This window comes from Phaenicophaeus curvirostris, chromosome Z (genome assembly GCF_032191515.1).
Source record: "Phaenicophaeus curvirostris isolate KB17595 chromosome Z, BPBGC_Pcur_1.0, whole genome shotgun sequence".
NCBI lineage: Eukaryota > Metazoa > Chordata > Aves > Cuculiformes > Cuculidae > Phaenicophaeus > Phaenicophaeus curvirostris.
Window position 1 is genome coordinate 2,732,146 of NC_091431.1, and position 144,179 is coordinate 2,876,324.

At 39.5% G+C, this 144,179-nt stretch overlaps 2 protein-coding genes across 2 annotated transcripts; both read left to right on the forward strand.

Moving 5' to 3' along the window:
- Positions 1 to 416: 416 nt before the first annotated feature.
- Positions 417 to 1,107, forward strand: LOC138733478 (uncharacterized; the record flags this gene model as incomplete). The annotated part of the gene is given in 2 exon segments (XM_069880669.1): positions 417 to 523; positions 525 to 1,107. Coding segments are annotated over 2 exon segments (690 nt in total), but the record flags the coding sequence as incomplete, so codon positions are not given.
- A 29-nt stretch (positions 1,108 to 1,136) lies between these two features.
- DTWD2 (DTW domain containing 2) lies at positions 1,137 to 81,449 on the forward strand. Its single transcript, XM_069880539.1, has 6 exons — positions 1,137 to 1,265; positions 29,616 to 29,706; positions 34,625 to 34,719; positions 47,250 to 47,439; positions 75,383 to 75,511; positions 80,135 to 81,449. The coding sequence occupies exons 1-6, from the start codon at positions 1,168 to 1,170 to the stop codon at positions 80,303 to 80,305; spliced, it is 774 nt and encodes a 257-aa protein (XP_069736640.1). The 5' UTR covers positions 1,137 to 1,167; the 3' UTR covers positions 80,306 to 81,449.
- Positions 81,450 to 144,179: the final 62,730 nt, after the last annotated feature.

Below are 144,179 nucleotides of genomic sequence, written 5' to 3' on the forward strand. Positions count from 1 at the left end.
CTTATAGCAGCCTTCTAGTACCTGAAGGGGCTATAGGAGAGCTGGGGAAGAGCTCCTTAGAAGAGTGGATCGGAGTGATACGATGAGGAGGAATGGTTTTAAACTGGAAGAGGGGAGACTTAGACTGGACATAAAATGGAATTTCTTCACTATAAGAGTGGTGAGGCCCTGGCACAGGTTGCCCAGGGAAGTTGTGGCTGCCCCATCCCTGGAGGCGTTCAAGGCCAGGTTGGATGGGGCGGTGAGCAGCCTGGTCTGGTGGGAGGTGTCCCTGCTCATTGGGGGGTAGGGGGGGTGAAGCTGGATGGGCTTTAAGGTCCCTTCCAATCCAAACCACTCTATAATTCTACGACTCTATGATTCTGAGATTCTATAATTCTGTGAATCTATAATTCTAGGATTCTGGCATTCCATGATTCCGTGATTTGTGTGACCAGCAGGCCCAGGGAGGTTCTTCTCCCTCTGTACTCGGCACTGGTGAGGCTGCTCCTCGAATCCTGTGTTCAGTTCTGGGCCCCTCACCACAAGAAGGATGTTGAGGCTCTGGAGCGAGTCCAGAGAAGAGCAACGAAGCTGGTGAGGGGGCTGGAGAACAGGCCTTATGAGGAACGGCTGAGAGAGCTGGGGGTGTTTAGCCTGGAGAAGAGGAGGCTGAGGGGAGACCTCATTGCTCTCTACAACTCCCTGAGAGGAGGTTGTGGAGAGGAGGGAGCTGGGCTCTTCTCCCAAGGGACAGGGGGCAGGACGAGAGGGAATGGCCTCAAGCTCCGCCAGGGGAGGTTTAGGCTGGACATCAGGAAAAAATTTTTCACAGAAAGGGTCATTGGGCACTGGCAGAGGCTGCCCAGGGAGGGGGTTGAGTCACCTTCCCTGGAGGGGTTTAAAAGGCGGGTAGGCGACGTGCTGAGGGACGCGCTCGGGCACCAACCCCGGCCTCGAGCCCCCCACGCCTCCCTGACGCCCCCAGGGCGGTGCCTCCCCCCGTCCCGGCTGCCTCTGGGCGCGGAGGCGGCGCCGCGTGCCGGGGCCCCGCGATTGGACGCGGAGGGGCGGATGTGTGTGTGGGGGGTGTGTGTACTGGGGCGGGGGGGGGGGCGGTGTGTGTGACGCGGCCGCCTCCTCCGCCGCTGCCCCCGGGCGCCCCCTGGCGGCAGGCGCGGGGCGGCGATGGAGCGCGGCGGCGCGGAGGAGGGCGAGGGCTGCGCGGGGCTGTGGGAGCTGCCGGTGGAGCTCTGCGAGAGGCGCCCCGAGTGCGGGCGCTGCGGGTGAGCGGGGGTGGAGGGTGGGGACTCGCACACCCCCCCCCCCACACACACCCACCCCCCGTCCGCGTGGCGAGGAGGAGGGCGGCGAGGAGGGGCGGGTGGGTTTCCCGGCACGGGCAGCGCCGGGGGCAGCTCGCTCAGCGGGGCAGAAGTCGATTCCTCGGGGTTGGAAGGGATCTCAGAGATCATCCAGTTCCAACCCCCCCCCCCCCCCCCCCCCCCCCGGCCGCGGGCAGGGACACCTCCCGCCGCGCCGGGCTGCCCCAGCGCCATCCAGCCTGGCCCTGAGCCCCTCCAGGGATGGGGCAGCCGCGCCTTCCCTGGGGAACCTGGGCCAGGGCCTCCCCGCCGTCATGGCAAAGAAATTCCTCCTTCTATCCCCTCTCCAGTTCATTCCCGTTCCTCCTCAGCCCATCACCACAAGCCTTTGTGAACAGTAGCTCTCCAGCTTTCTTGTAGCTCCTTTCAGGTACTCAGAGGCCGCTCTAAGGTCTCCTCAGAGCCTTCTCCAGGCTGAACAAGCCCAATTCTCTCAGCTTGTCCTCATAGGGAAGGTGCTCCAGCCCTTGGCTCATCTTTGTAGCCTCGTCTGGACCTGTTCTAACAGCTTCATATCCTTGTTACGCTGAGGATCCCAGAGCTGGACACAGTACTGCGGATGGGGTCTCACAAGAGAGGAGCAGAGGAGCAGAATCACTTCCCTTGACCTGCTGGCCACACTGCTTCTGATGCAGCCCAGGATGTGATTTGCCTTCTGGGCTGGGAGCGCACGTTGCCGGCTCATGTCGAGCTTCTCATCAACCAGTACCCCCAAGTCCTTCTCTGCAGGGCAGCTCTCAGTCACATTATCCCCCATCCTCTCAGTCATGTCACTCAGCATCATCCCGGCATTCACAGGCATGCAGAAGTGCAGACTCAACTCAGACAGGTCCTGGCTGTGTTTGCATGGACAGCAGTTGTGCCCCTTGTATGGGACTGGCTGTGGTGCACTGAGAGCTGGGCTTGTGCTGACACTGAAAATACCAGCAAATAAACATCCTAAGAGTCACTTTGGAGTTTCAGAAAGTGGGTATCCTGTATTAGGCCTGGTCAACACGAGGGAGTGATCTCTGTCAGTCACATTCAGTGAGACAAGAGCTGGGGACAGAGTTTATTTCTCTCTTAAATGCATGTTATCTCCAACATGGCAAGGATATGGAACTACTGGAATGGGTCCAGAGAAGACCATGAGGATGATCAGAGGGCCAAAGCATCTCTGCTATGACTACAGACTGAGAGACTTGGAGTTGTTCAGCCTGGAGAGAAGAAGGCTCTGGGGAGACCGTAGACCAGCCTTCCAGTACCTGAAGCTTAAAACTGTTACCCCTTGCCCTGAAGAGCCCATCACCATCTTTCCTGAGGGCTCCCTTTGAGCACTGGATGGCTGCTACAAGTTTTCCCCGGAGCCTTCTCTTCTCTAGGCTGGAAAACCATAATGTTCAGCCATTCCTTATAGGGGAGGTGCTCCAACCCTTGAATCATCTTTGTGGCCTTGTAAGGACTTGCTGAAACAGATCCATGTCCTTCCTGTGCTGAGGACTCCAGGACTGGTTGCAGGACTCCAGGCAAGATCTCAGGAGAGCTGAGTAGAGGAGGGGCATGCCCTCCTTTGACCTGCTGGTCACGCTTCTTTTGATGCAGCCCAATACGTGGTTGGCTTTGTGGGCTGGAAGTGCACATTGCAGGCTTAATAACTAAAGTGCCAGCAAATGACTCTAAAACTTGCTTTTGACTTTTAGAAAGCAAGCCGCCTTTGTCAGGCCTGGGTAACACAAAGGAGTGTTCTCCATCAATCATGCGCAACAAGACAAGAGCTGGTTACAGAATGTATTTCCCCCTTACAGGCATGTGTATAAATTTTCCCTGAAATCTTGCGCATATTCTGTTACTTTCCAAGGGTTAGTTTTAATGTAATTATTACCTTCACAACAGTCAGATCTCTTGCTAGTTTGGAGCTGTCTGCAGCTCTGCCTGACCTTGCATTGGAAATTGGGACAGATGGCAAACAGAGGTGGTTACAGAAGAGGCAGTTGGTCTGGCAGGAGAGGGGTTTCGAGGTACCTGCCTTTCTGTTTACCTCAGGAAGCCGCTTCATGGTGGTGGAGATCAGGACCTGGCAGAGGCTGGCAATGTGCTGGGTTAGAGTTTTATTAGGGTTTTTCTAAGAAGTCTTCGCTTCCCAACAGGCGTGTAAATTTTGCTGTGCCGAGGTAGACCTCAAGCCTCATAGTCTGCCTCTTATGTCACCTGGAGAAGGTGGGATATGTTCCCTAGAACGTGAGGCATCCCCAGAGTGCCATGCAGGGCAGTACCTGAGACCTCAGTACATGGAATTGTAGAGTAGTTTGGATCAGAAGGTACCTCAAAGATAATCCAATTCCACTCCCAAGCCATGGGCAGGGACACCTTTCACTGGATCTGGTTGCTCAAAGCCCTATCCAACCTGGCCTTGAACACTTCCAGGGATGGGGCAGCCACCACTTCTCTAGGCAAGCTGTGCCAGTGCCTCACCACCCTCACAGGAAAAAAATTCTTTTCAAAACCATCACCCCTCTCTTATCACTACGCTCTTGAGCCCCTCCACAGCTTTTCTGCAGGCCCCCTTTGAGTACTGGGAGCTGCTCTAAGGTCTCTATAGAGCCTTCTTTTCTCTAGATTGCACAGGCCCAGCTCTCTCGGCCTGTCCCTCATATGGGAGGTGCTCCAGCCCTATGATCATCTTCTTGGCTTCTTCTGGATTCGCTTTACCAGATCAATGTTCTTCCTGTGCTGAGCACTCCAGAACTGAACACAAGACTCCAGGTGAGGTCTGAGAGCAGAGTAGAGGGGCAGAATCACCTCCCTCGCCCTGGGGGGTGTTTCTCCCCCTCTTTTTGAGGGAGCCCAGGATTTGAATGGCTTTCTGGGCTGCAAGCACACATTGCCAGGTCATGTCAAGCTTCTCATCCACCAGCACTTCCAAGTACTTTTCTACAGTTGCTCAGTCTTTGGTTCTTTCTCAAAGGAAAACAAGACTTTTTTTATCTGACAACTTAACAGCTAACTTTGAAGTCCATTCAAGCACTGGAGAATGGAGGGGTTAATATAACTTTACGTGTGAACTCTGGTATCTTTTTAAAGTAAGCACTGATTTTTGGTCTTACAGAACTACCTTGTAGCCTGATTATATGTCTTTGTGTATATGACCTTCTGTTGGAGTGAGTTGGCAGTATGTCGCTTGTTCCTGAACTGACGAGTGTGCAAAACCTCCAAAACAAAAAAAACCCCAGTACCTATATTGAATTTGTTTGTTTCTGTTGATGGGTGAAACAAGTAGAAAGACACTTTACTAACAGTGTACTTGCAGTCTCTTTAAGGCATCAGAGTTGAGGAGCTTGTCTGTGATGGGTTTCCTGTAAATAAGGCATCATTAAAAATACTTACTGTGTAAGTAATAACATTCATAAATGTTAACTATAGTTGTAGACTATAGTTGTTGCCCAAAGATGAAAACCTAACAGATGCATGACACTGCCCTTTTGCTGCTCTCTTTTTCCTCCCAATGAGTTTTAGCTCAAGGGACATCTTGAGCCAGGTGTGGTTTTCTGTTTATTTAATTTAAATACTGCATACTTAATAAATACTTTATTTTTATTCTGTAAATTTCTCCAGTCCCTCTTGAACCCATGTAAGGGTCTTGTATTTGCAACATCTGGCTGGCAAGAAGACACCTCAGACCTACAAACCCTTGGTGGAAAGCATTACCTTTTATTTTGGTTGTGGCTTCTAGCTTCCTCTTCTGCACATAGTATTCAAGGTGTGAGCAAGCCAGAGATTTATACCTTGGGTGATGTGTTTCTGCATTTTCTTATAAGGACCCTATCTCATATTAGGGCTGCTTAATTTCCTCATAATCTTTTGGTAAGTTCTTTTGGAAAGCCAAAGTTGATTTGCAGCACCCCCACCCATACATTTGCTGAATCTTTTAGAGATCTTAAATAGTTCCGAAAAGCAGGATTTCCCTTTGAAAAAGCAATTCCAATTCTTCTCATGTAAATCACATACTTTTCTAAGTGTTCACTAACCATAAAAATATGGTTAGTGAACACTTAGAAAAGTATATGATTTACATGAGAAAAATGACCCACTGTCATTCTTTATTCAGCTATTTAGCCTTGAGTTCTTTTAAAATGCCTACAGGATGCTGCTGATTATTGTTTATTTTGCCGCTGTCTGTCATAACCTGTGCTCTAGTTCCTTCAATTTTGGACAGATTGTCTGATGTCTCAGATTTCTTTCATAGTAAAACCTGCTGTATTTTGTCAGCTTCTAATACGGTATAGTATTAAAATATAAGCTTCCTAAAGAGCTCACTTGCTGTGAAGTTGGTTACAATGAGGACAAACACTGAAAGAAATGTAGGGGCAGAGGAATCAGGGAGGATAAAAAGAGCTGCTTGCTTTTTAAGAAAAAAGGAAAGTGGCAGTTTTTTTAAAAAAGAAGTTTTAATGGTGATTTATGATACAAGACTGAATTTCGCACTCGGTCTATTACTGCAGTGTGTCCTCTCTATCCTTTTCCTCAGGAACATAACTCTAATATGCTTCTCATTGAGCACAGCATTCCGTGGTTTGAGTTAGAGTAAAAGTGCATAAGTCAGTGACTTAGGGCACATTGTGAGAAGGAATATTATGAAACGATTATTTCCCTGAACGTTACCATTATGGTGATGGTTGGGGGCAGGTATCTTTAACTGAATATCTTTATTTTAATAACTACAGAGTAGATTTTTATGGTAAAGCACCTTAATGTTATTTAAGAGCATTCAAAATCAGTGTTTACAGTGGTGATGGTCTGAATTCAGTACAAAAGCACAGAAAAATAGGTTCTCTTTAGCATCATTCAGTGATTACTCATGGGGACAGACTTAAAGTTTTGGCTTTTTTTTTTTAATGTGGCAAGACAGCTGATTGACAGCTTTCTAACAAATACTCTGTCAGTCAAAATATGAAACAGAAACATGAGAGTGAGGGAGATAATTTTTCATTTTGGATACTGTGAATGACTTGAGTGTCCTGAAGGAGTGGAATGCTTCTAAGGCTTTCTGTTGCTGATGGTGGCTGTGGAAAAAATGCTGACATTTGCAATAGTTTATGGTGGAGAATTTGACTTACATAATATAAAGAAATTTTACATTTTGAAGGTTTTTTGTGTATGTGTTAGTGCTAGTTTAAAAATAATAAAAAAGAAGGTTGTGAAAGGTGGTCCTATGAGTAGTTGGTATTTGAGATGGCAGATGGCTGATGTGCATTAAGTATGTGCAGTTGACTTAATGCTGTTTTATTTTTGAGGCTACAATTTAATGTGTATTCTGTTTATCTGCCAAAACTAAAAAGTGAGTGGTGCTAAATTTTGAATCACTGATAATTATTTGAATAGTTCTTTAGGCTTTCTCAGCTGATTTAAACGTTCAACTTGCCATCAGAATTTGAAACACCACACCTATATAGTTACCAAGTTGCTGTTAGCATGGAAAACAAAATGAGCAAGCCCCAAATCGGAAGGCGTGTAGGACAATGACTTTGATTTTGTGATGTGAGACTCTGATAGCAGTATAACACTGTGAAATTGTGTCCTTGTGTGCTTCGCAGTTCACTCATTTCTGGATGCTTCTCTGCTGTTAGGGAAAAAGGCTTCTGCTAGTGCAAAAGCAATGAATGCACAACGGCTTGTTACCACAGATCTTAACTGCACATGTGCAGAACTTTACTGCAGTGGGAGGACTTCTGATGAATGTTTTCAGGAAAACCTTTAAATTTTTTACCTGTGTAATTTTATGATCTATAGGCATTGCTAGGTCTCTGTGGGTGGTCATGAATCCCTACTGGAAACAGCCCTCTGTTTGCAGGACTAATTTATGTAATAAAATGAGGATAATAACCACTGGTGTTTTCTGAGATTCTGCCATGATATATCAGTTATACAGCATTTGTATTTCAAAGGGGGAGGAATTAATTTTAATTCTTTAATATAAATGCTCCTTTTGCCTGGGTCTAAAACATTACAGATACTAAACTTAATCTCAGTACTGTGTGAGTGCTCTTAATTTGATAATGTTGATAGATTGACAATGACGTGTAATGGCACAGTACTGCTTCATATTTTGAGGAAAAATATAATGCTGTTATGTAAGTGCCCCCTCTTTGTTAATAATCCTGTTAAGACATATAAATGCAGAGTGTGAAGAGGCAATGTGGGTTATCGTTGACACGATAGATGTATGCAGTTGCTTTATAGCACTTTGCTATGGTATTTAAGTGTAAAAGTGAATTTTAAAGTTTAATTGACTATCAGAGGAAGTGAAATAAGCATGCATTAATTCTTTTAGCAATGCCTGCTGCAAGAAAATAGCTTCACAGCGTTTCATTTCTTTGATGTTCTTAAAAATGAACTCTAGGCATTTATTTTCACTGCCCTAAATTTATTGCAAATTTTTACTCCCGAAAAGTATCGATTTATCAGTTATCACTGCTGAAATGAACTTTTTATGTAACTGCAAGTATGTATTTCCCTGTGGTTCATGACTTAAAAGAGGTGGCATAGTGTTCTGTAGGATATCTTCTAAAAAGTTTCATGTTACATTGGCATTGAAAAAACGATACATATAGAAACATAGAGTCATAGAATCATGGAGTGGTTAGGGTTGGAAGGGACCTTAAAGCCCATCTAGCTCCAACCCCCTGCCATGTGCAGGGACACCTCCCACCAGACCAGGCTGCTCACGGCCCATCCAACCTGGCCTTTTACATTTCCAGGGTTGGGGCATCTATAACCTCCCTGGGCAACCTGTGCCAGGGTGTCACCACCCTCACGATGAGAATTTCATCCTAATGTCCAATCTAAATCTTCCTACTTCCAATTTGAAGCTATCCCTCCTTGTTCTATCAGTACATGCCCTTGTAAAAAGTCTCTCACCAGCTTTCTTGTAGCCCCTTTAGGTACTGGAAGGTCGCTATAAGGTCTCCTCAGAGGCTTCTCTTCTCCAGGCTGAACAAGCCCAACTCTCTCAGCCTGTCCTCATAGCAGAGGTTTTTCAGCCCTCTCATCATCCTCACGGCCTTCCTCGGGACCTGTTCCAGCAGTCCAATATCCTCTTTTATGTTTGGGATTCCAGAACTGGACACAGAACTCCAGGTGGGTTTTTGTGAGAGAGGAGTAGAGGGGGAGAATCCACTCTTGTGACGTGCTGGCCATGGTTCTTTTGATGGAGCTCAGCATACAGTTGGCCTTCAGGGCTGTGAGCACCCATTGCTGTCTCATGTCGAGCTTCTTATCAGTCAGCACCCCCAAGTCCTCCTCTACAGGGCTGCTCTCAATCATGTTGTCCCCCAGCCTGTGTTGGAACTGCAGATTGCCCTGGCCCAGGTGTAGGACCTCGCACTTGGCCTTGTTGAACCTCGTGAGGTTCTCATCGTGAGGTTCTCACAGCCCCACTTCTCCAGCTTGTCCAGATCCCTCTGGATGACGTTCTGTCCTAGTATGACTGCATCACTCAGCTTGGTGTCACCTGCAATGGTTAGGTGACAGGCATCACTTGAGTGAATGGAATTATTCTGTGTTCTTGAGTGGTGTGTCAAAGACAGATTGTTTAAAATGGCTATAACCACTTTCAAAGTCTCCTAAATCAGAGCAAATTTTTTCTGAATGTACTGATTTTATCTATGGTTAAATGCATAAAGTGGGTTTACAGGTGTATCTGAAAACTTACATGTTAAAATTATGTGGAGAAATGAGGTGATTCTGTAGAGTTTAGAAGCAGCCGAATTTGCAGATCATCAAGAGACAGAAAGGAAAATGCTGAGCAGATAAACCAAAAATGAGATCCATTCACGTGTGTGCTAAATTTGGCAGCAACTAAAAGCCAGGTTGTGCTTGTTATTATTTTTCTTTGTCAGGTGAGGTGGGTTCACCATGTGACTCTGAGGACTCCTGAAGGATTTCAGGAGGGATTTGTTATTGTTCGTCGTTTGGTGTTTATGTATGTATGTACAGTGCTACTGTGAAGGACAGCGAGTGTCATCCAGTCTCTGGGGATCTCTGTGACTCATGCAGCAGTCATAGCACAGTGCCAGTAATACGACTCCTCCACGTGGTGGTTAAAAGGAGCAGAATTACCGTCTCATGCTTTGTAGTGGGATTTTTTTCTGCTGTAGACGTTTTCTATTTTGCTGTGTGAAGAGGAATACCCGCTTCCTATCAGGACGTAATTGACAATTATGTGTGGCATAATTTTGGGGGGTGTGTGATGAGAGAATAGCTGGATGGTGGTTAGCTGCCTGCTTGGTTGAACTATGACACAGTTGACCTACTTGACTAATAGAGCAGCTCACCTAAAGCAAAGGCTGCCCTCTAGTCCCCTTTGTGTTGAAATAAGTCCAGCTTCCTTTAAATGTGACGGCTTCCTGAAGTATTTTCTAAGTCTTCTTTTCTTAGAATCATAGAATCACCAGGTTGGAAGAGACCCACCGGATCATCGAGTCCAACCATTCCTGTCAATCACTAACCCATGTCCCTCAGAGCCTTATCCACACGTCCCTTAAACCCCTCCAGGGAAGGTGACTCAACCTCCTCCCTGGGCAGCTTCTGCCAGTGCCCAGTGACCCTTTCTGTGAAAAGATTTTTCCTAATGTAAGGGTTCTCGTAAGGGTTCATTTATCTGTCACACCTCTGGACAGCAGCACCGCCCTCTGGGGTACCCACTCCCAGTGTCTCATCTGTGAACTTGGTGAGGGTGTCCTCTGTCCCAACATCCAGGCCATCGATGAAGAGGTTCTACAGCACTGGCCCTGCTATCAACCCCTGTGGTGCACCACTGTCTCTAACTGGACTTTGTCCAACTAGTCACACACAGCCCTCTGGGCCTGGCTATTCAGCTAGTTTTCACTCGTCATTCTCAGCTTATCTAAGCGGTACTTTATCAGCTTATCTGGGAGGATGTTATTACAGGTTGAGACACTGTCAGGAGCCTTACCAAAGCTCTCCTGTCATCCATCAAGCTAGCCACCTCCCTGTAGAAGGCCATCAGGTTGGTCAAGCGTGATTTCCCCTTTGTAGATCAAAGCTGACTACTCCCAGTCCCCTTCTTGCCCTTCACGTGTTTGGAAATGGTTTCCATAAGGATTCTCTCCACCGCCCTCCCAGGGATTGATGTGAGTTTGACTGACCTCTAGTTTTCTGGATCTCCTTTCCCTTCTTGCAGACAGGAATCTGCAGGCTGAGGAAGAGAGCAGTGTCAACCATGGAAATGCTGGGGAGAGAAATTATGTTAAGAGTTGTCTTCAGCTGTTGCTCTTAGTAGCTAAGTGGGTAAATTGTTCTGTGTGCTGCAGTATAGCTGAAGGAATCAGAAATGATTTCTCTCTTCTTGGGTTTTTGGCCTGTGGAACTGAATTTTATTTCTTGTAACTTTTTTCATTTATTACTTTTCAAAAAGCATGGGTCGTTTGCTACTCTCTTCTGCCCTTGTGCTGGCCTCATAATTGCAGGCGTGGGTTTTTCAAGGTGTTGGCCAAATATGGGGACAGGATTCCCTGACATGGTGAACTAATGACACTTTTGTAAACCATTCCATGATTCTGTGAATTAAGGTATATGTAACCTGTACCACATTTTAGGAAGAGAGATTAAAGGTAAATGGAAAAATTGCTAAGTATTTGTTTTGAAGTTCAGTGTCACTTATAATATTAACATAGTTTTATTAATTCTGCTGAATTTACAATAATCTCTGTGGCTTCTGTTGGTTAGAATTATCAATATCAACCTCAACACTGGTCATTGGGTCTCATTTTGTTCCACATTTAGCAATTACTGTATCTGAAGTTGGTTTTCATGCTGTTGTATCTTTGGCCTGTATTAGGAGTAATGAGTGGTGCCAGAACTGTTGATGAACTAAAAATTTTAGTGACTTGAATGTTACTTCTTTCTGCTGGGCTAAATTTCAAAGGCATTTATTCCTTTCCTATTACATTGTCATTGGATTAATGAGTAGTGACCTTTTTAGGCCACTTGTTTTGTGCTTGGCTGAGTTACTTAGCATCCATTTTGATCTGCTGGCATTAACATTAAAAAAAAGGGATATGTCAGGCTGGCCACATCCTTACATCGTTTTCACTATGAATAACTATAGGCTTGTAGGAGTACAGCCAGAGACCTGCAGCTGAGAATAGTCTTATTAATTAAAGCAGTTCTAGTACCTTTAGTCACCTTCTTTTCTGTAATTATACCAAGTACATCTTTACCTTGGTGATGGTGGCATATTGTAAGAGATTTCGCAACATTGATTAAGCCTTCCCAGTTTAATGATAAAGAATACTGATAGTGGCAATGGTTCCTCTCCAAGAATTGCTGTTGGTGTTTATAAACATAATACAAAGCAAAAACCCTGAAAGAAAAAAATCACTTTTCATGCTTCATGATGGTTACAAAAGTAGGTGAGAGCTGAAGACTATTATCCGTTTACCCAAATAAGAGTTGGTTTAAGTGCAGACAATTCTATCATTTTTCATGTAATAGCTGCATCTGAGACTGGTATAGGTGAATTTCACCTGGGACCTGGTGCTATGAAACAGAGCAGTGTTTCCTTTTGAGGAAAAGCCAGCCCTGACATATCCCAGATTGATTATGACGTGCAAGTATTGTAGAGTATTGTGTGAACATTCTGTGGCTGATGTGGTCTTACTTCACTTAGATTCTCCTTCACTTAACTCATCTTGGGGCTTGGTTTTTTTTGGTTTTGTTTGTTTGTTTGTTTCTGTTGTGTTCCCCTCAGCCTAATTGAGGTTCACTTCTACAAACACAAGCTTTCCTGTCACTTCAGGTGCACTGCTCAAACCTCTCTCTGTTCTTGAATCTGTATGTCTAGAAACTCCTAGGGTTTGGGGTTGTTTTCTGCCTTCCCTGAGAATGAGTTATTAGGGTGATCTGACATCTTCCACCTCTAGTTTTTTTTGGCTGCCTTTCATTTGTGATTTTTTTATCTTTGTCTTCCCTTTCAGTTGTGGAAGTTGGTTGCTTCAGTCTTCGCTACTTTTAGTGACTGTATTTCATTCCACCATCTCATCTCCCATCCAGATTTATCACTTGCAGTGTACTTGTGTACCACTTTCTCACTTTTTAAGTCAAATACTGCCTTCTGAGCACTACATCCAGTATCTTCTTGTCTCTTTATAGCTTTACCAGGATTGCACTTCTGCTCCACAAGCTCTGCTGATTTTTTTTTTCTTTTTGTCAAAGTTTGTAATGCTTCTGCTTGTAACAAATAATTCAACTTCAAACTTCTGCATAAGTCAGCCTGGTAGTTGCCTGAGTTCTTTTCTGGAAGCGTCCTTTGGCTTGTAAGACATAGTCTTCAGCTATTTTTTCCTCCATCTTTCTACATATTGTTTCTGAGTTACAGTGATGATGCCTGTAATTTCTGGTATGAGTTTCTTTTTACATTGTTGTCTTCAGTTCCTAAAACTATTAAAATTCTATGTCGGTATTGAAGACCTGCGAATTGTATGTAACAGATGGTTTTAATTTCACGTAAAGTTTGTCTTCTCATGAATGTCCAGCTGTGTCAGCTTAGTCACATAAAGGAGAATGTGCCCTTGCTCTACTTAATTTTTGTCTTGCTGTGCGCTATGTAAAGAAAATGGACAAAATGAGTCCTGGAGTCTGTTATATATATTTTTTGTATGAATTTGCAGTATCTGCTATAAAACTTTACAATGTTTGTTATAAAATATTTTCATTTTATTATGGTGCCACGAGACAGGCGCTCTTCTCTGTATTTCTACTTAGTACCAGTGCTTCAGCATTTCTGTTTATGTCAAAAGTTCAGTTTAATGAAACAAAATAGGTATATCGTGCACTAGGGAGGGAATAAATGAAGCAAATTGGAATGAATGTGACATATTCAGGAATTATGTATTTTGGTGCTCATATCAGATAGTGGAGAGGAAATCCTTCTTGCCTTAAATAAAGGACAGTTTGTGGATGTCCTAAGGAAGCCAAACGGTTTGGAGAAATGCCTTGCCAGTAAAGTTAATCAGACATAAGGTCAGGCTGATGCAAGGGGACAGTGACAAACAGTGGCTAGTTTTGTTAGCAGTGGATTATATTCATAACTGCTAGAAAATATTAAATCAAGACAGTGGTGTTTTATAAAGAAGGGTGCTCAAAAAAAGGTGATTTTTGAGTTCTTAGAATTTGTATGGAACAGCAGGAGTAGTCCACTTCAGTTTTATAATGTATAGTATTTGCTTTTCCTTATAGTTTTGAATTCAATATTGTACTTGGGCAATTTGGGAATAATCCCTTTAAATTTTTTTTCCTCAATGTCTGTTAGGTTTTAACTTAGAAATGTGATAACTTCTCTCTCTTTGTTGGAATCCCCATCAAATGGAGTTTTGAGCCTGTGAAATCATTAGGGTTTAAATGTGTTTTGCTACTTTTAATAGAAGAGCTTGTTAATTGTATCCTCTAATAGTGAATTTCTTCATTAAAACACCAAAGAGACGAACAATTAAAAAATCCAAATGTGCTGCTTCTCTTGGAGACGCATACCTAATTCTCCATGAAAATCTATGTTCTTTTAAAACCCTGAAGCATGAAAAAGCAGGCAGCTAATGCAGTGCATGAAGTTGATTTTCAGTAACTTTTAGAATGTGATTCTTATATATATATATGTGTAGCCCCTCCATGATACTGAAGCAGAGATTGTAGCGGATATATACGTGTTCTAAACTCAAGTAGTTTCAAAGGGATCTGGGCACTTAAATATCTTAGAGTTTTAGTCTCTAAAACTGCTTTGGTAATGTCTTTGACATTTATTAACAGTAGACTGGGTATAATCCGTCAAACCCTATTGAGTTAGTTATCCTTTAATATCATTCTGTTATGAGCCACTGCTTTCCTTTGGTACCCTGTTAATGTTTGCAAACAGAGTTTCATAAGGGGACTGTCAGAGAACTGAGGAAATCATGTGCCACAAAAGCACACAGGGTTAGAGGGCAGAAGGAAGAGCAGCATGCCCACTTTCTTTGCCAGACTGGTTAATGGATTTAATAGTATCTAACTACGATGGCAGGTTACATTCATCTGTGTGGGTAAGGATACTAGGGAGGCATTTGACAATTTTCCTACAGTATCCTGGTAGTCAAACGGAGAAGATGCACAGTAGATGAATGGGGCTACAAAATTAACAAAGAACTGGCTGGGCTGCTGAGCCTAAGTGATGGGGAGTTCAAAGTCTAAGAGAGAGCTGCTTAGGAGAGGTTTCTGTAGGGGTTTGTGCTGTGTGCAAAGCTGGCGAACGTGTTCCTAGTGACCTAGAGGTTGGTGGCGTGGAAGGCACACACAACAAGCTTGCAGGTGGCACCAATGTGGGGGAAGCAGTTGCTGTACTGCAGGAAGACAAAGCTGCCGTTCAGAGAGATGTTGACAAACTTTTAATTGGCAAGCTCGCAAAATGCAGCAGATTGGAAGACCGGCAGCCAGTGCTGAAGGAGCCCTGGCAGCGTTGCGAGCCTGCGACCACTCTGCAGCAATGAACTGGTGCCTCCGAGTGCCAGCGGGCTGAGTGGAGGCCAGAGCCCCAGTGTGTCCTGGTTATTCCAACACGACTGTAGCTGTGTTTGAACTTAAAAAAAAAATTACTCTCTGTAAGAGTGATTAGAGCTGGTTGCCCAGTGCAGCTGTGAAGAATCCATCCTTGAAAGTGCTCAGATCAGGTTGCTCAGGCTCTGAAATGATTCCTCCTTTGAGTGGGAAGCTGGCTTGGATGACCTCTGGAGGTCCCTTCCAGTCTGAACCATTTTATGAGTCTGTTCCTAGCTTTGTACTGTTGTGCTTTTGTCTGAGTTAATAACGGTGACCTCCTGGACCAGGCAATACTGATTGTAGTGCAAAATCTTACTGTTGTGATCTGTCTCTTGTCAGTCTCTTAGTGAGGTATTCAGGTGCAGTCTAGTGTTGTTTTTGTTAACTTTTATTACTGTCCTTGCCAAATATACTATAATAGTTGTAAAATTAGTGTTTTCAAGTTACACAAGAAAGGTTCATCTATGCCACAGACTTCTAGCTTTCTTACTCAAGAGTGAGTATTATTGTAAGATATTTTTCAAAAGCGAGTATTATTGTAAGATATTTTCCTCAGAAATGGTGGTTGCAAAGTATTGGTCATTGGATACAAATCAGTGTGGTTCTGGGGTGTGCTATGGTGGCTGCTATGTTCAGCATTTAAATGCATATGTGCGTATTTGGTTGTAAACCTTAAAAGCAGCATCTTACAGTATGTCCAAAACACTTTAGAATAACTTAATGAACTTGATGTCTCATTAAATAAATAAAATATTCTGTATTCAGTGAAAATCAGCACATTTTAATGAAATATAATAACTGTTCAGTGTTTAATAACAGCTATATGATTTTAAAATATGTTATTTCTTTGCACTGGACCAGAAAACCAGCTGACTGCTTTTTAATGTGATCGATACTAGATCAAAACCAAAGTGAAAGTATGTTCAGTAGAAGTGCCTGCTATTCAGAAAAACGACGCTAGAGTGTAGTGTTGCATTTATAGTACTCTTACAGCTAAGGTGAATCAACACCTGAACAGAACTGTTGCTTGTGCATTGCCTTTTTTCATATGATATTATAATGTTGAGTTCTACTAAATGCATAAACACAACTCAATTCTTCTACGATCTATGGCAGAAGAAGCAAATAGTACACTAGAACGCTTTAATTGAAGATTCTGTTTAATAGATAACTGTTTTCCTAATGCTGTTTATTCATCATATGAAGCTCCATTAACTATTTTTTGCTTACATTCAATTGAAGATAAAGTGCAGAGAATGGTAGATTTTCTTTTTAACAGGAGTATGTATTCTTTAAAAAATTTTGTCTGATAGAAGGCGTTTAATGCTAAATATAGATTAGAATGGGCTTTCCATTGTGTATTCATGTGTTTTACCAAAATTAAGCAAGCTTAAATTCGTAGGTGACATGATATGGCCTTGTTGCATGGACTGGGAGATAAAAAAGCTTGGCTCTTCTTTTAACTTCTTGAACTTGAAAGATGTGTGGCTACCGAGCCTGCTTTCATTAAAAATAAATGGCAGAGTTTGCTTCTGATTTAATTTGATGCATAACTGAGCTTTTAAGTCAACTCCTCCCTCATCTCCTTGCTTCGAGCTAGGATTCAGATTTGTTTTGCTATTAGCAAGTAAAGTATGCAAGCCAATAGGTTCTATCTTTAAAATACTGTATTAAGTAAAGTAAAACTGCAAAGGTAGACTTAAATTTAAAACATTAAAAGACCTACTGCTTACTTGGAGACAGAAAAGTCAGTTTTGTTGATACTTGGTCTGTGCTTTTGGAACAAGCGAATGCTGTGGATGTAATTTTAATGTTAAATCAAAACTGATAATAAACTGTGACGTGGAAACTTAGTGTTGGAATATTCTCCTGTACACTCTTGCAAGGTTACTCATAATGGCGAGTTGTAATTATTCTTTTTTGATCAAGAAACCAACAATAACAAAACAACAATGCATGAAGCTCTTAGGTAATTTAACTTCAGATTTGTAGACTGCGTTTATACAGCTTCAGTTACTGTTTGAACCACTGAATGTGGCTGAAATCTGCTGTCAATAGCTCCACCTAGCAGTGTCTTAATTCCGTGGCTTGTCAAGCTGCCTTTCCCCTGGCTCACTGGAATGTCCACTATGGAATCATACAGAGAATCATTGACTGGAATCATAGAGTAGTTTGAGTAGGGAGGGACCTTTAAAGACCCATTGAACCTGACCCTGAATATTTCCAGGGATGGGGCATCTACTGCCTCCCTGGGCAACTTTCCAGTGCTTCACTGTCCACATTGTAAAAACTTTCTTCCTTATATCCAGTCTCAGTCTCCTCTCTTCTAGTTTAAAGCCATTACTCCTTGTCCTATTACAACCGGCCCTGCTAAAAAGTTTGTCCAGGTCCACGTTTCCCTGTGATGAGGACTCCAGAACTGAATGTGGTACTCCAGGTGAGGTCTCACCAGAGCAGGGCAGAGCAGTAGAATCACGTCTCTTGACCTGCTGGCCATGCTTTTGATGCACCCCAGGATTCAGTTGGCCTTCTGGGCTGTGAGCACATATTGCTATGTGCCTTGGATCTGTGTCAAGGACTTGCTTGTTGAACCTCATGAGGTCCACATGGACCCACTCCAGGAGTCTCCTGGATTGTACAGCTTGCCATGCTACTTTTCCAGCAGATGCAGAGGTGGCTGAAGTGCCCCAGCAGATCCAGAATCTGAGCTTGATGTCTCTTGTACCTGGAGTTAAGAAGGCTTTGTGAAGAGGGTCCAGTTGATCAGGTGGCCTGCAATAAACACCAGACAAAGGTTCCATTTGTTACCTCAATGTCCAATTCTTATCCATAAACTTCAATCTGCTTCTGTCTATTCTTCAGAGACAGCTCTTCACACTCTATTAATCACCCAGACTTGGACACACAGATGTGATAGCAGATGGGATAAGGGAGCAGGAGCATTTGAACGGGTATTTCATTTCCATGTGGCAAACATTAGCTCCTTTGACATGGTTTTGAAGCAAGAAAGGTTGGATTTTTTTCTCATTTTGTAGAGCATGTGGTGGACCAGAGGAGGGCAAATCCTTTTGTCTCAGTCTCTTCAGTGAGTTTGGGGAATGACCTCCGAGGCAATACTTAATCTGAGCTGTGAAGCAAGGCTTTCTCAACTGCATCTTAACTTCCAGATCCCAGGACAGCATTGTGACTCACCCCACTTCTGAAACCTAATAACTGTCAGACTTCTTGGTTATGCTTTCAGCCCACATAGACCTGTGTGGCTGGTACCATAGATTAAATCACTTGGAAGTGGGAGAGAAAGCTCACGGAGGCCAGGATAGAGGGAGAGGGGAGATGCAGCATATTGCTTCCCAGCACTTCAGCCAGTGTTTGCAGGGATGTGGGCTGCCAGGCCACTCAGGCAGTGGTGACTGACAATGGTTCAAAACTGTTGCACGGTGCCTAGCACAAACCGTGTAGTTGCAGGAGGTAAAACACCATCTAAAGGACAGCAGAGGGCAGTGAAGAACCTGTCTGATGACAGTTCCACACCTCAGGGATGCCCTAGGGCAGAGCAGGAGGCTGCTGATGAATTCCAGCCCTTCAAAAACCGTGGGGGAAGGGGAAGAAGGTGTTGTGAAAGTGTTTTGAAAGGTTTATTTTCGGTATCATTTTTATCTCCTAATTTGCCTGTTAGGATTTTCCCTAATGTCTTTCCTTTTCAGGATGTGAAAGAAACCCCAGGTCTTTGGTCTCTAACATTATTAATGCAGGACAGCAGGTGGGTGCAGAATGAGCTTCTGATTTTTCTGCCAACATTGAGAGACTTGGGTGAACAGAAATTGTCACTAAGTGGCTTCTGCACCTGAATTGTTGAGATAACACAATGTAATAGCAAGCTCCTAAGACTGAGTAGCCAGGTACTTTGGGGACATCTTCATAGTCTCTAGACCAATAAATAATGCTTACAGTGCTCTACTAGGCACTCCAAGTAAAGACAGGAGAAAGGGCAGGACAGAGTTTGGTCTGGAGCGGTGAATGACATGCCTATAAATTGAAGAGGTTTTATTATCAGGGCTGTTCTCTGAACAAGAACAAGTATACATTTGGTTCAATGGCATAGCAGGGAGGATAGGCCAAATAAATGCCACATTTGATTTTTCTGGGATTCCTGCTCAAGAAAGGTGAAAGAAAAGGGAGAGATACTGGATGGACAGTGTAATCATAATCTCTAGATCAACTATCCTTGTCCTTTTGAGTCATACTAACTTCCCAGACATCAGCAGACACAACAAATAGGTTCAGGGAATTTATAAAGCATATTGCAGATAAGTTCTTGGTGCAGTTACTAAGAGATCCAACTGGGAAAGGTGTGCTCCTAGATTTGTTATTCGGAAACAGAGAGGGACTTGTGGGCAAAGTGGTGATAGTGTTGGAAAAAAAAATATATTCAGCCAATGATATCCACAGACCTCATTTACCACTGATTTAGGAACTTTGTATGTTCTTAAAAATATACTTGTATTTTTACTTTGTGCTGCTAATGGGGTGTTTTCTGCATAATTACAAGTGGATGAAAGAATCAAGACACTGATTCTGTGTTTTTTGAATATTTGTTTTTCTTTATTGGCATGGTGGGTGTGACAGGTTGGACCACATTGACAACAACCTGGTAAAGATTATAGCGTGAAAGATTATGGCCTAATGAGGATTATGACCTGCTAAGAACCTCACAAACGCTGGCATGGCCAAAGAGGCAATACCAGGGCTTTCCAAATGCTGAAACCCCTGTTCCCTGTTCACCACTTCCCCATGGCACTGTGCGGAGGAGGTAGAGAACTGTTGTCAGTCACACAGTCCTGGCAGATTGTGAGTTCTCAGCCCATCAGAATGACCACAAATCATGCTCAAATATGGTATAAAAGAGGGTCCCACTGGAGGCCCCCTTTGAATGGTTCTCCATGGAATAGCAGTGTGACCCTCCCCTGGGACTAAGTGCCCTCACCTTCTGTTCATTGATTCCTTATTCCTTATTTCTGGGCATATCCTTGAGTGAGCCCTTGCAGCTTTGGATGAGCAGTTCTGTGAAGTGAGTACCCTTGAGAAAGAGATATTTCCTTTTGTGAGTGAGTGGGTGTGGATATTTTGGGTCATCCTTCTAAAGGATTGTTCACAAAGCTTAGAAATTCTTAAGGCTGTCATGCAGTAATAGTTCCTAATTGACATCTGAACCTGTGGTTGATTTTCATTTGTTAAAGTGCTGAGTAAATCCTCATTGTTTTCCGTGACTGATTATCTGTTTTGTGTGTGCCTCCTGCATGACAGCGGGTTCCTGTGCTCCATGGGAAATTCTGAGCTTTTCCACAAGACGTTTATGGTTAAAGAATTTTTCTAGTTTATCTTTTCGTGTGGCAGCCTCTAAACTTCTGAGACAGATTGGCAATTATGAAGCTGGCGATGTAAAACTTCAGTTTAACTTCTTAATCTTTATGTCTCAATGGCTCACTTTAAATGCCATTACCACTTCACCTTCAACAAATTTAAAACCCTGTTAACTGTCTGGCATCAAGATTATCAGAATGCCAGCTATTTTGCCAGGCTGTAGAGCCAAGATGCATGAAAATGTCAACAATCTCAGGCTCATTAGTTTTTGGCTTTCCTGGCCTCTCTGTAATGACTGCAGTGCTGCATGAGCTAAATGCTATTTTTTCATTTGCTCCTATTAGTTACAGTGGAAACCACAGCCAAGTTTAATGTAAACAGTTGAAAGAGTGTTTTCCTATTGATTTGTTAGTTTCAGTTATTTGCAGGGGAAGCTGCCTGCCAATGTCTGCTTCCATATAATAAGTTAGGAAAATATAGAGGATGGGTATGTTGTTCTTTTCACCCTCATATCTTTTCTCTTTTATAGTGTTGGGAGATGTTTGTTGTTTTTAATAAATTCAGATTATCCTTGTAAACTTGCCATGAATGTTCCAGGCTAAAACCCCTAAAACTTACTTGTTTGCCCTTTATTTATGATTTTATTGGTCAGGCAGAAAGGTTATTTGCCTTGGGAAATGGTCACATGACAACATTACACAACTTAGAGCCTTTAATAAGGGTGACATGGACTTTGTCCATGTTTCTGAAACATACAGATTTTTGTCTGTTTACCTTCAGCATAAAAAATTATGTAAAAGAACTCCTTGAGGACATCTTATGCTCAACATATAGCATTCATACAGATGTTATACTAATGAGTTGACCAATTCCATTGGCTAGCCTGTTATCTCCTATTGTAGTGTCATATTATAAAGGAAACGTCCAAATTAATTTCAAATACTTCTAATGTATTTGCCTGTAACTGTAGTGTTATAAACTTCTCCATAAAAGCCTCTATCACCCGTAACTCCTGGTTTTCTATATAATTTTCTATAGCTTCAATAACTATTACTGCTGCTACAAGTTGCACTATTTACTTAGTGTTCAAAACCACTGTAAAAAATATAATGCACATTAAAAGGGCAGTTTGGAATGATACATGAACTACCAAATACTTTAAGTGGAAGGTTTTTGGTTTTTTTTAAAAGTTGTAGATATTCTTACAAATACTCATTTCCTGGGGAGAAATATGTATTTTCTTATTTGCCTGATTTTTGAAGTAATGCATTAGGTGATGTAATTTTCCAGAGGCAGGAGTGTTGCCCTTAATGCAGACTCTTGAGTTTATCATGGAATAAATTCCCGCTTCTATCCCTTATTCCCAAAGAGTTGTCTAATTTGTCCAATTTTAGTCTTAGATCTAGGAAGAATGACATCTTGTAATTTTTGTAAGTAAGGGTTTTCAAGTGTTTTGCTACTGTTGTTCAAATCCAGACCAGTTGAGCTTTGACTGAAAATCATTACAACTGATAGCTGTTTGGTGGTGAAAACAAAGTGATATAAATCCCATGTCCAGTGTCTGGAGGTTGACAACAGGAATCACCAAGCTCAAAATCAGCACCAACGCAGCTTTAAGTCTTGTGTTGAGGATAGCATCGATGACTTTGTTTTTTGACATACATTTTGTTGCTTTTTTTCAGTAAGATCTCAAGACAAGAGTTTCTGAAATGTATTGCGTTGCTCTGAAAGAAAGTGTTAAAATGGGGCCACATGTAGTCTGTGCTCTTCATAGAATCATAGAATAACCAGGTTGGAAGAGACCCACCGGATCATCGAGTCCAACCATTCCTATCAAACACTAACCCATGTCCCTTAGCACATCATCCACCCGTCCCCTGAACCCCTCCAGGGAAGGTGACTCAACCCCCTCTCTGGGCAGCCTCTGCCAGTGCCCAATGCCCAATGACCCTTTCTGTGAAGAATTTTTCCCTAATGTTGTTCTGAACACTTACTTTGCTGAACTTACTTCTGTAGAGTGTAGGAGCTGGATATTGTCTATTGCTTATTCTTTTTTTTTTTTTGAGATCTGTGGCTCAACAACTTGCCTATATAGTTTTTCAGTAAATGTAAAACAAATTCATGTTTAGTGTGCTGATGGAGACTGAAAGACCTGAGAGCTGCTTGCACATGACCTTACAACTGTATTCTTTTAATACTGATTTGTGTCAGTAAACTCTACTCAGAACAAGCGGGTGAGACCCAAGGTTTGTGTCGCGGAGAGCTGAACGGTGGTGAACAACAGGTGCCTGGGGATGAACATAAATATAGGGCCACCGTAGAGTGACACTCTGAGGCTGGTGAGAATAGTGGTTCTGGGATTTTCTGAATGAAAAGACATAACTTCAGACTTCAATAGCTCTTGACAATGGCTACCTTTTTTCCTGCTGTGAATTTTTTGTTCCTGTAATCATGTGATAACATGTGCGATGTAGCTATTCATGAAGCAGATGGAAAGAGGTGTTTCCTTTTGAATTTAATCTCTGCTGGTGTTGCCTGATTCCTCTGTCAGTTGATGGCCTTATTCTTCATTTAGGTTGTTTGAAGTTGGTTGCTTTGGACATAGAATTGTTTCAATTTACAAGAGGGCAGTAGTTCTCAAATTGGTGAAAAAATCTTGATTGAATATGATGGAAAACGCAATCGGGGTTTCGGTCAGGAGGGTTGTAGCCCACGTTGCTGAGAATAGAGTGGAAAATGGAAAGAAGGGCATGGGATGTATCTTCTCACTGTAGAACATAGGAGCAGGAGAACTCCTGAGAGCTGGTGCCAAGGGGATCTTAATGGTAGGAAATACCCATTTCTGCATCTCCTGCCCCTGATAGTTCCAGTGGTAGAATACTAGGTTAGTTCAGATAGTTTTTGTCTGGAAATGCTGTATTGCTTTTTGGGTGCCTCTGTCTGTATATCATGTCTCTTTATACCCTGACCATGCTTGCAGTGCTTGTAGTGGCAAGATGAACAGATGCTTCGTTGTATCAACAGTACAACTGTCAGAAAAGCCCCATGGAAACTGACTTGTCAAATACAATGGTAACCTGTATTTAATCAGTCACTTATATGTTCATGTTGGTTTGGAAGTTCGTGGTGCTGCCTTGAATGTTTTCCAGTACGAGGTGCTAAACTTAGTCTTGTATATTTTAATGAATTTAAAATGTAGTGCTCCAATAGCTTTTCCTGGTGCTAGATGGAAAAGTTTTGAAACTTGTCATAGAACGTGTTGCAGATTCAAGTTGATCCAGTCTGATAAAGCCTTAGAGATGTGTTTCTGGGAGGATGCCTCTCCCTGCCTGGCACTTTGGAGCAGTGAAAGGAGGAAACTGATATTTTTAGACATTTTACAGAGTCTTGACGTTCAGACTCAGTGCCTTTAGCTCATTAGCACAGTTCACATTCCCTATGCATTGGAAAATGATCTTCCTCAAAATGTAAAGACACCAAAGGACTTCACAGCCCTCTCATGGTATCGTGATAGAACTTTGGTATGAATTAGAACAAGTATTCCAGGTTTCTGACCGGCAGTTAATGTATTCCTGTGTCAGAAAGCTTGAAGTTGCTGTCTCTAATTGTGTTGAAAAGGGTACAAAAGCCTTTATTCAGGGTAAGTGTAAAATTTCTTTAAGTAGTTACCTCTTTACACCCGAAGGTAATTTGTTTGCAAAGTAGTTGAAACATGTTGGCAGGTAACAAGGAGGTAGGGTTTTTCTTTTTCCTATTGTATGTGATCTTTTCTTTGGATAGAATATGTTTTCTGTGCACAATTTTACAGGGGAGGTTAACAGAATAATTAGTCTTGTGCTCTTTAAATGCCTCCAGAACTGATGAAGAGGTTTAGGAGCTGAGGATAAGAAGGCATATTTGTGTGATTTGTCAAGGAGTGCAGGTTGACTAATTGGTAGATATGATCATAAATTTTGAAAGTTGTGTTTTATTAATCAAGTTACATATATAATTTATCACCCTTTAAGTTATAAATCTGAAATTAAAAAGGCACAAATAATTTTCACTATGGTTTGTATTAGATATTTCTCCATTTATATATATTGTTTTACTCAGGAAACTCAGGAGAAAAAAAACACCCAAACAAATCCAAACCAAAGCCAAATACCTGTTTTATTTATTTTTAACTTTTTGTGGAAAGCAAAATCTCAGCAAAATGTGTAGAGCTGGTGCTCTACAGGTTACCAAGTGGAACAGGAAAAGCTGGGTTTTATAAGTCTTTAATTTTAAATTTTTATGCCACGTGACCAGTGAGTTCCAAAGTCTTTTGAGGGAGACTGGAAGAGGGAGTGGAAGCTGGAACATGATGAAATCTCAATAATCTTATATGCCTGATTTTTCTCAGGAAACACTGTTAATGTAAGGCTTGAAATTTTTGCTTGAGTTTTTATGTCTTAGTCTTGTCTGTGGGAATTAGACTTCTGTAGGATAGTTGATTTGAATGATTGAGGATAATGGCAGACATCCTAGAATTACAATAACGCAAGCAAGTTAAAACAACAATATATTATGACTATGAATATCGTAATTAAATCTAAAATATGGCAGAGATCGTATTTTGCTATTTCTCTACTCTAGGGTAACTGAGTGTGAGACTGAAGGACTACTAGTACTGCAACCATGAGAAATATTTACATGGTAATGTTACACAGCCATCTTGTAGTGCCTTAAAATTGCCCATGCACATTAGCTACGAAGTACCTGCTATGGAGAAAATAAGGGCAGCTCATAATATTTGAAATGGTGATTGAACTAGCTGATCCTGTTCAATTTTAAAACAAAAGAAGAGGAGGAACTGCAAATAATTATTTCATTTATTTTCCAGTATTAGGGTTCACGGTTTCCCTCTTACACAATAGTTTAAAAGCATGTGTTAGCTTCAGTTAACAAAGCAGATCAGCAGACCTTTTATTTGGGACATCAGCTATGGAGTTTGTAGTTTAAATTTGACTCATATTTATTACATTCAGAGGGTGGGTAAGTTTTCAGAAATCTTAGAGACTGTGTAATCTTAGCTAAAGTGAACTTTAGGCCTATCTTTAAAAGATAGTTCAGCTGGTGACCATGGCAGTTTGGCTGCTCTTGCAGGATCTGTGCTTCTTATCAGCAGAGCTACAGGGAATATCGAATGTTCTGGTCCTGCAATGTTCCAGTCTTGGTTGCACTGGCCCTTGGTTTGCCAGGTGGGCGTCAGCCATACAGAGGACCAGATAATCCATTTCACATCTGTTCACTCTAGAGAGTGAGAGAGAGAGGTTTTCATTTAGGAGGGATGGCTTCTTGCATGAAAGTTGTGGCAATTTTATCAGGTTAAATACTGGGTAGCCATAGGATGAGGGAAAACAGAAAGGTTATATACTCAGAAAATTCTTTTTAAGATAGCAGTTAAGTCCTGTTAATTATAGACTGTTACCCCAAAGGAGCTGTACAATTGTGCCCAGATAAATGCAGAAGTGTCTTTTAGAGCTGAGATGTAAAAAGTAATTTTTACAGCTAGGTAATCTCAAGTGACTTCAATTGGCATTGTATAAATTCATTTTAGATTGCTCAGAATGACTGACGATAGAAGAATAGCCATACTAGAGCTTATCAAAGGTCCATTTGCACAGCATGCTGTCACCAGCCGTGAACAGATGTAGCAATGAGTGTTTACATATGTCTAAAGACGAAAGGGTAAGCATCTGCTGACAATTTTATCCTTTCTCCAGAAGCCTTTAGTTCAGGGGACTTCCTGTGTTGTCTGTGGCTTTGTGCCTTCGGTAGTGGTACTTCCACGTCTGATGTACTTCTATTTAACAATTTTTTCGAGTTTCCTTTGAACTCATGCTTCTGGATATAAAGTTCCTATATCCATAGCATTGGTCAGCAAGGAGATCTGTGGCCCTTGGCACAAAGAATTAATCCTTGTGATTGTTTTTGATATGGCATCTCCAGCCTTTTCTTGCACTTGGAATGAAAGGTGGAGCTAAACCATTATTATGTAGTGGCATAGTAATGTTTCCTGCTTAATTCTTTCATCATTTCCTAGTAATACTTTACATCTCATCTGCATTTTTGAGAACTGCTGGGCATTAAATTGCCATTTTCACAGAACTGTTTATCATAAAGTCTTACTCCTAAATGTTACGCCATATTAACCTCATACCCTGTCTATTTCCCTGTGTGTTGGGTTGGGATTGTTTCTTCCTAAGTGCATAATATTATGGTTATTTATGTTTATTTTAATCCACTCATGCTTTAAATTCCTTCTATAGCTGTTGTGGCTAAGGTGGAGGATGGAAAACGTAATCTGGAAAACATTTTTAATTTGTGTTTGTCCTCTAATGTACAACTAGCAACAGTAACATTTGTTGCCAGATTTTATAAAATGCATGGGCTTGTGCTTTTAAACATCCAACACAGCTTTATAAACTCTTGAATGTTCTTGTTTAAATGCAAGTGTGTAATGGACTGGTGTTAGTATAAAACATGTATTAAAACCGTTAGTTTAAAACGAACATATGGTAACTCTGTGGGTTTTCTCCAGGCTTCTCAGGTGGGTTTTGACCTTGAAACCCTTGGTGTTTTGACCTAAACAATAGAGAAATCTAATTTACTTGAAGCAGCCTTTTCTGTTTGGGCAGACATGTTGCTTTGAAAGTATAGAATCTGGGGCCTGACCTCGGCAGTGTGTGTTAGAACATGAAAATGTTACCACAAGTGATAGTAATTTAAAAACATCGGCTTCCTCTTTAGATAGATATTGCAAGCATTGTTTCTGGAATATGTGTTTGGCAGGCTCTGCCTCTTTACATCTTTCTGTAGAACCATCTACAAATACTGAGCATGAAATTGTAACTTACTCTTTTCTTAATCTTTAGAGTTTAAACCCTGGAATTACCTTTAGTTTCCTGAATATGGGTGTAAAACTACATTCATTTACAATCCCAGAATGACACCTGTGTTCAGCAGCCCCTTGGACATGTTACAAAGTAGAAGATGGTCCTGAAGCAAGCCAGGACATTTACATTTGTAAGAAAATCATACAGAGACTTGGAAACCAGTTTCAGAATGAGCTCACTATTTTCCAGGCTACTGCATATTCATTTGTAGAGTATCTCTACGCAGAAAATAGGGATCACACTAAACTTGACGCCACAGTAAAGCATAGTTCACTGTCCAGGTTCAGTTCTGCTGGGAAGGTAGACTAAGTGTTATTCTGAATCTGAACATCATTAATCCAGATGTTAATAATGGAAGGGAAGTGATGGGAAGTTAATAAGGGGGGGGGGGTAATGTTAATAATGGAAGGAAAGTCAGCGCATGTGCATGGTTGCCTTTTGCTATATGGAACACTTCTATAAGACACAGGTGATTTTTTTGTTTGTTTGTTTTTAGTCCCACCAATGTGACAGGTTACTTTGTCATAAGTTTTTGAACTTTTAATGCTGCATTGAATAATAAGATCTCACTGAATAGCTTTGAGCTGTAGTGAAATTGCTACAGGTGAGTAATACTGTAAAAATTATCTCCCTTCAAATCCTAATCTCCAACTGCAAATCTTTTCCTTAATATTCTGATAGCTGCTTCCATTTCCAGAAATGGGACAAAACCAATGTTCATTGTTAAATAAGTTCTCTGGTGCTGCCTGAATGTTCTGTAACATCAGCTGCATATGTAGGGCTAGGCTGTGGCAGAATCTTTAAACAAAAGAAAGAGACAGAGAGCCTTTTTATGTCTGTCTGGCCCATCTCAGAATTAAGGCAGGTTTTGGGGTGGTGGAACAGCACTCCTGTTGTTCTGCAGTGCTTTCTCTCTGACTGATGTAGGCTGATAATGTCACATAGGAATAACAATTTTGTTGTGTTGGCACAATAAGCATTAGGTACCAAAATGAAAGTATGGGAATGGGTCTTCTGCCCCCAGGATGGGGTTGGAAAAGTGCATATTCAACATAGTTAGGTACCTAATTGGGTGCTTGAAGTTAAATGGCGAAGGTACGTATGTAAGTAATTAAATTGTATTGGAAAGTATTTTATTTGTCATGGTTTCTGCTCTGCTCCCTACAAAACAAATAGAGTTCATTCTGCAATTATTTTAAAATGTTTACCTTCTGGGTAATGCATTTTTTGTTTGTTTGTTTAGGGTTGGTTTTGTTTAGGCTAAAAAAGCTTTATAAACTATCCCCAAAAAATCCAAGCCATTGTGGGAAATAGAAAAAGCACATGCAAAAGGGAGACTTGACAGTAAGTTAAGTTATATCTAGCCAACTTTGCTATGGTTAAACACCCTGAGGTCAAAAATCACCAGAAACTGTTTACATCTGCTTATAAAAGCTAGTGAACAGTGCAGATCTTTGGATTGATATTACCAGCTAACTGTTTTGGAACAGCTTTATGTAGCGTGTAGATTTTTGTGCCTTAGTCTTTCCTCGGTAGACAATACAGTAATTGAGAGAACTTTTAACAACTTCTCATGTTAATAAAAGCAGACAGGTGATAACAGGGAGAAACTAAGGAATTACACTTAGTACAAAACTGAATTTCACTAGATCAGATGATCAAAAAGAGGATGAACTTCTACAATCAAGGCACAGGCAACAAACAGCCTTTAGGGGTATTTGCTGCTTCTAGGCTGTTAACGAAACTGTTTTCAGAAATTTCTATTTTAATTGGTTGCACATGAAAAAAATCTTGGACAAAAGGCAGCGGGTACAGCAGTGGAGAACTTCTGAAGGTAGACCCACCAGACCTGGAGGTGAGGTCGGTTTTAGTTCATTCACAGTGAGTGTCCCTGGTATAGCCCACGGAATAGTGAAATATATGAGTATTTAATTTTAGGCTTAAAGCCTGTCTATTAATAGAAGAGAATATGATAAATTTATGCAGGATTAGCAATTGTATACTTCTAATTTTTGATATATATTACAAATATTATATAACCTATTATAATATTTGATGAAATTGTTGAAACACTAAGCTGATATGAAAAACAGTAACAGGAATCTCTGACTGAGGTATGGATACTAGTAACTTGCTCCTTTTGAAAGCGATGAAAGGATTTTTAGAGTGCTTTAATCCCAGCCAGACCACAGGAAGGGTCTGAACACTGTTCTCAAAACCCTACCTCTATTTTTAGAAATTGAAGGACTTTCAAACAGAAAATCACATCACGTTTATACAGTGTGTCCTAAGGGGTAGTTCTTAATGTGCCTTTTGGGATGTGGTATGTATTTGTGCAATGTATTTACACCAATTTTCGTAAATGGGGCTGCTTACTTTTATTGTTCTCTCACTCTCTCCTGTCATATAGCCGTCCTCAGAAGGTGTGTTTATGTCCATTCCTGCCAATACACCCACTAAAAGTCTCCACGTGCTTGTATATTATTCAGCATCCAGCAGAGGTGAGTAAGGCTGTCGTAATTGTTGGAGTTCAGCTAGAATCTAAATACAGCAAATGGTGTGCAAGAGGAAACAGCTATGCTATTAACTTCATATCATGATTTTGCTTTTTAAACTAGGTGATTGAAATGTCAGTTCTCCTGAGTTACTGTGTCCTTATTTCAGTTCTTCTGAATTATTGTTTCTTCTGAATTATTCTATCTTCTGAAATCACAGTTTTTTCTTCAACTTCCATGCATTCCAGACATCTTTTTTTAATCTGAATAGTCCTGCAGGAGTCTGAAGTCTACTTGCCTTGGTACAAACTACAAGAATTAATCTTTACATGGTGTCTCACAGAGGTGCTCAGAGTTGATTCTAGGAGGAATGTGTTTTGATGATAGCAGTTGTCTTTTATTTATGTTACTGTTCTGTTAAACATATGAATTACTGATTCATCTTAGTGATGATCTTAGCTGTTTAGCCAATGAAAAGCTATAGTTCAGCCTCAGACTAGTATGTTTTCATTTACCTGATAGGAGAATTTATGGTGATGTTTTCTTATCTGTTAACAATGGAGTACAGTGGTGGTTCGTAAGGGTTTTAGAAACTGGACTGCAGTTACACAGATCTGCATAGACAGTGGGACTACAAATTAGGCTAAAGTTCAGAGACCTGTACTCTTCTAATCCAAGTGTTTACTTAGCATTACACAGAAGCTCAGTGTGCAGAGAGTCTTTGCCTGAAGGAACTTAAGCAGAATGTAAAAAAGAAATTTAGAGGAAAGTGTTCTCTCACAGAGCGACAAACAGAAGCCATGACATATTGGCCCCTAAATAGGAAAGCTGTGATTTTTAATTGGTTAGTTCAGAAATACTTAAAGTATATATAAGTCACTGCTGGAAAAAGAGGTTTGAAAATGTGCCAGAGAACTTTAACTGTCATTTGAATTGTTTTGAATCTCTTATTCATGGTGGGAGGTATTAGAAAAAATTTACAGATTCTTTTTAGATTTCCTGCACCATTCCTGTGTCCTTCTGAAAGGCCAGCTATGCACTGTAACTAAAAATCAGTTACAATAAGATGTGACTTTTCCGTTAGTGTAAGTTGCATAATGATAGTTCACATGACAAACTAGTATTGGCAAGCCACTGTTTTTGAAGACAATCCATCTAAGAGAAAAATATAACTATCTCACTATACAAGGGTGCTTGGCTTGTCAGAGATAAATTGAAACAGTTGGCGGGAAGCTAACGATTTCTTCCAGTGGTCTTTGAAAGTGTTTGTCTTAGATGATCACAGGTGATGCTTTTGTGTCTAGAACAGCAGAGGCTTGCCTGACAATGCATAGATTCCCTTTGCTGTAGTTGCTCATACTCAAAATGCCATCAGTCCTGAAGGCAGATAGAAGTTCCAATATGTCAGTGTGCCATTTCATTACAAATGCACTCTTAAGAGACCATTTCAAAAGTATGTCATTAAACTAACTGGAAAACAGTGAATGTCTTTCTTTTCTGCACATCAGTGCTGACTGTCATCCTCCAGGTGCTTCATTATTCATTAGCTTTCCAAGTCCACCGTGCAGTGAAGTGAGCCACTATGGTCAAATGATACTATTGAGACTTGTATTGACGTGAGGTAGTGATGGAGGAAGTCAGGAGAAACATTTCCTATGCTCTTATTAATGTGACTGTGTCTTCACGTTCTTACTATCCAGAGGCCAAGATGCCAGATAGACCTGTGCAGGCAGGTGTAGGGTACTGTGAAAGAGAGAGGAATCACGTATTGCAGAACAGTGGGTCCCAGGTGAGGAAGTCTACCATCCAGCTTCCATTTGGCGTAGTAGGTCCATGAATTAATTAGGTTTTTTATTTGTGAGGGAATTTGAAAAGAATTTAGCATTCCATGTCAAGGGGATAATAGTTGTATTCTGAATAATGTTAGCGTACTGTTGTTCATAGTGAAAGTAGTTTAAAATTCAAGTAAATAGAAACCTCGTGTCCCAGACCCAACATCAGGACAAAGTGGAAAGGGGAAAGCATTATTTGCCTAGCATAATTTCTTTTTCTTCTTTGCATATAGCCATAAAGATCACAAAACCATAGAATGGTTTGGGTTGGAAGGGACCTTAAAGCCCTGCCATAGGCAGGGGCACTTCCCACCAGACCAGGCTGCTCAAAGCTCCATCCAACCTGGCCCTGAACACCTCCAGGGATGGGGCAGCCACAACCTCCCTGAGCAACCTGTTCTGGTGTCTCACCACTCTCATCATGAAGAATTTCCTCCTGATGTCTAATCTAAATCTTCCCCTTTCCAATTTAAAGCCATCCCTCCTCATCCTATCGCTCCATGCCCTTTGAAAAAGTCCCTCCCGGGTTTCTTGCAACCTTCTTTAAGTACAGGAATGTCATTTGTAAGGTCTCCCCGGAGCCTTCTCTCCTACAGGCTGAACAAATCCAACTCTCTCTGCCTGTCCTTCTGTAGGAGGTGCTCCAGCCCTGTGATTATCTTTGTAGCCTGTCTCTGGACCCATTCCAAGAAGAGTCCTGTTCATTGTAGGTAGGTAACGTGATGATAACCTAAAGTACCAATAATTCTCTGAAAAAAACCCACAAAAACCCCAAATGCAAATTTAATTTGTGTTTGATCAGACTGCAGTGGAGTTAACCTTTCCTCACATCAACCCCCGTAGTGCTGTGCTCTGTATTTGTGGCTAGAACAATGTTAGTAACACACTAGTGTTTGGGCTACTGCTGAGTAGTGCTTGCACAGCATCAAGACTGTCCCTCCAAACCCCCATCTCCAAAAGCCAGGAGCATGGGGTGGACAAGAGATTTGGAAGGAACGTAGCCAGAACAGCCGACCCAAGCTGACCACGGACCGTATTATGCAATAAAACCTAGAGAATGAGGGCAGAATATTTTACTAAGGCATTTGTCTACCAGAGACAAATGGAAAATAGCTGATGTGATAACAAATAGGTTATGTATAGTCTAGTTAAGTACAAGTGCTTTTTAATGAAGAACATTATAAACAAACGAAACCTTTTTAATGTTAGTTTGACTTAGCTGTTCTTATGTTTCTATTCCCAAATAATTCCTTTCAGCTTTAAATTTATGTTTTGTCTTCCTGTAAACATGAATTTCTTTTTAGACTGGAAAATTCCAACTTTTTCCTGTTGCAAAGTGATGTATTTATTTGATACAAAAGGTAATTCTGAAGTAATGATATAGCATTGGAGGGAACGGTTGAGTGACTTTCCCTTGACTGGTGATAGCTCTTTTGGCTTTGCTTATCAAAGACAAATAATTGATTTTCTTTCAGTTCCTTTACTACAACTTCTTACGTTAGTATGAAGAAGAGAGTCTTCTGACCAGTGAATTGGAGAGTTACTTGATGATGATGAAATAAAGACAAATAATTCTGTACCACCTGTGATGGCTTATTCTGCTTTGCTGAGATAGAAGAAATCAATGGTAGTTTGAAGGATATTTCTCCCTCCCTTTGCTAGCACTTCATTCCCTGGCTACTTTGATCTTCAACTGTCCCTTTGGAGAAGTCATGCTGCTGATGCTGCTGCCCTGCAAAGTGGTGGTGGATGTAGCATCCATGCATCACAAAAAGCAAAATTAGCAAAGGTTTTAGATAACAGTGATGGAAGTCTTCACAGAACTAATTTAACAGACAAGAAATATTGCGAATTTAACAGCAGTTTGGTGTCGAGACGATGCAAGAGCCGCAGGCAGCTGCACATTGCTACTTGTGGAAGGTAACAGCCACCCAGAGAGAACTGAGGGAGCTTATCAAGGCCCTACTTGTTCACAAATAGTGAGTTGTTGATATATGCCTCATAAATCAAAAGACAGAGCAAAACCTCCCTGGGTTTTCATTAATTAATCCTGTGGCTTAGGGGCTGATCTTTCGGTTTTCATCATCTGAATCATGAGGCATTGAGGTTGATAATATTGCAAGAACTCATTTCTTACTGGGTTTAGGGCTTTCATAATCCTCACCTGACCTCTAGTGTCTTGCCTCCTGCTAGATTCAGCTAATAACCTTCCTTTGTTCCTCTTGTGATAAATAAACTGAAACTTCCACTTGCTCTTTGGTGTTGGCTTGCTCTCTTCATTAAATGCAAGATGAAACTACACACCCTTTTTCTTGATTGGAAAACAAAACCTGACATCCTAGAAGTTCAAATTTAGTTTGCAGTACTTCTTGTGTAGACAAGAGCTAATGCGGTCCCAGCTCTGTTAAATAAAGGACAGAAGCAAATTGCCATGTTTGATAAGCGCCTGGTTAGCTTCAGCTTACGTACTTCCCTCTTCTTTTACGTTCTGAAGCCCTGATCTTGTATGCTCCAAAGAGCACCTGCTTCCCACCTAAGCATGGCAGTCGCATTCCTCATCTGTGACACAAAAATATAGGTGACAGCCTCAGTGGCGTGAGGCAGGGTACTCCTGGTGGTGCTGTTATCCTGGTTACTGTGAAGTGACAGTGAAATGGATGTCTTTATTTCACTCTGTTCTGATACACCCAGTGGTTTTATTTTTAGCACTTGTTTGTGGAAATCAAGCCTTCCCTTCATGTTCTTTTATAAAAACATTATCTACCCAACCTATTGTATTAATGCTAATGCTGGTTTTTGCCCACTGTTTATGATTCTGAGAAGTTTTGTTGTTGTTTTTGACTCTGATAGTTTACTTCAAACTTTCGCTGATGAATACAGGTTAATTGAGTAAGTTTAATACTGTCAGTCAAAACAATACTATTTGAATGCATTGAAATTGGGTATTTTTTCTTATAGATCTTTTTATTCTGTTATCTGGTAAGATTTTTTCTGTATGTGTAGTCAAAAGAACTTGAAAGAGGATAGAAACATTAAGAATTCATAGAAACCTGCCTTGATTTTATTCAAAAGTAACCTTTCTTTTCTTACAGGAAAGTCGTGTGTTAAGGACGGTGCCTTTGCTGGCAGCTTGTCTCCCTCCAGACAAATGCAAAATTTTAGTTGGTCGACGTTTCAGTGAAGACAGGTGAGCAAGATTACCTATGCATTTTAGGTCTTCTGTAAATTATGGAGATATTTCTTTCAGCGTCTTTACTAATAGCCCACAGTGTTCTTAATTTTTATTTCAAGTGTGCACATTCAATTTTCGTTTAAGCTTCTGACTTCCAGCAAAGGTGAATTATATGTAACAGTCAGAAACATTTAATATGTCTTCCTCTGGATTATAGCTTTTACTGTCTCAGTTTTGCGCTCTTGTTCAGTTTGTTACTCTGCAGCTGTTAGAAAGCTTTTCGTGGTTCTCTTCTTACCTGGTACTAAGTCTTTCTTGCAGTTGTCTGTGGTAGTTTTCATATTTGCTTTGTTTGAGAAACAGTTTGGTGTTACTGAAATAGAAATACTTTTTACTTGAGTGTGTGATATTGTATTTGAGAAGGGAGTCCAGTAGTGAAAAACTCTTAGAGGATGTATTTTTGCAAAGCCTTTCCTCTTTATTACAGATTTTTGCAAAATTTTATTTTTATAGAATAGAATAGAATCATAGAATAGAATAACCAGGTTGGAAGAGACCCACCGGATCATCGAGTCCAACCATTCCTGTCAAACACTAAACCATGCCCCTTAGCACCTCGTCCACCCGTCCCTTAAACCCCTCCAGGGAAGGTGACTCAACCACCTCCCTGGGCAGCCTGTTCCAGAGCCCAATGACCCTTTCTGTGAAGAATTTTTCCTAATGTCCAGCTTAAATCTCCCCTGGCGGAGCTTGAGGCCATATTTTATTTTTTATTGTTCTGAAACATTATTTGTTTCTGTCATAAGGTTAGATTTTTTTTTTGTCATGGTGATGCTGTAAAACACAGGAGTATATCGAATGATTATAACCTTTACAAAATATATTTTACAAGTAAGTTTGACTACAGACTCTTCTAACAGCCTGTATTTTAGATTTTTGAACCTTCTACAAAGAAAAATGTGAAAGTTAGTTTGTATTGGTATCTCTGAATATTTTTATCCTGTATTTGTAAAACAAATGGATTTTTTGTAATATAACTTAATTGCCTTCACTGGGAATGATAGGAAAATGTTTATATGCATTTTTTAACCATTGTATACATTTTATTTTATTGCGTTCTCGCTTCAAAACACTGATTTTCTCATGACTATGGTTGCTGTTTGCTCCATTTTTTTTAATGGAGTTTTTTGTACTGACAGCTTGTGCCATTTATGTTGCTCCTTTTCTGCCTTTCAGCATGCAAATGTATGTAACATGCATAATTACCCTTCCCTTTTCCCTTGCCTTCTTTGGTATGTTCACGTGATAAGAATTACAGATGCTTTTTGTCTTTTTTCCATTCTTTTCTTAAGTTTTCTAGCAGTACAAATTCAGATGACATTTCCTTCCCCTCCCACCCCTTCTAGTATTATTGCATCTGATTATTTTAAAAATCCATTGCTGTTTACTGATATCTACCACCTTTACAAGCCCTTTGTATTTGACTCAAGATTTCTAGGTCTTCCTTAGTTGATGATATTTCAAATTCTCTAGTGTTAGTTAGGTGGTATTACGTCTGGTTCGTAGTTCTTGGTCAAAAACTATCTTTATTACATCAGTACCTCTGCTTCAGATCTTCTGCTTATCAAAGGCATGTATAATTCTTTAAATGTAATGTTCACTTAGGTTTATGAATAATCCTGTCTCTAAGTATTGTCCAGCAGCTTCCTTCTTACTGCTCTTACTGAGTCCTCAGCTTATCAGTATTTGTTACTGAGATTATCAGCCCCGAAAGTACTTCCTATTCTCCACTGGCAAGATTGATCTTCCTGGCCATGACAGAACTTTCTCTGCTCACCATACTCTCTTCTTCAGTTCTGCTATGTTTGCAGCTAAGCAATTCTAAATTTTAATTTAAGTTACGCCAGTATATTTTGCTCCCTATGTTGCCACCATCTTTGGCTTAATTTCTCAAAACATCCCAGTCTTCCTTGACCTTGTTTGCTCTTTTTCCCCAATACTTATGAATTTTTTAGTATAATATTGACAGAATGCAGTAGTGTGTTTTTTGTTCTTACGTCCATGGCTTTCCTTTATTCTGCTCTTCACTGGCAGAAGGTGGTATGGTTCTCATCCCTTCCTTTCTTCTAGCTAAAGTATTTCATGTAGTGACACTGCATCTTCTGATTTCTATTGGCCTAGTCTCATCTCTATTACCCATCATTCAAAACTTTGTTTTAATCTTGGGATATCTTCTACAGTTTGGTGTTGTTGCACTGTTTAGTTTCCATCCCTCTGTGATCATTTTGGCTTCAGTGCTGTATTTCTCTGGTTTAGTTTTGTGTATTGGTTCCACAGAGGCTGACTTCTTTTCTCTGTACTTGACTTTTACTGATTATGTACAGACATGTCATATTTTGCCCAAATGGTGAAAACTTGAGCAGCTTTGCTATTTTAGAATAGGAGGAGAGCTTCTAATTCTCTGATATGTTCTTGTGACTATTATGGTTGAGCAAACAGTTCTCATCTTTACTTTCATCTGTTTCAAATATAACATGCTTTTCTTTGGCCTTGGCAAACATAACACTCTTCTCCTGTGAAAGTCTATCTGAAATCCTGCTGAACAACAGTTTTCCCAGCTTATTGAACTGTTTTATCATGATTGTTTGACATTACTCTTGTTGTCACACTGAAAATAAACATGTCATTTTCAGAGCTGTTCCTTGCCTTGTGTCCTGTCATCCCATTCAGTCTTGAAATGTGTACTTTTATCTCCTGTTGTTCAAAGATGCCTGTTTCTTTTTGATTATTGATTGAACTTGTTCCATGTGTCTGTTTAGGCTTGGCTGATTGTCCTGGAAACATTTCTATAGGTAATTAGTCTCTGTTTTGCCAGTCTTAAAAACTCCGTGTGCCATAAATTTTAGTATATGCATGCTGAATCATAAGTCAGGCTGCCAGTATACTGAAAATACTTGAGGCTTGTGCTCTCCATTGTTCTTGTTCCTTTACTTAGTCTGTTTTACATCTGATTTGTTAATTCCTCAGTGAATTGAGGTCTGGTTGCAAAAGGTGATAGTCTGCAGTGCTTGATTAATGCACCTAATGCTTTAGAATTTGTTCCTGCACCTTGCATATGCAGTTGCAGTATTAGATATGTATTTGTTATGCTAGTGTAGTGGGCAGTATTTTTAGTACATAACACGTTTTAGGCTTTCTAAGGACATTAGTGTGTAATTACGCATTCAGGATCAGACATAACCTGAATCAAATTTGGTCATGATCATTTTGGCATGGATACACTGAATGTCCATCGTTTTCTTCCTCCTTCTTCTCCACCAGATAATTTTTTTTTGCTTTTACGTAGAACTATTTAACTTCGTGTTAAATACCTTGTAAGAGAAGGCTGGCTCATGCATTAAGTGTTTCTTCTAGGTCCTAAAGTTCTGATTTTGGACATTGTCAGCAGTAAGTTTATGTCTATGCAACCCTTTTTAGCAGAGCCCGTTTGTTGTGTTATGTTTGCATTGAGAGTACTCCAGGTAAGAAAGTTTACTAACTCCAGGTGGATTATGAAGATTGTATGAAAGCGATGATTGAGGTGATAAAGGGGAACCAAGATCATTTTGTCAAGATACTGGCACACTGGAAAGGAATATCAAATCCAGGATTCTGTCCCATTAAATACATTCAACAATAAGTTTGCTTTACATGATCTAAATTTCAGGCCTTGTACCAAAATAGCCATGCTATTGAAAGTACGCAATACAGTTAGTGAGAGCAATTAAAAAATTACAAAATGCAGAGGAGGACAAAAGGGTAGCTGGGTCATCTTTGGTCTCACTATGTCTAGATAATTGTTATTGCTTAAATACAGTTAGGGTGTAGTTTATATGGCTGGTATACAGTTTGCAGTATAGTTCTTTTAAAACTGCAGTTACAGAAGCATTTACATTTGAAGGATGTCACCTCCAGGGAGGTGTTGAAGTCACCATCCCTGGAGCTATTTAAAAGACTGGTGGCTGAGGTGCTCAGGGTCATGGTTTAGAGGCTGATAGAAACGGTTGGACTTGATTATCCTGGAGGTCTTTTCCAACCCAGTGATTCTCTTATTCTTTGAATTGCAATATGATCCTTCTGCTAATGTTTCTGTTCTTAAAGGTTATGCTTTGTGGTAGTGAAAGAGAGAGATCTGATATTTTGGGCTTTTTGTTTTCAAATGCATACTGGTGCTTTGTGCAGGGAAAGAACTGTGCAAGTGAACATAGTGAACAGAACCTGTGGTTCACTGGCTGTGGAAGAATAATGTGGTGGATCTGTCCCAGGAATGGCTTTGTGACTTAGTGCTGATTTTTTTTTTTTTTTGTTCTTTCACATTAGGTAAAACAAAGAAGCTACCTGGCATCAGTAATCTTTGGTCATTTGGGAGTAATTTGTTGTGACTACTTCATATTAGTACTGAAATTACTTGCATTAGCTCAGATCGCAGATGAGAAACAGGCGCATCACTTGCTTGAAGCAAAACTTGCAGCTTTTTTAGAGTCACAGAATCATGGAATGCCAGGTTGGAAGGGACCTCAGGGATCATCTGGTCCAGCCTTTTTATGTGATACATAGTTTACTTGAGATGGTCTAGAACCCTGTTGAGCTGAGCCTTAAAAGTGTCCAGTGTAAACGAATACACCGATCTCCTGGGAAGATTATTCCAGTGTTTAACTCTTCTCATGGTGAAAAATTTTCTTCTGGAATCCAGATGGAATCTCCCCAGAGATTCCATTGTATGTGCATTACCACTTGTCTTTTCCATGTGACTCCTCATAAAAAGGGAGTCTCTTGGTAGACACCCTTTATGTACTGGTACACGGCAATAAGGTGTCCCCAAAGCCTTCTCTGAAGGCTGAGCAAACCCAGTTGTATCAGCCTTACTTCATATGGACGGTTTCCCAGTCCTCTGATCAACGTAGTGGCCCTTCTCTGGCCCCTCTCCAGCCTGTCCTCATTTTTTTTGTATAGCAGGGACCAAAACTAGATGTAGTACTGCAGGTGCCTGGCAAGTGCTAACAAACAGTTAAGGATGTTATTTGTTTAGAAGGATGTGGTATTTTTAGGTATACTCAATATTCTATTTCTACATATACTAATTGCTGCTTCCATTTCAAATGTGCACTTTACTTCCTGGGCTTCAGTTTCTATTTTGCTTCAATATTTTTACTGTATTCAGAAGTTTTGTTCTGATTATTTTCTCTGTACAATTCTGTGCTTTGTTTTCCTGTTATACCTAGAGCTAGAATTAAGGAAGGCTAGGAGCTTTTCCTACTTTTCTGGGAGTGTAGCTTTAGAAGTTGCTTCCCTTCTCTGCTTTGATATGTTTGGAGAATGGGTTTCTCTGCCATTTAATTGCTTGAAGAAGCTCAGTATAACTTAAGGAAATGATTGCTGCTGCTCTTCTGTAGGATGGGTATTGATTTGCATTGTAAGAAAACTGTATATTGGTTTCCTTACTTTTTTCCATTGTGCTAGATGTTTTTGGTAGGTATTTTTTCCATTGTGACATGAAATGTTTTTGATAAGTTTGGTGTTGTATGAGCAGTGTAAGAAGAGGGTACTGAATGCAGTGTAAAAGGAAAGACGTGTCCTTCAGTAGATTGTGGAGACCTTTATTTTAGTGCATAAGAATCTGTTGTTATTGTTGAGCTGAGGGGTTTTTGGTTTTTTGGTTTGTTTTGAGGGAGGAGGTTGGCTTTTGCAATGAACTCTTTCCATTGAGCAAGTCAGTAAATATTTATTGGAATTGATATTGAGGTCCACTAACAAGGGAGAATCTTGCCAAAATAATGGCTCTGCTTTTATTCTCTTGACGGGACTGTACCTTTGGCTGCCATTGCATTCATTTTTAATACTACTTTGCCCATGTTATCAATATGATTTTTGGCCTATTAGTTAGAACAGTCAGATTTTTAAATGCTGACATTGGTTGAAAACTATTTTTCTAGATAAACCTGTTAGTACTGTCATAGTACAGACGGGAAATAGTTTTCCTTTTATTGTCAGCTTATGTTCAATTTTTGTTTTAATTTATCATGGAACATGAGAATGGAGAAGTAAATGGAAATTGTATAATAGAAGACTCAATAGAACCGACACATTATTACCTATTATTCCTTTGTATTCTAGTTTATTAAACGTTGCAGGCTGGTTCTGCTTGTGACAGCAATAATAAACTTGGTATCAGGTACCACCATATGTACTACGGACCCCGTACAGACACACTTACCTCTGTTTTACTTACATGTTTATGCTGTAAATTCTAATGATATTGAAAGGCATTGGTAATGATGGATTTTCATTGAGGAACTTATGAACGTATGAGCTAACAAAGTATTCTGATGTACATGTGTCATAGATTAACGATGGTTGTTTAATAAGCTGTATTTGCGAACTTTTTCCCTAGTAGATGGTGAAATATTTAGCTGTAAAATTACAAATTTCCAAACCTCAAAAATATTTCTCATGATTTCATTGTATGACCAAAGATAATTCATTTATTTAATTGCTGTATGTAAAAAGGGGAATAAAAATCCAGATTGTGTTAGAGACTAAATGTCATTTATCTACAAAAATGTAGAGTATCTAATATTGAAAAAATAATTTTTTCTCTTGTTGGGTATGCTTTGTTTGTGGTCCTAAGGGGCTGTTTTTGAATATAGAGATGGTAGAGGGTTGTTGCCTTTGCTTTTCTGCATTTTGTTACCTTACGGGAATTACAGGGATCAGTGTTCCTACAACATTCCAACTGTGAGTCTTGAGAGAGGCGAGGGCACCTGCTTGTGACCAAGGTGAAACAGTAATGATGATACAACAAACAGAGAATTTCCCATTCACCTGATAGTTTTCCACACGGAATAAATTAGCGTCTGTTCTACAATACTAGTACTATTTGCCACTAAACAGCCATGCTGGATGTTAAAATTTGAACTTTGGCACCCTCGGGGCTGTGAACGCACAGTGCTGGTTCATGTTGAGCTTCTCATCAACCGGCACCCCCAAGTCCTTCTCCGCAGGCTGCTCGCAATCACATTGTCCTGCAGCCTGTATTGGAACTGTGAATTGCCCTGAACCAGGTGGAGGACCTAGGACTTGGCCTTGTTGACCCTCATGAGATTCACACAGGCCTACTTCTGCAGCTTGTCCAGGTCGCTCTGGGACATCTGAACTTAACGTATGACCATTAGAAAGCTTGTGAGGTTTCACCCCTGTTTAGTTGGAATCTTTATGGCTGCACTTATATTTATTTATTTTCATGTCCTCTGTGGGAATGAAGAGTACATTACTTCTTCCTTTTGTGCCTTTGGAGACTGTTAACTAGGTTTCCCTGTTGGTGTTCTTTTTTCTAAAACTTAGGACCTCACTTTATTTAGTTTCTCTGTGACGACTTTTGTCCCTCCTGTCAGTAGATCTTCTCCAGCTACTTTGCACCTGTGTGTTTGTGTTCTCATTTTTTTGTGTATTTGTAAGAAAGAATATTATGTTTTAACTTCAGGAATTTACTTTTTGAGTCAGCCATATGCTAATGTAATAGCTGACTTGTTTGTTCATAACAGTTGTGTTGCCCACATTATTCTATTGCAAAGATGATCTAAGAAATTCATTTTTTGACGTTTGACTTATTCCGAATTTTATTTATTACTGATTATTCCTCTTGGTGGCAGACCAATATGGTGATTCATGGGGTTTTTTTTTCCTCTTTTGGTTTTAATTAACATGCTTATTTTTTGTTTAGTTTTCATTGCACTCTGTTAGGCTTGTACTATATTTTTATAAACATCCTTTGTATTTGAGTGAGTCTTCAGTGTCTCGATGTTCATGTTTGCCTATACTACTTATGTTTGAAACAGGCTTTGACATCAGTGAAGTATTCAGGATTTGGCAACAGTTCTTGCATTACTTTTTAATCTTTTTCATTTTATCCTTTTATTTGTCATTCTTCTGTGAAAATAGTAACATTTTTAATTTTCTTTGCTTTGTTCTTTCATTCTTAGCCTTAGTATTGCCCACCAATTCTGTGAACACCTTTTTTTTTAATTCTGTTGTCTTTGTTTGAAAAGCTTGTTGGACAGTTTGCTAGTTTTTAGTAACCTAGAAATTGTTAGAAAAGACTATTCCAATCCATCTGATTCTTCACGTGCTTCCACTTTAATATTTTCCTCTTTAGTTATTTCTTCCAGCAAGCTCAATTTCTATTAACATCCAACACATATGAATTTAAAGTCCCTTTAGTTCCCACCAAGTATCACTTCTGTCATGTAAATCGCATTTTTGTAATTATATTGCTTCATCCTCACTTTATAGTAATTTACAAAACTAAATTATGCCTTGCAGGCAACCAAGCCATGTTCATTAGAAGGCCCTTTCAGGTAACATCACCTAAAAACTCTTATAAGCTGTTAGAGCTGTAATATTTCTGAGAGGAAGAGTTAAACTGTATTCTATCCCCTGTCCCCAAGACAATTAGAAACTCAGTTAAACAACTGCCTTGGCTGCAGTGGAATGCTACAGATCTGCATATCTTTTTTTCCTTGTTACATATATATGAATGAATTTTGTATATTTGTAATTTCATCAGAGACTCACTGAAGTACATTCTTTTGAGATTTCTACAGCTTCAAAGCCCTAATTGTAACAAATCTACAGAAGGCCATTGATAGTTGCTGTTAATAGTGCCTTAATAGTTGTGACACAAAATAAATTAAGGATTTGCTTTGTTGATTGTCTTCGTGGCTATTAAGATAACATAGAACAATTGTGTACTTGAAATTCTTTATCTGGTGCACTTCTTTAATGAGAAAATTTGTTTGTGAAATAGCATGCAGAACAAAGTAATTCTAAAAGCCTATAAGTACCTAAATGGTACCTAAATTGAGGAGTAAGTTATAATTGTCACTCAGCTAGGACTTGCTGTCATTTGCAGACCCTTTGAGAAAGGCTGAAGAGAAACAGACTATTTAAGAATTATTTTCATATTTAGCAACATTATCTTTCTTTTTTCCCTGACTGACAGAGTTGTGAATCTTTAACAGTCAACCTCTGATCTGTAGGAAGAAAAGTACTTTTTTAGAAATTCAGCTTCACAGCCTCCTCTTGAGATTTGGTAGCTTCAAAGTCTGCCATCAGCATGTCAGTTTCAACTGATATGGGAGGTGCAGTTAAAGTCGCCATCAATTCTCTGAAATTAGCCATGCTCAGACTAAGAAGGGCTCCTACAAAGGGACTATCATAGAATCATAGAATCACCAGGTTGGAAGAGACCCACTGGATCATCGAGTCCAACCAATCTCTAAACCATTCCCCTCAGTACCTCGTCCACCCGCACCTTAAACACCTCCAGGGAAGGTGAATCAACCACCTCCCTGGGCAGCCTGTTCCAATGCCTGTTAAATGGACCATTCCATTGACTATGCAAAGTTCGAGGAAAATGATATGAACTAAGATGTAACTTAAGGCTGTCTCTAGTGACAACCAGGAGCCACAGTGCTTTTTGCCCTCTTACCTTCCTGGTCCAATCTCTTGGGCTACCTGTTGTGCCTCTTGCCATACCCAGCCTTGCCATTGCCTTTGATGTATCTTTTGGTGTTGGGCCACAGTTGTGTTCAAGCACATGCCTATGTTTTCCAAGACAGCAGGAAATGCTGGTGTCCTGGACACTGGTGAAAAGAGATATGACTAAAGGATGAACTTATTTTGCTGAACTGTTCCTGGATCCAGGTTACCATATATTAGCAGGCAAAGTCATTTGCAGAGACATTTCATAAATAAAGCATTGTTGTGAGGCATACAGTCCAGCTATCTTGTCTACAGTAATATTTTCTCAACTGACTCTTGTACTTAAGCAATAGAATAAATTATTGATAATCAAAAGAGTCAATGTTAGCATTGTTTGAGTGGGCTTTTATGGTAGGATTATATGCACTTACTTTTAGAAGTAAAGCTCTGTGAAGACGAAGTCTTAACTGCTAGCCTTTGACTTCATGCTGCAGTAAGCTTAAGCATTGAAGTCAAAGCTTGTATGGAAAACCAGTTGTGAGGACCAGGTTTTTGAAAGAGCTCAGGAGGCAACAGCTCTGTTTCAGTAAAATATTACAGTGAAATGGCTGATTTTTCATCATTGTTTCCTTTTTGACGTCATATCAGTTTGTGCAATTAACAGATTTGTTTTTATTCACCAGATACAAATTCAACTTCTTGCTGAGACTTTTCATTCCTTTTGCAGATCTAATTAAATGCAGCTGAAGGATATGCTTAAAGAGTGTTTTGGGGGACAAATTATTAATGGTGGTGGTATATGTGAGTAAAAAAAAGTCTTAATTGCACTATGTGTCAGCAACAAACTAACAGTAAGCAAAGCCTTAAAATCCAGGAAATACAAAACCTGCAGTGTAATTCAAATGATGTACATGTGTAGAAATACAAATAAATTTTTTAAACTTGTTTTATTATTCAAACTATTACCCTTTCTAACCAAATAATTAGATTTTATATTTGTGTATACATATATACATATATATATTTGTATATATATCCCTCCCGTACTGTTCCAACGAAGGAAGAAGTGTCTTTTGTAAATAGAAGACGTGTGTTTTAATAGGGCTGCTAAACTGAGCTGTGACTGTCAATGTAAACCATAACCTGAAAGGGGTTCCACAGCATATATTTCACAGCATCTATTGCTACGAAAGGAAAGGGTGCACTGAGCTCTCTGCATATGTTTAGTGTCACTCTAGGAGTATGTTTGTGGATCATAAGCAAGTCCTTTGAGGACAGAAGGAGTTCCTACCAGTCTGTAAGCTTCATGAGTTCTTATAGCAGAGTGTGCACAATCAGCCTTCAAATCCAAGGTTAAATTTGTAGGACTTGCATTTTTACCACCCCCTTCCCCAGCTTTGCTTTTGCATATAACCTGTTGCGTATAACCTGTTTCCTTTCAGATATTTGCCTTTTGGTCCCCTATGAGTCTTAAGCTCAGGTTCTCAAGTACACATAAACTTAGAAAACATTATTGTTTATTTCTCCCCAACTTTGTTCTTTTGGTTGGGTTTTTTTTATTTTTTATTTGTGGTTTTTCATTCCTTTTTCTGCTTAAGAAAGGGGGGTTCTTACTTGCCTCTGTCTGTCCAGGAATATACTCCTGCGCTTAATTGTTCCTGATAGGCAGCATAGAGAGCCTACTTTGTGTGCTGGCTATTGTCAACCTCATTCAGAAACTCTGTATTTTCTCTAATAACTAGTACTGGTTTCCCTTTCCACTCCAAAGCATGAATAGTCACACGCTATTTCGACTACGCAGTGCTCTTCTCCTCCTCCCACATCATTTATTCTCTGTAAGCTCTGAAATACCATACAGAATTTATTTCTTATTCTTTGTTGCATGGCTCACCCCTTGTTTTATTCCTGTTTTCTGACAGAATCATAGAATCGCTTGGTTGGAAAAGGCCTTTGAGATTATAGAGTCTAACCGTACCTCTCCACTATTAAACCGTAGCCCTGAACACTTCATCTACCCATTTTTAAATACTGCCAGGGATGGTGAGTCAACCACCTCCCTGGGCAGCCATTCCAGTGCCTGAGAACACTTTTGGTGAAGAAATTTTTCCTGATGTCCAATCTGAAGCTCCCCTGGTGCAACTTGAGGCCATTTCCTCTCATCCTATCACCTGTCACTTGGGAGAAGAGACCAATACCCACCTTGCTACCACCTCCTTTGGCAGTTTTAGACAATGATAAGGTTTCCCCTCAGCCTTCTCTTCTCTAGGCTAAACAACCTCAGTTCCCTCAGCTACTTCTAATATGACTTGTTCTCCACCCCTTCCCCAGCTTTGTTGTCCTTCTCTGGACACGCTCCAGGACCTCAATGTCTTACTTGTAGTGAGGGACCCACAACTGAACACATGATTTGAGGTGTGACTTCAGTGCTTGGTATAGGGGCATAATCACTTCATCTTCACTTAATGAAGTGATTCTGAAGATCCCATGATGAACCTGCGGAAGTTGATTCAAGATAAGTGATGCAGTATTTGTTACAAGACTGGCTTCTTCTCAAATTCATCCTTACTAGCTTACTTGACTAGGTGGTTTTTGAGGCTTCTAGTACTACTTAAATGCATAGATTTTGTGAACTAATTTGTGATGTCCAGCAAAAACTTCAAGAATTTCCATGTACATTAAGTGAACACTTGGCAGATAGTAAGTATTCCTCTGGTCTGTTACCTAATTTATAGACCAACAGGAAGGAAAAAGAGAATGTACAGGTTTGGATACTGTAACTGTAAAAGTAGTAATTAGAAAAATAAAATAGTAAAAAGAATTGAGAAGATAAAATTTTCAAAAATGTCCAAGCAACAGATTTCTTGAGATGTGGAAAGAGAAATAGGTAGCTGAGTGATGGACTTTTTGAAACTTTTTAAAATTTGGAGAAAATTAGTTGAAATTTGTAAATTTGAATATTTGGAAGTACATGTTCCTCATGAAAAAATATAGTAATTATTGTCATTTTATGTTTCTGTGCATTGAAGGTATCCTGAATTAGCAACTGTGTGCAGAAATCCCAGTACTCTAATTTTGTATCCTGGTGCTGAAGCAACCAATTTGGAAGAAGTCACTGTGATGCCTTCTAGTCCATTGGTTATGATCATCATCGATGGAACGTGGAGTCAGGCTAAAGATATATTTTACAAAAATTCTCTCTTTCGGCTTCCCAAGCAGGTGAGTTATAATAGGTAAATTAAATATTTTAAGTTTGTATAATAGGTGCTTGCTTTCTGATCTGGCAGAAAGGAGCGATTTTGTTAAGAGAAATGTCATGGAAAGATTTTTTTCCTTCACAACTGTAACCAGCCAACAAGATAAGGAAAGCTTGAATGATTAAGAAAGCCATTTTATAGGGTTGTGAGTAAGATAACCATATATAATACTGAGGCGTTTAACTTCACTTGACGTCACTTAACGTCACTTGAAAATTGGTTTTGTTCGGTTTGAGTTAATGCATTGAACTTCATACTGAATGAGTGTTTTGCAAATGTGAAAGCTAATTTGTGTAGAAATTTTTGCATCTTACTGAAGATGTTAGAATATATATAATGAAGTAAGCTTTTTTTTCCCCTGCATAAGTATTTCCTGTTGCAGAAATAGGAATCTAAAAGAAGAACTTTGTAGCCCCTTTGAAAGTGTCGTGTTCTTTCCTGTGTGTTTAGTCTCCACCATATTAAAAAATTCGTGACTTTTGGTGATTATTGCTTAGAATTTAAGTAAAAAAATACTGGCCACATGTGGTTTGGGGGTTCTGCTGCTGCTTTTTGGTGTTGTGTTTGTTTGGTTGTTGTTTTGGGTTTATTTTATTTTTCCCCATGTTAGGAACGTCAACATCCACCCACCTGAACTAACAAAAATGCTTAAGCTGTGGTTAAACAATAATTGTGGCTGTCCTTCCCCTAATAAAAATAGCCTCGATTGTAATACAGTGTTAGTGGACATAGATTCCTGTTGCTCTATTGTGAATGATACGACACTACTTTTAAAGAAATTTTTTAGTGGGTAGTTGTGGATAGCTTTGGCACAGGAGCCTTGAATGTAAATTTTGAAGGTAAAACTTAGTCTCATGTAACTTAGTTGCTGTTACTGAGGTATTTTTTTTCCCATTACTAGATTGAACTCATTTATATTTATGTAATACAAACACACCAAGTGGCATTTCTTTATGTAGTACAAAGGTGTGTCTGAGTTATATGCCCAAATAACAGATTTTCTAGGAAAGGCCCTAATTTTCCACACTTGCAGTTTTGTCTCTGCATTATGTGTCATTCATAACCGACTGAATCATAATGTAGGAATTTGAAAATGTTATTGGTTGGATTCTTTGCAAGTTTTTGAAAGAAAACATAGAATTTCATTATCTTTATTTTTTAGTTTTGTCCTATGCTTGTCAGTGGGGCATGGAAAAAAATGGTCAAAGGCATAAACTTCTTCTGTTGGCTGGAACTTGTCTGTAATACTGTAACTTTGAATTTATTAAGAAGTCGAAGTGCTGTATGAAGTTCAGCAGTGCTGTTATTCTAGGATTCCTCTCATGCTGGTTCTTACAGTAAGATTCTCAGTTTTGCTCCTGACTAGTTCCCCTGGGGTCACACTAGTAGGGAGCTAAGGTGTGGCAGAGCGCACAGCTCCTGGAGGGGTCAAGAGCCTCTGGCCCTTTCAAAAGAAAAGATGCGCTGCCAAATGTAGTGAACACAGCTTTTGTGTAAGTAACTGTCTTAACTCAAGTCGTTCTTGAGATTAACGCTAATTCACAGTTGATCACTTATGCTTTGTTGAAAATCCTGAGGATTGCAAGCTTTTGGTACAAATTCACAAATATCTAAGTATTCTGAGGTATTATTTTCTATCAGCTACGTCAGTGTGGCTGTCCAAAATCACATATAGGAGCAGTTTTGCTACAGATAGAAATTAGGCAGAGTTTTGTTTTGATCTTTTAGGTTCTCATAGGCAGATGAAGTCTGTAGTTATTTCTACCCATATATTGTTACAATAGTGTCTTAGAGACAAGATTTCCAGCATGTATAAAAGTATTGCCCACAGAGTACAAACAAGGAGTTTGTTTCTATTTCTTAAGTGTTTCCATGAGACTAGGATTATTTGTCAAGGTTTAATTTCTTGACAAAAATGCAATTTTAGTCTAAGGGCATTGTTGAAAGTATATTGTGGAAAAAAATAGTAATACCAACAGTGGAAAAAAATTCTCTTCATCGTTGAATCACCTTTAAATCAGTGAAGAGATGATTCTGTCCCTTCAGGAGGGGAGAAAGGGTGACAATTTGCAAACTTAAAACTCATAAAGTATTGTAACAATGATATTAGAATAGTTTAAACTGAATACTGTTAGTCAACATGTTGCTAATTCAAAAATAAAAAAAAAAAGAGCCACTGTGAGTCTAAGTTATAAATGATTTGCTTTAGGGGGTGAAATCTGTTTGATATCAAATCTGGGAATTGCTTTTAGGCTCTTACTATAGTGTAGCAATTAGGTTATATTGGAGTAAGTGAAATGGAAGAGTAGATTCTAGGTTTTGTCCAATTATTTCGGCCTTCAGAGGAAGATGGTGAAACAGATGGAATTTACAGCTAGGAACTTATGGGATTCATTTCAACGTATTTCAATTTAACTGCAGCTTTATGAGTAGATTTTATGGAATTTATTTCACTGCAATCTATTTCAAAATCTGCTGAACATTTGTCATACCTGAGGCACCTGGCCACGGATACATCACTTGTCTTTAAGTGGGAAAGTGTTTTTGTTCATAATCTCTTTAGTTGGGCCTTACCAAATTTGCCAGCAACAGTAAAGAAATCAGATTCTGTAAGCTTGCTGTTCTCAGTTGCAGAATGTTATTACCAAGACTGAAAAAGAAGAAACCACTTTTTACTTATCTGTAGACTTGGAGGGAGGCATGTAGAAAGGAAAAAGGACATTCTTCATTTCTATTCCTTTCACTTGCAGAAATAGTTTAAGCTTAAGTGGTGTTTGTTGATTTTTTCAGAGAGAGATAGTTTATTAGCTTCAAAGACAAGATCTAATGGTTGCAGCTAAACTCCAGCCCACTATTTCACAACAGACATTTTCTGTTAACTTGTATTGCAATCAGTGTCCCTTTCTTAAAAATTGAATTGATGGAGTAGCTTAGGTGTTCTAGGTGGCCTTCCTCTTTGCTTCACTTCTTATATGTAATTGATGCTGACAAAACTTCCTTTCAGTAGCTGCATGTATGACAGGTAATCTCTGCAAAACCTGGAACAAACAGCAGTGTATTTTATGTTTTGTAAAGGTGGAGGTTTTTTCCCAGTAATTTTAAGTCTGACTTAAGCTGTATACTTTTGTTGTGTGTAATTCAACTTCACCTGAAGGGCTGAAGTTTGTGCCACCTTCCTATAAAGCTGAGACCTGATCATTATTTTAGGCTTTTGTTCTGCTGACAGTTAGATTGTCTCCAGTAATGGATTTTGGTTTTTTGAAGGAACAGTTGTTTGAGCATAGTCCAGGTGATTACTGCATTATGGCACTTAACTGCTATCTCTGTTTGCCCGTAGTCAGTGTTTCTGGCAGATCAGATTAGTAGAAGCGTTATGATGTAAGAGGGGACTGTTTGTAGATAATCCATTTTGTTATCTGTCATTCTTCTAGATAGCGTTGTGTTCGATTTTTCTTTCATTATGGTAGTGAGACTAGCTTCTGGGCTTTTACTTACTCTAGCTGAGATTACTTCTATTTCCTAATCTTTCTAAGCTGCTTTCACTTGAGAAGCATGACTGGAAGAGCTATCTGGCAATCTTGTTTCTAAAATCCTGTCCTTAAGTATTTAAAAATGCGCTATTCAAGAATATTGTTGTGGTAGAATCAGTTTCTTATCCTGTATTGTAAATGATGAGATTTGATTTTTCTCCAGTTAGTTGTTGACATATAAGCAACATTTAGACTTTAAATGACTTGTTGAAATAAAAACAGCTGAACCTGAAGGAAATCAACAGTATTTCTTTGTTTAGAAAAAAGCTAATATTTTGGGAAAGAGAGCCTTGATGAGGTTACCTACCATCCTGTCCAGTTGCCTCTTGAAAACCTCCAGTGATGGGGACTTCACCACATCCCTAGTGAATGTTGTCACTATAATAAAGTTGTGATTGAGATGAAACTCTCACTGCCCGGGCAGCTTATACCTGTTGCCCCTTGTCCTCTGACTGTGACTCCTTCTGGACAGCCTCTGTTCTCTTTGTAGCTGCTCTTTAGGTACTGAAACACTGGGGTGAGGTCTTCCTAAGCCTTCTCTTCCCCAGGGAAAAAAGACAAGAAGTATTGCAGTGCTAGATGAGATAAATTTTGAAGAAGATGCACCTTTCAAGTCTGAAGAGTTTTGTAGAATTGTAGAATGGTTTGGGTTGGAAGGGACATTAAAGATCATCAAGTTCCAGCTGCCTTGCTGTGGGCAGGGACACCTTCCACGGGATCAAGTTGCTCAAAGCCCCATCCGACACCTCCAGAGACAGGGCATCCACAACATCTCCTTGCAGCCTGTACCAGTGGTTCACCACCCTCACAGGAAAAAAAACTTGTTCCTAGTATCTAATCTAAATTTCCCCTCTTTCAGCTTAAAACCATTCCTCCCTATCCTATCCCTGTACTCCCTGATAAGGAGCCCCTCCCCACCTTTCCTGTAGGTCCCCTTTAATTTTTCACCATGTTTTGTTTAGGCTGTTTTTGCGTGTTTGCTTTTTCACTAAGCTGCTAAGTACACACATGATACCTTGCATATAAATGGTCTTAACCTATGCGCATGTTGAGTCACAGGTGTGCTGTGTGATTCCTGTGTTTAATTCCGTTTTCAAATGTCGACATTTCTGAGTCTTAAAATTGTAGCTGCGTTGCATTTGAGAGGGTTGTTGTGCTCGTTGTGCCTATGTCCTTGAGATAGCTTTGAAGCAGTCAATCAGTTTAAACTGATGTGTTTCACATATACCTCAGTGGCAGTCTGTCCACAGCAGTGTGGTCACAGCATGTGCTGTTCAAGGGTAATTTTCATCCTGATAAACAGTGGCGTAAGCCAAGGCTGTTAAGTACTAACTGAATTGAACGTAGGTATATAAAAGCTCGTGTGATCTGAGCACTTACTGAAATTCAAAGGGGTATGAACTAAATACATCTGCATTTTGGTGCTTTACCTGCCTAAATTTTTTTTAGGCCTTGTAGTACAGGGTGAGATATAAATTAGTATCCCTGAGGTTGTTAAAATGTTTGCTTTATTAAAATAATGGACAGAAATATTATGGGTCATTTAACGTACAAATGATTCTTTTAAAATTCTGAAATCCTGCCTAATGCTAAGTAGAACTGAAAAAGACCTTCAGGTGGTAGGATGAGACCAAATAGTGTAATGAAAGTAAAGTAAAATCCTATGCCAAGAAACTCTTGGAAGATTGGGCCGTGGTATTGACCATGCTGCAGGAAATGTTTTTTGCTTGAGAAAGTACCACTATGTGGTGAAAGAGATGAGCTTTGGTGTACAAAACTGAAGTATTAAAACATTTACTGGGTATACTCATTGTTCCCTCTGTAGCTGATATTTATACTTGTCCCTACGCATCTGTCTGCATAGGTATTTTTTTTCTAAAATAATTCTAGAATATAACAGTATTTCTTAATTAGAGACTATAAATTGTTTTTTAATGGTGGAATTACATTAGTGATATAAAACCAAGCAGAGAGAGACAGTGTTTTACATGCTTATAATTAATAATCTGAGAAAGTCCAATCATCTTCTCAAGCTTTCTTCTTTGGTTCTGTGATTTTGATGGAAGTCAGTTTTTTCCAAAATTTTCATAATTTCATAAGAACAGCCAATGTTTATTAACTGATAGTATTAAAATAATCCAGAAAAAACCAGTTTATTACTTTACTTTAGATTTACTTTACTATTCTTCAGGTTTCACCAGGATGTTAAAATGTACTTGTGTACTACAGGAAACGAAGAACATTTGATTTTTTAGAAACAATTGTTCTTTTATTGTAGGAGCTTATTATACCAGAAAGACTAGTTGTAAATCAAATCTATGTATTATTTTTATAGAAACTTAAGTTTCCCAGAACAGTTTTCTGGATTTTAAAATGTTCATTTTCTCAAATGTTTGTTTTGTGCAAAACTTTATAGATGTAGAAGTAAGGGCAAGTGCGGCAATATTAATTTGGAACTGCTAGTACATAAACATGGATAAACTCATGGAAGTGCATAGCAGCCCAGAAAGTTCAAGGATCAGTCTTCCAGGTGCGAATTGTTACCAGGGTACTGTATGCCTTCGCTTCCTTGCAGTGTGCACCTATATAAAGGGTTTACGACTTTGCAAAAGTGAACCACGAATATGATTTACCACTGGGGTAAATCACAGACCTCCTGTCTGAGAAAGTTCCGAGGCTCTGAGTTACAAAGTGGTGATGCAAATGATCATACTCTAAGCTCTTGGGGAAAAATATGAGGAGGCGGCAGGAATATAAAAAACTTTCCTAGCAGATTTGCTTCTTTGTGCATACTTGAATTCTGCTTTGCATGGATCACAGCCCTTAACAGCTGCAGTTACAGCCTGTCTGAGCTAGCACTCAGTACTTTTTATCTCATCTTTTTTTAAAGGAGAAGAATATTCTGCTGTTCCTACCCTTCTTTCTACTGGAATTGCATTGCAGCTCTTGTTTCAAAGGGTTGAAATTTTTAGTGGAAATGAAAAATACAATGACTCTTAAGTATTTTAGCTAATAAGTGTATTATAGTATTTTTTTGAACTCTGATGGATAGTTTGTTTGTTACTAAATACAACAGAGTGAAAATCAATCTTTGGATTTCTTTATATTCTAGTTTATACTTGCTGTTATTCAAATCACATGGAGGTGTTCTAATGACATTTTTGGAGTTCTCAAATACAGAAATAGCTTCTTGCAGAAAAATAAGGAAATGTTTTCCCATGTCAGGCTGTGACTAAACTAGCTTTACTCTGATAGATCAAGTTTAAAGGTTGTAGTTAGTAGCTTGAGTTTTAAATGAAGTTTGTTGTGCTGTCCTGGCAGTGCTAAGTCAGAATTTATGCAAGCAATCGTCTTTGAGACAAGAAGTGCTCAGTTCAGCATGGAACAGTGCAAAAGCTGTATAATTGCTGTTTACACAACTCTTTATTAAACTAAGTTTGGGCATTTTGTGCTGATACCAACTACAGGTACTTTTGCAATCCACTGTAACTGGTAAATTGTTTAAATGCGCAGTCATGTGGTCAGAGATTATGCTGAAACTGTTTGTAAGCACACACCAGCATTCTTAAGGATTAAATTCACCCTGTGACTGTCTTCTGTGTTTTGTCGTTATCATTGATATAGACACAATTTCCAACAATGTAGGGATTTTCTGGCTTTTTCCTATTTCTACATTTATTTCCTTTTTTCCTACATTATAGTTTATATTTAAATACTCTGTGAATGATTATCTGAATAAGGAGGTTTTGTTTCATATTTTGAAACTTTGGGTTGATCATGCAGTTTTGCAAGATGAAGATGAGTAGAATGTCATTATATTTGGAATTGAAAAAGGCAGGGTTTTGTTCCAGAAAGAGAATGAGGTAGATAGGACAATATCTAAAGGAGAGAACGGTGATTTAAGCTTTTAATCAATGTTCTGTGTGTAGAAAAGAACTGTTTTAGTAATGAAGAAATTAGCAATTCTTAATTGCAAGATGTACTACAAAGACACAATAAATCAGAGGCATTGGAAGATCACGTTTTATTGTGTTCCTTCACAGCTTCACTGATTTTGGGTAATATAAATTGCTATATTTAAAGATTTTGAAGATAATGACGGATATTTTGATCAACTTTATTGTTGTTTTAAATTTGTATTACAATCTAAAGATCTTCAATAAAAAGCTCTTTTAATCAACAGCTCAGTCAGCAGAGCTTTATTCTTTCAAAAGAGTATTTGAAGAAATTTCAGTTGAGCTCTTCCATAAAGTCCCAGGGGAAATATATTTATGCATGTAACAAATTTAACTTTAACAGAAGTGTTTCAATTTATGTCTTGATCCAGAATATTTCTTACTGTCTGGAACTTTTACAAATTACAAAGCATGTGTTTCGAAAAACTTTATGGCAGAAACGCTTGAGACACATGGCTTAAGGTGACTTTTTATGTTTTTTAATAGGATTACATTGATTATGTCTTGTACTCCATGAGATGGCACCCTTTAGAGAAGCATGTTATCCCAGGATGTTTTGCATAGGCACAACTGAGAAAGAGGCCACAAGCACTAGAGTGTGCGCTGCAGGCTTTCTTGCAACAGCTGCTGTGGTTTGCAGAGGTGATACAGAAGAAGTATTGTGTTAACTTGGAACAGAGGATGCAATTAGTTCAGAGGGAAGAATGAGCTGGTTTGCACAGCAGGCATGCTTGGCACAATTAGGCTGGTGGTACCTCGTATGAAGCAATCACTGTGGGCGAAGCTGCTTCTGCTTGCAGGGAGACAAGCATAGCATCCTGGGAACAGATGGCTAAAAAAAATCATTTGACCTTCTACTACTTCAGGACCGGGGAAAAAAGGTTGAAAAAATTAACTTAGTGATAAGCACCCATATAAAAATGTAGGAAAGCCTTCTCAAGTACTTACCGCCTCAACAGAAGTAGATAGTAAGTGAATCAGGTTTATTTATGCATAAGGGGGTGGGTTGAGGGAGGTGGTTCTCCCTCTCTATTCCTCTCTTGTGGGACCCCACCTGCAATCCCCAGCGTAGGAAGGATATGGAACTGTTGGGAGTGGGTCCAGAGGGAGCTATGAGGATGGCTGGGGGGCTGGAGCACATCTGCTGTGAGGACAGGCTGAGAAAGCCTGGGAGAAGTGAAGGCTCCAAGGAGACCAGCAGCCTTCTGGTACCTAACGGGGGCCTGTGAGAAAGCTGGGGAGGGAGTTTTTACAAGGGCATGTAGTGATAGGATGAGGGGGATTGCCTTCAAGCTGGAATGGGTTAGATTTAGACTAGTCATTAGGAAGACATTCTTCCTGATGAGGGTGGTGAGACACTGGCCCAGGTTGCCCAGGGAAGCTGTGGCTGCCCCATCCCTGGAGGCGTTCAAGGCCAGGCTGGATGGGGCGGTGAGCAGCCTGGTCTGGTGGGAGGTGTCCCTGCCCATGGCAGGGGGATGGAACTGGACGGGCTTTAAGGTCCCTTCTAACCCAAACCATTCTACAATTCTAAATGTTTATGGGCCACTGCGGTGTATCCAAGCATGTACTATCTGATAGCTGAATGGTTTATTTCTATTAGCCGATACCTAGTTTTCCTTTATCAAACAGCAATGAACATCTCCTCGGGATCATTATGCTTATGTTGTGTAGTTGTAGAAAGAAAGATAGAATCATAGAATCATAGAATAACCAGGTTGGAAGAGACCCACCGGGTCATCGAGTCCAACCATTCCTGTCAAACACTAAACCATGTCCCTTAGCACCTCATCCACCCATGCCTTAAACACCTCCAGGGAAGGTGACTCAACCCCCTCCCTGGGCAGCCTCTGCCAGTGCCCAATGACCCTTTCTGTGAAGAATTTTTTCCTAATGTCCAGCTTAAATCTCCCCTGGCGGAGCTTGAGGCCATTCCCTCTTGTCCTGTCCCCTGTCACTTGGGAGAAGAGGCCAGCACCCTCCTCTCTACAAACTCCTTTCAGGTAGTTTTATATATATATATATATATATATATAGTTATATATATATCCATCCCTTGAAAAATGTTGACCTTTGAAAGTGCTACACAGTTGGTTTTGTGAATTGGGGTAGGGGAGGACTTTGTATATTGATATTCAGGTATCAAAAATAATTTAAACTGGATGTGCAATGATTTATAAAAACCATGAGTGTTTCTCTGTAATTGTAAGCTGACATCAATCTAGTCAACAGTCAAGAGGTACATGCTTTTAGGCAGTCAAAAATGAGGCATAAAGTGTAGTTTAATTATATTTTGCTTTTTCTTTCCATGTTGTTATGCATAATATTAATGCTTAATGTGTAATTCTTTGACAGTTTGAAGTCATGAAATACTTTCTAAACATCTTGGAAGAACACTGTATGTTTCCATGAAGTTAGAGTAATCCAGTTGTAGTTTTACTGTTCGTGCATGTTGTCTTAACTTTTTGCTTCTAGCTAATTCACTGTAAACCTGAATTATGTGTCTGCTGGTGCATGAATGGGCATGGTTTGAGGCTGGGGGTAGCTTCGTATTTGCTTCCACTCTGGTATTCTTTATTGATGCACTCCTCTGCTACTTAATGGGCATGATAATGCCACCAGCATAATGCCACCAAATCATCCTGTCTATTTATACATTCATCACTGCATCGCTGTTACTCAGTCAACACCTCATTTTCTGTTTCCATTGTGCTTTCACAAATCCTGACATATCCTTTTTGATTTCCTTCTTCTTCCATTGTTATAAGAAAATTGGTATCATCAGCTAACATCTGATTTCTTACAGCAGATTTTTAACCCTTGAGGTTTACTGTTAAGTTCAGCTTGCACTGTTTGTTTAAATCTGGTTGAATGATGGGTGTTTGTGAGCATATGTTTGTACTAATCCAAGCATTACTTCTCAGGTGAGCTAGGATTTTGATATCAGAGTTAAGATTATGCTTGTGATCTCTCTTGCTGTTACTCTGTCTCCCCCATCACCCTTCTGTCCCTGAGACAGGATTTGTTTTCCTAACAAGCGGCTTCCTTGAAGCCCAGGACCTGGCTTTTAAAGACTTTATCAGATCTGTATGCAGTCTTGCTGAGCTTTTGAAAAATGAGAGGTAGGTTTGCGATCAGGGAACCATCAGTAAATCTGGCTTATTATAACTAGTATTTTAACAGTTGAAAATGATTTATGTATTTCTTCTCCTGCAAGAGGAGTGAAAGTACCAAATGCCAGCTTGAGGATTTATGGCAGAAGTGCCCAGAAATGACAAGAAGTATGCGTAGAGATTTTGATTGCTATTCACAGGTTTTGGCAAACACCGTCTACAGTAATTTTAGTGTATATATAGAGATTTTGGAGGCAAGAGTCTTTGATCAGTCTTGAGAGCATCTGCAGTAACCCTTGAAGAAGAACAGCCTTTAATAATAATAAGTTATTTCTACTAACATGAAACAGGTTCTGTATATGAGCATTTTTAAGTAAGGCCAATGTAATTTAAATTCCTAATTGTAATTGCATTGATCTCTACACCTGTCAATATTTGGTGCACAAATAATATACTTGTGTCAGAAAAGGTACTAATCTCCTACGTGTTAGGCGTCATGCTGTGGGCATAAGGACATGCAGCCACTTCTAAGAAGGCAAAGTCATTCCAACTGATACTTTAGACTTCCAGGGCACTTCTTGTGCAAAGAAAGTTCTCAAAAGAAGGATAAAGTATCCCAGAATGATCTTTTTCTCACAAAAATTATGTTCTGCTCTAGAATCATCACTTTTCTGAGGACAGTCTTTTCTCATTGCCATCTCACCTAGTTAACAATAAATCTTGGAGAATGTGGGCATCGGGAAGTCTGAATGTCTCCACAGTCCAAGATTATCAGAGTCTCCAATTATCCCCCCAGTACTGCATGTTACTGGCCGTGTTTCTGCTAATTCTTTCACACATCTAAGGAGGCTGCAATAATATCTATACTATAGGAATTAATGAAAAAAATGATGGAGAATAGAATTAAAAAACCCATGGATAAATATGCAATACTGGTCTAGCCCCATGCAGCTCTTGACAACAGATGTATCTTACGAGTTTACTGAAGCTCTTTAACTGCATGCATCATGGCTCTTTCAACACAATGTGACTGAACCTGTGTGTGAAAGTCACTTTTGGCCGGTGCCCTCACCACATATCCTGAATAAAACAGTGTATCGTAAGAACAGGAAGTGTCTTGTAAAAAATTATTAAACAGGATAGCAGTAACTGGTCTGTTTTCATAATGATTGTAATTTAATTTTACAGTTTGTAGAGGTCATAACTGGAGTCCGCAGTGAATCCATGTTGTTCAGCATATTCTGAAGGAATACAAGGGAGGGTTTGCTAGTTAAGTGATAAAATTTGGTCATCATAGTAAGTTATTTAGAGTGTTAATGAGAAGAGCCAGCTGGGAAGTGTTGTGGAAAGACTGTGAAGCTCGGTAATTGGACATAAACATAACACAGGAAATTCACTGTAGATAAACAGTAATGAAAGGATGAACAAAAATTAATCCTAATTTTACTTGAAAAAAAAAGCCCAACAAATTTTGGGTTGTAATAATGAGTTCCATGGAAAACTCTGTTCATGGCCCAAAGGATTGAAAAAGCAAGTTTGATGTTGGATGCACGTCTGCTTGCATGGGTGCTGTCTTTTTCATGCCCACAGCCCTCCTGTTTGAAAAAAAAAAAGGAAAAACATCACAAACACCTAGAAGAGGTTCAAAGAAAGCCAATAAATGATTGAAGTATGGGGTGGTTTGCTTATAATAAGCAAAATGGGCAATTCTTTAGCTGAAAAGACAACTGGTCTAGCATGATGAAGATTGATAAATGTGTGAGTGACACAGCAAGGGTAAATATGGACCAATTTTTGACCATCCTTCCCAATACATAAACTAAAAGCCATCAAAAGAAGGAAGTAGTGAGAAATTCAGATGAAAAATTGGTAGTTCTTCACACATGTATCAAAACAGTGGAATCCTTTATAGTCAGAATTTGTATATTTTTTTAAGTTCTGAAAGTAACTGAATGAAGAAAAATCACGGAAGAAAAATCCATCAAGAATTAAATTATTTTAAAATGCCACTGTCTCACATCCATACTGTGAGTTCCCTGAGTTGTTGGAGGCTAGAAAAACATTCAGAGGAAGTATTTCTTTGTGTGTTATCAGCTTCTGCTGTTATGTTGGGTTTTTTTTCCCCTCGTAGGCACAGATGTAAACCTGCACTTGGTAAATTAAATATTCTTTTTCCCCAGCCCTCCCTCAGAAGAGGAAGTGAAAAACATAAATGGGGTTAAGAGATCAAATACTGGGGGGGACAGAAAGCCAGGAGGAAATTGACACCGAGGACCTTAAACTTGATGAGGCCTGATGTGGCTGATGATTATGTGAATAAGAAATAGCAACTGATGGTGGGAACAGTACAGCTCAAACCTCAGGAGATGTTTAGGACAGACAGGCTTTAAGAAGCCGTTTTTCCAAGACCCTACAAATGCATCATTTTGCCATGCAAGTACAACTGCTGTTGGTTCTATCACTATTAAGACTTGTTAAAAATGAGTCTGTTGCATTTTTTCTATGCTCTTTAGATATTTTCTGTACAGAAATGCTCATTTCTGCAGATTCACTAATTTACTTGCAGCTTCTGTCTTGTTTCTTTCTGATTTATTGTTGTCTTTATATATGTATGGTGTAAGCTAGTTCTAAGAAGACAGGAAATAGGCAATGTTTTACTCTGTTTTCTATCTGTACAGATACTTTTGACTTTTCTTCATCAGGATTTCTTTTAGTTTAGCCTTCTCTTTTGTGTTACTTTGGCTCCTGGTTTGGGGGGTTTTCTTTGTGTACTGGGCTATTTAGCCTAACAAGTCACTTCTGTGATTTCCCAGATTCTGTACTTGATTACATTCCTCTTTTTTAGTTTAGTTTTCCACTCCAGTGCAAGCTATGTTTCACCAGCTCTCACTCGTATCACTTTATTTTTAGAGTAAAAGACTTTAATAGAGAGTTATTTACAGCTTATGAGAATCATAGAATGCTCTGGGTTGGAAGGGACCTTCTCAGTCATATTGTCCCCCACCCTGTATTGAAACCATGGATTTCCCTGACCCAAAAAGCTGAAGCAAACTTTTTTCACTTTACCTGCTGGAAGTTCATAAAGCCCAAATCTTTTACAGAAACTATTAGCTTTCAGATTTTGTCTGGAAGAGCTGTAGTTTTACAGGGTTAGTTTACAGGTTAGTCAAGGGCACAACTAGTTATGATTTATTTTTAAAAGCAACATTTTAAAGGCAGCTGTCAGTATTTAAGAAGAAGAATTATGGACTAGATTTTTCTTCTTTTATTGATATAACAAATTTGTTTCATTTATTTAAAGTTGAATTTACTTCATGCTTTGTTCTGCAAATAAAACATAGCAAAATTAGGTCTGTAGTAGCACCATATAGCTAGACTATTGAGATATAGTCACCAAAGACACCTGGAACACATTTTTATTATGTATTAACAAAAAAACCCACCCAACAAAACAACTCTTTGTAGGTCCAGTGCAGAAATACTACACTTTAGCAATTAATTAGAAGTGGGATTTCAATCAAGTGGCATTCTGTTTAGTAGTAGTAATCAAAATGTGATGATGAACTTCATGCAAGACTCTCAGCATGCAGTCATTGTAGGCTTGCCTTCATGACATGTAACCTGATGCACTGAATACGCTGTTGAGCTAGTATTTGTACTCAAGTCTGTTCCAGCTGAGTAGTCTCTTTATCTTGTTCAGCTGTAAATTTGTGGTTTTCAGCCTTGGCACCTAGTTCTTATGCAAATCTTGAAATATTGTCGCTGATGGAAATATTTTAAACTCTTGTGATTTAGTAGCAATTTAAAATTTATTGATAATTTAAGGTAGATCAAATATTACATTTTAGCAACACTTAATTGTAAACCAGTTTAATATTTAGCAAAGTAATTTTATGGAATCTGTCATAATCAAAGCAGCAACTTCATTATAAATTCAAAAATGATGAGATTCACTGCTGTGTACTGCGTGGCAAGTCAGCGGTCAGCTGGTTTCTTTCAAATGACACCAGGTTTTCACTTCCCTGCTTGTATTTTCACTCCTGTACCAGGGAAGATGAATTTAAGTAGCCCCTGTTGCTGGAGATGCTGTTTTGCTAAAGTGCTTTCAACTCGTTTAAACGAACAAACAAAAAAACCCAAAACAAAAAGTAATTTTTATGATATCTTCCTGTGAATGATTGGGTGTGAGCTCAGGCATCCTAGCCAAATTCTTCACAGAGTAATTAAACATTCCCTTAAATTCAATTTCCCCCATTTTTCCAGTTGAATTAAGTTTTCTTTGTTACGGAGCTTTATGGGCTTGAAATGAATTGTTAAATGAACTAGAAAAAAATGTGACCTACTAGTAGGTGATGTAAATGCTACCACCATATGGTTTGTATTTTTAAATTTTTTTTTTCTTTTCTTACAGCCAGTTTTAAATACACATATATATTTTATATATATATATGAGATCTTAGGAATCCTGCGGTGAAAGGTGCTTTGTAAATGCATCGTCATAAAGCTATTAAAGGAGGTTGCACATTTGCAGGTAATCATAGTGGGTTTGAGCCAAGACCTTCAGGGCAATTTGTTTATGATCTTGTTTGTGTCAATAAGCTGCATAGTTTCAAGGCACCACGCAAATATTCTTTCTCAGCATTGCATTTATAAAAACATCATTCCTGCTGAGTTTATTTGCTCCCTTTTGTCCGGCCTTTGTTTAATTCTCAATTGTTTGAAAACCCTGAGAGAGAATCACATTTAGTGTAAACACGCACATAGAAGAACATCCATTTATCTGCATACAGAAAACATCCAGAACAAGAGAGCAAGCAAGATACCTTGAATCGCTGTGATCACCTGGGTGTGTCTTAGTTTATTCCTTTTCTGATTATTGGTCTCTGAATTATTTTTATGAAATGTCCTGTTCAGTGAGTTGTGCAGATGCAGAGGAAAATACACTCTTTCATCCTTTGCAGCTATGCGACTTAGGTGACTGAATACATGAGGACCAAATAGGATGCAATGTCAGAGAGTAAAAACATTTTATTGAAGTCACAAGGTTTTGTTATCTTTCTGTTCTCTTGTCTTGTTTCATTTGTCACAGTTCTGAATTGGCATAAGAGAGCCACACTAAATACCAAATCGGGCCGTAGAACTTATGTGAATGGCTGATGCCCAGTTTATTTCTGAAAGGGAAAGAGGTTTGATGGTAAACAAGGGGTGCAGATAGGCAGGTGGCAAATCAGAACCCAGGGCAGCAAAGACCAGCCAACAGCAGTTGCAGCATTGTTTGCTATGTTGGTGTTTTTAAATAGTGTAATCATAGAATCATAGAATCACAGAATAACCAGGTTGGAAGAGACCCACTGGATCATCGAGTCCAACCATTCCTATCAAACACTAAACCATGTCCCTCAGCACCTCATCCACTCGTCCCTTAAACCCCTCCAGCGAAGGTGACTCGGCTGCTGGATGAGGGAAAGGCTGTGGATGGATCTTCCTGGACTTCAGCAAAGCCTTTGACACCGTTTCTCCCAGCATTCTGCTTGAGAAACTGTCAGCCTCTGGGCTGGACAGGCGCACACTCTCCTGGGTGGAAAACTGGTTGGATGGAGGGCCCAGAGAGTGGTGGGAAATGGAGTTAACTCCAGCTGGAGGCCAGTGACAAGTGGGGTTCCCGAGGGCTCAGTGCTGGGTCCAGCCCTGTTCAATGTCTTTATCAATGATCTGGATGAAGGCATCGAGTGCACCCTTAGCAAGTTTGCGGACGACACTAAGCTGGGTGGAAGTGTGGATCTGCTGGAGGGTCGGGAGGCTCCAAAGGGATCTGAACAGGCTGGACCGCTGGGCTGAGACCAATGGCAGGAGGTTTAACAAGGCCAAATGCCGGGTCCTGCACTTGGGGCACAACAACCCTGAGCAGCTACAGGCTAGGAGAAGTCTGTCTAGAAAGCTGCCTGGAGGAGAGGGACCTGGGTGTGTTGGTTAACAGGGACTGAACATGAGCCAGCAGTGGCCCAGGTGGCCAAGAAGGCCAATGGCATCTTGGCTTGGATCAGAAACGGCGTGACCAGCAGGTCCAGGGAGGTTCTTCTCCCTCTGGACTCGGCACTGGTGAGACCGCTCCTCGAATCCTGTGTTCAGTTCTGGGCCCCTCCCCACAAGAAGGATGTTGAGGCTCTGGAGCGAGTCCAGAGAAGAGCAACAAAGCTGGTGAAGGTGCTGGAGAACAGGCCTTATGAGGAGCGGCTGAGAGAGCTGGGGGTGTTTATCCTGGAGGAGGCTGAGGGGAGACCTCATTGCTCTCTCCAACTACCTGAAAGGAGGTTGTAGAGAGGAGGGTGCTGGCCTCTTCTTCCAAGTGACAGGGGACAGGACAAGAGGGAATGGCCTCAAGCTCCGCCAGGGGAGGTTTAGGCTAGACGTTAGGAAAAAATTTTTCACAGGAAGGGTCATTGGTCCCTGGCAGAGGCTGCCCAGGGAGGTGGTTGATTCACCTTCCCTGGAGGTGTTTAAGGCACGGGTGGATGAGGTACTGAGGGACATGGTTTAGTGTTTGATGGGAACGGTTGGACTCGATGATCCGGTGGGTCTCTTCCAACCTGGTTATTCTGTGATTCTGTGATTCTGTGATTCTGTGACTCCACCCCCTCCCTGGGCAGCCTCTGCCAGTGCCCAATGACCCTTTCTGTGAAAAATTTTTTCCTAATGTCCAGCCTGAACCTCCCCTGGCAGAGCTTGAGGCCATTCCCTGTCGTCCTGCCCCCTGTCCCTTGGGAGAAGAGCCCAGCTCCCTCCTCTCCACAACCTCCTTTCAGGTAGCTGTAGAGAGCAATGAGGTCTCCCCTCAGCCTCCTCTTCTCCAGGCTAAACACCCCCAGCTCTCTCAGCCGTTCCTCATAAGGCCTGTTCTCCAGCCCCTTCACCAGCTTTGTTGCTCTTCTCTGGACTCGCTCCAGAGCCTCAACATCCTTCTTGTGGTGAGGGGCCCAGAACTGAACACAGGATTCGAGGAGCGGTCTCACCAGTGCCGAGTCCAGAGGGAGAAGAACCTCCCTGGACCTGCTGGTCACGCCGTTTCTGATCCAAGCCAAGATGCCATTGGCCTTCAATCTTTTATGTAGGAGGAAAACTTGGTTTTGTTATGCAAGTAGCTCATATCTTCTGCTGTATAATGACTTGAGAGGTAAAGATAATCACTAAAATCTATTACATATTCTGAAATGTTTGATATGTTTATAGTTTAGCTGCTATCTCATTACAGTTGAAACGTTAAAGAAAATATTTCGGACCCCAAAGAGCAATGTGTTATATGCTTGTACTGGCAGAAATTACTGTTTCAGAAGACTGAGATCAAATGGAGAGTACTGGGAATTACCTTGGGTCAAGACTTCATCCACAATTACATCGTGACACTGAACAATCAACAGGAGTCTGCCTTTCTGACATTTAGGTTAATTTGAGTGACATTAGTCCACTTTGACATTTTTCTGGTCATAAGTATGTATTTATTACCTCTCAATACAGTGACAAGTTTTTTGTGACTAAAGATCTTGGGTAATTTGCCAGATGTCAGAAATGTATGCTATTTTCACTCTTTGGCAGCAACTTTCCTTTTATTTTATTTCATTGCCATCTGTTTTGTAATTATTGTCAAACTCTTTGCCCATTATCTGAGTATCCTGCGGGTAGTACAATTCAGGAACAATTGCAGCTTTTGTACCATTGTGCCCACACTGAAGTTCTCATGGGATACGTACAATTTCTAAAAAGGAAAATAGAAATATTTTTCATTTTGATTGAGCTTGATTTGAAATAATTAGATTCATTGAAGACTTTTTCCTTCTTTTAGTCTTTCTTTACATGTTCTTGTCTGCCCTTGCCAAAGTTCTTCTCAGGAACGTCTTCCACTACTTTTTCCCTTTCCAAGGGAGTGCTTAACATAAAATAAGAAAAAAAAGAAACCAGAGAAGGCAAAAGTAATGAGTAGATTCCAGAGAACAATGTCATTGTGTTGATGCTACTTTTTGACATTGAAGTATTTAATTTTCCTTTTCAGTTTTCTGATATTAGCAGTAATTAAAGTTAAATGGCTGTGACAATGCGCGTAATTAAATTTTCTTCCTTCATTTCATGACCCCGTTCTCTAGATCCATACCCTGCTCACTGACTCAATTTACTTGCAGCACTTTCCTGTTGTATTAATTATTAAAAGAATAGTGCTGCATAAAATATTGATTTGTTACTTGACATTCGTTTTTGAAATGTAAGCAGAGCGAGAGAGATATTACCAGAAATAATTTCTGGATCTTTCTGCCTCTAAGTACAAAAAAATAAAATGCATGGGAAATAACTAAAAATGTATAATCATTTTACGAAGTGCCAGGCATGCCCTGTGCTACTTAAATATGATTATTTTTAGATAATATAATGGCAGTATTGAATTATGTCACTCCTCAGTGACAAGTTATAAGTAGTAACCTGCAGTTTCAGGATGTAGAACCATAACCAGATAGTATTTCAATTATTTATGCAAAATACATTGCCCAAATACTACCAGGTCCATCCTATCTTTTGCTTTTTTCCTAGCACTTCCCTTTCCATACGCTGTCTGTTAGCTTTTAATTTTATGTAGGGCATCCAAGTCAGCCTCAGGCTGCCTTCTTTTACAGGAATTTGAACTTTTAGATTAGAACTACATTTTGTCTGCACTTGAACTTTATTTCAGTTACCTCTTTTAATTGAAGACTGTACTATTTTGCTTTCTTTAAGGACAGTAAGGCCTTCTGGTGTTTTTTGCCATGCTTCTTGAGCTAGTAAATATGCAAGAAACAGGAGAAGTATTGAATTCTTTTTTGTTTTATCCCTGTATGTAAGAAATTGCCATTATTCTTGTTTGCTTTTTGTCCTCTTGCTACTCCAATAGGTTACTTAGAGATAAATAATTCAAAAATATTGGAGGGAAGATCGTATTGCTCTTACCTTCAATAACAGCACTTGCTGTTTCTGATTGTCTCCTGCTTCTCCATCATCCCTTTGTTGGTCTTCAAAGTGCTTTACAGCGCTGAGTAATTGGCATCTTACAGATAGAGACCTTGGAGCTCAGTGAAGGAAACTGGCTTGACTGAACTTGCATTGTGGCTTAGTGACCTCCAGTTATTCCCTGACATCACATCCAATGTCTTATCTTCCAGGGAAGCAGGATACATGCATACAAACTTCCTTCAGCCTGTCCCCATGCATGCTGATGCTTCTTTATCACTGTCAGAAGCCTGATCTTGACAACTTAGGAAGTGCCATCTAAGTAACTTCTACTGATAAAGTTTTTCATTAGTTTAAAAGTTCATGTTACTTATCACAGAATCATAGAATCATAGAATCACCAGGTTGGAAAAGACCCACCGGATGATCGAGTCCAACTTTCTGCACAGCAGCAGAACTGATTTGATTACCTTTTACTTTTTCTGTATATACTTACTGATTATGTCTTATTTATTAAATGTAGGCCAAAATAGCCTCTTTTCTTCTTTGGAAAAAGAAGGTTCTCAGGTATGCATACATTTATTTTCCAAACTTCTGTGGGGGACACTCATTTCATACTGTATAGTGAGTGGCATAACTAATGACAAACATCATCCTAAATGGTTTGAAACATTATGACTCCTTAATTTTATCCCTTCTGTATTGTATGTAACTTTAAGGCTTGGAAATATGCAGGTGGGCATAAGCAACTTTTTGAAATAACTTTCATAAAGATTGCTTACTTTGGTGATATTTCTAAACTACTACAGCTTGCAGGTGTTTCTACTACTTTATTTACAGTCCGAAGAGAAGACAATTTTACTTGGGTTTGCAATATGTGCTAAACTGTTAAATTCTCTCAGAAGATGCTCAAAATTGAGTTCTTACAAAAACTCTTAATGACAGATTCCTGGTAGAAACACTTCAGAAATGCTTGCATAGGCGGAAGAATGGCCTGTTGTAAATAGTTTCATAAAACAAATGAAGTGCCAAGAAGGAGGCCACTAAAAACTGTTCCATGTTTTTGTTTAGATTGTTGATTTTGTAGTGCATTAAAGACTGAAATGTGTAGCCCAAGAAGTTATGAGGTAGTTGTTGGACTTCCTCAAAATGATCTGCATACGTGGTGGGAAGTATTTTGAATTACCAGGTTCTCCTACTAGAAAAAAGTGTGTTTTACCTTTACTTCATATAGAGTAATAGGTAAAAATGGTCAATATAGACATACAGATTAGATTACAGATACATTTTAAAAAGTGAGATACCTATGTTGAGTGCTGGTTTTTTCTTTAACTTTAGTAAGTATTTAGCTTCCAGTTCTTCAATCTGTGTAACTAATGGAAGTTGTGTGTTTATCTAGTAAATACTCCAGTTTTTACAGAAACAAAATTACGCAGTGGGAAGCCTGCTATATGAGAAACTTATCTTCTACAGATAACTGATGGTAGAGTAAATGAGTGTTATTTACAGTATGTTTTTTCTGCCCTGGTTAATTTACCACGTTTTTTTACATGTGGAAATTGTAATATTATTTTTTGTAATCATAAATGCTTTATTCTGATGCATGTTTTAAAGACAGAATTTCCTCTGTAAGTTCATTTCTTCCTTGCCCAGCTCTGGGAAAAGAATCTCTATTGAACAAATGAGGCTGGAGTAGTCTGAAAACTTAAGGTTTGGCAGGGGTAAGGTGGAGAAAATGCATATACTTAAATAGAAGGAAGTTTATCCAATTTCTTGTTCTTTTCTTTTTTTCCCCAAAAAATAAATTTCTGTAGGATTGTGGTAAAAGAATCTATGTCTATGAATGACACACTCCTTTTTCAATTTAATTTCTTTTCCGGTGAGTCAACTATGTCTAAAAATGAAAACAAGGAACGCAGGAGAGAAATGCTCTGTACAGTCTTGAGTTTTCCTCTTTCAAAAGATATTTTAAAAGAAAGGTGACAACATTGTGAAGCACTAAAAAGCATTTTTTACCAGAATGTACTTATGACATTCTCAAGTTGTTTTTTTTTCTATATATCAAATTACAGGATATTTATTTTCTTTCAGAGTTGTTTGTGCAGTAACAGGAAGGAGACATAATGAAATACAGAGGTGATGTTTTTTAAAAAAGTATCATTTGCCGTAGCCACTGAACAAAGAGCCGTTGTGTAGGATTATATTCAGATGATGAGCATTAGGTCGTTCAGTGAGTGGCTCTTCTGATTTATTCTGGACCATTTATCTTTAGCGTGTCGTACTGCACAGCAATAAAATCTGGTTCTTAAACTGTTTTGGTTCCAGAAGCATAGAAAGGGCATTCTTGAAAATGCATAGGAGTTTAATTTATTTTCATACATTAATAACATAATTGATGAAAGAAATTCTGCACACTGCTTTTATACAGGTGCTTTTTATAAGGGTTTAAGAAGTCATATGATTTTGACCTGTGAAAGAGCTACTCTGAATCACACCTCTGAAATCAGATTCTTCTGCACAGGCTGAATGATTATGTAGGGCTTAGACACAGCCACATTGTGCTCTTCAGCAGAAGCACTTAGCTTCTCTTGCAAAGATAGACTATTACTTACTTACCCTACTCTCCATCACAGTACCAGTCAGGCTTCTTGTTGTAGCAAGACATTGAGTCTACCTTGATGCCATAAATTGCCTGAGAGGAAGGGTTTGCATGATACCTAAAGGGAAAGGTTTTGGGTTTCATAGGAAATTGTCAATGATAATGTGTAAAACAACTTGTCACTTTGTGGAAGTGGAGGTAATTGCTTTTCTTCAAGTTTACCTGAAAGTCACAGTATTATCTATGGCTTATTTCAGCAATTTGCATGGATAATATACAGGAATGCCATGGATGTGTCTAAATATTCAAATTAAAGATGCGGGCAGAGTTTTCTTGTGACATCCATGTATTCTTTTCAGGCTGTCCATTTGTGACAGTTGCACGGCAGTTATTCCCTCCAGTATTTAGAAACAAAGTGCTTTTAAGATGTCAGTTTAAATTAAAGCCAAGATTTTGAACAAAATAACTTATTTATACTCTTGATTCAAATTTCAGTAGCATGCTGAGATTAAATTTACTCAAGCTGTCTTTTCTGTCACAAAGGTAATTTTATTTAACTGCACGAGACTTCTGTAACGTATGGAGAATAATTTGTTTTGGCTTGCAGGTAAGAGGTCCTTGTGCCAACTGGATACTGAGTGAAAGATCTTTCCTATGCCTGACCTCCTTTTCTGTCTGAGATTTCATAAAATAAAAGTCTTATATTTTTCTGGAAGATACTTGTTAAAGTAACAGTACATTGGAACAATAACTACTCTCTGTGTTAAGCAGGATGATCGATGGTACTTGTGTACTTCATTTTCTGATAGCTAAGCAAATTAATTCCCAAACAAAATTCAGGTTTTATAGGAATGCTATAAACATAAGTAAAAGAGGAAGGGATCATAAAATAAGTGCCAGGATTTTCATAGAAGCTGCAGAAGGGTGTGTTGTTCAGCTGCCTGTTTTGAGGTGTCTGTAGGGTAATTTCATAAAACAGGACAAAGAAACCCAAGAATTGTTGGAAGTGTGCCCTGTGAGACCTGTTCTACTTTGTAGCCTGTCTGTGATCTAGGACATGCATTATTTTCCAAATATAATTTGGCATAATGCTGGATTCTCTTTGAAGAGTAAAGATACTAAGAATAATGATGATGAAGTTGGCATATAAGAGGTAAAAATATAAGGATATTGACATTAAGAAGAGGACTGAGGCTAGCACTTAGAGCTTTCTGTAAGAGCTCCAGTCCTAATACTTAAAATAAGAGCAGAAATCAGTTGCCTGACTTATCTAGCTTAAGTTTTGAAGATTTTGAACCGCAGGTCTTTGACACTATGAAGGCAGTGTTTTACTTCCATCAGTGCTGAATAGCTGAACAGGATCAACTGGGTCATCTCTGAAGAGAGGCCTGGAAGAAGAACCCAGCCTTAAGAAACTCTGAAGGGTCATTGTTTTTGCTGTGGTTGAAATCCTTTGTAAATTCTCAAAAAGCTGTAGCATTTTCTAAGAGACTGGTTTGTTGGCAGAGAAGCAAGTCTTTATTAAGATAATGTAACAATTTGTGAGAAATGCTGATATTCAGGCTTTTGGAACCTCCCGTCCTGAGTTACACAGACATGACACTTGATTGTAAATGGTGCTTCACGTTTCTGGTGGCTCGGAAACTAAACCCCCAAACTCCTTTACACTTACAAAAATAATAGATACACTAATTCCAGTGTCTTGGTTAAATTCCAGTGAGTAATTGCAGTCAACTTCTCTAAATTTCCTTCTAGTTTGAATTGGTTGACATAGTATCCAGTTTCTATCTTATGCTGTTTATTTTGGTTAGTGGTGTTTGGTTAGTGGCTTATGTTTTTTCAACTTGACCTTTTTGGGTTTTATTACTAATTGAAATTATTCCAGAGTTTGCATATGTTTTGCAAATCACTTCAACAAGCTAAAAAAGAAAAACCTATCACGTCATAGTATCTTTATGATTTTGTGGAGAAATTGTCATAAAATATCGTTATTGTAGTACTTATGTATGGTATTTATAAATACTGATTATGAGGTTTCAAAGTGTAACCCAGAGAGTAAACAATATGATTTTGTTTATGTTAACTGTGGAGGAACATTTCCTAACTAGATAGTGGAGAAATTTTGATGAGACCATACCTAAAGTGGCCTTGGAAACTGTTAACTTAGCCCTGCAAAAGGCAAGTTTTAGACCTGTTTTCTGAAAATGAGAGAAGTTATCTCCTGCCTAGTTACATTTGAGAACATTAAATATTTCATATCTGTATGCAATTTATTTCAAGGAAATATTCTTCTCGTGTCTGAAATATCTATTAGCGGTGCTAATTCATTTTAGTTTCTGTATTGTTTTGGCTTTTATTACCATTTGGTTTATGCTCTAGGTTGGTAGTGCCCCTTATTGTGTGTGTTATTCATTCTGTGAGATTACCTAGATTCTGATAAACAATCAGTCATTCAGTGAGTGTTCTTCAATATGTGATAGACAAAAGCTACTCAAGACCACATGCCAGCTGACTAAGGATTTCTTATTTAGATTCTGTGCCTCTCCTGGAGTAAAGAGTGTGGTAAAATGCATATTTGCTGAAAGAAGCCTGAGAGACAAACTGTAGCAGGGCAGGGAGTTGTCCTGGTGAGATATTATTCCTCTGATCTGCACAACTGTGCTGTCAGTGTGGGGTATCTTGTCCCAGTGAATATTTCAGTTTTCAGAAAAAATGGACTGGGACCACTTGTTTCCATTCTCTCTCACTCATCACTCTGTGATGAAGGTTGTTGCCAGCTGTTTGGAAAAGGTGAGGATATGTGCCTGCTCAGGCTACATCCTGGAGAAACAATGGACTGAGTTTACCCTTGTCTTTAATACCCATTCAGGAATTTTGAAGTAGGGACTAAATACTCCCTCCGGCATAGATCTCTGTACGCTTGAAATAACTAACCTTCCTACTCTGCCATGATGGAAATACATACATGGTCCCAGTAGGGGGAACATAAACCAAAAAACCCAAACCTTGAAAACTAACAAAATATTTATCTTAGTTTAATCTTCTGTTACATTTAGATATATACACTGAAGTCCAAAACCTACATTTTCTCTCCTAAATCAATTTTTTTTTTTGATTTTTCAATACTAAATTGAAGAAGGTCGTTGATAAAGCCTCGTATGTATTCACTGGTTTCATTCTTGAATCTGCCCTAGATCTGTTTTTCAGCATATGGACTGAATTTACTGCTCAATATCCAAGTAACTGTCAACATCTTTTATACAGTAGATACAAATTCTACAGTATGACTATAAATTAAAGATTGTATGATGGGCTTCCGGTGCAGTGTAATAGCAAGCACAGTCAGCTAATGAAGTGCTAGGTATAAATTCCTTTCTTTCAGCAGAGTATAGAGCTAGAGACTAAAGACCCTGAGTCTGCAGAAAGGGAATAATCAACCATTTTCAACTACTCTGGCTATCTCAACTTTGAACATAAAATATCAGATTAAACTTTGTAGTAAGTAATAGGCATGCATTAAGTAATTTGTCATACATTGTGCCAATTAATTTGTAGAAATATGCTCAATAGCTGCAGAAATGAAAATGGATTTTCAGTGGAGATGACCATTGAATTTGTAGGAAATAACTCTGCATATCATCACCCGTAACTGTTCATTTCAGGTATCTAAGATTATTAAGTATGTCCAAGAAAATTACGTATATATGTGCTTTGAGACCACTGGTGCATTTTCATATTAATTAACAGTTGGTGTAACCTAATTAAAAATACAGTGTATTCCAAGTAATTATTATGGTCAGCAGCCTTAAAATAGCAAAAGCATCAAAAAACATGGCAAAATGAATTTTTGAAAATGTGATTTTAAGATTATTTCATTAAAATGACACCTCCAGTATTACAGTTGTGAAAATAATACAAATGTATTAGTAAGTAATGCAAAAGATGTGTGGTTAGTATACTGTGTTCTTTAAATAACTAACAAGCATTCATCAATTTCTCAACCCAAGTGTGTATTCTTTGGCTGTTGAAAGGGGTCTCTCCAAACTATCGAAGCAATCCTTGCTGGGCAGCTTTAAAACATTCTAATATGTGCACGGTTTTGGCCTCCAAGCCTACCAAATAGCAAGACTGGCATTTAAAAAAGAGAAGTTTCATTTGATAAACAAGTTAGGGCCTTCTATCACAATGGTAGATTTTTCTGTCTTCTAAATTTGAATATATTGAGCTGTTATACCTAACTTATTTGTTTCTTCCAGAATGGCTTTCATCTTCTCTTACTGCCTTCTTTTTATTTATTTATTTCTAATTCCCATTAAATTGGGGTCAGGCAAAGCATTGGAATTTGATTTTATTCATCCAAGTTTCTTCAGTGGCTTGGAGTTTTCCTTTTATAAGTGAAGTGTCTTGAATTTTAAAAAAACAGGTGATTGTGTGTAAAAGAAATGAAGGAAGATGATGCACTAAAATGAAGAAGCAGGAAAAATGATTATGGGAAGGACTGAATGAAGTGAGGAATGCTGAAAAACCTGTGACAGGCAGAATGGGAGCAATATTATGATGACCATGGGAAGCAGTCACCCATTTGGTGGAGAAGATGGAAAAATAAAAGACAGTTGTTGGACTGAGTTTTAAAAAAAAGAAAATTATTACTTTATTTTTTGTAATAATTCCTTCATGTTTATCGGACTGTACTTTGTTGGGTTTAAGAATGGCGATAATGCTGCTAAAACATTAACTTGTTTGGCAAATTATTTTTTAAACATGTGGAAATAGAAATTTTAGGAATAAAATATCATACATAAAATTGTACAGTAGTTTGGGTCGGAAGAGACCTTAAAGATCATCTAGTTCCAGCCCCCCTGACATGGGCAGGAACACCGTGAACAGTTCATGAACTGCAAAGCTCTTTCAGCACTTTTAAGACACTACATGAAGGTTTAAATAAAGAAATCAAACCCTTATACATCTCAGTAAGATCTCAGCTAATAATTCATATTGCTATACATGCAAAATATCTACATTTTCACATGAAATCTAATAATATAACTTCTGTGATGTTTCAACTGCTGTTTATAAACCCAGTAAAAGCTTTTGGAGCTGATAAAACAGGCAATGCAGTAGTTGAATTAAATTTCTTTCAGTTAAAAACCTTTAGTTTGTGAAGTAGTATAGACTGGTTATCACTTAAGGCAGGGCAAATAAATCATCGTCAAACATGATTTAGGTAAGAAAACAGTTCTAATCAGTAACCTAGTAAATTATACTAATAAATGCAGTTTCTGAAAGTCTTTCTTTCAGAACTTGACAAATAGTATCTAGCCAGAGTAAACCATATCAGCAACTATACAGTTATTGCACATTGTATGGGACCATGTGTCGGTTGAGTGTGCAATAAAACAAGCCTAGGGGAATAATATTATTTTTGTTATAGGACATCTGTGGCAACTGAAACTGGTTGCTAAAATTTCACTTGGTCTTTTTCTGACAAACAATAGTATTTTCTTTACATGTTTGTACAGTAACAAACATGCAGTTTTAGTCTCCAGTGGCGACTCATGGGTATTATATTGTTATACTTAACAGTAGCATTAGGTTGTTGGGTACGGGGAGACAAAACAGCAAAGTGGAAAGGCAGCAATTGACTACACAGGGGAATGGGCTGTGCTTTGCTTAGTGTAAGGAGGAACTACTTTGTTTGCTGCACTGGCATGTTTATTTTAGTAGAGTTTGTGTTTTTCAGGTGCAGTTAAAAACCAACATTTCAAGTCAATACGTAATTCGTACGCAGCCAACAAACACCTGTCTCTCTACACTTGAATGTGCAGCTGCTGCTCTCACCATCATGGAAAAAAATAAGAGTATACAAGAGGTACGTAACTAATTTTAAACACTTGAATTTTTCTGTTCTGAATAGTAGAGGGTCAGCAAAGGTAGTTAGCTGATAATGTCACGTTTGATTGTCAAAGCGTAATAGTTTTGTTGCATAGCAAACTAAAACAAGAGTGTAACATTAGGAACTATTTTCCTTCAGATATTTATTAACTCTACTATGTCCAGATTATTTTCTCTCTTGGATTCCAAGAATATCTGTAGTCTTCCTATTCTTTATTCAATGTTTCTGTCAGATTGCTGATGGAACTTCTTAGATACAAAGGTCTTGATTGATTGTTTTGCTATTCCTCTTCTCAGTATCCTAAATTGTGGTGCAGGTTTTTTTTGTTCTGTCCTAAAATGGAATTAGATTGGCTTTTTTTTGCCACAAAGAGTTGTCTGAATAACCTGGACAATATTCAGGGTTAAAAATCTTTCTTTGATGGTGTTTGAAGTACCCTTTAAGGTTGGATCATGTCCTCTAACAGACGGTATTTGGTACTGTAATATCCATCAAGTCTGAGTGCAGACTACGTATCTTAAAGACTGGCTTTACCCTGGCAACTCATTTTGTTTATGGAGTAGTAGATTGATTATTGAAAACAACTGCTGCAATCCATTTCCTCAATTCCTTTTTTTTTTTGATGAGGGTTTGTTTTGGGTTTTTTTTTTTTTTCCTTCCTTTCCCTTAGTTGTCCTGTGTTGTCCCCTGGCACTTCCACTTTTACAAGTTTTACCTTGCATTGTTCAGGTTAATTTGTATCAGGATTTGTGTCACTCTTGTTCCTGTAGTTGTTGCTCAATGGCCCTTTTCTTCTCTCTTGCTTCCATTTGTCTTTTCTATTCACTTTTCCTCTCTTGTACATTTTTTTGCATTTTTAACTCAGCAGTCCTAGTGTCTTCCAGTTCCCTCTTTCCTTCCTCATTCTTCTTACCCATCACAGTCTCTCATCCTATACTACTTTCTTGCACACTTCTTCCTGTAGTTCTAAATATCGTGAGAAGAGTCACTCAGATTCTCTTCACCTGTATGTTACATTTTAAAAAAATGGTGGTTTATAAGGCACATAGTAAATGCTGTGCTTACCACAGGGATGGCAGTTGGGAATTTAGCCCAAAGCAAATAAAAGTGCTGCTTTATATATTACTAGGCCAGTAGTCCAGAGATGTACTGTTGTAGTTACCTCTTCCTGTGATGTTTTTCTGAGTTCACTTGTCATTTCTTATTGCAAAACTTCAAAACATAGATTGTTTACCAGGCATGCCAAATTGTATGAATTTAACGTGCTAGATTGACTTTTTTTAAAAAAAAAAGGAACACAACAGTTTTGGTTTTGCTATTTCTTACCTGTAGTGCATTGAACACTACTTTTTTAATGTACTATCTTAATTAACTGTGATTAACACTTAACTGTTAACAACTGTTCAGTTGCTCTAATATGTGGAATTTACATATTACACTCATGTTACCAAAGTTATATTCACTCTAAAGTATGATTAGTATTTTTTAGCAAAGGAAGATATTAGTAAACTTGGCAGACATAGCCTATAATCACCCTGATGTCTAATTTTCATGAAGCTGGAAAAGCACAGCAATTATTTAGTTGATTAGTGATTCATTGGTATTGAAAAATGTGTCAAGGAGTGTTTGGAATGAAATTTTTGTGATGGGTCTTGAAGGCTTTGTGCCATTGGCTTCCTTGTGCTTTCTCCTAATGGTAGATAAAATCTGACGCCAGTTGAAGTTGGGAAAGTTTATTAATTTTAAGTTGTGCATCCTGTAGTAGATGTTAAGGGATTGTGTATTTGCACACACACATTAAAATGTTTATTTATTTCATTTGAGAACAGAATTGTCACAGAAGCATTCAGATCTTTTCACTGTCTTGTAGTCATGTATTGGTAATACTTAAGGTATTCTTAGTTGAGGCTCTTGGGAATTTGTGAAATACTCTTGGATACTATTTGATAAAAAGGAAAGTGTTTCCAAGATGCAAGAAACCTAAGAGAATTTGGAAGTTAGTAACATTTGTATCTCTCATATATAGGATATTCAAGTATCTAACTACCTTCAGATTTATGGTTCACTTGTTCAGTTAAGATATGAATTTAACATTACTTGGCTGATGAATGTAATTGAGAACAGCAGTTGCTAGACTCTAAAACATTTAATTTAGTTATCAGACAGGTAGGATTGATTTCCTTTGTAGCATGTGTTGGTCTCAGAATATTTATGAGAGTCAAATAACCATTATCTTTTTTTAAGATCAGTATTTCCAAATGATCCTCCTAAGTCAAGGCACAACAAGGTGATCTTTCATGCTCAAAACCAAAAGCTGATCCAGCTTGAGACAGGCAGTTGTGTTTGTTACTGCACAGAATGTAGTATGTTGTTTTCTGCAAAAACTAAATGGCAGAGATAATCTGAATACCCCCTCACAGCTAGCACAAAGATAAAATGCTTTCTAAGCCTGTCCCACTGACCTCCTGCACTCCTGCATCTGTGGAATGCAGCCCACTGGGTTATGTCTTCCTGCCAGCCAGCTCACAACTCTTACATGTCATTGGAGGAATTTGGGACTTAACAGTTCTTGAGTTTAAGTTTATCCCAGGTCAAAGAAAACTAATTGGACATTAGCCTTTCCGTGCAAGTTGTGATCCCACTAGTCTGTGATGGAAGAGGTTATTAAGATAATGGTCTACTTAATCTTTTGTTGCTGACATTAGTAATACTAATTTAATAAGCCTTTTGAAAAAGACCTAAGAGTAGACCCAGGTCTTCAATCGGATTGTGTGCCCAGAATGTAGTACAGAAGGGTCTGCGAGAAGAGATTTAAAGCTCATCTGTGTATACACTACATTCTGGTGTCCACCCTGGGGTCTTCAGATCCCTCTTTATCAGACAACAAATATTTTTTAATTTGACCTCCACCTACTAAAAAAAGGATTCTAGGTTAAAAATTGCTTCTGCATTTGGCATAGTTTATCATATGCCACCTCCATGTCTGCCTCTGTTGGCAGTAGAGTGACCTCAACTTTAAAACAATTGTCTTTAGAACCATACTGGGACAAAGTATGTGGCCAAAAATATGGTTCATAAATTAGAATTCTGCATAAAGAAACTTTTCTTTCTTTTATGGCAGTGCTGCTATCATATGCTTTTATGTTAAAAGAATGTAATTATTTACTGTAAAATTACACTGAATTAAAACTAGAAACACTGAAATTAAAGTGGGTTTTATATATTTACTTTTTCCTGTGGTGTGCTGGGACAACATAGACAAATTTCCCCCTCATTAGCACTTCTATCTCATTCAGGCCCAGAGTGAGTATGTTGTTAGTGTCTACAATTCACAGTCCAATATTATATTTTCTCCCTATCTGTCAGAGTTGGCCCAACCTCCTTTTCAGTGACAAAGTTGTCAGTTTCACAAATGTAAAATAGCTAAGAGCTCCATAAACATTAGTGCATGTTTTAATAACCTCTATGAATTGAGTGGTATTTCCAGCATATAAGTTGGCAAATTAAAGTCAAAAGCCATGGAAGTTAAAAACGGGCACTTAGTTTGATGCCCAGGATAAGGTATTTGATTTTTCTGTGTGCTCAGAAGAGCCACATTTTACTTGGTAGAAAATCAGCTCCTGCTGACTGCAGTTACTTTAGTGATTGCCTTACACATCTGCGCATGAGGCCCCATGATACTGTATTAAGCAACCAGAAAATGAAGAACCCGCAATTAGGAATCACTTGAGATAGATTTGGTTTGTGTGGCTTCGTTAGTCCCACATAGTGTCAGTGAGTAGAAGCAGGGATGCAGTGCAGTCCCCAGGGTGGCTGTCCAGTTGCCTTGATAGTGAGACCCTCCTCTCTTCCTAAAACCCTGCCTCAAGGTATTTGTATACAAACACCAGCAGCTGTTAATGGTTCATTATTTTATTACAGCTTGTTGTCTCAGGCACGGTAACTGATTGTCATCATAGAATCACAGAATCATAGAATAGTTTGGGTTGGAAGGGACCTAAAATCCCATCTAGTTCCAGCCCCGCTGCTGTGGGCAGGGACACATCCCACTGGATAAGGGGCTCCAAGCCCCATCCAACCTGGCCTTGAACACCTCCAGGGATGGGGCAGCCACAGATTCCCTGGGCACCTGTGCCAGGGCCTCGCCACGCTCATTGTGAAGAAATTCCCCCTTACATTCCTCTTATGCCCTCTCCAGTTTATAGCCATTCGTTCGTTGCTAAGGTCAAATTAACACCATAACTTACAGTACTGCAGCTGGGGCTGATGTCAGGATTGAGTGGCTCCAAGGAAGGAGTAAGGAAGAGCAGCAGGTAGGTGGATATACATCTGCTGTGTGGCTTTTTTTAAGTACATCTGTTATTCAGCTGTGTCCTCTGTGTCTCAGAAGGTTATATTTTTTCAGCATTTATCATCTATGGTTGGACTTGATGATCCGATGGGTCTTCTCCAACCTGGTGATTCTATGATTCTATGATCTAAGTTATGTGTTATCAGTATTTTAAAGTAGTCCTTGAATACAAAATGTGGCATAATCAATATCTCTAACATAACTTACCTAAAGGGTTTGTCCCCCCCTACCCCTTCATCTTTCTGCAGACTATACTTCGTCCACTTCAAGCTTTGTGCTCTTTCCAGCTTCAGCATGGTGCCCAGATCCATCACAGCAAAGAGCATCTTCTCAAAAATGGCTTATATGACAAGCCAATGCCAAAGAATAAGCGCAAACTCAGAAGAATGGAGCTTTTGGTGAATAATATTAAAATATAAGTAAACTGTACTGACAGTACAGTGTGATTTATTTGCAGCTAGCAAATGAATATGAATCTGGATTTGGTCCAAACAGTTGACTGTACTGTAATAAAACAATTTTTAGGCTCTTCATAGGCAAGAGTTTATCATCTGCCAATGTGACAAATAGTAATGGACAAGCATTTTCATTTTTGCAGTGGGCCAGGTGCCTTTGTTCAGATGATAGAAGATCGTTCTCATTTCCTGTAGAAATGAAGAAAATTCTGAGAATAATTTAAAGTTATGGGTGACAAGTGTGATCCTCAATGTGACTGGATAAATTTACTTTGGAGAAGCTTTTGTCAGTATGAAAAGACAAGGAATATGAATGTAATGAAATGGTAAGGCTTCAGCATTTAGAAGTATATTGAATTTCTGCTGAACATTTTAACTTCACTATCTAATTACAGTAGGTTTTCAAACTGTAATTCCTTATATTGCAATAGTTCAGCTGAGTATAAGGTATGCTATTTGTACAGTTCTTTAACTCTGAGTTTTTTAATTCTTACATTATTAGAATTCCTTTTTGTAAATTTATATACTTTTTACAATGCAGTCGGGTTTAGTTTGTCTCTTGGCTTTGTTTTTAATCAAGCCCTCATATGTTTTTAGCAGAACCTGAACATTTCTGACTTAAGAAAAACAAAAAGAGTGAATGTAGAGAAATAATTGTTGGAGTACTCAGGTGCTTTACTTTTGCTTGAGCAAAAACTACTCTTCCACAGAAGGGGATATGGATATGGATATGGATATGGATATGGATATGGATATGGATATGGATATGGATATGGATATGGATATGGATATGGACATGTCACACCCATACCCTGATACGCAATGATTATGATCCTAAAGGAATTAAGCCGGTCCAGAGTAAACAGCCCTGTGAGAAGTATGATGCAATAACAATTGGTTATGTCTGGATACAACCTACTAATGTGATTGCAGATCCATTAAATTTACATGTGTTCTTTAATTAGTTCTTCTAATAGTGATAAACCAGTGTTTCCTTATAATAAGAATTGCTAGAAGCAGAAGAAATGAGTATTTTTGCAAGCTCTGTGAAGTAACATTTTATGATCTGGGGGAAAAAAAATGAAATAAAGGTTTTGATGTTCCTCTCTTCAAGTTCATAAATGCCTCCTTCATGAAACAGATTAAAATGCTTAATGTTTGTCTTCACTATCGGTTCCACTCTAGGTAACAAAATGTATCTAATTGGGTACTAATTAGTCCTAGAAATAGATATTTTGTCTAATTTATGAGCTGCAAGGAAAGAAACTACAGAACTAGGGGTGTAAACACAGCTAACCACTGTATTAACTGAAAGCATTTCTGCAATTAACAAGGGAGGTCAAAATTAGGTCATAGATTTGCTACGAAATTTTAGTTAACCCTGAGCTAATAGTGACCTTTTGTTTAGGCATGGATTAGCAATTTAATTTGTCTGGCTATGTTAGCAAAGTTTATATAACCTATTTCTGTTCTGGTGTCTGTACTGTCTGTCACTAGATTCGGCAAACCTGAATTAGTTTTGACAAATCTGAAGCAAAACAGTCTCATGCAATTAATGATCGTGTAGATGCACCCTTGTTCACACTGGAACAGAGAAATGACATGTTTATTCCTGCAGCAAAGCACAGTGCAGCAGTCTCCAAGCTAGTTTGGAGTCTGAAGCTGCAGTCTCATGCAACTTGTGTGAGCAGCCTTTGTGATGCCATCTCCATTTCTGGGGTTGGCGCGGCCTGTGCTGGGCTGGGAATCTGTTTCCCTTGTGCCCTGGGATGTGGTCCAAGCATTCCTTAAGAAAACAAGGGTATCAGTTATGCATTATCGTTAATGCCATATTTACATGTATGGAAGATGTTCACATTTAATGTTGTCTATCTTAATTTAGTTTACCTTATTATAGACTCATCTAGAGCAAGTGTATCTTTAGACCTACAACATGAAGATTATTTTCCTAGACAGGAGGCTAAACATGTCTTTTAATAAATGTGAGTTTATATTATGCAGAGCAGAAAGAGATTTGTATTGCAGCCTCGATTCACATTCATCTGCAAAATGCCTTAGAATTACAGGATTAGAGGAGTAGTTGTTTTAATTGAGTTACAATCCTACATTAAATACACTTGTGCATGCAATCTGTGCAGACTTTTTATGTTTTTCAGCAAAGGACAAATTCCACATAGCTTACAATAAGCACTCCTTCGTTTTGTTGATTCCTCTTGTTCTTCTAATTTTACTCCTGTGGTTAACAGGATTTGTAGGATCTAATGTTGGATGCATGGAGGCCTTCAGTTGCTAATTTCCTGTGTTGTACAGTACTAGATCAGTCACTATGCAGCAGTTGCTGAAAAAATGAAAAAAAAATTCATTGCAAAGCTCCAGGCATTTTATTTTTTTGAGCTTTTTAGTGTATCCCATCTCAGCTATAATATAGTGATCATTTAGATGCAACACAGCAGTCACATGAAGTTCAATTTCAAATTTGTTCAAAGCTATTAAACACAAAATACTATTACTTTTTTTTCTGTTTTTTTTTTGGTGGAACTTGCATGGCTTTAAAAGTTACCCAATAGAAGAGTGTAAAAGGAATATTTTGAAAAGTTTGTTTTCAGGTCTTTTAGATTCAGAATTTACCTCCAAATACCTTTACCTCAAAGAAGCAGGTACTGTGAAGTTCAGACTCTTTTGTCGGAAGTTATGTGTGATTAAGAAGCAATTTCTTTGTAAGCAATTTCGTTAGAATGAGTTTAATGTGTAGTTTTAGTTTTTGCTGGAATGGTCTATCTGGTTAATTTTTCACTTACCAAAAGATCAATGAGTCAAAACCAACAAGTCTAACAAGATATTGATTAAAAAGAAAGGAATGTGTTTGCTTGTAATGTTTGGTCCTTTATCCTTGTCCACTCTATACTTCTAAACTTTACTGCTGAAATGAAATCTGCCTTCCATGTGCCACTATGTCATACTCTGGGGAACTGGTGACATGGACAGCAGGCCTTGGAATACATGAATGCATGTGAAAAATTTACAAAGGTGGGCATAGTTAACTCTATATTTTCATAATCTGTGAGACAAAAGTTTAAGAAAAAAAGGCAAAACTAAAAATCTTTCAAAATAAGAACATCCCTCCCCCCTTTGGTTTAGAAAACTTTCACATTAAAAGTGAACAGATGCTCAGGACAAACACGAATTTGTTTTTTCTTCAAGATTTTACTTTCATTGCCTTATAACCACATTGGAATTCCAGCTGGAAGACACTGTTACCATACTACCAAGAAATTACTCTTTTATTATTTTTCCTTTAGATAAAAGGAGAACTTTTCAACTAACTTCAAAAGACGCAAAAATTACTTTTAAGACCAATGTTTTTCTTCTGAACTGTTATATTAGATAAAAATTGCTTATGCTGCATTATTTTCTACAACTTTCCTGCTTGTTTTTTGAAATTTAATTAAAAACTGAACTTTTTAAAAGGGGTAGTGATTCATTCTTTTCTCTTAATGTTCATGTTTATTATGCCTGTGTACATAAACGCACATAAATTACATATTTATTTCTGCTTCAAAGTGTTAAAAATCTAACTTGCTGTGATGGTGTGCAACTGCATCTCACGGCATCACAGAATCGTCTAGGTTGGAAAAGATCCTTAATGTCATCAAGCCCAATGACAAACCTAACACTGACAAGTCTACCACAAAACCATGTCCCTGAGCACCAAATCTACATGAACGGGCCCCAAGTCCTGAGCCCTACGAACACCGGTTGTGACTGGCCACCAACTTGATTTAACTCCATTCACCACAACTATCTGGGGCTGGTCATCCAGTCTGTTGTTATGAGGTTGGTTGGCTTGGGTTTTGTTGTTTTTTTGAAAGAGGATGCCTGTGCAAGACACAAGTGGTGAGTTTTTCTAGGAGAATTCTGTGAAAAATGATCTGAAAGGCTCCACTAAAGTCTAGGTAGGCAACATCCACAGGCATTCTCTCATCCACTAAGTGGGTCGCCTTGTCATAGCAGCAGATCAGGCTGGTAAAGCTGGTCTTGCCCTTCCTAAGCCCATGCTGACTGGACCCGATTACCTGGATATCCTGCAAATGGCAGTGAAGATGATTTACTCCACCAGCTTCCCCAGCACCGAGGTCAGGCTGATAGCCCTGGGGTCACCCAGATCCTCCTTCCAGCCCTTCTGAGGTCATCACATTTGCCAATCTCCAGCCAAGTGGGACCTCCCAATAGCCATGAATACTGATAAATGATTGGAGGTGCCTGGTGTGCTCTTCCACCAGTTCCTTCAGTGCCCTTGGGTGGGTCTCATCTGGCTGCATAGATTGTAAACATCTAGGTGGAGTAGCAGGTCACTAACCATTTCTTCTTGGATTATGGGTCTCCATTCTACTCCCCTGCAGAACTGAATGTGTTCACATTTGCTGGTATCAAAAAAGGTGCGCATAGTCCTCTTTTTTGTGCCTTTTCAACACCATTCACTGACTTAATGAAGAGATGTGGCTTTTCCTATGCCATTTGAAGAAATGGGTTCCTTTGTTATCCATTAAACTGGCACGTAGACTGAATTCCTGTGGCAGTCTCTCAAGAATTTCAGTTTCAGAGCTCTCTTGCTGCTTTCTGAACTAGTGGCTGACTTCTGTTTGCTGCCCCACAAGTATCCCTACACTCTGGCATCCCCCAAGCACCGCATCTTTAGCTCAGAGATTCACCAGGAGTCATGATCTGAACATCCTGTATCTCACCCACACTTTCCCCACAAACTGTTGTGCTTGTGTTAAAAAAAAAAAAGCTGATTCTGTTCTCATGCAGCCCTTCCTCGTGTCTCCATGTCTCAGCTTAGCCCTTAGCAGGCAGCTAAATGATAAGCAGCTGCTCTTATCACCTCCCCCCAGCCAGGGGAAGGAAGAAAGACTCGTGGGTTGAAATAAAAACAGTTGTAGAAAAATAATAAAACCCTCAATAATAATAATAATAATAGTACTAATAGCACTAATAATATAAATATAATAAAATATGGAAGAGGAGTAGTCATCTGTCCCAGCAGTGGTTATGTAGCACACAGTTCCAGCAGTAAATGCCAGATAGTGAACACAGCAAGCACAGCAGCAGCATCAGATGTGGAGATCACAGATGATGAAGAGAGATCACCAGGCTCGGAAACGAGGCTCAGAGGCCACAGAGACCAGGAACGGAAGCACCAGGAGCAAGGGATGTGGAGAGCAGGCTGAAAAGATACCCATCCCCAGAAAATTTCTCTCTTGATACTGAGTGTGGTGTTTATGGTATGGAATATTGCTGTTGGCCCATTTGGGGTAGCTGTCCTGGGTCCACTCCTCCCAGTTTAATACACCTGCTAACTTGGAAAACACAGGGAACTGTAAAAAGGTCCTTATTTTCCCCAGAAACAACTGTAAACATCAGTATTTTTGCCATTATTCACATACCACATTCTAGGGAAACAGCACCTGCTGAGAAGAAAATCAATTCTGTCCCAGCTGGGCATGAACAGCTGGGCATATTAGAAAACGTACATGTTATCAACTCTGTCATAGAATCATAGAACCACAGAATCACCAGGTTGGAAGAGACCGACCGGATCATGGAGTCCAACCATTCCCATCAATCACTAACCCATGTCCCTCAGCACCTCATCCACCCGTCCCTTAAACCCCTCCAGGGAAAGTGACTCAACCCCCTCCCTGGGCAGCCTCTGCCAGTGCCCAATGACCCTTTCTGTGAAAAATATTTTCTTAATGTCCAGCCTGAACCTCCCCTGGTGGAGCTTGAGGCCATTCCCTCTCGTCCTGTCCCCTGTCCCTTGGGAGAAAAGACCAGCTCCCTGCTCTCCATAAAAAATGCTACAGCTACGAGTAGTGGAGTTGCTTAGAAGAAAAGTGACTCTATACCAGCTGGCACTGTGATACTCTGCTACAAAATTTGTACTTTAAGGACTTCCATACATCCTTAATTACCAAGTTTTTTCCCTTGTGTCCCTTGGCACAATCCCTCCAAAGCCCTAGGACTTCATTTGCTGAAAGCTACTTCTTTTGTGGTGGGGGACAGGTAGCAGCGAGGAGGGGAGAAGGAGAGAAAGGTCAGTGTTTTAAGTAGTTGACAAAGAAGCTTAGATAAAAATTGTGTCTGTTGCTAGGGTCTGGCTGGCATAAAGCTTCATCCTCATCACCGTGCGTTGGTGTTCATCAATGTCCTAACAGTTTGTCTTGTTTGTGGAGTGTATCCTAGGACACCTCTTTTGTTTTACTGATTTAAGATGCACTAAGGTTTTCTTTGAATGCCTTTACATTTTTTCTAGAAGATGTTACCTGGTTTTCTGCGTGAGGAGGCACTTTTATCATTAAGCAACAGAAAAATTGCTCTACTTACGGGGCAGCAGTGCTTGCAGCACAGTTATGGCTCATGTTGGTGAACGTAAGATGCAGCAGATGCTCAGCTTGAAGTAACTTTGAACAGTTCTCTCTACGCATGTAAGAAATAATTAAAACCCTCAGTATCTGTAACAAACCATATGCGATACCATGACCTACTGTCTGTTAGGACAGGTGACATATTTTAGCTTTTATAGCTGAACTGAAACCAGGGCTTTATCTAGCATGTGAAAGAGTCTTTTGGGCGTGAATGCTATGATTTACTCCCAATAAAGATGTATATCAAGGGGTTTATAGAAATAATTTATAGCCCATCCAGGCATACGTAATCCTCTATGAGTTAGTGAAACAGAGCAATATAGGGTATTAGGCAATTTAATAATGTATAGAGCATTTTCATACACATGCGTGTAAAAATAAATCATGTGTTTAACAAATACATAAGTAATTATAAGTTATAACTATCTTTTTAATAAGTTTCAAAAATAAAATTAAATTTCCATTAAAAAAAGAGTCTGTATTTCTAGCTGATTTTTTTTGCTTTTGTTGCCCAAAGGGTCACATATATAGAACAGACACGAAGATGAAAGTAATGGTAAATTTCTAGTGGGTATTCAAAATATTTTTAATGCATTTTTAAAAGGATGTGTTGAAGAAGGGGTCATATACTCGTTGTGATTAGGCTTTTGCAGATTTGAGGTCATTTGCATCATATCTGAATCTGTTCCATAATTATAAACAGAAGATAATGAGGAAAAAGTGATACTGTGCATATTAATTTATCAACTTATGATACTTTATTATACTTGAAGTCGTCCTCTGAGGGTTTTTAACTTCACACAAAAATCAAGTTCCTTGTTCTTTTCAGTGTTGGGATTAGACCTGATATCTTTAGTCAGTGCTGGATATACTTGTGTATGGCAAATGTACCATCAAACGTACAGGCAGATGTGAGAAATGCTAAGTTTAGATTAAAAGATTATTTATGACATTTTCCCTGGAAAGGTTATGTGGATTTTATTTTTCCATAAGAGTGTCTATAGTGTAGGGATTTTTACCCTTTTTAGTTTCTTTTTGTTTTCATTTGTATATGGTAAAGTTATGAAGAACTGGAATCTTACTGGTCATTCTGTTTTGTTCTGAATAGTATCAATAATGGTTTTGTTAATGGAAAGAACTGGTAGTCAGATAGTAACAAAAAACCCCCCGAACACTATTAATTTGTGACCCTTGCCTTATTTGAAGACATTTTCTTTCTCTTTTTCTTGGAGTGGGCATTTGTAGCAGACAAAATATGATCTCCAGTTGATCTTTAAAGAATTGTGGGGTTCTTGTTCTGCTTGGCTTTCCTCACGTGCCTCCCCCCAGACAGAGAGCAGTTCTCCCCTCTGGGATTTGTGTCGCTGGTCTCCCTGGAATCACTGAGAATTTCACATTTTTTAGCCACACAGGCTGAACTTGCACCTCTAGCTACAAAACTAAATCATCCCTGCAGTCAGCAGTCATGATTCCTTTTTGACCCCCATTGTCACTGCGGAGTCGTGAATATTTTTCAGAGCTGCTCTGGTGCTGTTGGGGCATTATGAGCTTTTGATGTGAGGGAGGGGAGCGTAGTGTGAACATCAGTTTCTGTTGCAGTTACTGTTCACCAGGGGTTTATCTGAAATGGAAGAAAAATAATATTTGTCCAATGATAAAGGACAAAATATGAAAGTGAACTTTTAAGGACCAGATTTTACGCCTTGCCTTGCAGCAGGTAACAGGAGGTGCTCACTCATGTGCCCTTCCCAAGATGCAAGAGAAATTGCAGCCCTTTTGTTCAAGGCAAGAGAAGAACGGTTCATTCTCTCAGTCTCTGGAGGCGCATTTCACTTCAAAGACAGAGGGAAAGGGGCACGTCTATTGTGTAGCTCAAAATTGTTGTAACACTGTATTCCTGCTATAAAAGTGAATCTGTGGATGGATGCAGCCTCTGCCTTTGGATATGTCGTCTTTAAAGTTTTTGAGGGCTTATATCAAGAGGAAGTTAAGTGTATTTAAAAACAAATCAAGAAACATTCATTATCTGGCAGCATTGTTTATCTCAGATATAAAACCATCTGAATTGCAGTTGTTTTCATAGCGTGTGTATGAGAAAGTGAGACCTGGTTCAAAGTGATAACAAAGTTTGGGGGCAGGGATCTGGGAGTTTCAGGTTTTGCTGGGATTTTTTTTAAAGTGGCTCTAAAATTCAGGAGCAGGGGAGAAATTGTTGGAGGGATTGAATTGGATGTGGAGTGGGGTATGAGTTATGCAGTCAGAGAGTTTAGACTCTGTAATTTGCATCTGCTCTGACTTTTTTGCACTTTCAAGTCAGAAAAATTGTAACGTGAGTGCTATAACCTTTCAGATAACTAACTCAATCTTCATCTTTATATTCTGTGGAAATAACGAAAAAAGGTCCTGGGCTACCCTTCTCAGAGGTATAAACTTCACCTTTGTGAAGCTTTTGATTTAATTTTGGGAGGTGGATTGAATTCACAGCAAGTTTTACAGTTAGCTTTTTTTTTTTCCCCCCTATTGTAAAATACTGAGTATATTCTGCCTCCAGAATTACTGGAGCAAACACTGAAGATGGAAACCTAGTTTTACCTTGTATATATCTTCAGCTTTCACCATGAAACATCAGCATCCTGAAGTAATTGTATCAAGTGTGTCTACTCAATGGCAGCAGCTGCTTTTTGTCCCTTTTATAAGTTATCTGAAGGTACAATCATATTAGTTCCTTTATTTTGAGAAAATTACTAGTTCCTGGAAGCAAAGGCTGGGCTAGTAGTTACTTGCATCAAATTATAATCATATTTAAATGTTATACAAATCTACCTCCTTGTATTTATTCAGTTATTTTTTAAGAACAACAGATTTCTCACCTATTAGTCCATGGTGCTGTTTCTGATGTTTGGCAGGTAAAAGACGTTCATGAGTAAATGCTTCATACACTATTTCTTTCTTGGGGAAAAAGTGCACTCTTTTGATTTACATTGGAATTTAATAAAGGGGAAAAATTAAAATATGGCAGGAGAGTTCTGTTGAGTGATTCTTCCAGTTAAGTTGATGATTTCTGCAGGGGAATGTCTCATGAATAATTCAGGTAAGATGGAAGCAAGTGCCACGCTGGCCAACAAGTCAATGAAGAAATCATGTTGGAACCAAAGCATCCTATGTAAAATGCATAATAGTCTTAATGCTGATGTTGTATTATTAATAAGTTCTATCCTGTAGGATAGCAAGAGGTGCAGCAGGGTTGAACCCTGAACAAGCTTTGTGTACATCACTTCTGAAGCTCTCACAGATGCTTTGTTTTAAAATGGAACCAAGTGGATGGTCACTTGCCCAAGGTAGCAGCAGGCTCCAGGTCTCAGGCAGGTCAAAGAGGCTTTTAAAAGAGAGCACGGTGACAAAATTTTACAGATGAGTGTGGAATAACTATTGGGAAGAAGAAGAAGATACTCCACTCTTTGTTGCTCTGCTTCCTGAAGAGGTAAACTTCTTTGTGTAAATAATGTAAGCAGGCACACAGGCGAGTTGTGATAGAAATCCTGTATCTTTGAAAAATGGGCTGTGGTAGCTCATGTAAGAAATGCATTGTAAATGCCACCTGTTGTGTTTTAATTTCCATATTTATTAAAAAAAATACGTTTGTTGTGCGAATACTCCACACTTGTGAATGCATCCTGTAGAATCTTAAGTTATACAGAGCGTAATGACTGTTATCTGAGAATCGCTGAATAGTTTAAAAGGGTTGCTTAATTTCTGCATTTTCATTGTGGTGCCAGAACGTGCTAATGTGCTTGCTTTATGCCTGAAAGGACTTTGTGAAAAGTTAATGGGTCGATTGAGCCATTCCTATTTATCTGTTTGATTTGTGCTGTTTGGTAAGGTTAGAATTTGTCCTGCAGTGATTCCATCTATTGAAGGCCTCTCTTAGGTGCAGCTTGAGGCTGTTCCTCTCACTTCTCCGTCACCATCATTGTGGTTTTATACGCCAGCATGAGGACTTCACTGCAGCATGTAAAATTTACCTCAACATTCTAAAGCTGAAAACGCGTTCTAATGTGCAGTGGCATTCAAAATCTTGATGCAATACATAGAATCATAGAATCACAGAATCACCAGGCTGGAAGAGACCCACCGGATCATCGAGTCCAACCATTCCCATCAATCACTAACCCATGTCCCTCAGCACCTCGTCCACCCGTGCCTTAAACCCCTCCAGGGAAGGTGAATCAACCACCTCCCTGGGCAGCCTCTGCCAGTGCTCAGTGACCCTTTCTGTGAAAAATTTTTTCCTGATGTCCAGCCTGAACCTCCCCTGGTGGAGCTTGAGGCCATTGCCCCTATAAGAGCAGCAGGCAGGAACTTATCCAAAATGTCCCAGAGGAGCCCTGGGAAGGGGCTCTGCTCAGTGCTGCAGAATGGGTGAGAATCCTTCCCATAACCACCAAGACAGTAGCAGGTGCTCAGAAGCACTGGGAAGGTGCTACCTCTGATACCCCTTGCAGTGTCTTTACAGCTTAATGCCACTGCCACTGACTCCACAGTGGACGAGGACAGTGAGCTCTGCAGCGCTCCTCAAGCACCAAGGACACATTCTCAGTGCAATGTGATTTATATAAAACTCGTTAAATGTACAAACTGGGGTATGAGAGAATGGAGACCAGCCCAAAGGGAAAGAAATCTGAGGTTTCTGGCAAGTTTGTGGATGACACTAAGCTGGGTGGAAGTGTGGATCTGCTGGAGGGTCGGGAGGCTCCAAAGGGATCTGAACAGGCTGGACCGCTGGGCTGAGACCAGTGGGATGAGGTTTAACAAGGCCAAATGCCGGGTCCTGCACTTGGGGCACAACAACCCTGAGCAGCTCCAGACTAGGAGAAGTCTGTCTGGAAACTGCCTGGAGGAGAGGGACGTGGGGGTGTTGGTTGACAGTGACTGAACATGAGCCAGCAGGGGCCCAGGTGGCCAAGAAGGCCAATGGCATCTTGGCTTGGATCAGACACGGCGTGACCAGCAGGTCCAGGGAAGTTCTTCCCCCTCTGGACTCGGCACTGGTGAGACCGCTCCTCGAATCCTGTGTTCAGTTCTGGGCCCCTCACCACAAGAAGGATGTTGAGGCTCTGGAGCGAGTCCAGAGAAGAGCAACGAAGCTGGTGAGGGGGCTGGAGAACAGGCGTTGTAGGGAACGGCTGAGAGAGCTGGGGGTGTTTAGCCTGGAGAAGAGGAGGCTGAGGGGAGACCTCATTGCTCTCTACAACTCCCTGAAAGGAGGTTGTGGAGAGGAGGGAGCTGGGCTCTTCTCCCAAGTGACAGGGGACAAGATGAGAGGGAATGGCCTCAAGCTCCACCAGGGGAGGTTCAGGCTGGACATTAGGAAAAAATATTTTCACAGAAAGGGTCATTGGGCACTGGCAGAGGCTGCCCAGGGACGGGGTTGATTCACCTTCCCTGGAGGGGTTTAAGAGATGGGTGGACGAGGTGCTAAGGGACATGGTTTAGTGTTTGATAGGAATGGTTGGACTGGATGATCCAGTGGGTCTCTGGCAATCTTGTTATTCTATGATTCCTTCTATGATTCTATGATTCTAAGTTAAACACGAGCCAAACATGTGTCCTCATAGCCAACAGACCCAGCCGTGTCCCAGGGTGCATCAAGCAGAGCATAACCATGTGGTGAAGGGAGAGGGTTGTCCACCCTGCAGAGGTGTGGCCCCACCGCAAGTGCTGTGTGCAGTTTTGTGTACCTCAATGTAAGAAGGACAGCAAGCAAATTGGAGCGTGTCCAGAGGAGGGTCACCAAGGTGATGAAGAGCCTTGAATGGAAGACATATAAGAAGTATCTAAGGTCACTTGTTGTTTTCAGCTTGGAGAAGAGAAGGGTTGTAGGGTTGCAGCCTACAACTTCCTCAAGGGGTGCAGTGGAGAGGGACATGCTGATCCCCACTTGTGGTGACCACCTATAGGACACAAGGACATGGAACGAAGCTGTATCAGGGAACATTAAAAAATGTTCTTCCCGGAGAGGATGGTTGGTCACTGAAAAAGGCTTCGCAGAGAAGTGGTCAGGGCACAAAGCCTGTCAGAGTTAAAGGAGCATCTGCCTAATGCTCTTAGACACGTGGTTACTTTTAGGTAGTGCTGTGAGGAGCAGGGAGTAGGACTCGATGATCCTTGTGGGTCTGTTCCAACTTGAGATATTCTATGATTTTATGACACTACTACACATCTAAGGTAATTGGTTGAAATACCACTGTATGCTATTTCCCCATTACTTGAAGTTATAATAACAGCTTGCTATTTTTAAGCAAGCCAATAATTTCTGCTTGGCAACTTTTGCTAGGAATAGAAATAATTATGTGTAGTTCTTGCATACTATCCTTGTCTTTTGTAGTGCGCCTCCCAGGATATAATAGGTTTTAAATAAATCTACTCAATTTGACAAAATATATTTTAATGATGTTCTGTAATGCCAGAGATTTTACATTGAATAGCACTCAGTGCACATTGACATGGAGAAGCATTGTGACGTATTTTTATTTCAGTATTCCTTGGATCTGTTTTAATAAAAAAATGACACAGTAGTTACGATGCGGTGACACGTAGGTCATCAGTTCTTACGGCTGCAGGGAACAGTATGGCATGATTTCAGGAAAGCAGATGTGATCACACTGAAATGTAATGACAGTTTTAGCAAGAATATCAGTAATTCAGGCTTCCTAGAGCTTTTGGTTTCTTCTCAGGAAATTAACTTTAAAACATTAATTCCAGACAACAAGTCATATTCAACTTCAGCAAATAAAACCTAGGAAGTATGGGGTAAGCCAAAATATGTCAATATATTTTAGCCCCTAAATCTCAAACTCTACATGGTTGAGCATGATTTTTAGTTAATGACATGAGCAAAAACATTTCAGGTAACGCTGTAGGCTAATAGTATTTTTTGATGATGAGATATGGTTCTTGGTCATGCGTGTTCTTCAGACAACAGGCAGTGTAGAGCAGTAATCTTTAAACATGGTTACAATGTTAGCATCTTGTGATCGTATTTTTTAAGTCCTGAGCTTTCCAGTCAGCAGCAAATGCTCAGTGGAGCAGTGTAGGTCATATTAGTCTTTAAGCTTGTCCCTGCAAACGTACTCAGGGAAGAAAAAAAAAATCCAGCAAACTAATTTCAGCATTAAAAACTGTAGATTTTACCAGTGCCTTTTCCTGTTCAGTTAATAGACTTCTGTCTTTCTGTGAAACAGAAATCATGTCTGTAGTCTTGCTAGAGGTTTTTTCACTCAGGCTGCAATTTAGCCATGTGAAAACTAATTCTCACAAATTGCAAACGTAGTTTGCACTTCACGAAAACATGAGATACCACAGACATCCCTTCAGGACTGTTTTGGGTTTCAAATTCCTCTGTTGTCTTTCCCTTGATTTTCAACATCTCCTTTATGCCAGGAATTTCATTCTAACCTCCCTGGTGTATCTCCTGACATGCCCTCTTCCCAAATTAGGGGAACTGCTGACCTACCTCTCTGAACATCTGCATTAAAATGTCTCTCCTTTGGCTTTTGTCTGATGAAGTGCTAAGAAACAGAGCACCAGTTTTCCTCACAAAAAAATTAAAAGGTCCTTTCTCTTACTTTTATATGCCCAGTTTATGGTGGGGCAGACTTGAGAATTACTCCTCTGAGTCTCTGGAGTTTAATTGCATGTAAATTAGTTCTTTCATTTGCCTTACTGTGCTAACCACTTTCTAGTAACATTATTTTAAAAGATCAATTTTCTTTGCTCCGAAGACCTCATATCTCAATATGACAGTACAACATTTTATGGTTCATAAGGCTGTATCTTAAACTAAAACCATAACATACAATTGTGTACTGCCATGGCATCTGTTTTCTATAAGCTGTTGTGTTTTAAAATTGCTCTTCAGGAAGATCTCACTAATTTTCCCATTTGGGACCTCTCTGGCCTTCATGTGAGTCAACTGGCATTTTATAAGATCATAACTTTCCACAGAGCACTTACTGTGCTATAAATTACAATAGATGGCTCCAGATTTGTTAACTGTATGATAGGAGATGTGTGGGTGAGTTTATAAGGTCATGTTGATGAACTTTTGTCTTCTCACTTAAGCCCTGTCCCTCAGTCATAGAATAGAATCATAGAATCACCAGGTTGGAAGATACCCACTGGATCATTGAGTCCAACCATTCCTACCAAACACTAAACCATGACCCTCGGCGCCTCGTCCACCTGATTTTATTTATTCATCTAAATATTGGTGCACAGCAGGACTTAGGTTAGGTTTGTGTCTGCTTGCCTTTGTGAGGAAGCTCTAGTGTTGGGCATACGCTCCAGAAAAACTGTCAACAAGCCTTCTGTTCTCCAGTATAGGCACAACTGGTGAGGTCTAAATGTGCCAAAGTCAGCTGTGGTGGAGACATAACCAGTATGCACAGTGATCAATGTATTTAGACATAGAGGTGTAGATACTGGCCAAAATCTTTTGGAGGCAGTTTTTGTGTCTATTCAGTGCTGACAGTGAAAGCCTCAGCACTCCTTGAGTTTCCTTTCTGGAGCTACCCAACTTTAAATGCAGCACATACCCAGAAAAGTAGGAAATATTTGATCCCGGGGATGTCTGCAACAGGACCCACGTACCTCAAAGCACAGATGACACGTGAGAACACTTGTTTCTCCTATTTCTCTGCCCCGCACAGCGTATCTTTGTCATGGCTGTTTGGACAATGAGACAAACACTGTGGTGGACAAAGAAAATATATGTATTTTCTTGAACATAGTTTTATTTGATGTAAAATTTTACGCATCAAAAGTGACTGCAGTGTCACAAAAACAATGTTATTCCTTCCTTGGGAAGGAGTTTAAACAGAGTTAATATTTAGTAATAAATGAAGCTGGATTTTTTTTAACCTTTCCAAATTTTGCCTGTGTGAGGAAAATTTTGCCAAATTTTGCTGAGAGATCTGGGGGTGTTTAGCCTGGAGAAGAGGAGGCTGAGGGGAGACCTCATTGCTCTCTCCAACTACCTGAGAGGAGGTTGTGGAGAGGAGGGAGCTGGGCTCTTCTCCCAAGTGACAGGGGACAGGACAAGAGGGAATGGCCTCAAGCTCCGCCAGGGGAGGTTTAGGCTGAACATCAGGAAAAAAATTTCCCAGAAAGGGTCATTGGTCCCTGTCCGAGGCTGCCCAGGGAGGTGGTTGAGTCCCCTTCCCTGGAAGTGTTTAAGGGACAGGTGGACGAGGTGCTGAGGGACATGGTTTAGCGATTGATGGGAATGGTTGGACTTGATGGGTCTCTTCCAACCTGGTGATTCTATGATTCTATGATTGTTAACAGACTGTCTAGTGCAAAAGTACCATCTTCCACTAAAACAAAACTTTAGGCTCTGACCCCAAGCGATTCTCATACTTTTGAGCACTACTGCTGCTACAAGTAATTTATGCTAGTCTTTTGTTTTAATTTGTGGCTAAATGTAGGCTTCTGATGTTTACTCAGTTTTTGTTGTTGTTATCATATAATCAATTTCCCAGCTGAATGGAAGTATTTGTGTAAGTTGACTGCTCATGACAATGATAATGTTGTCAGGCCAGTGCCTATCATGAACTTCCTCAAACTACATGAGAGTTAGTTCAAGAGAATCTTTAATTTTGTAACACATCCCTAAGACCTCTTACTGGAACTGTCTGGAACTGAATGGACCTAGGTGCTGGAACGTGTCCAGAAAATGACACGTGAAGCTGGTGATAGATTTGGAGCACAAGTTTTATGAGGAGTAGCTGAGGGAACTGGAGCTGTTTAGGGTGGAGAAAAGGAGGCTGAGAGGAGACCTTATTTCTCTTTACAGCTACCTGAAAGGAGGTTGTATTGGGGTGGGTGTTTGTCTTCTCTCAAGTAACAGGTGATAGGACAAGAGCAAATGGCTTCCAGTTGATTCAAAGGAGTCTTAAGCTAGATATTATGAAATATTGCTTCACTGAAAGGATTGTCAATAATGGGATTAGGCTACCCAGGGCAATGTCTGAGTCACCATCCCTGGAGGTATTTAAAAGATGTGTAGATGTGGTGCTTAGGCACATTGTTTAGCGGTGGACTTGGCAGCACTAGTTTAATATTTGGGCTTGATCATCTTCTTCAACCCAAACAAAGCTGTGATTCTGTGACCTGTACAGTATACTAAATCTGAGAGAGGTAAAGTTTACTTATTCTCTCTTTTTTTTTTCTCTCTGCTTCTGAAATATTTCCATTTTTGACAGTTTGTGAATCTAATGGGCTCATGTCAGTGACAAAATGGATTCTAATTTTTCTGGCCTTTTGTCATAGATCTAGACAGCCTTACGTGACAACTTAAAGTATTGTTTTAAAACTTAATGGAAACATTGGATGCCCACTTCTGAATAAGCACTGACGCCATCGTTTAAAAATCTTGAATTTCAAGGTGTGCATTTAAAATGTGCTATTTTTAAGAATGTTGAAAATAAATTTTGATTTTTTTTTTTCAACTAGGTAGCCCTTTGGTAAAAGAGACGAGTAATAGCAAATTAATTGATTTGCCTCTTAGGGGATGACTCTTGTGCATTGTTTAGTCCAGAAATAGCTCTTCAACACTGAGGAGAGTAGAAATGGTGGAGAAGTAATATCAGGTCATGGGAAATGTGTTAGTGAGGCATCAGTAACTGTGCAGATGGGAGAATAGGAAAATACCTAGGAAATTTCCCTGCCAGAAGAGAGAGACTGCTGGAAACAGTGGCTAGAAGTCTAGTGAAGCAAAGAAAATACTAATATAACAAAGGAAAACTGAATGAACCTGGAAGCTGAATTTCCAAATTGTATATTTTATATCTATATGTAAAAAGGTGCACATGTACATATAAAATATTGTGCATGGTTAGACAGAGAGTCACCAAACTGTGCAAATGAGGGCTATAATTTTGCTTTGAGTTTTAGAGAATGTGCTTTTCAACCTCTTGGTCTATAATTTTTGGTGTCAGAAGAATCTCTTTGCGGGGGCTGTGCTCTTTGGTGCACTCTTGGAAGAACCTAATTTCAAATGTATTTTCACATAGAATTCATTACTATTAGTGGTAACCCTAGGGAACTGATTTGTCCAAAGCAGTAACAACATGACATTGTGGTGAGTGCACCGGGAGTTGTACATTGAAAGTACGTTTTTTGAGTTTGACTCAATTTTTATATTTTATTATTATTATTTTTAAAGATATCTGTCTTATACTGCAAATGAAGTTGTGGAGTTTTACAGCTATTTTCTAGTTTCTAACTTTAGTGAGTATAGTTTGATGGGAATTGGGCCATAGAGCATTTAGTAAAAGTAAACCTAGTGAGCTTTTTATGTTCAACTACTTCTTTACTCAGAGACTCGGCCAAAAACTAGCAAGGTTTTGGGTTGGGTTGAGGTTTTGTTAAGCACCAGCTCTTGCAATAAGTTGAGTGTCCTTGGATTCCTTTGAAATTCAAGTGTCAAATAGCACTTGAGACTGGTGTCTAACTTTATTTCAGTTAAACCTCAGCAATGATGTCTAAGATTGGCTAAAACCACAAATATCTAGACTAAAGGAGGAGCATGAAGCAGCAACAGCATTTGCAGCTGCTTATCGCTACGGAGCAAGCTTTGAGACATCTCATCTGAAGGTCATTTTAAATTAAACTCAAAATACAGAGGAAATGTGTGCAAACCACCCCTTGAAAATCTTGAAGTTGTGTGTAGCTTTTTAAAGGACTTGAAAAGTTATGTGGATGACCAAAAGAGCTAAGGGATAAAACCAGATCTGTAAATCTATTTAGTATTTTGAATGATATATTCTGGGGAAAGAATCACAAAAAATGCTACTTCAAGAAAACTAAATTATTTTCTTCATCTCTTGGCCAGAAAAAATACATTTCATCTGAGGAAAAGTTTTCTGTTTTTTTTTTTAACTTTTGTTTATAATTCAGTCCTTGTTCTTCACACAAGAACTGTTTTGCTGTGGCGAGTTTACTTGCATCCAATAGAGTTCATACATAGCTTGTAAACAATTTTTTTTGTCTTTGTGAACACCTTCAAAGCAAAGATTTTGTCATGGTTGGATGGAACTGCACATTGCAGAAGCAGCCATTAGACCTGAAGACAAACTAATTAGATGTCTGCATTTTGCTACATGATATTAAGACTTAAATTCTAACCTACCTAAAGTTCATGCAATTCCAGGCATCAGTCAATTAGACAAAGGAAAAACAGGTCAATTTTATTAGACTCCATGACTCAGGCAGTTGATTATACTGAGAAAACACAGGACTTCGTGCCTTAGCAAAGGGTTTGCTTTTGTAATTGACTAACCGCTGCCTTCTGCTCTATTGACCTTCACTAATTTGTAGTATTGTCTGTCATTGCTTATCTGCAGCTGATTGGGAAAGTTCATATGTGAACATCAACATCGTTAAGGTCAGGATGGACTTCATCTGTCTCGGTAGCCTGTTCATTTTAATTGTGTGTACAGCCTGGCTGCAGCTCCTCTGCCATTTCATTCTGCAGATCAATCCGAGAATCTGCAGTCTTTATCGTGCTGCCACTGTATTAATGGCAGAACGTATAATGAAAAGAGCTATGGATTGTTTAGAAACCTTAACAGTTTCTTTCAGTCCTCATGTTGCTGCCACAGAGCTCCTGGGGGATGGGATACCCTGGGAATAGTCCCTGTTTCAACGTATAGAATATGCTGGTTTGCTCTGTGTGGCATTCTGGTCTATCACAAAAGGTCTATATCCTGTTTTTGTGGTTGCTGTAAGACTCTCTACCTTTGGTGTGTCAGTGGGGTGGCTGAAACAGAGGAAAAAAACTACCCAAAACTTTTACTCTGAAAGGCTGCATAAAACACCCTCAAGTTGTGTTTCTCAATGTTTTGGATGTGCCTATGTGAAGTGGAAAAATGTGTCAATGTTTTCAAGGGCCTGCCAGTGTTCCAACTTTTAATGAAAATAATTATTTAATGTTGTTACTAATGCAGCATTTAAATGTTCATTTTTTTAAAAATAATTTTTTAATACAGTCCTATTAGTTAGAAATGTTGTGACAAAAGCACTGTAGAATCACTATATAGGATATATAGTTTCTATATAATCTAACTTCTGCTGCAGAATGACTGTATATAAAAACTTTGGGTTTTTAATTCCTCTGAAGACGTAGGAAATTTTGTGATATTTCCTATAGCCTGATGTATTTTAGCACAATATATTGGAGATAACCATAATAAAAGTCCTTATTTTAATTTTGTTTCTTTCTTCAAAATAGCAAACTTACTATTTCAAAAAATGTTTATTCTCACTTTGATGTTTCTTCCCTTGATGTTTCTTCCCTGTGGATATTTGAATCCACGTGCTTTATTTTCCCCTTGTTTTACCTTGGTTAGGCTGTCATATATGATAGTCTTTTATCAGTTTTCCAAAACTCTTCTTCTTAGCCTCTTATGCTGATGCTTCTTAGACTGAAGATTTTCAGTAAGTTGTCTAGATAAATGCCCAGAAGTGCTGGTGCTATCACTTTGCTACTAAATGTCTGCTCCTCTCTGTCCTGCCCTGAGATGGAGGACCCAAATATAATTTTTTACTTCCCTGTTCATTATCCTAGTGAGCTGTCCCAGTTAATAATCAGCATCATTTTTGTGCTGAATAATTTTTCATGCAGGGTTTCTAGTAAAACTTTTTTCAGCTTGATTTGCAATGTATTTTGTTTGTATTCAAAAAAATCCTTGTTTTTGAAACAACTTGTGTATGCATTCAAAACCCCTATCAACAAGGTATCAGTCAGGAATAAAAACGACACATTTTCTTCCTGCTAAAGATTGTGAATAGAATACGACTATGTATGTTTTCCTCTTACTCTAATTTGAACAATAAGTACAGTAACAAAGGGAATAGATGCTTCAAGATCTAGTTGTGAAGCAGTTTTGAATGTATGGAAAGGTGTTTTAATGAAAAATCAGCAGTTTCACTTTGGCAAAAGCCAATGAAAGTGTTTTTAATGACAGTGACCTACCTGATCTTCCCTCCAGTCTTGCTACTTCAAAATGATCTTCAGAAACCTGTGCTAACCTGTACAGAATGCTAGAGGCACTAAAACTCATTCTGCATGTTGTGATGACTAATTGGAAGAAACACTTTGATGAATTTTCTAGTTCAGTAACCTGGCTTTTGCAGAGAAATGGCATTTCTGAAACACTACAAGCTGAGACCGAAAAGTTACTGCCTTTAGCAGTGGATCTTTGACCCGGCTTTAACAGATCTTTCTTATCTGTGAATTCCTCAAGGTGATGCAGCATCAGTTTTGAGCTGTATTGCTTGCAGGTCTGGATGAGGAAGCAGAAAATTAGTCTGTGTACATATAGTGGTCAACACATCAATGCACCAGTGGAGATCAGTGACAACTGATCACCCGAGTGGTCCATAATTGCACTAGTCCTGTGTAATATCTTCTTTAATAACATTGACATTGGAGCCCTCAGCACAAGAAAGACGTGCACTTGTTGAACCAAGTCCAGAGGAGGGCTACAAAAGTGAGGTATGGAACAACTCTTCTATGAAGAAAGACTGAGAGAGCTGCAGTCATTCAGCCTGGAGATGAGAAAACTCCAAGGAGACATTATTGTGGCATTTCAGTACTTAAAGAGGGTCTATTAGAATGGTGGAGATGAACTTTTTAGTAGGGTCTGTACCAACAGGACAAGGAGTAACTGTTCTAAACTAAGACGGGGTAGGTTTAGACTAGACATAGGGAAGACTTTTTTTTTACAATGAGAGTGGTGAAACACTGGAACAGGTTGCCCAGAGAGTTGGTTGATGCATCATCCCTGGGAACATTCAGGGTTAGGTTAGAGAGGGCTCTGAGCAACCTGATCCAGTTGAAAGTGTCCCTGTATATTGCAGGGTGGGTTGGGCTAGTTGATCTTTAAGGTCCCATTCAACCCAAGCCAGTCTATGATTCTGTGATACTATGATTTGAATTTGCAGCTGTGTTACACTGCATTTCCTTGAGCTCAAGCCCATATTTATTCCTTGCACTGCTTTCTTGAAAAGAACAGCGCTATTTGTGGATTTCAGAGGCCTAATGGTGATATATATTTGTCAGTGTGACCAAGTGTCACTCCTGCCTACCAGGAAAGTGTAAATGAAAGAAAGGAAGCTAATTGATACCCTTGGGAAACTGTAGTAAAATACCATCCTTCTCTGTCAAAAATGTACATTATAACCATGCTAAAAGAAAGCAAGAGTCACGCATTTCTCTGTGACGAGAGAGGAGATGCGGGTAAGATCAGCTAAGAAAGATGTTGTAAATTCTTCATACAGACGGTGGGAAGAAGGAAAATCATCAAAACGTTGTATCCTAGCAGCAGCATATAAGTTGTATGTGCTTTCTTGGATGTTATTTTCCTACAACAACCAGGTGTGATCTATCTCCCTGTCTTAGTAACATTACTGTAGTGATGTGCAGATGAGGAGTAAAAGGAAATTAAGGCAAGGTCAGCCCTCAAATGCAAAAGCAGCCTCTTGAGGCTGACATCAGGACTGGCATGAAGGAGTCTACGAGCATGGACTAGTGCGGAAGAAATACCGGACAAGAATGAATGGCTGACATTTAGTGTTAGGAAAAAGACAGAAGACATAGTGGTAGTGTGTGTTAAGTGACTGCACTGTTCCCTTTTGAACCGTTTAATACTAGGAGAGAATTTGCTGTCCTGTGTTATAGGATGAAAAAGAATTTGGAAATTGTGTTAGCAGGTTCATGGAGGACACTCTGAGACATAGAGGTAAAGGGGCAAAAACTGGCTTATTAGAAGAATCTCATAATTAGGCAGCTAGATTCCATTAAAGAGGAGTCACAAAACAGATAAACCTGCTAAGCTTGCTTTTCTGATTTTCATTATGTTGATTGGTTCAGTATGCTGATTTCCCCATCTTTTAGGTTACTAGGAATTTCAGGAAAGAATATTAGTTTTTTCATAATTTTTTTGCTTCTAGGCCAGAGATCCCCAACCTCTTTTACATGATGGAGACAAACACTGATGCAGAGCACTGGATAAGTCAATAGCATACTTGAGAAAACTAAAGGAAAATGACAACTGAACATGTGCAGTTAAAGGCAAACTTCAAATGTGCAAGCAATTTTTGTTACAACGTTCTATTTTTTTATGTAAGTGTTGTCTTGCTTGGCTGGAAGTAAATGTGATGTGTTATGGTACAATGAAATAGTGCTGCATCTTTATAAACCTAGGGATTAAGTCTACCGCTCTGCTTCTCTCGTCTTCTCATCCATAAACAGAGCTTTTCACTAAAGCATGCAGCCATGGCCTTGCCTGAAGAACTCATATTTCCCAAGAGTGTGATACTTTTCAGTTTCAAAATATCCTGAGCTGCTGAAGACTTGCACTAAGGAGGTAAAGCCAATAGGGACCGTGGAGCACCACTGGAAAAAAGTTAGTCGGTGATGGGAGAAACTGGGTACTACAGACGGCTGGGATTATGGGGATAGCTGTAGCTGTGACTTTCCACTCTCTAAGGGCCTATTTCTAACTGAGCGTGTGGCACAGTTTAACCCTATCTGGCAGCCACTCACTATGCATCTGCTAATAAGAAAAGTGAAAAAACTCATGGGTTGAAATACGAACAGTTTAATAATTGTTGTAAATTTAAACAAAAGAAAACAAAACAATGACAATAATAATAATATATAAATTTGTTATGAAAAGGGATATAACAAAGAGAGAGAGAGAAGTAAAACCCCAGAAAGACAAGTGATACAAATGAAAAACAATTTTACACCACTAGCCAGTAGATGTCTAGCCTGTTCCCAAGCAGTGGCCCCTACCTGCTGGCCAACCCACCCCCAGTTTATATGCTGAGCATGATGTCTCATAGTGTAGAACATTCCTTTAGCTTGTTTGGGTTGGCTGTCCTGGCTATGCCTCCTCCCACCTTCTCATGCACCTGCAGCCTTCTTGCTGTCAGGGAACGAGAACCTACTAGGAAGAAAATTAACTCTATCCCAGCCTAAACCAGACCAGTGTGTCAGATGGCTTAGGTCGAACATTGAGCTATAACCAGTGCTTTGTCCTATAGATTCAAACATAGCATCATAGAATCATAGAATCATAGAATCATAGAATAACCAGGTTGGAAGAGACCCACCGGATCATCGAGTCCAACCATTCCTATCAAACACCAAACCATGTTCCTTAGCACCTCGTCCACCCGTGCCTTAAACACCTCCAGGGAAGGTGACTCAACCCCCTCCCTGGGCAGCCTCTGCCAGGGACCAATGACCCTTTCTGTGAAGAATTTTTTCCTAATGTCCAGCCTGAACCTCCCCTGGTGGAGCTTGAGGCCATTCCCTCTTGTCCTGTACTGATTCTTCAGTAGGGAGATATGTTGTCGTCTTCTAAGTTTCTGTTGACTTGTAGTACAAAGGTGCCCTAAGTCATAACATCTAAGAGGCACAGGATGTATTTTTTCCCTTTATTTGAGTTTTCTGAGTAGCATCCTACAATTCTTAGTTATAGCCACAGCCACCAGCATGAAATACTGGAATTTATCATAAGCATCTTCTCAGTAGTTCAGCAGACAGATAGATGCAGTGACCTTAAAAATTATTGTTCAAGGAGGCCCCAAATCCCCTTCTTTTGTCTGTACTTTAGGGTGACAGTCTGATTTGAAAGAGATACAGAATTTCAAACGTTGCAGTTCCTGTGTTGTAATGCACTGGTCATGCAGAGACATCCACTTCATTCTTAACCCATGACCAAGCTACATTGGTTTATGTAGTAGGTGATGTTATCACACTAATCAACTGAAGAAATACATGTGTAAATATCTTTCTCTTCCTCACCACAAACCTGTAGTTGACCTGTGTTATCTAATGACCAGCTTTACCCTGCCGTGTTGGTAAAATCTCTGATGCACCACTGCTGAACACCAAGGATTTCTCCTTCTATCTTCTTGATCTTTCCCCCATGAAGGCTCGACTTTGCAGGACTTGGCAGAACAGAAAACCTCCTAGTTCAGTACTTCCATCTTACTGGGTAGATGAGTCTGTGGTACCTACTGCATTCTTCACTGGACCCATCACTTTGCTTCTGTGGTGCATCTGAGTTCTTAGTCTTTTCTCGCCTCCTGCATGCAAACTTAGGATCAATAACGAAAAATGCAGTTGTTTGTCACTGTTGACTGGTTGTTTACAGCTAGCAAAGCACCTTTTTTGCATTATGATGCAAATACACTTAAAGGAGAACCTGTTTAATTTGCATTTGCAGGATTTAGAAAGGCAGATGTGAAACAAGGCTGATGAAGTGCAGTAGGATGGATTATCCAGGAGGTGGCAGCTGAAGTATGCCATTGCAGTGAGAGAAAAAAACATCTGCCTACAACTAGAATCATAGTGCAGCTTCTGCCTCTTTGCAAGGGAAGACGCTGTACTTCGTCAACACTGTGCTAAAAAGAAAACTCATAATTGATGTGTGATTTTATCCTACCACCTCAAGCATCCATCCCAGCCTTTGAATTAATTCTGGATATTATTGTGCAGTAGTACTCAGAATTAATTCAAAGCTTGGGAAAAATTGCCTGTTTGCCATTCTATGACAGTGCCTTTTCTTTTTTGACTGCCTGGAAAATCACTAGATAAGTTCTGGGCTTTATTTTCTTGGGGATGTGCATGTTTTTGATTTCTCTGGTACATTTTATTTTGTGTTCTTCCCAGAGGCTAATGTCCAAGCTTGTTGCACTTGGAGCGCCACAGGCAGTCAGAATTTTCATCATGGCGATGATTTTAATCTTGCCAGTTGGGTTTAAGTTGTGTCAATACTGATTTCACCTGACTAGAGATCTAGTCTGTATATAAATAAATAGACTTGCAATGCCTGTTAAGTCTACAAGGCAACATGAGTGAGGAGAAATCAAAGCACAGCTTCATGTGTAGAATCATAGAATCACCAGGTTGGAAAAGACCCATCGGATCGTCGAGTCCAACCATTCCCATCAATCACTAAACCACATACCTCAGCACCTCATCCACCCATCCCTTAAACACCTCCAGGGAAGGTGACTCAACCCCGTCCCTGGGCAGCCTCTGCCAGTGCCCAATGACCCTTTCTGTGAAAATATTTTTCCTAATGTCCAGCCTAAACCTCCCCTGGCAGAGCTTGAGGCCATTCCCTCTCGTCCTGTCCCCTGTCCCTTGGGAGAAGAGGCCAGCACCCTCCTCTCGACAACCTCCTTTCAGGTAGTTGGAGAGAGCAATGAGGTCTCCCCTCAGCCTCCTCTTCTCCAGGCCAAACACCCCCAGCTCTCTCAGCCGTTCCTCATAAGGCCTGTTCTCCAGCCCCCTCACCAGCTTTGTTGCTCTTCTCTGCACTCGCTCCAGAGGCTCAACATTCTTCTTGTGGTGAGGGGCCCAGAACTGAACACAGGATTCGAGGAGCGGTCTCACCAGTGCCGAGTCCAGAGGGAGAAGAACCTCCCTGGACCTGCTGGTCACGCCGTTTCTGATCCAAGCCAAGATGCCATTGGCCTTCTTGGCCACCTGGGCCACTGCTGGCTCATATTCAGTCGCTGTCAACCAACACACCCAGGTCCTTCTCCTCCAGGCAGTTTCCAGCCAGACTTCTCCTAGTCTGGAGCTGCTCAGGGTTGTTGTGCCCCAAGTGCAGGACCCGGCATTTGGCCTTGTTAAACCTCATGCCATTGGACTCAGGTGGTCCTGCCTGTTCAGATCCCTTTGGAGCCTGCCTACCATCCACCAGATCCACGCTTCCACCCAGCTTAGTATAATCCACAAACAATTTAATATCATCCGCAAACTCGGATGTAGATCGGCTATGTTCTCCCTTACTGAGCAGAAGCTTTGTGGTAGAGGGCATTGTCAACTAGCCTGTTAATATTGTGGAGAGGATAGCTCTTTCAGCTACTTGAATTAAATATTAAGAAAACAACATGCTACAGCCAACCTGCATTCCTTTTATGAAAAGAAATGATACAGACAGCCAGAATCACAGGTGTTTAAAAAATTGTCACCCTTAATAAGCTGGAACAGCTAGCTGGGCATTCCTTTTGATTAAATGTTTGGAGCCACCCCTTCAACTGTACAACTTCCAAAATGGCAGGTGTTGATTTTTCTCCCTCAAGCAGCAAGTGAAAATATCGTTAGAGTCCCTATTAAATTCGAATTGACAATAAAGAAAACCAAACACAACATCAAAACAACCAGACTAGTCAAACACAAATCCTGCTGTTTGAAGCAGAATCTGTATTTCTTCACTGGTATGTCTGACAGATATCACACAGCTTCTGGGGAAGAGGCCTTCTGTCCTCTAAGTCCCTGAGCATTTGAAATTTCAAAGCCTGCCCTTGAACGCAGACCTAAGGATGTATTTAAATATTTTCTAGGGTGGAGTAAGATCTCTTCCTGGTATACTTGCACATCAGGGATGTTTCTGTGCTGTCTCGTACTGGATAGTAACTCTGCTACAGTGGATGTTGCTTGTAGAGCTGTAGGACAATCAGTCATCTCTTAACAGCAAAGTCTTGGTGGTCTTGTTGTAGCTCTTGAAGAGAAGATGTGAACAAGTAGCGAATACGTTATTTAGTCCATATCGATTTTCTCAGTCAGTTATTCTCACCTTGACCTCAGCTATTTGCAGGTGTTCTTAGAGAAATTTATATGAATTAAGTGGGAATGATCCATGGGCCAGAACAGATGGTTTTACAGACAAACTTTTATTAAAGTTTCAGAGTTCTGTATAGCTAATTTTTAAAGAGCAGTATCTACCTTTGAGAGAATCACAGAATCACAGAATCACAGAATCATAGAATAACCAGGTTGGAAGAGACCCACCGGATCATCGAGTCCAACCGTTCCTATCAAACACTAAACCATATCCCTCAGCACCTCGTCCACCCGTGCCTTAAACACCTCCAGGGAAGGTGACTCAACCACCTCCCTGGGCAGCCTGTTCCAGTGCCCAGTGACCCTTTCTGTAAAGAATTTTTTCCTAACGTCTAGCCTAAACCTCCCCTGGTGGAGCTTGAGGCCATTCCCTCTTGTCCTGTCCCCTGTCACTTGGAAGAAGAGGCCAGCACCCTCCTCTCTACAACCTCCTTTCAGGTAGTTGTAGAGAGCAATGAGGTCTCCCCTCAGCCTCCTCCTCTCCAGGCCAAACAACCCCAGCTCTCTCAGCCGCTCCTCATAAGGCCTGTTCTCCAGCCCCTTCACCAGCTTTGTTGCTCTTCTCTGGACTCTCTCCAGAGCTTCAACATCCTTCTTGTGGTGAGGGGCCCAGAACTGAACACAGGATTCGAGGTGCGGTCTCACCAGTGCCGAGTACAGAGGGAGAAGAACCTCCTTGGACCTGCTGGTCACACCGTTTCTGATCCAAGCCAAGATGCCATTGGCCTTCTTGGCCACCTGGGCACACTGCTGGCTCATATTCAGAATAATAGTTATTAAATCTCTCTTGGTTTCCATTTGTCTTACAGTAGAAGAGATACGTTGGTTACACCTGGACCTTGAGTGATATAAATGAACTTCAAGTGAGACTTCTGAGGCCAGTTCAGGAGAGACAGCATGTACGCAAGGCATGCATGCTGACTTCCCTAGGCTTTAAATATGTAGTTAGGTCAGATTTGAGAGACCATTGGCAGACAAACACCAATAATGAAGCTTCAGTGCAGCATCAATCAGCTATGCTTTGTGATGAAGCTAGTTTCTTTCCCACCAAGGCCATTGCCTAAGGTAGGAGATGAATCTGGGCTGATCCTCACATCCTCTGTAGCCTCCTCTTTTCTGGTACTGAAGTGAAATCTGCATGTGTGTCATGGGGACGAACTGTAGCTTCAAAACACTGTAAATGCAGGACATGAACACCTTGTTAAGAGTCCCTTTCAGTGATGTTACAGCATTAGAACACAGGAATAACTGACAGAAATAGGCACGTCACCTGGGGGCACTATTGTAGCCAGATACTCAGATTTCTTGTCATTTGCATTTGAAAGTTTTTAGCCATAGAATATATTCCTGCTAAAGTTCTCTGCCTCCCTGAAGTTGCTCTTTATTAGGAGTTTTCTAGCTCAGCTGCTGGTTATCATTTTAAATGATCTGTGCCACTGAGTGGAAAAACAACATTAAAAAATACTAATAAACTTAGTTCCTGGGTTGCTTGCTGTTGAAGTTTAGTTGACTTTTTAGATGAACCAAGCCTTATTTTATCTTCAAGGATGTCCTACAAAGCAGTAACTTTTTCCCTATGAATTCTGGCAAAACAAATATTCTCACCATTTTATCTTGTGAGGTAAGCTGATGTTCCATGTACTTTGTTTCTAAATACACTTCTATTGCAGAAAGTCTGTGTCCAAGATGAGTTTCCTGTGTTCATGCCTTACTGCAAGAGACAACAAATGCATTGAGTACACTTATTGTACTCATTTCTGGCTTTAATGCTTACACCAAAGGCATATTTCTGGTTTTATTTTCTTATAGGAAAGGGAAAACACAAAGAGGAAAAGCAGTTTATTGTGTTTGTGACATTACATGTGCTATGGTAGAGTTGCAATGATAAGGTAAATGGAGTAATTAAAACTGCTGACAAAACAGGAGCTGTGTTATATGTGACATAATGTATGCTTAGAAGATTGCCGGTCACTGGAAACTGTGTCACTCACACTATATGCACTTTTTATGTTTGGAAAAGCCAAGTAATTATCGTGCTGAAATGGATCTGTATGACACATTGTTCAAATTCCTGTCCTCTTTTCTTCTGTATTTACAAAAGCCTCAACTTAACAATTAAAATGCATCAATGGGTATGTTTCAGTGGAAGACTTCAAAAAGGTACAGAAAGTGTTAGCTAGACAGGGCCATCCTCTGTTCCATCGAGGAACTTTGCCTTTCTGCAAAGAAGAACTGTAAGAGTGTTAAGACTAATGAGTAAACTTCATGCATGTTCCTGCATGACTTATTACTAGTGGTCTTCTGTAGCATCCCTTTAGCAATTGCTACAGGACACGACCTTTTCAGCACATTTGTCAGTCTTAGCCTTATGGACAATGCAGAGTTATAAAAGTGATTGTTGGTGGGAATGACCAATTCTAGGAGACGGCTCCAAAATCAAATTTTGATGGGAGTGCTTTGAAATGATTGTGCACGTGCCTGACTTCTGCTTCAAAGCTCTGACATCCAAGTTTAAGGCACAAATCTAATTCCACAGCACGCATTGTGAAAAGGGTCTTAAAATTAGACTAAATAGCAATATGCTGCATCTGATGAAGCATGAGTGTTAGTTTCAATCAGAGATGCAGAATTATAGCATCTTACTTCGTGTTTTAGTGATTTACATATGTATGTGTGTTTATGAGTCCGTTTCCTAGAGCAAAAGTAGTGCAAAATTAGTGAAGAATATGACCTACTTTCTGACTAGCACCATGAATTTACTGTTTTAGAGGCTATGATTCAATATATCTTCCTCCAACAAAATAGATTTTGATTTGCTGAAAGTTCTTTCTTTTTGTCTGTCTTACTACACAGGCGTGATAGTTCTGTGGTTCCTGGTGTAGGGAATCTTATATTTTTAAGACAGAGGATTTGATATTTGAGCAGTATGTTATACCTGAAGGATATACTGACTTATTAAATTGGTTTCCTGATACTTGACAGTAGTATTTCTTGCATGCATTTACAAAGCTTAAGATATTGCTAGGGTATACCTTTGTACCACTGAAGCCAGTGACAAAACTTCCATTAATTTCAAAGGTGCAGGGTGAAGATCTGGGGCAACTGCTGTAGTGATTTTGTAGTTTTGCTCTTTAGTTTTGAAAGGTCATGCCCTGTGTCACATGCACAAAAAATATATTTGTCTTGCTACGTTAGTCAGTTTACAGGAAAACTAATAACGTAGCTATGTGAGATCACGTGTTGTGTTCCTGGCACAGGTTGACAGATCTTACACTCCTTCCCAAGACATTCAAGTCTTTGACTGGCATATAAAAATAAGCAAAGAAAGACTGCAACCTAAAGGCAGACAAGGATGAAACAGGAGAATGCCATGATCTGCTGTTTGTGATAATGGAAGAAGGAAGAAGTTAACCAGTCACCTCATTTTAGCCTGTAATAGAGCAAGAGTTGTGTATGGCAACTTAAGTGTCACTACCCAGACCTATTTTAAGCAGTTATTTCTGATGTAGTTGATACATTTCTGAAAAGTCTTATAATTTCTTAGTCTATTTTGCCTTTTCTTCTCACCTGCTGTTTCATGGCTGCTCTGTAGGACTTGTGTTTTCCACTGCGACTGTTACTGACATTAATGCCTGTTTTGGAGCCTGGAGTCATTCCAGGGTAGGAACTTGTTCTGTAGCGTGTGCTGCATCACATGGCTGTGAAATCTGGGATGTGAAAAGTGAAGAAATTCTCATTGTGTGATTTCCAAAAGCTTTGATTTTACCATTTCTGTGGGTAAATGCTACTCCTCTTTCCTCACTGGCTTCACATCACTGAACTTGTTTCAGAGGTCTGCTAAGGCTTCTTCTGAACTCAAGACAGCACCTCTGCTCAGGCCTGTCCCTGCTTACTGCTAGGACTTGCTGTTTTGGTAAATAAGACACTCTAAGAAATGAAATGGAGGTATTTGATATGTGCACAGGTTAGCCACTCCAGTGGCTCTCAGTTCTGTTTTATCTCCAGCAAATAGAATCACAGAATCATAGAATCATAGAATAACCAGGTTGGAAGAGACCCACCGGATCATCGAGTCCAACCATTATATGCTCATGTTGAAGACTGCTGGTTCTGATATTATCTGCGACCAACTCCTTTTTTACAGAAAGGAATTCCCAGTTATTGTTAGTCTCTTTTTCATCATGCTACACACATGAATTTAAAAATAAGCAAACCTAGCTTGTTTTTTTTTTGTGTGTGTGTAGTCTGCCAGCAATGTGAAAAGGAGCAGACCTCCAATGAGTTTTTGTTCTGCTGTCCAAAATACCTGAGACTCCCTGGTCCCTGTTTGCAAGAGGAGATCAAATGGAAAAAACTAAAATGAAGAGCTGACAAATTTCTGGCTTCATGAGGGAGTTGTGCATTAGTGAAAATGTATGAAATGATCAAGTACAGCCTAGGATATGTTTAGAGAATGACCTCTTATAAACTTTTATAGACAATTCCTCTACTTGTCCAGAACTGCTCCCCGATGTATCATTAAAAAGTCTTGCCAGAAGTAACGGATTTGAATAGCAGACATCTGATTCAAAACATTTTGCAGCTCATAAACAGAGCTACCTCCATGAGAATCAACTCATTTCCATAGAGACCTGCTGCAGCTTGTGTTATTTGGATTTGGGGCAATGCAAGATACTTGATAACCTGTGATTGCCTCCTGTTTAAGCCATGTGTATAGAGCAATTCATCTACTGCGGTCATCAGCTCTTTCAACATCACATGAAAATGCCATGAAAGACACATTCCAGAAGTCTAGGAAGCTTCATCAAGGTGGAATCTCCAAATTACAAACTTTCTGAGAACTTGTGCTCTAGTTTATATTATGGCATGGTTGTTTCCTGCTCCTATTCCCCACCTTTCATTGTGTTGATATGAGTTTTTGCAGCTCTAGGAGATCTGCACTGATCTGGACTTTTGACAGAGAAGCTGCTGAAGCCCGGCAAAGGGAGGTAGGGATGCTGGTGAAGGACTGGAGGAAAATTGGATGGCTGTTGTGTGGCACTGTATTTTAGCAGAGATATTAATTTAAGGAGAAAGGCTAGATACCAATGTTCAAAACAAACAAAAAATCCCAGGTAAAGCAAGATGACTTTGAAGTTCCAATATGGTGTCACGATCAGATTCAAAAAGGCTTATTTAAATCCGACTTCTTCAAAACCAGTAAATTACTCTGCTATTTTTAACTTATTTTTCCTTAGTAGGATACTTTCTGTTTGTTTTTTTTTTCAGTTCTGTTCATAACTATGTAGATGTGTCCTCAAGATTTGGATTTTAAGCTCCTCATCCTGCAGATCTATGTATTAGCAAAGCTTTAAGTACACGTCAACCCCAATATCTTGTCTCTAAGGAAGTCCACAAAGGTATGCAGGTCTGTGGAAAAAGTCTCAAGAAGAAAAAGATTGCAATAGGATAACACATTCTACTCTCTAGATCATGCTATATAGGAAAGAAGATGACGCACTGGGATAAACTTCAGTATTGAATTTATATATCTTCAAACAATGTTAGTAGCTGTTACAAGGTTAGGTTTTCATTTTTTTCTTATGTATCATAGTGTTTCAATTCCTTTAAAAGATATTGCTTTAAGGAATGTGAAAAGTAACATAACAGTTGTTCAGTAACCTGAAAAAATTGTAGTCCATGTTAAATGGGAAAACTTCTTTGCGAGCAGCTGTCAGAGTGATTAGATGTACATTTTCAACTAGCTTTTTTTCTTCTCCCATGATACTCAAGAAAAGGGAAGGAAAATGCATGTAAATTTTAACAAGTTCAGCTGAAAAGAAATGGCCTAACTGTGGAAAGAATTCTGGTTGAAAGACCTCATGCCTTCTTCATGCCCTAAAGCTTCAAAGAAAGATGTATGTCATGGACCTCAGTAGACACGGATGAAACTGAGAATGGGATAAATGGAAGTAATAAAGTCAGTCTGTCATAACATAATATGTCTAGTATCTCTATGGCCGTTGGAGGTAATATATTTTATAGAAATGTTTTTGTCTTCTGCTTTTTAGTCCTTTTAATGTTACCAAATACATTTTGTGCTTTATGTTTTTTATACAGTACAATGGCTAGGAAACGTAAGGTATGTCTACTGAGTTTGAGATAGTTATTGATATGGATACTGTATGCTTCCTATAGTCCTATAGGCACATAAGATTACATACCCTAATTTTCTTTTAAAAGAAGAAGATGCCATGGCATAAAGGTTTCAGTGATTTTATGCAGATATTTTGAGGAGCTTAAGAAAATGAATGGCTTTCAAGTGCCGATTTTGTGGTATGTTCCAGTGGAGCTCCAGTTCCACTTCAGGAATCAGGCAACAGCGCTGGATTTAAGTGAGCAGTCTAGTGACTTTCTATTTGAAAAAGGCCTTTTCTAGCATCAGCCCCTGTGATCTGAGGCAATGTCCAATCACTTTCCATGTAGTTGAGGGTGTACTACTCGGTACTATTGTCTGCTTCTAGTGTCTTTACCTAAAATATAGGAACTCTGGGCTGCACGGGGTACTTCATAAATACTTATCACAAGCCAGTGAATACTGCTTTCTCATACAGGAATTTGAGAGAGTCTGGGCATAGAAGAACTAACTGGTGGAATGATTTCTTAATCTTGATATATATTCCGTCCTGTGGGTAGCTTTACTTTTTAATAGTGGTACCTGACATTAGTTTGAAAATTTTCACAAGGGCTTGGTTTGGAAGTGATAATATTTAAAATGGGATATCAGAGAAGCGTATCAGATCAACATTATTTTTTTTGTTGCATTTCCTGAGATCAGCTTGGGGTATTACTATGAATGCAGCTCATTATATTAAACTATTTTTTCCTGCCAGTGTGTTGAAGTTCTTTGGTAGGCTGTGTCGCATTTGTCTTGTGAACACTGCTTGCACTCACAGCTCTTTTCAGGTGTCTCTGTCACACTATTTTTTTTTTTTATTGTCTTGTTAGGCTTGCTAATCCTTTTCATTGTTACAGCTATCTGGATAGAAAGAATGATTTTCGGGGTCTGAGTCCACTAGAAAACAATTTCTCATCTTTTCAGCTTGAACGTGAGCAAGTGGAACAACAGCATATGAAACCTTTTATGGGATAGATCTTGACAGATAGTATTATTTTTCAGAAAGAAATGAGTATGCTTGCTGCCAGAATGTGCTGCTGTCTTAGCCCCGAATTCTACTTTTATTTCAGTTCTCCTTAGCAGAACAGAATGATAATAAAGCATCCATTTATATATATTATTTTTAAATATTATTTTCTAGCCTAACGCCAAAGAACAGCCTGCAAGTAGAGATGAGGTCTTTGTAGAATGGCACCTGCTGATCCCCCTAAATGAGGCAGCTTAATCTGGCCTGAGCCTGCTACATCTCTTGGCAATGCTGCATTATTCCTACCAGGTGAGAAATGGGCTGTTTGCAGTCATCCTTGACTTGTTGGCTGGCCTATGTTTTTATTTTGTAAATTTTTCAGTATCCTTGGTTAAGCTTGAGTCAGAGATGAATTTTATTGAAGTTGAATCAGAGTTGAATTTTACTGCCCAAGACTTTGAAGGTGTCAACAACTGGCAGGGCTACGGCTGCAAAGAGAGGAAGCAGAGATGGTAGCTGTTTCTTTCCATAGGAGCGAGCATTGCTCATGTTTTTCAACCACAGCCTTGAACAGTTTGATAAGATTTTGGGCACTGATGTGCCAAATTCCATGAAGCTTCTACTCATTTAAGTGAAGTCCATGTCTTTGGACTTATGGTTTGTTCTTCTTGGCCTATCTATGTTACAGAAACCATAATAATGTCAAAAACTATTATGCAAGAGTTAAAAATTGAGGACAATAGGTGGGAAAAAGGGAAGTGATTTCTATTAGAAGAGTGGGATCTGAAGAATGGGTCAATCCACACAGAAGAACAGCTGTTAAGCTGTTTGATATGATGAATGGGTGTTCTGGGTTTAAAGTAAAATAAAAGGGTTTTAAGAGAAAATAAAGTGAAAACTATATCGTAACTTTACTGGAAAGTTTAAATGGGCCCTGGGGCACTGGTTCTTCTTTTGTTTACAAAGAGAGGGTAGCATTGTCTGGAGAGCTGTGCTGTTCACCTCTGAAGGACCTGGTCTCATGATCTGAAGGATGAAAGTCCTGTGGTTTTCTTGGCCCTTAAGACTCTTTCTTTCTGCCTGAGATTTTCTGGCAGCTGAAGTCAGAGAGGAGTAAAGCTTTCTGAAGGTGGCTGTTCTCTTCAACAAAAAACTTCTAATTGTGTCTAATGAAAGGATCTTAAAAGTTTATTTCATTATTGGACTACAGAGTGGTTCTGAGTTTTAAGACAGATGTTGTTCTCTGGTGTTTTCCCTATCTTTTCCCATTTTTTTCTGATGTCAAGCTATTGAAAGGCTGTTCCTTTACAATCTTTTGATTCTTTTTGTTTGTATTTGGCTTATTTGGAAAACTTCAAATAGTATGGCCTCTCTGAGGGAGAAGAGGGAAAAGGGAGTATTTATTCTCTTTGATCACAGGCCAGTGCTTTCTTTTGAAATAGTATTGTTGTGTATAAATACAGCAGGACTTCAAGAACTTCTGCCTACAGAAATGAGTGAGGACAGAGGAGTGATCTTTCCTGAGACAAAGATTGCTGAGGAGTAATTCTTGGCAGCATGCCCATAAAGCTGAGACTGATGCTAGTCTTTCATGTCTTGTGTAAAACTTTTATTGCTATTTAGTTACTATAGACCAGGTACATTTAATAAAACTATATTGCTTAATTCCCATCAAAGAATAATTTCCATCCAGACATGTTTTCTTTGAGCAGAGGACAAGTTATAATTTACTGCACAAAGAGAACTTTCATTTTTTCTAAAGAGAAAATATTTGCATCAATAGCGAGAGTAGAAAGATGACTTTTCATTTCCTATTGTGAAGTGCCTAAAGAACAAACAGAAAAAAGGCTAGCACAGATCAGCTTGCACGCGGAAGGAAATTACACTGTGAGGGCTTTTTCTAAAAAAAAACCAGCATGCTTTTAGGAAGGAAATATAATATTGCCTAGTGTAAAGGTTCATTACTAGCCACAATTGATTTGCACATAGTCATCTTTTAAATAAGTCACAAAAATATCTTCATTGCTTTCCCACCTCAGTTTTGCAGTATGAGATTACTCCGTAAGAGTTACCACCTGTTTGCACAGCTATACTCACAATATAGTCCACTATTCATATTCTGCCTGGGGTAATACAATAAGTTGACTTGAATAGTTTTGGAAGCATGTGACAGTAGCAATGTGATAATTTTCATAGAATTATAGAATTGTTTAGGTTGGAAAAGACCTTTAAGATCACTGAGTCTAACTCTTAACCTAGTACTGCTAGCTCTGTCACTTAACTAATGTCCCTAAGCACCAAATCTACGTGTCCTTTAAAGACCTGCAAGGATGGTGACTCAACCACTTCCCTGAGTAGCCTGTTCCAAAACTTGACAATCTTTCTGTTGAAGTAATTTTACCTAATATCCAGTCTAAACCTCCTCTGGCAGAACTTGTAGCCATTTCCTTTCATCCTATCACTTCTTACTTTGGAGATGGGATCAGCACCCACCTTGCTACAACCTCCTTTCAGGCAGTTGTAAAGAGTGATAAGGTCTCCCTTCAAGTTCTGCTTCTCCAGGCTGAACAACCCCAGTTTTCTTGGCTGTTCCTCATAATAGTTGTTCTCTCACCCTTCACCAACATCATTGCTTCTCTGGAAATGCTCCAGCCCCTAAATGTCCTTCTTCAATTGAGCAGCCCCAAACTGAACACGGGATTCAAGTGATGCCTTCCCAGTGCTGAGTACAGGGGCATCATCACTCCCCTGCTCCTGCTGGCCACACCATACAAGCCAGGATAATGTTGACCTTGGTCACCTGGGCACACTGCTGGCTCATATTCAGCCAGTTACCAACCTCCAGGTCCCTTTCCACAAGGCAGCTTTCCAGCCATTCATCCCCAAGCCTGCAGAGTTGCGTGGAGCTGTTGTGACGCAGCCACAGGACCCACCACTGAGCCTCGTTGAAGCCCATACAGCTGGCCTGGGCTCATCTATCCAGCCTGTCCAGATCCCCCTCCAGATCCTGCTGCCCTCAAGCAGATCAACACTACTACACAACTTGGTGTCTTCTGCAAACTGACTGAGGCACCACTGAACCCCCTCATCCAGGTCACTGGTAAAGATATTAAACAGAACTGGCCTCCAGTCCTGAGCCCTAAGAACACCACTTGTGACTGGCCACCAACGTCATTTAACTCCATTCACCATGACTCTTTAGGCCCAGCAATTCAGCCACATTTTTACCCAATGAAGAGAATATTTATCCAATCAATTAGCAGCCAGTTTTCCCAGGAGAATGATGGGAAAGTCAAAGGCTTCACTAAATTCTAGGTAGGCAACATCCACAGGGATTCCCTCATCCACTCACTGGGCCACCTGGCCATAGAAGGAGATCAGATTAGTCAAGTAGGACCTACCTGGGTCCCATGGTGACTGTGCCAAATCACCTTTTCATCCTGTGAGTGCTGCATGATGGCAGTCAAGATCTGCTCCTTCACCTTTTCCAGGCCTGTAGTTCCCCAGATCCTCCGTCCAGGCCAAATTTTGGATCACAGCAGAAGTAAAGGATTTAAAGAGCAGAGATTAGAAAGGAAATAAAACCCAATATCTTCCTCAGCACCCAATTTTTTGGAGTTACTCTAACTGAAGAAATATTAAATGTGTCAGGGCAAACCCTCATCTGGGGTACTACTGTGTTAACCCTCACAACGCAAGAGAAGTTCCTCTGCATTTACATCAATGTCACTGAAAGCGGAACTTGGCTTTGATTGAGCCTTCTTGTTTGTCAAGCTTTATTACTTCCTTGTGGATAGAAGAATGAAGGTGGATATTTCATTCTGAAGACAGCCAGAGTAGTACTTTCATCCTGATCACAAAGTTCCTCCCAAACTTTACAGTGCTTTGTGAGTGGGAATGGAGCTTCAAATTCCTGATAATCTGTAATTGTGTATTTTGGAGCCAGACCCCACAGGACTTCCATATCTGTCATCTCTAGCATCAAATAATACTGTTCAAACAGAAGATATAATGTTCATTCATAGAGAGTAAGACATATAAGAAAGAAAAAAAACATATAATAAATGATAAAGAGAAAAAAAGAAATTTTTCTCTTTTTCCTTGATACAATCTTGCATCTAATGATGAAATCAAAGGGAAGAATTAAAAGATATCATCTACTCCACAATGATTTAAAGAAAAAACCTTGACGTTTTCATGGTAGCATTTTACTTGAGAGAATATAAATTTCTTCTGGAGGGAATTTAGACAGATTATTTCTTCAGTTGTTCTCTGAAATATCCTCCATATTCATGCAAGTATTATGAACCAGAAGACTGAGATTTTTTTTCCCCCCATCACTGCACCCATGAGACAAAATGTCATAGCAACAAGGGGACTGGCAGTAAGGTCATATGCTCACGCCATGCTACAGTGGTGCTTGGCTCTGAGTTGCTGTCGTATGCAGAGGATTGTGACTAGAGTTTACTTTTATTTGTCTCTGGCATATGTAGTTCCCTGAGGCACTGAAACTGAAAAAAACCTGCTTTTGGTAGGTGGTAGCCTCCTCATTTCACACCTAAGATATGGTGTTAATAAAGGACTAACAATTCATTTTGAAACTTTATGCAAATCATTCAAATTAGATTTATTAAAAATTATGAGGGAGAGCAAGGAAGTTTTAATGAGTAGCTATGTTGTGCATTATCTGTGCACAAAGCAGATGTAATGATGCATTATAAATGCTGAGAAAATTTAATCAGTGTAGAAAAAATATAATGAAATGGTTGTTTAAACACTGCAAAGCTAATGTTATAGTAATTACTTCCCATTGAGCAAGACATGGTGCGCATTATCTGGTCTGTGTTTGATTAGTGATCCTGCTTATGACATCTTGCCTTTTCTTAATTTTACTTCAATACAATTTAAGAAAAACTTCAGTTCAGACCCCATATAAAAAAACAAAAGCAATCATGACATTAAATTCATCTTTCTTTCCTTTCCCTTTCTAGCCCATTCTGCATAGAAATCTGCTTTGATTTACTGTGGCTGTATGTGAGAAGGCAGGACACTCGTGCTTACAAAAAATGTGGTTCTGTGGAGGCTATGTTTTCTTACCCTGCAAAGTGATACCAGCAGTTATACTTTTAATGTTACTCATATTTTTCAAAATGTCCTTGTAGAGGGTGGATTGGAATGTATTGAAGATTTGCTGTGCATTTTTTCAAAGTTTTCTTTTAAAGAATACATGGATTTCACCACTGATCTCTCTCAGTTCTTCAGAGGCTGTAGGAATACTTTCTTACTAATAGCTACAGGTCAGTCCCCAAAACGAAGCGTATGGGAAATTTTACTCATAGGTCTTAATACAACAATGAAGCTCAGATATGAATAAAGGAGGACTTCTTATTCGTCTTGTCTACTGATAGTTATCTGCAGGACAGATTAAGGCTTTTTCTCTAGGAAATGTCTTAAAGTCATAGATAATCTGAATTGTGGCTGATGAAATTCTAGTTACCCTGTATCATAAATGGTGGATGGAAATTAAATTCTTTTTGTAATCTTCAGCCATTCAGATTTACTCCAGGGATCAAGATGTGTTCAGCTCTCCCTGAACACAGTAAGTGAGGGTACGTGAGGGCTTTCCACAACTTTTGTGAGAGCTGAATTAGAAAACTTTATTAAAAGCTCTAGAAACCACTATCTTGCGTTACTGAGGGTCACATCAGGAGCCAATTGTTTTGGAAATGTGGAATAACAACATTTTATAGAGAAAACAGACTTAGAGAAGGAAGAGTAGGCATTTAAAGGAAAGAGAAGAAATTATACTCTACTAGTAAATATAATCAAAACCATAAAAAACTAAGCATAGCTATGTTACAAATTCTGCATGCTCCTCTTTTCATATATATTGTAAGAGTATATGCATAAAAGATTTATTTTCTTGATTTCAGTTTGAAGCATGCAACCAATGCATATTTCTGCATTCTTCCTCTTGCTGAATAAGAGAACTCAGTTGTAGAAAAACTTAAACTGTAATTCTAAATAATGATTTGTTATAAATCGTAAGTTGATGTTGCCAAAGTAAAGTTTATTATTAGTTTTAGTGTCAGTAAGAGCTTAACATGATAAAAAACCTGGATCTTTAGTGAAATATTCCAGTTTCAATGAGTATGTGGACTTGAAGGCTTTGACAACTTTGTTGCAGTATCACTGGGCATTCTGGACTCAGACAATTTCTAATTAATGTAATGACGGGCTACTTAAGAGAGACAATTTTCTGTGGTTTTGGTTGATTGCTCACTTTCTTGAGCTGACATTGCATACTTTTTCCTGAGATACAAGACATTATCCATTTGTACACTTCATGTATGTTGTTCCAGAATAGATTTATTTTTGTAGTCCGTTGATTCTGTTCAAAGAAATTAAGAACACATTGTTCCAGAAGTGAGTGGCTCCCTGATCTCAGGCCTAGCTACCAGCTGGTACAGTTGCTACTGTTGGCATAAACCTAGAAATGAAAAGCAGTTTTGGGCTAATTTGAGAAAGGAACAGGTGAAGCTCAAATAATTTAGGGACAAGGAGAAAATGAACAAGTGGCAGCTGCTCCAAGAAACATTGGCTGTATCAGTGCAGCATATGGAAGAGCAAATCATAAGCACATGATTTCATTACTCATGTGATGAAGGCTTTCCCTTCAGATCAACAGTACACAAATTTTGTTGGGTTTTTTTGGTTAATAAAGAGGATTGGGTTATGGCTCCCCCAGGACAATCCTGCAGAGTCACAAAAGAAGCCAAGACATGGCTTCCCTTCAGAAATGCTCCATGTGTCATGAACAGAGTCTTAAATCAATAGCCTCAATGCTAAACTGAGTTGACAGTGCATCTAACTGTTATTCACTTAAATAGAAAAAAGAGAGAAAAATTACAGAAAAAGAATCTATATACACTTAACTAGTTAGTGTATTTAGTTTTCCTCTAGTAGGTCTCACGCTTTGTTTAAAGCTCTTTCTAAAATCTTCAAGTTGTGTGATGCCTATAATCTTTATGAAAGTAAATAGCGTGTCACTGTGATACATCCTGCTTCGTTTAGCATCTGCACTTTGGGCTCATACCTGTAATTGCAGTCATGACATGAAGATACAGGGCAAACCTTACAGCCTGATTTATCTTTGTCAGAAGGGTAGCAATGCTCAGCACTGAAATGCAGGATATACGTGACTCTAAATAGAGCAATTTGTCAAGTATTTCATTGACACAAATTGAAATGAAACTAGTTCTCAGACTCTAGAGGTCACTTTGCAACAGGAAGAATTCATTATCTAAGTATATATAAAGGAAAACTATTTCAGAATTGAAGTTGATTTGTGAGAGATGGATGTACACACGTAAAACTAAAAACTCATAGGTCACACTTACAAAGTAAGCTATAAGAACCTTCAGGCTCTCATATTCCCTGGCTAATAGCCCATCAGTTCCTCTGAAAAAAACAGAGCATCTGTTGTCATGTTTTAGTCTATCAAGTATGTGAGACTCTTTTTGCACAAGGAAACATACAAATTACCTGCCTTTAACATTATACAAGGCATTTTCATGGTGTATGTGTATTAGGGCACCAGAGACATGGCTACATGACATCCCATCCTAAGAAGAAAGATCTTTTTGGAGTTAACGCCTTTTATTTCACCTATGGCCTACTTTCAAAACTTATTAGAGAAATGCTCTTTTAAGCGTGTTCACTTTCAAACCTATCACTTCGAAAGACTGATTAAAATGTTTCCTGGGTTAATCTCGATTATGACATGGAAGAAGAGGAAGTCTGCTGAGCAGAAACAAACTCCACTTCTCTCATTTGTTTGGAGATTGCTGGGATGTGAATAAGAAGTGAGAAAAGACAAGGAGAAAAAAGAAGCAATGATAAAGGTATGAAGGGTGAAATACAAGTTTACAGCTGCAGTGAACTTTATTTTATGTGTGCCAGTGTTTTATGACAGGGGACCATAACCACTTCTGGCAGGCTAAATTCATCAGAAGGAGTGTTGCTGATCAACAGTGACACCAGCTCGGTCCCAGTAGCGTAGATCTTCCAGAGGGGAGGAATATTGTTTTCTGTTGCAGAGCTCCAGTGATACCTAGGCTCTCTTTTTTACTCAAAAGTTGCAATTTTGTCTCTGTTTTCACTTGTGTGACCAGTCTGTTTTGTTGAGAATGGCAGTACTTCACATTCACTTTGCACATGTGTGAAAGATCCCAGGCTTTGGCAAAGAAGACCTAGTATGCAGGATTTTATTTCATGTGTTGATATCTCTTGAGGACATGTTCTCTCAGTGAAAAGAATGATGAGTTTTGAATCTTTGTTGTGGAGTAAAAGAGAAATAGATTAAGAAAGGAGTAATTTGAAAACAAGAAAAAAATAAGAATACCCAGAATTCACCCCAAAATATAGAAATATATTTACTCTGTTCTCCATTTAGAAAATGTCTGCTTTAGGCATCTAGCAGGCAGGTAGGTATAGATATGTGGTCCCCGGATGTTTTAGAGAAATATAAAAATATTGGGAACAATAGGTATACTTTTCTGTATTTTTATTTATAAGCATCAGAGACTTTTTAATACATTTGTATTTTTTTTGTTTTCAGATCATACTTTGAGTGTAATGCATTTGGGAAACTGAGAATCAGTTCAGGATAACAATTCACTGGTCTAGGTAGAATCATAGAATTCTTATGTTAGAAAAGATCATCAAGTCCAACTGTACCTGACCACTCCTAAGTCATATCCCAAAGTAAAGGAGCATATTAAAGAAAAAAAGGCAAATTGTCTGATCTAGTACATTTATAGCCAGCAGAACTTCACTGGCATCAGAGTTGCCACTCCTGCAACTCTGCTATCTGTCCAGATGAAAGTTGCTGAAATCTGGACACCGTACTCCCTTGGAAAACAAAAGCAGACTAGACTGATACCTTGTATTTCTTGCAAGTATTCACAGCAGTTTTATGACCTATTAAATGGCAGCTACTGACTAAGAATACGTCTTGTATATGAAGTTCCCATAAATATCTTCTATATGTTTTATATATTACGTAGAAATATAGAAAATATATTTCTATATGCTAGGCATCTATGCTAGGTATGTTATAAACTTGATATCTTGTAATTTATCTCAAAATAGATTTTCTACTAATTCTTAGTTTGCAGACACTCTGTTAAACTGAAGGTTTTTCTGCCAGAAATATGCTTTCCACTTGATGTTCATCACTGGGAAGAAAATGTCTTTTTTGAATCCTCTTGTCATAAGATCACAGAATGGTTTGGAAGGGCCCTTAAAGCCCATCCAGTTCCAACCACTCTGCTATGGGCAGGGACACTTTTCACTGGATTAGGTTGCTCAAAGATCCTTCCAATCTGGCCTTGAACACCGCCAGGACTTCTCTAGGCAAGATGTGCTAGTGTCTCACCACCTTCACAGGAATAAGATTCTTCCTAATATCTAATCTAAATCTCCTCTTTCTCAGCTTAAAACCACTACTCTTCATCCTATCCTTGCACTCCCTGATAAAGAGCCCCTCCCCAGCTTTCCAATAGACTGCCTTTAAATAATAGAAGTATTTCTACAAGGTCTCTGTGGAGCATTTATTTTCAGCAGGCTGAACAAGCCCAACTATCCCAACCTGTCCTCACAGCAGAGGTGCTCCAGCCCTCAGATTTTCTTCGTGGCCTCCTCTGGTCTCACTCTAACAGATCCATGTCCTCCCTGTGCTGAGGACTCCAGAACTGAACACAGTAATCCAAGTGAGGTCTCACAAAAGTAGAATGGAGGGGGAGTATTAACTCCCTCAACACTCCTTTGGATGCAAACCAGGATACAATTGGCTTTCTAGGTGGCAAAGACATATTGCCAACTCATATTGAGCTTCTCATTCACCAATCTGTCAAATATCTTTGAAGATTTGAGATTTTGGTCTGCATCTTATAGACAGAGGAAGAGTTTGTATCTGGAGACTTCCTGGAGCATTTTTGATGGCCCAGTTGGAAGGAAGAGTGCAAGGGATGCAAGTTTGACTTAGACTAGAGGACAAATCAATGAGTTAAATGGAAAAACAAATCAATTAGCTGAAAAGACCCTGTCCGATATTTTTTAATCTAATTTGACTAATTGTGGACAACTATTAATGGACAACTATGAATGGCAAAAATGCGAATAAGAATACAATAAATATTAGCAGTAAGAGAAAGGAAGTTATAAGTCCAACTGATGAGAAATTGTTTTTTAACAGGTATTTCTAATAGCTGACAGGAAGTATTTGTCAGTACTGACACATTACAAGCCAGTCAAATTCATTTGCTAAGTCCTACCTAGGACATTTGGAGAAGTTTAGGGATACAGTTAAGGGAATGTGGTGTTACAATGAAATTCCATATCTTGATTTCTACGAATAATTAACTACTATAAATATGAAACTTATGGTAAAGAGTGCCTCAGTCAATAACTGAAAAGTTCCCATCACAGATTACTTCAGTTTCACAGGAAAATTGATGTTAACTCGCTGTTTGCTCTTACATATTTATGGACCAAAGGGAAGAAAATGTCAATACATGAAGACACATCTAGTGAAGTCTAGTGTGAAGCTAGTCCTGAGTGAAGTGATAGAATTGAGCCTTGTCTCAGTGTTACAGGTTACAACATGTTCTATAACCATCTCTTTCAGGGTTAGTCTCAGGTTTTTGGGTCAGACCTCATGTAATCTGGAGATATGGTTGAATATTAAACTCTAAATTCTGGAATACTGAAGATATTTAACAATGGTTGAATCAGAACAAAGGCCAGGGGAAGTAACACCTTGAACACTGTTTTGAATATGGGAAAATGACAGCTTTTGTTACTGTGGAATTTCAATTTGGAAGAGAAATAAAAGCAGTGATAACATAAAGTCACTGAAGTCTGTAACAATTACCGATGATGATTTGCTTTCTCTAACAATATTACACAAGTATACTTATCACATTTAAAATCTTATATTGATGGATTAAAGTAAGGTTACAATTGGATTGGAGGTCGCTTTGCATCTTATAAATCTATTGTTATAATCTGTTTACTTTTAATATAAGAAAATGGGAAGACGCCAAGCAGATGTGTACTTATTTTAAGGTATAGAAGGCCTAAATTAGCAAAAGTAAGGATAACTGTAAGTAAAAATGGATGATGGAAAAAAAAAAGATGACCAAAAATTATGAAAAAATATTAATAAAAATTTCAATTTTACAGTTTCTGGAGAAATAAAAAAATCTGCACTAATCTGGTTGAGAAAGAGGACAATTTTGATTAAGGCCTTCTGTTTCAGTGGAGAAATAAAATTTTCAATCAAAACAATAAAAATAATATCCAAATAAAGGGGTAAATATGAAGTACGGTAAAACTTCGAGATGTAGTAAATGAAGTTAGAATCATTGTGCTGAGAAGGACAAGAGAGGCAAAATATTTAAATTTTCATGTATCTAGGAGACAAAGAAAGGCAAAGTCCATTTATAGATGGAGGTGGTAAAAGGATGATACAGGGAAGAGACATGTTTTCATAACCATTTCTTTTCTGTATCCGAAAATAAATTGGATGGTGAGTCAGTATCACCTGAAGATGACATACTGCCTTCTTATCCACTCAGGAGAAAAATAATTAACAATATTTGAAGGTAAACACTTTAGACAGGAGGCCTGGACAATTTGTACACAGTTTAATACCACTGGGTAAGATGTTGTTCTTGCTAGTATTAATATTTAATAAACGTAGAAGATTATAACCCTTCAGAGAGCTATTTGAAGTAGACAAGCATAGCATGGGTAACTTGTTAAACTGAGTTCAGCCTTAGGCACTGTAATAGAAAGGTCTCATATTGGATTTGATTAAACAAAACAGTATTGCAGCAAGTGCCACTATTTTCTACAGGAAATAGGTCTTGTTCAATCAGGTTACACCTTTTGTTACTCAAAGTAACTACAAAAGAAATATTTGAGTGGCATTCATCCAATGACATTTGAATTTTAAAATGACATTAAAATGATAACAATAAATCAAGTGTGTGATGAATAAATTCAGAGATGGACAAGAGATGTCTCAATGAAAATTGTCTTGAATAGTGGATTTGTCCAGTGGATTTGTCAGTGAATGTACTAGATTGACGGAAGCATTGAGTAGGATTTTAATACCTGGAAATAAATAAAGTCATGGTTGCTAAAAATGGTTGACTATATTATTGTAACGATTATAAGAGGAATAAATAAGGGTAAGAACTGGATTTCATGATCCTGCCTTGTATTATTTCAATATGTTTCATTTTAGTGCAGATCATTTCTGTATTCCAAAGCAAAAAAAGGAGTGAAAGAAATGAAGCTAAACTTGCTTTTCTGAAAAAATTTGGATGTTACAGATGACAAAAACTCAGAAGAAACTATCACTGTGTGATACCATGCTTAAAACAGCTCTAGAGGTTTTCCAGAATGAATAACCATCACTAGTGAGTAGGAGAACGTGTACATCTGTTTGTAAAACACTGGGTATTGTACACAGTTCTGTAGTTTAGTTTTAAGAAAAAATTAAGATAAGGAATAATGGAACAAAGACCCACCAGAAAGTGAAGTTTATAATGTAAACTATGTTGATGTGAGAGTTATTTACCTCAATACACCTACTTCATCAATGAAAGTAATTAAATAAGAAGGAACAACAGCTTCCTGAAGGGTAGAGGCAGAATACGTAACCCAGCTGAGTCCAACCAAAAGGAAGAACTGATGTCTGGAACCTAAAATCAGACAAATTCAGGTAGGTTGTCAGTGAAGGATGATGAGCTATTGCAGGAAGCTTTCAAAGGAAGCAGTAATTTTTTTTCCAGTGATCCCAGTCCTGCTGATTTTTGCTTAAGATTGAAAGACTGTTTGGAAATTATGCTTTAGTCAGGCACAGTTTCAACCTTAATATCCCTAGTTATTAGACTCTATACAAGGACAGCAGTGTTAAATGTAATGGTCTGTCATCTAAAGGGAGTGAACTGTATGTAGAAATCTTTATCTACATCAATATATGAAACAGAGGGAACATCTTATGCTATTAAATCTTGTCTGTTCCTACAGCGATGATAGACCACACTTCTAATAATATTTCAAAAATAAGAACTTAATACAATAGTTTCTTGAATTTTCATGAAATTTAGTCATATTTCATTGTTGCCTAGTTCTCTGGAATCAGAAGCACACAGGTTCTGAGCTTGTCTGTCTGACAGACATGCTATAAAATGTACATATTCACCTCTGAGCATTGCTGTCAATTCCTTCTGCTTGATTGCACTTTAATGTCTTGCACATAATAAGTGTTAAAAGTATTTTGGCAATTTCTTCTTTCAGTTCTGCTTGAAGTAGAACAGTATAAACACACAAAAACTCTGTAGTGGTGACTAATCCTTTAGCCAGCATTAACTTAATCAACAGTGCCTAAATACTGAAGATGCTGCCCATTGGTTTCAGTAAAAGCAAAGCTTTCAAAATTACCTTCCCATTCCCTATTAAAAAGAGGAATAAAGAAAATTGCTTTCCTGATTTAACTAAAATGGTTAAATGCTAAACAAGATTTAGGTGCAGATTAGCATTTATTGTATTTATTGTCTTGAAACATAAGAAAAAGCAGTTGTAACTTTCTCAAATGATCTGATTTATTTCTATGCTAGCTATTCAATGCTACTAATTGTAAGCAAGAAAAAGCTGAAATACTTCTGTAAATTTTAAATCATCAGAAATTGAAAGTTCAGAGGGCCTTAAAGCGATAAACGTAGGTAATCAGCTAATGCAAATTTCTTCATGTTAACAATAAACATAATCTTTTTTCTTGAGGTCCTACTGTTTTGCAAATATCTTTTCAAAATTGCTTCAAGGATGAAAGTAATTGTTTTTTGTAAAGTATAGGAGGTGTATGTTGAGAAATGCACAGGAGATAGTAGGGGGCCAATGTTACCAATTTAACTGCTGTGATTTCAATGCTGATTTTTTTGCTTGCTTGGTTGGCAAGTTAGCAGTAATTTTGCAAGTGTATTGAGAGACGTTGTCAGTACTATATGCTTATTCATGGTGTTCAGTATGTCAGCATTTAGCTTGGTAGGTACCGTTCAGACTGTCTGAAATGTGTGTTTGTATAATTAAAATAGTAGAACAGAAAATATGGCAATGAGATTTGGACAACTGGAAAGCCAATGGCCTAGGTAATGGGAGCAGGGCTTCACACTGGCTCATATTTTGCTAATTCTACTTTTATAATTTTATTACATTTCTATAAGACTTTCTGAGGAAGTCTTGGAATTCTGTAGATGAGTGGTAAAAGAGTCCGATTCATTGTGACTGAGGTGCCAGGGAGAAAGAAGGTATACACCATTCTTTCTCTAAATTGAATCCTAGTCGTATAATCACAGATTCGTCAGGTACAAGAAAAGCAGAAGTAGTTTGCAAAGAGCTTTAAACACCATAGCATTCAGAAAGCAGATTTCTTACTGTCTCGTAATCGGTTTGTATCACAGGCTTTCAAATTTAGAGTGTTTTCCAGGCATTTCTTTTGTACCAGCCATAAACTGACCCCATCAGAGAATCTATTTTTTTTTTTCTTGGACAGTTACTACACAGATGTTGAGTGGGTACTACTGATCTTATGTCTATTATCTGTACCTCTGTGCAATATATTACTTGTTACAAAAATCACAAGGAAATACTTCTGTTCATAAATACCTAATTGTTGTAGAATGCAACTGGCAATTTGTTTGAAATGAGAGGGAAAGGAAACATACATTTGTGGAGGAACACTGGAAGAAGAAATAATTTTGTGGCTCCTTTGATATAAATGAAGATATTGCTCCATTAACCCTAGGAAAGCTTGAACTCAAAATATGGTTCAGGGGGTGCAAAGACTTGCTAAATAAATTGGAGGCTAGTTTTATCTGCTGTATCTTGGAAATAATAATTTTACACAGTTCTGCTTTCTGCATCCATTTCCAATCTGTGGAATGATTGATTTGTCATTGTTCCAGACCCAATAAGATTGTTCATGTTGGAAGCATATTTCCCAGTAGTAAAGCCAGCTTTAGGCATATATGAAATGAAACACCTATCCCTGAGGAAGCTGAGAGATCTCCCATCAGTATTGTAAGCTAAAAAGAAAATAGTTGTCCCAAATAAAAAGACCTTGTTACAAGCCCCCATAGAAAAAATGATATTCCTAAATTAGCACCACTGAATTGTCCTTTTATATCACAACACTGAGGGCAAATAAGTAAAATGGCAGCAGGTGCAGCAGATGCCACTTATAGAAGAAAATCCTGTAGGAATACTGAGTGCTCCTTCGAAATGCTGTCGAGCCAAGAGCTGCTTGCAACTGCAGCAATAGCTTTGGGCATTGCAGAGCTGTGACTCACTGAAGTAGCTCATTGCTTGCTGACATCCTGGATGCTTCTTCTATCAGACACCCTGCTTTCTTGCAGTAACTTTAAGCAGGATAACGTATACAGGGTATGTCTTCTGTTTTAGGGTGTTCAGATGGAAAATACTATGTTGAACATGAGAACAATAAAAGACAGCCCTTCTTTTTTATCTGGTCTTCCTTGTAATATCTAGTATGAATGTTCTTATTTTCTTCTTTGTCCATGAGGAGTAGTTGTACCAAGGAAGCATGGAGTGATTCCACTGCTTCTAGTTCAAGCAAATACTCTTTCGGAATTTTGAAAAACAATAGATGAAGATTGCTGTCCTCTTACTGATAATATGTGGTAATGGATATGAAAAGGTCAGGATAAAAGGCTAAATGGAAACTCAGTTTATCTGAAGGCCCCAGGTTAGGGAGGCAGGCAGGCTGCACGGTGAAGTTGAGTGGTACTGTGATAGGAGGAGGGGGAAAGGCTGCTTGTAACAGAAGGGTGAGGGAAGTCATGGAGAACATTAGCCATGGCTGCAGATATGGATATGTCTCAGTTACACTGACGCTTTCCTGAGAAGCATCAGTAAATACCTGGGTTAGAATCAGGCTGTCAGGATGCATAGCAGTGAGCACTGGCATGCGACATGAGGAACAGATGTTTAGACTGCACTCTTGTTCAGAACACATCAGAAATCGAAAAGCTAAAAAATTGTGAGCTGTGCGTGGAACTTTAAAAGGCTGCTTTTGTTAAGAAGAGCCCATGGACAGAGGGTAAGTAGCTAAAAAATTAATGTCAAGAGCTCTGTGTCCTCTGCTGCAGAGGCTGCACAGGCTGTAGAGACAATGAGGTAAGCTCAGGGAGAGGACAGGAGCCTCTCATAAGAAGCACTGCAGTAGAGATTTGACTGTTTCTTTCTTTGCCATGAGGACGTAGATTAGATTTTTCGCAGATGATTGGCACCTGTTCCCTGCACTTGACAGAGACCTCTAAATTGCAGGAGGACCCCTGAGCTGTGCTTTCAGCATGAAGCCTTTAGAACACTAAGTACTTTCTGAAATAAGGTTTCAGTTGTCTTGTATTGAGCATCCACATGAAAAGGAACATTTTGACCTTGTTATTTCGATAAAAGGAGAAATGCAGCATCAGTCACCTCAGTGTACTGGGTTGTTTCAAAGATGTGCTGGTTACTGTTTGCAAAGTATTTGGCAACCTAAAAAATAAATGCAAACATGTTGAACTGTGTTCTATTGTGTACCTATAACTGTTATGCAGTGAGTCTGTGGCCATACTTGAGTATTCAGGATGCCCACACAGAATCCTCTAAAAGTAATCCTTTGTTTCAAAATACTTATTTTATAAACACATAGATCAGAACTTGGCTGTAAAAGATTCTGCTCTTAAAAGACTATAAAATCAGCTATTCCCAGAGACTGCTGACTCTTCTCATTACCTTGTTTAAATCAAGCATTCTTTTGCAACTATACTCATTTTTTTGAAGGGGAGATTCACAGAGGTGGTGGTAACAAGCACTGGTTCAACAAAGAATATACAATACAGCTTAATTAATGTGTAAGGCTCACAGAGATAATCACTCCTTCTGACTGCTGTATCATTAAGATTAGAGGCTGAAAAGTTTTCCTTCCTGAAGGTTCTCAAGACAAAAATAAATCTGTGAGCTTTATATCTTTCGTTTTTCATTTTTATTTCCATTCAGTTTTACTGATTGAGCACAAACTGTAGGAACTCCAAGTGTGTGCAGGCAAATGAAAAAATGAAGTACCTTTTTTATAAGCCTCAGAAGCCTCAGAGGGACTGTATTACTTTCACTCAGCAAAAACTACTTTAAAAAAGAAAGATAAAACCATATTTGATAGCTGCTGAAAAAGGGAATAATCCAGATACAGACATTATGGCACAACATGCCATGCAGTTTCAATCTGCTACACTTTAGTAGCACATCAGTCACAATGAGCCCATTGTGAAAGGTTTTCTCCTCTTTGTATATATTTTAGGAGATCCCTGGAGGCAGTGGGAAATATGTATATTTTTGTGTGAGGGAGAGTGAGCAAACTGTCTTTGGGATAATCTGAACAGTTGTTGATTGATAATTCTTAGACGGATCCTAAAATGGACATTTCCCAGCTGTGCTTATGAGACTCATCATCTCATCTAATGCTGATAGCTCCTGAAAGTGTGTTCCAGATCTCATCAGTCCTGAAACATGAGATAGGTGGAGCAGACCATAGCAAGTGCCCACTTCACAGAGACCCCATTCAGGCATTGGATGTCAGCACTTGCCAGCAGACAGCAGTTGGAGTCAAGTGAGAGACAGACAAGGACAGATTTAGTGTCTTGCTCCAGTTATACAGGCAGCCCAGCGCACATGCACAGACTTGTAGTATGAGGAGCATGTCAAGGAGCTGCCAGTGCCGCCTCGCTACAAACAGCACCTGTGCTGCTCCATGGCCCTTTCCATGGTGCCTCCAACTTCTGATTCCCAGGGCATCTTTCTCTGGGGACAAGAGGATGGTAGAGTTAAAAATCAGGGTTCTTGTTCCCCCTCTCATGTGAACAATTCACCTGGCCACGTGATGCTGAATGCATTCTGCGGTTAAGCTCTCCACTCAGCAAATAAAAACCATTTGATTCAAACAGTGTGACTGAGAGCACGCTGTTTTGTGGGTCAGCTTCCAGAGGCTGGCTTACCTAAACTTTCAGGTTAAATGTTTATCTCTTCTTAACTGTCTGCTGCTCTGAATTGCCTTTAATCAAGTCTTGCAAGCAACACAGGACTTAGAAGTTCCTCAAATCCCTCAAGAGCAAAGACTTGCATTTTTCTAATTTTTTTTTTTCTGAGATCAAGTCAAACTCATTTGAAAATAACAGATTCTTTTTTTCCTCAGCTTTCTGAAGCTCACCTTTTTTTTTTGCAATTTTCTACAGAAATGTTAATATAATTTCCATGGCTTGTGGTTGCCTGAGATATCCTGTACTATTTCCTTCATCCTTAGAGGTAATGAACAAGAAACAGCAATGGGAATTTCTTCCACCTCTTTCAATACTGCTGCAGAAAAAAATGCCCCTCAGAAAAAAAGCCTGCCAAAGTTGCCTTTATGGTAGGTGAAGCTGTTGATGATATAGCCTTCCCAAGACACCGTATTAGTTGCCTTCCCAGGCCAAAGTATAACTATGAATTTCAAATTTGACTTTGCATGTGGATTTACTGTGCACTAGAAGTCTATTAAGACCTCAAATCCAGATATAGGCCTCCAGCAGTGAGTTAACCAAGCCCCCAAACCTCCAATCACTTACAAATAAACTATTGCTTCAAGAAACCTGTAAGAAGACATGCCCTATGCTAAATGCTATGTATGTATTTTGTACTTTACAGTCTCATAGTGGCATTAAGGGAAACGTAAATGGGAAACTCATTTAGAAAATACCAAAGTGGCGATTGCCTAGGGAAGTTGAATTCAGCTCTTTTTACAGTACATTTATAAGTCAATCTTTGAGCACACTGTTGTATACTGGGGTTTTTTTGTTTCTTTTGTGTGTTTTTTTTTTCTTTTCAGCATGGGTAAGACAATTGATTTTCTTCTGTTATTGTCTACTCAGAAAAATGATTGTGGTTATTCTGCAGCTGAAACTAAAGCTTAGAAATTGCATAGGAAGCTTCAGCCCAAGCTGTTAAAGACAAAGTGTTAAGCAACTAGAAAGAGAGCCTTATAACGGAAAGTGCTGGTTAAGCTTAATGAATGAGAGTATTGTGAACTGTTTTTCTAAAAATACTAAGAAAATTACTTTTTAGATTTCATGTGGTTTTTTCCCTTTAGTGACTCACATGCTTATTTTGCTCTTGATGATAATATAGAAAAAATTGTTAATATTGAAAAACAAAGTATCAGTATTTCATGGCTCAAAAAGCTCAGCATCTAAACCAGTCACGACACTGTTATCTGAAATATTACAGTATTTCGCTGAAGTCTCAGGGAATATGTGCCTGGAATCTCTGCTGAACTCAGTAATAACTTCATCTGCAGGAAGGCTAATACTTATAACGTAAACCCAACCACTTTCTCTAGCCCAGGGATTTCTGATGTGGGCTGTACATCTGTTGGGAGAAATCTGACTATTGACTTTATAATATGGACCATTGTGAGCCTGCAACAGAAGTTTTTCCTGAAGCTGTATTTGGCCTTTACTTCTGCCACCATTTCTTATCTATACACATGTTGAACACCAGGTTGATTTGCCTATCAGAACTTCTACACTGACTGGTCACGAGACTACAGAGTTCACTGGCTTCTTCAGCTTCAAGGACAGTGCCCCAGTCAAGAAGGAGAAAAAGCCAAAACAAGACACCCAAGATGGATGCATTTTTCAAGTAAATAGAGCATCAGAAATATTACCACGTCTTATTTTTTATTCAATTTGACTCTTAAGCCGTGTCCTTGCATTAATGAACTACTTTAGACTGGTGAAATAAGTTGCTGAATTTTGTGAAATTTAAAGCATAGAGAATTATTCTGTATCACCCCCATCCTCCTTCCTGTCTGTTTACACAAGCTAGAGGTACACAGAAATTGGACTATTTGCAAAAGCACCTAACTCACTTTGGCTTTTTTGTGTAACATGTTTTTTGATGTACTGCTCCAGAATGAACATGAAAGTAAATTACAGGTAGTATTGATGAATCAGTGACCATTTTTCTAAGGCTTTTCTTTTTTTTTTACCTCTCTACCTATCTTTCCACAGGGGCTGTTGAACCCCAGTATTCTATTTTCATTACCAAGCAGAAATAGTTGAGTAGTAATGTGTAACATCTTCCCCACAACAGTCTCCCAGAGAGCATGTGTGGGTAGATGGAATATTTTTTTAGCTATTCTTAAGTTTCTAATGGTTGTGTTTCTGCCAACTGGCTCCCCTCTAAGATATGTTCAACATATTTTTCAATTCAACTTATATTATTTTTAAATGCAAAAAAAGTTCTCGTGTGTTGCACCACAGGATCATATTTACTGGTATGAAAGAGAAAAAAAGTGGTCCGTCTATTAAGAAATCCAGTAAAGGACTTGTTAGCCACATTTTTTTTAAAAAAATGAAAAAAATATTTTATGAAGTGTGGTACCTCTGTTTGCCATCCAGAAAACATCTGTGATGAGCTGTCTGCAGATTGCCTCTCCAAGTAGTCAGCGTTCTTGTTTACGACATCTACTGTTCAAACATCTCCTGTTTTCAAGACATTTCTGGAGGAAAATAGTTCTCTTTTCCCATGCCCAGGAACCATGGGGACTGTCTCTCCTAGTGAAAGCTGTCTCTGGGCAAAGCTTGTTGTGGGCAAGTGGAATAAAGAGGGAAACAACTTTTGCCTATGTGACGTGAAGTCAAGCGCAGCAAAATGTTGTAGAGTGACCCATGGAGGAACCACAGAATTGCCCCTGCCCTGGCTCTGAAGCTCTGTTGTAGACCTTGGAAGAAATTTCTGCTTGAATGCTTACTAATTCCTCTGCCTTCACCATTAATAGTATCCTTCCTGCAGTTTCATGTTTTAAAAAATGTGTGAATGTTGCTTTATTGGAGGCCATTTCAATAGTGCAGGTGTTTAGTGTCCCTTGTACGGCATTTGAATACTGTTTATTAACTAGAATCATGTCTTAATGTATTACCTAGCAGGTATCAAATAGCATTTATTCCAAAGGGGTTGTTACATTCAGCCAGCTTGTATGTAATGAGCAATGTGGCCATTGACACAGGTTTCTGCTCATTCCTATGCATTGATGAATACAAACTGCCTGTCTTCCTCAGGAACATTGTAATCATTCCAGAATTTAATATCCTTTTTATGTAAGGAACTGTTATAAAACCTGGAGATGACAATATATGGAGTCCTTTTTTTACCAGCCAGGCTAGCTATCTAGGGGAATAAGTGGGAAAAATAAAATTAAGAAAAGGGCAAATCTGAGTAATAACAACACCTTTTCTTGGTGCAAATAGTCCCATGAGGACTGCTGTCCATATTCTGTCTCTGCGCAATTTTATATTGCTTTCATAGTTGTGAAAGAGAAAAGCTAAATCAAGAAAACATCCTAATTCAGAATAGTTTATAAGTCCAGGTTTTTGTGTAGCTAATTCATAAGGGCTGAAAATCGTTCTTACATTTAAATAAATATCTAAGCTGTGCTCACAGTTGGAATGATCTTAAGCATATGTCGAACAGCTTTCATTAATTGTGTAGTCAGTCATTGGCTCAGGGTATGAAGCAAAATCATTAAGGTTATCTAGAGCGTACTGTTGATAATGCTCATCCTTTTCAGTAAGCAAACCATTATTATATGCAAAGGGAAGCAGAAATAAGTTTGACAGGAAGACAGAATTCCACACTTTCCTTGTGAAATACAAAAGAATTACCATAAAGCCTCATATTTCACAAGCCAGAGGACTATACTCTACCCTACCTCATTAATTTTGGTGTAGACATCACTGCCAGCATGCAACGTGATTTCTGAGCTGTTCCCAATACAGAGCAGCTTCATCTCATTCTTGAACAAAAAGATGATGTTTACACTTCCAAGCTGAGAAAGTAGAATTGTTACAGCCTGCCTCGCTCTTGGATGTTGCCTGTAAGAAAGCACAGACATCATCACTATTTTGTAGCTTTAAGATTTATTGTAGTAACATCAAGAAGTTGATTATTCGATCCTCCCTTTGCTTTCCTTTTATGTGAGGCCAAATTACAACTCTCTTAGAACAGACATATATGTGTGTGTCTGTACATGCAGAGAAGGGGTGAAATCACTCATTTGTTAGTGTTCTGCGCTTATTAAGTCTGTTTATAATTTTTGTGAGGGAGCAACTTGAAAAATGACAAAAGCCGGATAAAATTTCACTGTTTGGCCTCAAGATGGCTGTGAAGACTTCATAATTGTGCCTCATCTTTATTTATGTGTTAAAATTAGTGCCAAATAACTCTTAACTTATGGGCTTCCAGGTTCATTTTGTCATGAATCCAGAAGAGGTCTGAATCTTCAGCCGTCATAGACCTAAACCGCTACTGACCAAGATACTAACACAGACTTGTATGGTGGGCATGGTTTGCTACGAGCACGCTCTGGGGGATGCTTCTCCACCCTGCCTCACCTGATGAGGTCTCCAGCTTTGCCACTGCTTGTATTTGCAGTTCATCATTAGTATTTCAGACAGGTCATTTTGAAAAAAAAATGTGACATATAATTACAAATCAAAGTGAATTTTATAACGTATCAACCACCCTGAACAAACAAGATGTGTGTTAAGCAAAAAGGCTTCGAAAGAAAACCCTGAGGAGAACAGTATTTCTGTACCTACATCTCTTTATGTATGCGATGTATATGGTGGTATCTATACATATCTATAGATGCATATATATGTGCATATATGATTTTTATACAGTTGTAAGTAGGTATGTGTATATTTCCATGTGAACATTTGAGAAAGAACAGACCTGGGCAGTAAGAAAACTAATCAAAGAGGAGTCAAACATCAAATATCTTGGTTTGGGGTTGCTTGAAGCTTTCCATTTTGGCTATTTGTTATTAGCTTAGTGAATTTTTTTATATCTCAGCTTTTAGATCATGCCTCAAGTGAGTGACACTGGAGAAATCATTAAGGAAGAGAATAAGGACCTGCCAGGAACCAGACTTAAGCTGATCCACATAGGCTAGAAAACTATGCAAGAAAATATTCCTATTAAAAAGCGTGTTTATTCTCATGACTTTAGAGGGTCCTCCCTCTGCCTCAATCCAGTTTTTATTTCTGTGCAAAGCTGGAGGTTTTAAATGCTAAGTAAAAGGAAATATTCAAGGAAAAGGAAAGAGAAAGAAACAGCCCAAAGCAGACTGCACAAGTGCTTTCCTAATTTTCCTTATCTACTCGGAGCATTTGTGGATGTATTTCTTTGTTCTTAAGTACCACTTTAGAGCATATTAACACCATTTCAGATATTGGCATTGCTGATTGAAGACTCCATTGCTGTGGTGCCTGGCCAGCACACTCTGTGCAGGGATTGCTTATTGTCTTAGTGTTTTCTGTAGCATTTATGTTTCTCAGAGTACAGTACAGTGCTTTGACATCATCAATATTGACAGTCAGCTTGAGATAAATTTTGGGAATTAATCTTAAGTGATATTAAGTGACCCGGCTACTGGATGAGGGAAAGGCTGTGGATGTGGTCTTCCTGGACTTCAGCAAAGCCTTTGACACAGTTTCTCACAGCGTTCTGCTTGAGAAACTGTCAGCCTCTGGGCTGGACAGGCGCACACTCTCCTGGGTGGAAAACTGGTTGGATGGCCGGGCCCAGAGAGTGGTGGGAAATGGAGTTAACTCCAGCTGGAGGCCAGTGACAAGTGGGGTTCCCCAGGGCTCAGTGCTGGGTCCAGCCCTGTTCAATGTCTTTATCAATGACCTGGATGAAGGCATCGAGTGCACCCTTAGCAAGTTTGCGGACGACACTAAGCTGGGTGGAAGTGTCGATCTGCTGGAGGGTCGGGAGGCTCCAAAGGGATCTGAACAGGCTGGACCACTGGGCTGAGTCCAATGGCATGAGGTTTAACAAGGCCAAATGGCGGGTCCTGCACTTGGGGCACAACAACCCTGAGCAGCTCCAGACTGGGAGAAGTCTGTCTAGAAAGCTGCCTGGAGGAGAGGGACCTGGGGGTGTTGGTTGACAGCCGACTGAATATGAGCCAGCAATGTGCCCAGGTGGCCAAGAAGGCCAATGGCATCTTGGCTTGGATCAGAAACGGCGTGGCCAGCAGGTCCAGGGAGGTTATCCTCCCTCTGTACTCGGCACTGGTGAGACCGCTCCTTGAATCCTGTGTTCAGTTCTGGGCCCCTCACCATAAGAAGGATGTTGAGGCTCTGGAGAGAGTCCAGAGAAGAGCAACAAAGCTGGTGAAAGGGCTGGAGAACAGGCCTTATGAGGAGCGGCTGAGAGAGCTGGGGGTGTTTAGCCTGGAGAAGAGGAGGCTGAGGGTGACCTCATTGCTCTCTACAACTACCTGAAAGGAGGTTGTGGAGAGGAGGGAGCTGGCCTCTTCTCCCAAGTGACAGGGGACAGGACAAGAGGGAATGGCCTCAAGCTCTGCCAGGGGAGGTTCAGGCTAGACGTTAGGAAAAAATTCTTTACAGAAAGGGTCATTGGGCACTGGAACAGGCTGCCCAGGGACGGGGTTGAGTCACCTTCCCTGGAGGTGTTTAAGGCACGGGTGGACGAAGTGCTGAGGGATATGGTTTAGTGTTTGGTAGGAACGGTTGGACTCGGTGATCCGGTGGGTCTCTTCCAACCTGGTTATTCTGTGATTCTGTGATTCTGTGATTCTGTGATTAATCCACAGATTAATAGGAAAAGAAATAGCATGTAAAAGAAGGGATATTACCAGGTATCTAGAGAGTAACTTCGGGTGGAAGAGCAGTCATTACCTGTGAGTTCAGAGCCCAGGAAGGGGTAAATCGGTATCTTGTCCATTAAATATTTTAACTATGTGTTTGATAGTGAAAAATCTGTTCATGTGCAACTTCTGAAAAGGAAAAACTAGATCTCAGAGACTAATCAAAGCCCAGTTTCTCAGTGGTATCTGGATGACTCTTAGTAATAGAGAAGGTGAATCTGGTGAATATCCACACTTCCTCTTAGTTCTGCCTTAGACTGAAGGAACCTCTTGGTGCTGTTCACTTAGCTCTGTTAGTTTATTTATGATAGGTTATGTCAGTGGAAACATCATAGTTAAAGTAAACTCTTCCTGGATACAGGAAAAACAAATTTAAACTGGTAATATTACTTTACTGTTGTTTTTAGCTTCAATAAGTGAATGATTATATTCAGGTTTGAATCTTTGTGTGACTGGCGGAGTTTGTCTTGTGCTTAATTAAGAAAATTCTGAGAAGTCCCTTGTGCAACAATTTGAAAGCATTTAAAGCAGTCATGAAAATGAACACTCTCAAGAAACTACACTCCAAAAATGTATCCATATGAATTACAGGTCAAACAGTATCAAAGTCTTCTAATATTGACATTATTTTTATTCACAATGAGTGTAACCTGTTCTGTGAATTTGACTGAAAGTGTCGCTTCAGTCAGGGAAATATGAAATCTGATTTAAGATATTTTCAAGCAGCCTTTTGCAGATATTCTTAACCTTACGGTGAGCAAGACAAAGTGATTGTGGGGAGGAGGAGGGAGCAATTTTACGTAACTTGCAACCTGATGAAGCTCTTCAATTTTTATTCCTTAATATGCCCCAGGATTAAGCCAGCAGGCCAAACAGTCAACTTTCACTTATGATAGACATAAAGGAGAAGGAAAAAGAATGAGGAGATCAAACTGCAGTCAGAGCTAGAAGGTACTGCAAAAAGGCTGGTTAATTTAGATTTCTGAGGTGGCTCAAAATCTTCTTGAAAATTACTTTTAAGGAGGAAACAAAGGACAATGCAATGTCTTTTGAAGTCAGAATGCCTTTTTTCTTCTTGTAATGCAGTCCGACAGACTGCCTTTGATCTCTGAAATAGTCTACAATCTTGTATAGCTTTGATCATTAACATAATGGATGTGGTGCTATTTTCTGTGTATGTTGAAAGTGGGTCTTGACCAGCCTTGTTAGTACGGGTGTTAATTGAGTTAAAAAGAAGCCTTACCTTGTGTAAGCCCTTGCAGAAGACGCACAGGCATTTATGTCATGTCTCTTCAGGTGTGAAAAACTGTGGTGGAGAATTACAGATTGCAGCGCTCTGTAGTGCTGCCTTCTCTAGTCATAAAAGCGTGCTTGTACAGGATTAACACAAGTAGGCTATGTGTATGCCTCTCAGTTTATATAAGCTTTATCTTGCTGTGTCATGTTTCTGGAGAGACTGTTGGTGTTTGCCAGCAAACACTTCATCAGTGCAGCAGCATGACAGAATCCCCTTTCTCTCAGTGCAGCATTGTAGTGAGAGCTGGCAGACAGAGGGAAAAGGTACTTTGGGAGAGCTAATTCTCCTCGTTGGGCTGCCCTAGAAGAACCAATGCTTTGTTAGAGAAACAACCCCCAAATTCAGGCCTGACACTGCAATTTGATAGACATTGTTTCTCAAATAAAGGGGCAGAAGTATATAGCCTCATGTCATATACTGGAAGGAATGAGTTTAAAAAGCCCTGCAATGGGTTCACACAGATAAAGCTGTTTTAGTTGTGGAAATTTACCACCTGTATCATCAGCTGATTTAATTAAGAAGGCAAAATTTTTGCTCTGTCCTGATGAGAGCATTGTAAATTTATGGTTCTTCTCTGGATGCATGAATCACAGGGTGGCTGGAGAAGGAGATTGTGTACAGCTCAGCTGCCCTTGGGAGTGGCCACCTTACCTGCCTCCATGAGCAAACAAACCAATCTTGATGATGGGATGGCGCTATTGTGCAGTGATAAAGCCCAATAATAGCAAATGGAATCACAGAAGATTAATAGGATCAAGGCTGTATGAAGAGTTTATGAAACCTACTTGCTGGGAGGGCAGTGTGAGTGACAACTAAAGCATCCCTGTGTTATCAGCTTGCTTTCAGCGCATATCCAAAACATATGCTCATACTAGCTCCAATGAAGAAATTTAACACTATCCCAGCTAAATCCAGCCCACTAGTCTAAGGAGAAAAAAGCGTACCTGTAAAATACAGAAAAGAGACGTAGATTGAAACTCCAGAAAGAGTCATGACCTTATATCCTATTAGCCTAGTCTATTCTTCTCCCTGTTTTTGAAGAATGTCATGGAATGGTTGGACTTGATGATCCTGTGGGTCTTTTCCAACCTAGTGATTCTGTGATCTTTACTGTTGTACTTGCCTTCGGCACCAAAGGGAACCCATGCCCAGCTGTAAGCCAAGGAAAAACAGTGTAATCACAGATGCCAGGGAGGAACAAGCACAGTCCCACAGTCCTGTCTTCAGAACTGGCTTTAGCAAAGTCCCATTTGTCCTTCTGTAGAGCATTGGAGACTGATTTGCCTTGGATTGCCACTGGTTGATTTCAGTTGTGAGCATGGTTTTTTGTATGCCATGAGTTCTTGCTCTCATTAGTCGTACATACAGGCTTCAGAGTCCTACGTTTTTAACATTTTCAAATTATATTGTAAGGCCGTTGTAAGGCCTGAGGGATTTAGTAGAGAAAAATAAAAATGATCAGTATAATAGTGGTCATTACATTTATTATTCATTCAAATGTCAATATTCTTACTGCTGTCAGGAAGCTGAATTTAGGCTGAGAGAAGTCTCTTCAATTCTTTAGCCTTCAGGCAGCTGCTGGGTTGGTTACATTTGATCCTGAATCATTGGTCATGCCTTCACCTGCAAGCAGGAGTTATGTCAGAGCTTTGAAGGACAATTCATGCAGGTGCTATAGATCTCAAAATCAATGAAGTGCTCTGAAAAATAATGGAAACCATAAGTGTCATCATAAGGGTGGGCATTAATGTCAGCTAATGGGCAGGAGTCATAATTGGCTGAAATAATATCAAAATGAGGTGACTTTTATGGTGAGGAAGCGGTGATAGTTCATTTACCTTATAGTAGCAGGCTTGGAATACTATATTATGGTGCTTGGACTAAAGGATAAATCTACAATCATGCATCTTATTTTTTTTGTGTTTAGAATGGATGCATTTATGAAATCATAGAATTGTTTGGTTGGAAAAGACCTTTGAGATTATTGAGTCCAACCGTACCTGTCCACTACTGAACTATGGCCCTGAGCACTTCTTCTACCCATCTTTTAAATACCTCCAGGGGTGGTGACTCAAACCCCTCCTTGGGCAGCCTCTGCCAGTGCCCAATGACCCTTTTGGTGAAGAAACTTTTCCCTCTGATCTGAACCTCTCCTAGTGCAACTTGAGGCCATTTCCTCTTGTCCTATCACTTGTTACTTGGGAGAAGAGACCAACACCTAAGTGGAGCCTCCTTTCAGGCAGCTGTAGACAGAGATAAGGTCTCCCCTCAGCCTACTTTTCTCCAGGCTAAATAAACCCAGTTCCATCAGCTGCCTTTCATAAGACTTGTTCTCCAGCCCCTTCACCAGCTTCATCGGCCTTCTCTGAACATGCTCCAGCCCCAAAATGTCCTTCTTGTAGTGGGGGGCCAAAACTGAACACAGGATTCATGGTGCAGCCTCACCAGTGCTAAGTACAGGGGTGCAATCCCTTCCCTGGTCCTGCTGGCCACTCTGTTTCTGATATGGGCCAGGATGCCATTGGCCTTTTTGGCCACCTGGACCACTGCTTGTTCATACTCAGCTGGCTGTCAGCAAACAGTCCTGAGTCCTTCTCTGCCATGGTGAGGGTACTGTCTGAAACGGTGCAGGGTACTGTCTTTTACTACTTCAGAATGGACCAAATAAAACATGAATATGTGGCCAATGACAAAATCTGGTTCTCTTGTACATGGTATGTTCTCACTGTTGAGATTTTCCGCCTTTCTGCTCTGGCTGTCCTTGCACCCCTAAGAAGGTGTAGAATCAGGAGCTGTAGCCCATGCACAGTCCCCACTACTGCAGCTTTTGGAGGAGGATCTGCCTGGAAGTTGGATGGAAGTGTGGATCTGCTGGAGGGTTGGGAGGCTCCAAAGGGATCTGAACAGGCTGGACCGCTGGGCTGAGACCAATGGCAGGAGGTTTAACAAGGCCAAATGCCGGGTCCTGCACTTGGGGCCCTGAGCAGCTACAGACTAGGAGAAGTCTGGTTGGACACTGCCTGGAGGAGAAGGACCTGGGGGTGTTGGTTGACAGCGACTGAACATGAGCCAGCAGTGGCCCAGGTGGCCAAGAAGGCCAATGGCATCTTGGCTTGGATCAGAAACGGCGTGACCAGCAGGTCCAGGGAGGTTCTTCTCCTTCTGTGCTCGGCACTGGTGAGACCGCTCCTCGAATCCTGTGTTCAGTTCTGGGCCCCTCACCACAAGAAGGATGTTGAGGCTCTGGAGCGAGTCCAGAGAAGAGCAACGAAGCTGGTGGTGGGGCTGGAGAACAGGCCTTATGAGGAACGGCTGAGAGAGCTGGGGGTGTTTAGCCTGGAGAAGAGGAGGCTGAGGGGAGACCTCATTGCTCTCTCCAACTACCTGAAAGGAGGTTGTAGAGAGGAGGGTGCTGGGCTCTTCTCCCAAGTG

Bases quoted from the DNA above. Each gene is read 5' to 3' on its own strand.
- DTWD2 (XM_069880539.1), top strand. From the start codon at position 1,168: ATGGAGCGCGGCGGCGCGGAGGAGGGCGAGGGCTGCGCGGGGCTGTGG. The intron at 34,720-47,249 runs GTGAGCAAGATT...TGTGCATTGAAG, and splicing joins CGACGTTTCAGTGAAGACAG to GTATCCTGAATTAGCAACTG. The intron at 75,512-80,134 runs GTACGTAACTAA...ATCTTTCTGCAG, and splicing joins AAAATAAGAGTATACAAGAG to ACTATACTTCGTCCACTTCA.